The sequence below is a fragment of the Oryx dammah genome, unplaced genomic scaffold, assembly GCF_014754425.2.
Source record: "Oryx dammah isolate SB20612 unplaced genomic scaffold, SCBI_Odam_1.1 HiC_scaffold_27, whole genome shotgun sequence".
In the NCBI taxonomy this organism is placed as follows: Eukaryota; Metazoa; Chordata; class Mammalia; order Artiodactyla; family Bovidae; genus Oryx; species Oryx dammah.
Genome location: NW_024070211.1, coordinates 19,937,278 through 20,076,242, shown reverse-complemented (window position 1 = coordinate 20,076,242; position 138,965 = coordinate 19,937,278). Strand labels below are relative to the sequence as shown.

At 39.3% G+C, this 138,965-nt stretch overlaps 2 protein-coding genes across 8 annotated transcripts; both read left to right on the top strand.

Moving 5' to 3' along the window:
• Nucleotides 1–17,333: 17,333 nt before the first annotated feature.
• AGFG1 (ArfGAP with FG repeats 1) lies at nt 17,334–94,065 on the top strand. 7 transcript variants are annotated; one of them, XM_040228443.1, is made up of 15 exons: nt 17,334–17,757; nt 42,125–42,218; nt 67,437–67,552; nt 71,006–71,168; nt 72,385–72,538; nt 77,738–77,857; nt 78,510–78,581; nt 79,684–79,893; nt 81,038–81,155; nt 83,724–83,803; nt 84,021–84,113; nt 89,462–89,509; nt 91,369–91,527; nt 92,390–92,481; nt 93,357–94,063. In XM_040228443.1, exons 1-15 carry the CDS (start codon nt 17,591–17,593, stop codon nt 93,414–93,416), a joined length of 1,746 nt encoding a protein of 581 aa, XP_040084377.1. In that variant the 5' UTR covers nt 17,334–17,590; the 3' UTR covers nt 93,417–94,063. The 7 variants fall into 7 exon arrangements, with proteins under 7 accessions (XP_040084377.1, XP_040084375.1, XP_040084378.1 ...); XM_040228441.1 differs by having other exon boundaries at nt 17,335–17,757; nt 80,975–81,155; XM_040228444.1 differs by lacking the exon at nt 78,510–78,581 and having other exon boundaries at nt 17,335–17,757; nt 80,975–81,155; nt 93,357–94,065.
• Nucleotides 94,066–129,232: 35,167 nt separating this feature from the next.
• LOC120855173 (small cysteine and glycine repeat-containing protein 9-like) lies at nt 129,233–129,517 on the top strand. Its single transcript, XM_040229860.1, has one exon. It carries the CDS (start codon nt 129,233–129,235, stop codon nt 129,515–129,517), a length of 285 nt encoding a protein of 94 aa, XP_040085794.1.
• Nucleotides 129,518–138,965: the final 9,448 nt, after the last annotated feature.

The window sequence follows — 138,965 nt, the reverse complement described above, 5'->3', positions numbered from 1 at the left end:
GCAGGTATATTAGGGAGGTATGTTCGGGCACATGGAGGTATGTTAGGTAATGTTAGGGCACATTCATCTTAGTATTCTGTGGCTCCTTCTTTGGGGAGGGGAGAGAGCGTCTTTGGAGGGGAGCAATTTGAAGAGATGGGATATCGGGTGAGAGATATAGGGATGACGGAAAGCACCACAAGAACAGAGAAGATGAAGGAAAATGTAGGATCCTCCTCTCCCGAGAAGAAGCCATGTAAAGAGAAGAGGCGCAGTCAGAGAGAAACCCTGTGTGGTGAAAACGTTTAGGGATGAAAGGGCAAGAGTGGCAAGGTTGCCCCAGTGGACACAGACAGGTCACAGAGAACAGCCTGGCACTAAGCCCAGCTGATGTCTATTGATTGTGAAGGCAGTAAGAAGGAGGGTTCCAGATGGCACCCCACTCCAGTACTCTTGCCTGGAAAAATCCCATGGACAGAGGAGCCTGGTAGGCTGCGGTCCATGGGGTCACTAAGAGTCGGACACGACTGAGCGACTTCCCTTTCACTTTTCACTTTCATGCGTTGGAGAAGGAAATGGCAACCCACTCCAGTGTTCTTGCCTGGAGAATCCCAGGGACGGGGGAGCCTGATGGGCTGCTGTCTATGGGGTCACACAGAGTCGGACACGACTGAAGTGACTTAGCAGGAAAGATTGAAGGCGGGAAGAGAAGGGGACGACAGAGAATGAGATGGTTGGATGGTATCACCAACTCAATAGACATGAGTTTGAGTAAACTCCAGGAGCTGGTGATGGACAGGAAGGCCTGGCGTGCGGCAGTCCATAGGATCAAAAAAGTCGGACACGACTGAGTTAATGAACTGAACTGAACTGAACTGAGGCCATACTGAAATCCACGGCCTGGGTTTGAAACCAAGCAGAACACTTGTGGGGCCCCTGGGCACGGAAGCCTTTCAACAGTTGCAATCAGGGAAGGGAAGGGATGCAGAGACAAGGGAGGAGCAGTCAAGAAACAATAGTGCAGCCTTGGGTCAGGGTTCTGGTTCCACCTCAAGCGATACACATGTAGTATGTTCAAGCTCTTCTTCAGAGCTGTTAATAAAACCCCCACCAAATGGAAGATGTTCCAGAGAGAATGTCACAGTTCGATAACCTTGAGAAGCTTATTAGGACACTAGCTGATTAAAGGAGTGCAGGCCTTGCACACACCCCGATCTTTATCAGCAACTCTGCCCTCGAACTCGGCTATATCCTCCCAGGTTGGGACAGATTTTCAGGGCATGATCCTGCTTCATCCCCCTTTGCCTGGCAAAGCAATAAAGCTATTATTTTCTACTTCATCCAGAACTCTGTTTCTGAGATTTGATTTGACATCAGTCCACAGAGGCCAAGTTTTCCACATTGTTTCCTTAGGAAGATAAAGTGAAGTCGCTCAGTCGTGTCCGACTCTTTGCGACCCCATGGACTGTAGCCTACCAGTTTCCTCCATCCATGGGATTTTCCAGGCAAGAGTACTGGAGTGAGGTGCCATTGCCTTGTCTTAGAAATCAAGGTTAGGGCTCCCCTGGTGGCTCAGTGGTAAAGAATCTGCCTGCCAATGCAGGAGACAGGGGTTCAATCCCTGGTCAGGGAAGATCCCACATGTCGTGGAGCAAGCAAGCCTGCAGGCCACAACCCTTGAGTCGGTACTCTAGAGCCTGGGAACAGCAGCTACGGAGCCCTAGAACCCTTACACCTCAACAAGAGGAGCCGCCACCACGAAAAGCCTTAACACTGCAGTGAAGAGTAGCCCTCACTTGCCACAACTAGAGAAAAGCCCTCGTGGCACCCAAGACCCAGCAGAGTGAATAAATAAAATGATTAACAAAAGAAAAAAAAAAAAAAGAAACCAAGTTTAACCCCTTCTCAGGCCACAAAATGCTGGTGACCTTAGACTTCAACCACAGATTCATCTGAAAGTCTTTCATTTGGTGTCACCCCCCATCAGGGCTTAGCAATTAGGCATACTTTTTAAAAAGGTTAGCCTTGCAATTTTTCTAAGCTCACACAGTAGAATGTCATTGTGTGCATGTTTAATTAATCACATCGGCATTTAGACTGTGAAAAGCACTGCCACAAAGTACATTGAAGGAAACAATAAACACCCTTCAATCTTTGAAACTCAAATTGCCATAAGAATGCACATTTTCCTTCCAAAGCGGACAGACTCAATGTACATTTCCTTTGTTATCTTATTTTGCATCTCCGATGCAGAGTTTTATGGACATGATTTCATGAGGCCTCCAGGGTCAACTTTCTTTTCAATGGAATCATTCTGTATCTTTTACAGCCCTGTATTGTTAGCATTTAGATTCAAGGTTGCTTCCTCTGCAAAAGTTAATTGGATGGTATGATGGTTATTCGGTGATGATGTATTACACTGCCTTGGTGTTACCCTTGGGTCTGCCTTTTCATTAACTGTCGAGAGCATGTCTTACTAAGGCTTTTTGGCTCCTAATCACATGAGCAGCTTTCACTTACTTTCTGTCAGTAACATTAGGGGCTTCCCTGATAGCTCAGCTGGTAAAGAATCCACCTGCAATGCAGGAGACCCCTATTTGATTCCTGCGTCGGGAAGATCTGCTGGAGAAGGGATAGGCTACCCAGTATTCTTGGGCTTCCCTTATGGCTCAGCTGGTAAAGAATCTGCCTGCAATGGGGGAGACTTGGGTTTGATCCTGGGTTCAATCTTCCCTGGGTTGGGAAGATCCCCTGGAGAAGGGAAAGGCTACCCACTGCAGTATTCTGTCCTGGAGAATTCCATGAATTGTATAGCCCATGGAATTGCAAAGAGTTGGACATGACTGAGCGACATGAGCTCACCTTTGCATGCAAAATTAGAGATGCTGAAAGGTAGTTAGCATAAATTATTCCATCACTCAACCACAAAAGCATCTTTCTTTTGGCAAAATATTTATGCTTTTTAAGTAACTTCCCTGCACATGCATTTCTGCTCTGTCTCTAAAGAAGGAAAATCTGAAGTGTTACTAGAGTAGTCCAGGCTACCATTTGTATTTTGCCAGAAAGACCCAGAGAACTGCTGCACCTTTCTTTTGTGAAATAAAATAAAATAAAATAAAATAAAAAACTGTCAAAACTACCTGCTGGAAGTTGTGTCAGTTTTGCTTCTATAAAAATAGGTCAACACCACCAGTGAGTATATATTAAGTGGAAAAATAAATGCTATCGATCATATGTGTTCACCCTTTTCTACAATGTTGATTCCCCCATCCCATTTTCCTGCTTCTGTTAGAAACTTAGAGGTGGTTTCTAAATATTTGCTACCGATCAGCAGTCATCCCAGAACAAAGATTATATTCACTTATTTATTCATTCAACCATTTATTTATCAACTGTTAACTGAGCACCCAAATTACCTAGCACAAATCAAGGCACCTCCAATACATTAGTGAAAAGGATAATTAGCTTCCTGGAGCTTACATCCAAGTGGGAGACGGTGAGATAATCAACAACAAACATGGTAAGTGAGAACAATACCGTATCCAGGAAGTTCGTAAGCAGTCAGGAAAGAGTAAAACACATAAATGAAAAAGAGAGCAAGTTTAAGGAGATGGAGAATTGGGGAGTGTATGTGTGGGAGGCAGGTTGCCACATTAAATAGGGTCATCCAGATAGGCCCTGTTGAGAAAGTGAGATGGAGAGAGGTGAGTGAATTAGCCAGTTACCTGCCTTAAAAACAGAGGCAGCAGCTAGAGTAAAGGCCCCAGGCAAGAGCCTGGCATCTACCCAAGGAGACGAGAAGGTGAGAATGGCCAGGCAGAGAGAGAAAGAGGCAGAGCCTTGTAGAAGGGGAGGACGAAGGTAGGGGCAGGCATTATAGGACCTGGAGTAGCAATATGCTGGGTGCAACTTCCTGTTTAAAAGAACCTCCTTGTATCTGGTGGAGAATGGACCGCAGAGAGCAAGGTAAGTGTAGAAGCAGGGAGACCAAAGGATTTCTTAAAGTGACATTAGAAAATAGTAAAAACCCTCTTGGTTTACATCAGACTGAAAAATAGAAAATCAAAGACAAGCACACCAGGACCTCCTGTTCAGTCCCTCTCTTGCAGAAACAGCTTTCCCACCCTCCCATCACAGGTGGCAACATGCCTAGCACATGGGTGAGAAGCATGAGACATAAGCTAACTCGGTTGTTCCTTCGGGGACAGCACCGCTGTATCACAGAAACGAGTCATCAAGTCAAGGGGCACTGAGGCAGATACAAGGTTGGAACTTTCCAGAGCTAGTTCTGGAAGGCTTGGTGATGCAAGCAAAGAAGAAAGGCAAGAAAGGGGCCCCGCATTGGGCTCTACTCTCAATGTATCTAACTGACGTCGTAGATACAGAGCTCCTGTTGGATATTTACAGTGAAAAGGCGTAAAACCCCACACTGCACCTCAGTTGTCATTGTCTTTGAACCTCCTGACGCAGCTTAGATTTGTGTCAGTCTCCTTGTTTCTTCTCCAAAATCTAGCATTCGGGATGTCGTGGAGAGAAAGGGAGAGAGAGAGATTGATCACTGATACGAAAGAGGGTTTTGAAATCAAGACACAAGCCCTGTGGTAATAATAGTTTTAAAGAACTGACTATGTTAACAAGCACCAGTGTGTGCTCAGTTGTGTCTGACCCTTTTGTGACCCCATGGACTGTAGCCTGCCAGGCTCCTCTGTCCATGAGATTCTCCAAACAAGAATACTGGAGTGGGTTGCCATTTCCTCCTCCAGGGGATCCTCCCAACCCAGGGATCAAATCCACCTCTTGCATTTCCCACGTTGGCAGGCAGGTTCGTTAACCACTGAGTCATCTGGGGGGGCCCTATGTAAACATAAGCAAGGATTCTTAGGGCTCTCAAACATTTCACATGACTGAGAATGTAAGAGAACAGCTATTAGGAAAAAAAAAATCCTAAGGGAGACTCCTGCCCTAGAAATAAGAGATCCCTAGGCCTCTGCTGAGCCAAGTAAAGCCATCAGAAAGTTTAAACAGGACGACAGGAAAATCTGTCATCACAGTTCAGGTCAGTTCAGTCACTTAGTCGTTGTGTTCAACTCTTTGCCACCCCATGGACTGCAGCACGCCAGGCCTCCCTGTCCATCACCAACTCCCTGAGTTTACTCAAACTCATGTCCATTGAGTCAGTGATGCCAACCAAACATCTCATCCTCTGTCGTCCCCTTTTCCTCCTGCCTTCAATCTTTCCTAGCATCAGGGTCTTTTCCAATAAGTCAGTTCTTTGCATCAGGTGGCCATAGTATTAGAATTTCAGCTTCAGCATCAGTCCTTCCAGTGAATATTCCGTCATCACAAGAGACTAGGAACAACATTGGAAGGTCATTTAGCCAGAGGATGGCATACAGGTTGCAGACCTCATTGCCAGCTGGGAGGAACTGAGCTGTGAAGGACTCTAGGGCCACACCTGGTATCAGTTTAGAAATAGTACAATGAGGGCAAATGATGTCTGCTTGGGGCTAAGGAGGCAGGAATGGTGTGTGCCCAGACAACGTATTTAATGCTCCTGACCAGCCTCTTGCCTCCATAACTGACTACATTCAAATCATCTTAGATAGATGAGATGCTATTCTATTTTTGAAGAGGCTTGCAGAGGACAGTATATAAACTTCTTTTAGAAATGCAAAGATAGTTACTTAGAATAAAATTCCCTGTGTTATCTAAAGCTTTGCTGCTTTAATATAAAGTTCTTTTGTCTTGGCCATGCTGGAAACTGGAGAAGTGCCATGTCTGAGGAATCTACTGCGGTGTCCTGGCCACAATCTGCCTGGAGACCTTGGACTCGCTCCCCTGCCTCCAACCATCGGCTCCTGCAATCTGGGGCTTCCTTCCCACAATGTCCTGTTCCCCACCTTGGTCCCCTACCTGCTGACCCAGGGGTCTCCTGAGAGAGTCTCAGGGAGGCGGTGGGTCACGGGGAATCTAGGTTCTTGTCCTGGGTCTGCCACCAACTCCTTCTGAGACATTTTTCGCTTTATGTTTCAGAGTCTGATTTTTCTCAGCTGTACAATGAGGGGGACTTTAACCTGGGCACAAGGACCGGCCTGAGATTCTTGTTGATATGCTTGGTGCATAGTTTAGGGAAGGGGACTGGCATCTTTATCAGGTCCTCAAAAGGGGGCTGTAACCCCCAAACCCTTAAGAAGTAAGGAGCTTTCTAAAATTCTTTCCACTTGAAACTTTTGTCTGTGAAGATACCTTTTCATGTAACTGATAACTATATATATGCTCACAGCTGGAAGATGAGGCCCACATACACTCTTCAAATGGCAACTTCCAGTTCTTACAGAGCATGGACTCATATTAATATTAAATAAACCCATTTTAGTCATCTGTGGAAGATGACTCAAGTAGACAAAAGTGTAACCTGCATAAGAAAGAGGAAGTACGGTTGTTAAAATGACCCCTGAGGGCATGAGAATTATGAAAAAGGAGACACTGGGACTTCCCTGGCGGTCCAGTGGTTAAGCTGGCGGTCTAGTGGTTAAGACTCTGCAGTTCCTTTGCAAGGGACCTGGGTTCGATACCTGGTTGGGGAACTAACATCCCACATGCTGTGTGGTGGTGGTGGGAGGAGTGCTAAAAAAATGAAAAAGGAGGCATTGTTCCAGAGGATTCTCCTGTCTTTCAATGGTTGTCATTCAGAGGCAGTGCTCATGGGAGACACAGGAGAGGGTCCCCTGGGAGAGGCAACTCAGCTCTCCTCATCCTGAAGGTGGTCCAACTGCCCTGCTCCAATCAAGGCTGCAGAATGCAGCAAGGACAGTTTAGCCACCTTCGCCATATGCTGTTGTCAACTAGATGAAATATGCCACACTCATGGGAAGAGGCCTGGAAAGGTAATAAAATGACACTCTGGCGGGATAAGGGACATGGATGGGGGATTGGGGAGGGCGTGTACCTTAGGGTAACTCGGGATTTACCAGCTGGATTCATTTCCTACAGCTGATATGACAGAGGTCCACAAGCTGGAAGGTTGAAAACACCAAGAATTTATTCTCTCACAGTTCTGGATGCTAAAAGTCCACAATGGCGGTGTCAGAGGGCGGTGCTCCCTCCAAAGTCTCTGGGGAAGGCTGCTTCCTGCTTCTTCCAGTTTCCTGGGGGTCCTGGGTCTTCCTTGGCTTGCATTGCTCTGTCCTCTGCCTCTCTCGTCACATGGCCTTCTTCCCAAGGTGACCCCATGTCTTCTTTACTAACTGATCACATCTTCAAAGATCCTATTTCTAAATAAGATCACACCTTGAGGTCCTGGGTGAATGGGGGACATTATTTAACCCATGACGCTAGCACTGTCTGAGGTTCTTTTTTAAAAAAATGAGTCTGTATCCATGTTTTATTTAGCATAGTGAAAAACAAAAGGAAACAACAACAGGTGTTGTCAGAAGCCACACACACACACACATACACACACGCACACGCATGTGCGCGCACATGCATTTACTCCCTTACTCCGGCTGGATTCTAGTGGAGGTGGTTGATGGGAAGACAGAGAAATATAATAATAATAGCTAACACTTGTGGAGTGCTCATTATTTGCCAGACACTATCCTGAGTGCTTTGTTTGTTTATTGTTCTGTTTTAGAAGGATCCCTTTAATTATTTTTGGAAATAAACATAAGATTAACAACCCCAGATTAAGTTAATAAATTTGGAGAAACAGGGGCAAATGGTGATAGTAAAAGTATTAGTTTTCAGTGGTATCCAACTCTTTGAGACCCCATGGACTGTAGCCCACCAGACCCCTCTGTCCATGGGCTTCTCCAGGCAAGAATACTAGAGTGGTTGCCATTTCCTGCTCCAAAGGATTTTCCTGACCCAGGGATTGAACTTGGGTCTCTTGAATTGCAGGAAATACTTAACGGACTGAGCCACAAGGGAAGCCCTGGGGGGCAAATGGTAGGAACCGTAAACAATGGGATGAGTTCCTTATTTTCCTTTAAGTGCTGTCCTCCAGAACACACATTGGCCATGCTGCTGACTTTGAGCATGTGGGGCAGCTGACCACTGCAGGACCCCAGCATGCTGAGGGCAGCATTTAAACTTGAATGTTTAAATTTAGCTACGAATCCACTCTTTCTCCTTTTTTAGTAGGTAGCAAAGTAAAACTTTTCTCCTTGTGCAAAAGTTCAGAACATATATCATGTAGCTGCAAGCACTCAATTTAGTTTTCCTGAGGTGGGCTGCAGGGAGGACAGGTTGCATCAATTTTTTTGGGTCCAGTGAAAAATGAAAACGTGGGACCTCTTCTTTAAAAAATGAGGGATGAAGTGCTTTTTGTATACTGAATCACCTAATCTTCATAGCAACCTTAGGAAGTAGGTGATACTATCATTTCCATCTTACAGAAAAGAAAAAAGAAAACTGAAGCGTGGAAGGCTGAAGTTCCTTATGTAAGCTCCCAGGGGAGATCCAGGATTGGAATCCAGACAGTGTGACTCAGTAGCTGTGCTCACAGCTGCCCTGTTGTACTGTCTCTCTATAAGCAGACAGACACAGGAGACAGAGGTCTGATTAAAGCAACCTATCACCACTTCCTAAACACAGAGACCCACATCCTCCCAACCCCTACCCCCCCACCGCCCAAATACAACAATAATAAATGAACATGTCGTTTCCATGGTTAGGTGCCTTTGCAGCACTTCATCTGCAGAATTCATTGAACTGGACGTTGTCAGATAGTTAGAACAAATAAAGACTAGCATGAAAGTGTTAGTCGTTCCTTGTAACCCCATGGACTATAGCCTGTCAGGCTCCTCTGTCAATGGAATTCTCCAGGCAAGAATTCTGGCCATTCCCTTCTCCAGGGGATCTTTCCAACCTAGGGTTCAAACCCAGGTCTCCTGCATTGCAGGTGGATTCTTTATTGTCTGAACCACCAGAAAAGTCCAAGTCTGAGTGATATACAGAGGTTCATGAGCATCACCTACTGCCTTGCAGACCACACAGACCACAAGTGATTTCAACCAATCAGAGAGCAGCGTCGCTCTGGTCAAAGTAGCCTCGTACCCAAGGGGGTTCAATTACAGTGGCTTCTAGCAAATTGCAGCTAAACCACAGTTGCAGTTGACTTGTTCATTACAAGCAACACACTGAGCAAAGAAAACTGGAATTAGCAGGCATCTTTAAAATAACGAGAAGAATGACTGGAGTACTTACATTCAAATGTCAGGTGCCCTACTGAGTCTTTTTTCTCATTTGAGCCTTACTTTCGCCAAATGCTATGACCTTCTGAATCATTGCTGGCCCCAGGGCTGGGAAAGTGACTGTTAATAAAGCAGTAGGTTATCTTTATGGTAAAAATGGCTACAGGCTTTTTCCTCTAAACCTGCTCCAGGGGTTCCCCCACTTCTGAAGTGGACTCTGCTCTGTGACTCTCTGCACATTCTGTAAGGACAAATCTGTATTGCATCAACTACCTGAATGAATATTGGGGACATTTTCTCCGGGGAAGTTTGGTGTCTGTAACTTTCCAGGTAATTTCCCTTATCTGAATAACTTGAGTGAAAACAGGTCTAAGCACACAGCCTGATGCTCTGGGGGTGGTGTGACATCCTTGGGCTATACCAGCTCGGTTGTGTTCCAGGGTGTTTGTACCCCTGAAGCACATACTCCTGTCTTATCCTGCTGTCGGCTTTGACTGACAAGAGCACCTAACAGATAGCACAGTGCTGACTGCAGACATTAAATCATGGGCTGAAGTCACCCCACCACTGATCTTTAAATCGCAGCTCCATCACTTCCCAGCTGTAGGACCTTGGCGTGGGCCTCGATTCGGGAGCCTTAGTTTCTTCATCTGTAAAATGGACATGTCTGTAGCCTACTGCTGAAGGCTGGTGTGAGAATTCATGGAGTCACTCCACAGAGCATGCTTTGCCTAGAGCCTCATGCTTAGTCCCAGAAAATGTTTGTCATCATTCCTGGGCATCAACAGTGGAATTCTGATCGTTTCACTTTTCAGGGCCTGAGTTGTGATGGCCACTTCAGTTAGCTGGGCTCAAGAGAGCTTCCTTGTGCTCAGTTCACCCCGTGTTGAACCATCACCTGTTCTGCAGGCATTTGGTGAAAAAAAAGAAAAGGAGGTGGGGGAGATGAGTGTTCTGGAGACCCATGTGTGCACTATCTGCATCTGAGCCCATCCAAACAAATGGCTGCTGGTAGGGTCCATACTCCTTTTGGGCAGCCCTACCAGCCATGCTGGGGTCTCTTTTCTGAAACCAGAGCAGGTTTCTCTCCCCACAGGAGCCCCATTCTTCCCCCTGAACCAGAAGGGAAGGTCCCCTTTCTCTTTTCAGCATCGGGCAAGAACAACGTTCCATTGACGACATGAATGGAACGTTTCTTACCCGGGACGCTCTCCCTGCTGTAGACGCGGGGCCCTTTCCTCTGTCCCTTGGCTTCCAAAGACGATGACTCACGTTCTCTTTAGGCAGCCCAGGGCCCCTGATTCCAGTAAAAACTGACGAAGGGAGGGGGGCTGCTTGGTCGCAGGGTCTCTATACCAGGCTGTTTGACCTGTGATTTCTTTTAAATTAATTTTTATTGGCGTATAGTTGCTTTACAATGTGTTAGTTGCTACTGTATAGCAGAGTGAATCAGTTATACATACACATATATTCTTTCATAGATTCTTTTCCCATTAAATCGTCACAAAATATTGAGCAGAGTTTCATGTGCTATATAGTAGGTCCTTATTAGTTATCTATTTTATATATAGTAGTGTGGATATATCATCCCAATCTCCCAATTTATTCCCTTCCTTTTCCCCCTTGGTAACCATAGGTTTGTTTTCTACATCTGTGACTCTATTTCTGTTGTACCGTATTTTTGGATTCTACCTATAAGCAGTATCATATGATATTTGTCCTGTGGTTTCTGACAGGTCCACATCCTAGAGCTTTCCCTGCCTCATTGACCTCCGGGCCTGCCCAAACATCCAGCAGCATCCTCTTCACACTATATCCCTTTACCTCGCTTCATTTTGAATTAGAATGCTTAGCATCACCTGTCCATTTCCATTATCATGGATACAGCCTGGTCTCTGTCGCATGGGAACACATGTTCCAGGAGAGTAGAGACTCTGTCTTATTTATTGCTGAGTCCCCAGCTTCCAGCACAGTGCCTGGCACACAGTAGGTGCTCAAAAAATACTCACTGAATGAACGAACAGATGCATTAATGCAGGCTGAAAGCCACTTCTGGTTTCCCTCTAACAGCCAGAAAGTGCCTTTCTGACAAATGGATAATTAGAATCTAGTTGCAATTATTCTGGGCTTCCAGCATGACCTGAGGTTAGATCAGTCAATGGACTGGCACGGTCCTTCTGTGGTCTGGCAACCTAGGGACACCAAGTTTAGGAGCTGGTCCCTGCTCTCCAAGCAGACACCATTCAGCTGGGTGCCTTGAGACAAAACTCACAAAGGACACAGTAAGATGAATCCAGGTAGAGAAGTACAGCTTTGACGGTGGTGGGGACTGCTTGGGGGCAGGTCTGCGGGGAGCAGGAGGCCAGGTGACCAAGTGCCTGTTAGCCCCACAGCATCGGCCCTTCAGGTGTGTGGTTTCCTGGCGCTCTTGTGCAGAGTGTACCCAGAAACCACGCTGATGTTTCCAGGAAGTATACACCAACTGCTTGTTCTCTGTAGGTTCTTTCCCTCTTCCCTTTCTATCTCACTGTTTCTTGCAAATTAAAAAGCAAGTCAGGAAGCAATGTTAAAAATAATCAAACCACAGCCAAGGGAAAGATCTAGCTAAAGAAGAAAAGGGGAAAAAAAACCACAAAAAACCGAGCTGAGTATTATTCCACAGTGCTTCACATCCAGGCGTTGAGATTGTTCATTCTGTGGGAACTTCGGGGGCCTGGGGGAGTTAATGGGCCCACGTGACTTGCCTCTGCCATTACTTAAATGGGCCATAAAGGTTAACATTGGCTCCCTGGTCACAAACTGGAAAAAGTCACGCTCTGGGGAAGGAATAATGTTAATAAAAAGAGAAAACCCACAGCTCCAGTTTCCTACCTTGGAAAGGCTCCTAACTTGTCAGGTTAACTCCTCTCCATAAGCAAAATCAGCTCCAGTCGTCAAGGGGTCCTGAGCAGAAGAACGATCTGAAGATCCCAAGCATGAGAAATGGGGTCCCCGATAACCCCAACTCACTAGCCTACCATGGAGATGTCTTGAGGGAAGATTGGGAGTTTCTGAGAGGCTCTGTGCCTCAAGGTTTGGGGCTGGGCAGGGGGCAGTCAAGGGTCTGGGGGCTTGGAGAGAGAGAAGGAGATTCATTTCAGAGGGGGGTCATGGCCATTTCAAATTTTTCAAGGTTTCCAGTATATGAAAACAGATGTCAAAACAGGGCCATTGCAGTGTATTTTTAAATACTTACACTCAACAGATTAGCCCTTTTAATATACAAGCAAACAAGCCAACTGTGTTATTCACAGGCTAAATCCAGGACTTATTAAAAGTAGGAATTCAGAGAGTGCTGTAGGTGGCAAAGATGCACACAGGCAGTGTGTGTCTCTGGCAACATCTTCTTTCTATTCTGTCAGCAGATCTCGTTGACACTGTGGGTAACTAAGTGATGGATACTGTCAATATTCTCTTGTCACCAAACACAGGCTCTAAAACATTCAGGCTCACTAGTTGAAGTATGCTGGCTTCGTTGCCCCATGGAGCATGGCATCTTATTTCCCTAACTAGGGATTGAACCCGTGTCTCCTGCGTTGGAAGGCGGACTCTTAACCACCGGACTGCCAGAGAGGCCTCTGTCAATAGTCTAGATTCGAGTCCTTCACATAAAAGTGGGGGGACTCTTCTCCCTTCACTCAAGTACTTCCAGCAATCAAACCAAGGCAGTTAACATTTGTTACTGTTCGTCCTGCTTTGCTCCCAAGAAGACACAGAGGGGCCTCCTCTCTGGGCCCCGCCTACAGGCCTAGAGGGTGGGGCGGCCAAGGATGAGTTGGCAGCCTGGTTGCTGGCTCCATGGGGCCTCTCCAAACACCAGGGGTTTGTTCAGGACATTTTCTCTGAGTCACCCCTGGTGATAAGCACAGGCAGGAGCCTCTAAGCAAGTCAGGTTTTAGATTTGTACCCTTGGAGGTTTGATTTCAGAATTTGCAAGTTCCTTAACAAAACTTTTGCAGCTTTGACAGAACTGTAGTCATTCTGGGAGCCAAAGCAGCAGAGACAACAATAAATAGAAGGCGGAACCCAGAGGGAAGCTTTATTCTTTGATTGCATTTTTTCCACCAATATTTATTGAGCCCCTTCAAAGGGCTGTGCCCCATGCTCAGGGGCCGCCGAAACAGTGGTGAGCAAACACAGACCTGGTCCTGATGAAGCCCACCGTGTAGAGGGGAGGGTTGGGGGGGTAGTGGGGCTAAGAACCCAATCTGAAAACCATAAAGCCACTGCAGTGGCAAATGCTCCAAAGGAGAGGTGCGTGCGTACGTGCTGAGTTGCTTCAGTTGCGTCCAGCTCTTTGTGACCTTATGGACCTGTGTGGCCCTTGCAATAACCTTGCGCTTGTGTGTGCTCAGTTGCTTCAGTCGTGTCTGACTCTTTGCAACTATGGCCCGCCAGGCTCCTCTATCCATGAGGATTCACCAGGTAAGAATACTGGAGTGGGTTGCCATGCCCTCCTCCAGGGGATCATCCTGACCCAGGGATCGAACCCACATCTCCTGCATCTCTTGTACTGCAGGCGGATTCTTTACCGTTGAACCACCGGGGAAGCCCCGGAATGAACCTTTCTCTGCTCCAAACTCTGACTTTTCAGTTTGTTTGGCCTCACTGTGTGTTGGGCGGAGGAACTCGGGTTGGACGGTAGGGCTTCTGGGTTTCTTAGGGTCTTTATCTTCCTAGCAATGGGAAGTCTCTGAAAGGCAGGGAGAGGAGACTGAGAATGCCAGAATCATTTTTGCATTGGGAAAGATCACTGGCTGCAGAGCTAAGCTTTCTGAAGGTAACTTCTGTGCAAATCCAATAAGCAGGATCCGTATTCAGTTACTAGAAATAGAAGCTGGCACCTTGCATCTGGATCTGGGTTTGAATTCAGCTTCATGCTTCATTTCTGGCCTTGGATACGCTGGCACTTCATAGCCTAAGCTTCCTCATATATGAAATAGGGACAAAAATACCTCCTTTTGTTGTGAGAGTCAAGACAAGTAAATAAGTAGCCTTGCCTGACACATCACAAATTCTCTTTGGGATCTGAGAGAGTAGAAACCTACTTTGATATTATATGGGAGATTAAAAAAGCTAGAATTCAGCAGGTCATATGGACTTTCAGCTTCATTTGGAGAAAACACTTTGGACATCACCTGAACGTCACCTTCCTATAGAATGAGAGTCTAGAAATACCGACTCCTGATTCTTTAAACAACAACAACACAACAACCACTTATTAAACTGTTTGTACAAGGGGCTGCAGTCACACCTTCTGATTTTGGCATTTATTAGATGCTAGACCATGGAGAGATGAACAATCAGAAAACACACAAACAAGTGGGCATTACAAATATAGAAACAAATAAGGAAGCCATTGGCTGTGGGTTGAATGCATTTGTTAGTGATGAGTAAGAGATGGCTGGGTGTCACACTTGGTCACAGTGGGGTTGTGAAGCCTTCTGTCTTGGTCAGTCCAGGAGTGGACATTTCAGTACTCTCCTCTCCTAAACAGCCAAGGATCCAGTTGCCTTGGCGTTCCTGCTGATGTTAAGTCAACGGTCTTGTCAAAAAGACTCGGAAGTCAACTTTCTAAGGCTCCCACTCACTCATGAAGAGACAATGTGAGCTCCAAGGAGGATGTGAAATATACCAAATACATTTAAAAATTCTTGAGTTTGTAATGACATGGAAAAAAACATTGCTCACCATTGCAAGGTGTTAGGAAACCAATATATTATTTTGAAAGTTTGTGAATAAACAGAAGGAATCAACTAGTCACTCTGCCTTTCTGACGTGAACTGTGCTAAACAGTGGCTGAGGGCAAGTTTTTCTTCATAAAAAACATTTTCTTTCAGCCGATACGTGAAGAAGGAAGAATAGAGTTAGACTGTCACCATTTTGTAAACTGTAACGGATTAATAAATCTAGACATTAATCATCAAGGGCTATCAATGTCATAAAAGGACAGAAAGATATTCCCCTCCTCCTCCCCCACCCATTATGTGGAAGAACACAAAGATAAAATTTGGCCAAATTAAAAAAAAAAAAATTGAACTGGATACAAGTGAATTAGACCCAATAATGCATTTCTTAGGAAACAGAGGATAGAGAAAAATGTTAAATGATGTAGACAATGGAAAATGACATGACCAAGGGCCCAGTTCCTAAAAGAAATTAATTGAAAGGAAAAAAGGAGATGGTGGGGACTTCTTTGTGGTCCAGTGGTTAAGACTCTAAGCCTCCACTGCAGGGGTCAAGGGTCCAATTAAAGGTCAGGAAAGTAGGATTCTGCATGGTGCAGCCAATAAAATAACATAAAATTAAAAAAAAAAAAAGAGGAGATGGAAGGGTAACCATAGACTAAAAGAGATTTTACAATATGAGACACATTACTCAATTGCAAGGTGGGTATTCAAATAAACTGTAAAAAAAATTTTTTAAACATTGACAATTGGAACTTTGAACTCTGATGGGATATATGAGGATTTTAAGGAATTATTAATTTTTTACATGTGCTAATGGTTTTTTCGAGCCCATGGATTGTAGCCCACCAGGCTCCTCTGTCCATGGGATTCTCCAGGCAAGAATACTCGAGTGGGTAACCATTCCCTTCTCCAGGGCATCTTCCCAAACCAGAGATCGAACCTGGGTCTCCTGCCCTGCAAGTGGATTCTTCACTGTCTGAGTCACGAGGGGAGCCTAAGTTAAACATTCATTGGCCAAGCCAAAATCTGTCAATCCTTTTCTCTTACTATTAAGCACGTTATTATTACTAGTAATATTAAGTCTCATTTGGCCGACGTGTCCAGTCACTTTGACTGGAGATCTGGAGGCTAGCCTCGACAATAGGAAACCTGGATTCTAATCTTACTTTCCTATTCACTGGCTGAGGGACTCTGGACTCTCTGGGTCTCCCTGGATACTCCGTGGAGAATGATTTTTAACATCCTGCTGGCGGTGGATTCCTGGAGTGATTAAGAGATTTGAGTTCTGCAGTCTGACTGTCTGGGACAACCCATGTATATCCAAGGGTAAATTTACTTAATCCTCCAGAGTGTTGGCTTCCCGATTGTAAGAACCATAAGGCTTACCCTTAAGAGATCTTGTGAAGATTAAGTGAGATACAAATGCACTCATTCCATAAATACTGAGCATCCAGCCTGCAGGTCTGGGAGGGGCAGGGAGTGGAGCAGAGAAGAAAACACTGGGGTCCAGGTCGTTTGGAGCCTAAAGGGAGATCCCAGGGAAAACACAGTAAACACTAAAGAAGGAATAGGATTTTATTTACATTATAACAGTGGGTCAAAGGTGGGGGTCTCTGATAAGATTAAGGGAGTGAGCAGGGCTTGAACTCCCTTAATCTCTTCTAGAGTAGAAGGAACAGGATTTTAAATAGCCAGAACTATGAAGAAAACACAGCACAGCCATTTCACTGAGGGTGACTTTCCTGAACGTGTAAATTATTCACGTGGAAATGTTGCAGATCCTCCGGGCTGCAATATTAAGTAGGTTGATTGGGCTTAAAGAAGTTGCCTGCAGTGGGTGCATGGATGACATAGCCTCCCACGTGTAGCAGTGGTTCTTAGCCAGGTGGATTGCACCTCCCTCTACCATGACTCCACATTTAGCAACGTCAGGGAATTTTCGATTGCCACAACAACACGGCATGGGGTGGGGAGGTCATTCTGGCATCTAGTGGGTCAAGGCTAGAGATGGTGTTCAATATCCTACACGGCACAGGACAGCCTCCACACCAAGAAATCCTCTAGTCCAAAATGCCAACGGAGGCATAGCGGAGAACCCCTGCTATAGAGTGTACAGCCCCGGCAAGGGTTCCTGACTCAAGAGGAAGCTTACTCTGTTCGGGATTCAAATGGAAATCCCGTGTGGCCGAGTAGATTAGGATGAAGTGAGAGAGTAGCCTGGGCTAGACGGATGAAGAGCTGTTTAGGACACAGGGTGATGAACTCTGAATTATGGGGAGGAAGGCAACCCAAGTAATGCGCTTTGCCTGCAAGTGGGGCCGCAGTAACTCCTCCCGGCCAGCAGAGGGCGCCAGCCGACACTTGGCCTCAGGCCGCCCGGGGCGGGCCTCTTCTTGCCGTCCCCCCTTCCTCGTCTTTTCCCCTCAGGAGAAGTCGGGAAGGCGGCGGCGGCGGTTGTCCCACGACTGTCGGGCCGGCTCGCGTGGCCCGTCAGCCCGCGCTCCGCGGCGTGTCCTTCTCGCGCTCAGCCCGGTCGAGTCGAGCCGCAGCGGCCCGGGTCCGGCGCGGGCGGCGCGGGCTGACGGAGGGCGGCGGCCGCGGCCAGGGCGGCCGGTGGGACCGCGGGGTCCCCGGCGCAGCGCCGCCCGGCTCCCGGCCCTGCCGGCCTCCTCGCTCGGCGCCGCGGCCATGGCGGCCAGCGCGAAGCGGAAGCAGGAGGAGAAGCACCTGAAGATGCTGCGGGACATGACCAGCCTCCCGCACAACCGAAAGTGCTTCGACTGCGACCAGCGCGGCCCCACCTACGTGAACATGACGGTCGGCTCCTTCGTCTGTACCTCCTGCTCCGGCAGCCTGTGAGTGCGGGGCGGCCGGGCGGGCGGCCGGCCCTTCCTCGGGCGCGGGGGGCGGTTGGCCGGGCGGGGGGCCTCACGGGGCTCGGGGCCATGGGCCGGGATGCGCTGGGCCCGCGGGGCCGGGGATGCGCTTTCGGTTTTCGCCGGGCGAGGGTCCAGGCCCGGCGTTGTGGGGGGCGGGGTGGGTAGCGTTGGTGGCTGGGGCGTGGGCGGGGTCGTGGTTGGGAGAGGGCGCCCGGGGTGAGCATCTCTGGTCCCCGCGGAGCCGGCGCCTGCCCGCCTCCCTCGGGCCTCCGCTAGCCCGGGCGCGCCGACCCGATGGAGCTGCAGTGGGAGGAGGCTGGGAGGGCCTCGCGGGTCCTTTGTGTGCCCCGCCTCTCTGCCGGGGCGCGGCGGTCCCTAGCGAGGCACCTGCTGGGCCCCCGGTAGAGGGGTGGTGGGTAAGGCCGGGGTGGGAGAGAGAGCAGGGACGCTTAGCCTGTTTTTTGGACGTTTAGCTTTTTTTTTTTTTTTCTTCTTTCGGCTCCAGAGTTCCTAGGACACTGAGAAAGCCAGCACTTAGAAATAGTAGCGGGGTTAAAATGTTTTGATGGCAGAGATGGGAATCCCAGGGGAAGAGTTGAGTGGAGGGGAGGGGGGTCTGCGTTTAATTGCGGGAGAGGGAGGCAGAGAAAGCAGGAGTGAGACTGTGGAACTTCAGTTTTATGACCCAAAGAGAGTCTTGAAGAGTTGGGGTAAAGTTTTAAATGGAAGTAAGGGCTGACTAGGAGCTGCGTCATTGTCCATGTGGTGGTGGTGTTATCTGTAAGATTTCTCCGTCAATATCCAAGTGTCCTGGCTGTACACAGAAACGAGAAGAGATGGAAAGACAGTATTGTTTCAGAAAAAGGGAGACTGCCGTCTTGAATTACTGGGATGGTTTATATTGGTTCTTCTTTTCTTCATTAAGCTGCTTTTTTCTATTAAGATGTTTGTTGCTGAGATTGAAGGTTTTTTCTTTTTTTTTTTTTTTTGAGAGTTTGCAGTTGATTTTGGAACTAAGTTGTTTTTATACACTAAATTATCTTGTAGTAAGTTACCAACGAAGAGGTAATTACTAAATGGTCTTAAAACCTTTGTTGTATCAAACATCTACGTAAGTTCTTTCTTTTGTTCCATTCTTTGAAATCAGTTATTTGATCTCCCCGTTCCCCTCCAGAAACTTTGTAAGATTAATCTTGAGGCAAAGTGTATAATATGTGAGAAAACTTGAGGTTTTTTTTTTTTTTTTCGAAAATGTAAGACATGCCCAGTAGTGTACGATTTTTTTGTCTTCCTAAGTTGGGCAAAGATGCATCATTAGTCTCCCATGATGATTATTTCTTTAACATGTTTATTGGGTGCCGACTAGGTTCTCTGTAAAGCCTTGGGGAGTGCTGATGAATTGAGCAAGGTCTTTTGTTCTCTTGGTGCTTACATTCTTGTTGGGGAGATGGTAACATAGTAAGTAATCAAATGAGAAAAATGTCAGGGGCAAGAGTGCACTGAAATAGTAAGGAGAGACCTTCTCTGAGAAGTCAGTTTTAGATTGTAGGATCAAGAAAGCACTCTGAGAAGTTGATAATTAGTGATGTTACTGAATTACAACAGAATCCTAGAGCTGGGTAGTGTTTAGGAGATAGTCTGGTTCATTCTTTTCATTTACAAATAAAAACTTCGTGGGCAACTTTGGTTTTAAAACAACGAAGGCTATATAGTCTAGTTTGTTTTGAGGGTACTGTGTGACTTTTTGCATAGTAAGTATGCTGTGTTTTTACTTAACACAAGGTCCATTAATACATTTAAAGTATTTGATTTGAAAAAATGTCCAGTCTCATCATTTCATGGCAAATAAATGGGGAAAAACAGGAAACAGTGGCAGATTTTATTTTCTTGGACTCCAAAATCACTGCGGACAGTGACTGCAGCCATAAAATTAAAAGATGTTTGCTCCTTGGAAGAAAAGCTGTGACAAACCTAGACAGCGTATAAAAAAGCAGAGACATCTCTTTGCAGACCAAGGTCCATATAGTCAAAACTATGGTTTTCCCAGTAGTCATATTGGCATGTGAGAGTTGGACCATAAAGAATTGACGCTTTATGAAGCATTGATGAAGACTTGATGCTTTCAAATTGTGGTGCTGGAGAAGACTCTTGAGAGCCCCTTGGACAGCAGGGAGATCAAACTAGTCCACCCTAAAGGATATCAACCCTGAATATTCATTGGAAGGACTGTTGCTGAAGCCCTAATAACTTTGGCCACCTGATGCAAAGAGCCAACTCATTGGAAAAGACCCTGATGCCGGGAAAGATTGAGGGCTGCAGGAGAAGGGGGCAACAGAGAATGTGAGGTTGGATGGAGTCATCACCTCAGTGAACATGAGTTTGAGCAAACTCCAGGAGATAGTGAAGGACAGGGAAGCCTGGTGTGCTGCAGTCCACAGGATCACAGAGTCAGACATGACTTAGGGACTGAACAACAACAATGTATATATTTACTCTTCTGGATATCTGACTTTTCTGTGTATCTGTTTATAAGTATGAATTTATTGCTGCAAATGTGTAATATGAAGAATTATTTACAAGTTTCTTCCTAGAATGTTTGCATTTCAGAAACATTGTATATGAGAGGCTATCTCATTATACATGTCAATTGTTCACTTGAATGGAATTTACTGTGTAACAGATAGGACTCCGTATCTGTTCAGTTGTAAATCTGCAAATATTTATTGCTTGGCCTGTTTCGTGTACTGTGGGAGGCACTGGTCCTGTTGGGATCCCACTGTATTTCAGGGGCTTGCATTCTTAGTATGGAAACAGTTACAATATATTGTAATACTTCATTTCTTTGAATGAGCTATCCACGAAATATGTAAATGAATAGGGAAAGCTTCACAGAAGACTTAATGGCTGATCGAAGACCTTTAAAGATAAGAGCCACGTGGCAGTGGCTTCATGTAGTGAAAGAACACATACTAATGCTTATGAACTGGATAAACTTGGTTTTGAATCCTGGCTCCACTTATTAGCTGTGTAGTGTTGAGAATATCACTCAGCCTTTATGAGTGTGAATTTTCTCACGTTTGAAAGGCAAGGATGAGGTTTACCTTATGCATTTTCGATGTAGGTTAATTTTCAATATTAGAGATATTGTGTGTCTGACATCTCACATGACTCCTGGGATATATATTAATAATAGCTGCCCAGTAGGTGAGAGGCATTATTAACGAAGGGGACAGGACATTCCATGAGTAGGGAACAATATATGAAAAATGATAAAATGAGAAGCACCTTTAATCAATTTGAATTCTTTAGATTTAACTCAGTGTGACTGAAGTTGGTTTAAAAATATGAGGGGAATGTATTGTTTGTCTTAAAATGAGACTTTATGCTCTGATTTAATGATGTTGCCTAGATTTCCCTCATTTAAAGATGGCTGCTCCCGGCTGCCTTAATTTATATTATTATTACAACTCTTCCAGAAATTCTACAATTCATTCTGGATTAGGTTAGGTCATATGATTGCATAGAACCAGTACCTTCATTGGATATGTTGTACGGTGATATTATTGGAATAACAAAGATCCCAAATAGAATTCCCAAATCAGAAATGTGGGATCCTTGTGGAGAAAGACTGGATAAATGTCTACTCAGAAATTCTGAAAGAACAATAATTCCTGAGGATTTTTTTCTTTGAAAAGCAATAATATAGGAAAATACTTCAGGAATAATAGCTATTGAGTTTAATGATAATTATGTATTTGATATTTAGATGATGTGCTGTAATTGAATATGAATTATGAAGTCAGATTTTGACTCTACCACTAGCTTTGTGACTTGAAAGTGAAAGTTGCTCAGTTGTGTCCAACTCTTTGCGACCCCATGGACTGACTGTACAGTCCATGAAATTCTCCAAGTCAGAATACTGGAGTGGGTAGCGTTTCCCTTCTCCAGGGGATCTTCCCAACCCAGGGATTGAACCCAGGTGTCCTGCATTGCAGGTGGATTCTTTACCAGCTGAGCCACAAGGGAAGCCCAAGAATACTGGAGTGGGTAGCCTATCCCTTCTCCAGGGGATCTTCCTGACCCAAGAATTGAACTGGGGTCTCCTGTGTTGCAGGTGGATTCTTTACCAACTGAGCTATTAGGAAAGCCCAGCTTTGTGACTTAGGGCAAAGTATTAAGCAAAGGCAAAGTATTGAGCAAGACCACTATGTGTAGGTTGGCCTGGATCCATCCCCTCAGCTTCTTTATTTGTGAGAAGAGGCTGATAAGATATAGATTTAAGTTTGTTCAGAGGATTAAATGGTACACTTTACTAAATATTAATTGAGTATATATTATTTTTGAGCATGGGGCTAAGCAGGGAATATACATACATGAATTGAGGCATGTTAGCTGCCTTTCAGGAACCTTGATGTGCCTAGAAAATGCTGATACACAATAAATGGTATCTGCTATTATGAATTTTAAGATAGTCACATGCCTTTTTATTATTTAGCAGTATCTTTGTTAAATAAATTGAACAAGTATCTTGTTAATATTACTAGACTCAGAGCTGATCTTTTATTCCTGTTTTTTTTTTTTCAGATGATTGCACTCTGTGCTTGTAGGATGGTTATTTAAAATATGTAACTGAATTAAGATTGTGAAACTTTAAAATAGACTTCAGATTTAGGTATATTAAACTGTCATTGAGGTAGAAAGGGTGTGTTCTAACAGATTGACTTGTCATTCTTGCTGCTTCTATCTGTGGAACTATTCAGACTTATAAATGGCATTCCATTGTAGCCAACATAAAATATTGCCTCATGTTAATGAACTTATAGTTGATGAAAAGACTAGGTTTAGACCAGATTATTTATTTTGCTGAGATTGTTAGCATTAATTAATTGGTAAATAATATAAGAATTGTTCTATACTTAAAAAAATGATTCATTTAGTTTGCAGAGAGAGTTTAGATAAAAATAAAAAATAACATTTGAGAAACATCTAGGCCAGCTGCTTAATACCAGTCCATTTATGTAGATAGTGCATTTAAACTTGGAATTTCACAGGTGGATAAATGTAAACACATAGTAACTTATACTCAATTTTGTGTGCATTTTGAGTCTTATGATAAATCTTTATTAATAAGAATTTTTACTTTAAAATTAAAGTTGGGCAATTGAAAACAGGCATTTGTTTTTATATATTCACTAGCATTTGAGTAGACTGACTCAAATACCCTTTTGGACCTCTATGTATAATATTCAGAACCTCATGGATGTCACAAGTGGCAGTTTACATCCTTAATTCCCTTTTCATGTTTTTTGGTACACTAGCAGTACTCTTGCCTGGAAAATCCCATGGATGGAGGAGCCTGGTAGGCTGTATGTAGTCCATGGGGTCACTAAGAGTCGGACACGGCTGAGCGACTTCATTTTCACTTTCATGCATTGGAAAAGGAAATGGCAACCCACTCCAGTGTTCTTGCGTGGACGGGGGAGCCTGGTGGGCTGCTGTCTGTGGGGTCGCACAGAGTTGGACACGACTGAAGCGACTTAGCAGCATCAGCAGCAGCATGGGTACATTCAGTGAAATATTTTGAGAGTGTAGTACAATTTCAGTTTAAGTGGGAAAGCTATTTTGATAACTTTTTCAATTGTGAAGGGCAGAGGTTTTTTTAAAGTAAATATTAAGTCCAGGCACTAGTACATGTATCCAGGGGATACAAAAATTAAAGTATTTAAATGAAAAATACGATAATAATTACTAGCTATAATTACTAAGTACTCTTGTGTCAGGCGTTATTCTAGTAACAGTCATAAAGAAAAGTAGTGTAATCCTTAACAACTTTAAATTGTAAAGTTACCTTACACTGTAATGCTTATTATAAATTGTTGTGAATTCTGTATTTGGGGGATTTACATGGTGGATTTTACTTCATTGGATATTAAAGGGCAGGACAGGTAGTTTATTAATATATTGTGTATTTTTGTGTTTTAGAGTTATGTCATGCTTTTCTTTAGTAGTTTTAGCTAGCTTCAAATGTCTGCTCTTTGAATTTCTTCAGAAACTATTGTTATGTGTTGTGAGTGTGATGAGTTCTGGTGCGATTGGTTCTGATATTGATTCTTTTGAATTTGGCACATCTGTCCTGTCAGGAATTAATTACTTTGCTATTTTCTGTGTTTGAACTGTAATTAAAACCCCTCATCCCATGTGTTCAGGATTGATAGTGGTTAGATTTATCCAAAAAAGCAGTGAAAAAAGACAGTGATAGTCTTTAGGTTTATCAAAAAAGACAATCATTAAAAAACATACAGATAAAATTTAGGTTTTTGAATTTTAGCATGTAATTGTTAATTTGCCAGAGCATTATGTAACACCTAGGACTTTTCTTTGAATATGGTTCCACTGATGAGATTTTTGTCCCTTTGATATAACTTAGACTCACTTTGTGTTATAAAAGATTTTTAGAATTTTGAGCTACTTTTAAAGCAGTTTGAGTGCTGAATTGCTCTAGATCTCTTTTCAGTTTAGATGTTTTACATTTCTTGTCTACAGTTGAGTAACAGCTTTTCATAGTGACTATTTGGTGGAGTTTTTAAAATACTTCATTTTCATGGAAACAGTTCTTACTCAAGTATGATTGTTTTATATAATGTTTAATTAAACTGTATATCTATCAAATAGAGCTTCCCTGTTGGACCAACCACCTGCCAATGCAGGAGATTCAGATTCTTTCCCTGGGTGGGAAGATCTCTTGGAGAAGGAAATGGCAACCCACTCCATATATTCTTGCCTGAGAAATCAGTGCACAGAAGGAGCCTGGCAAAAGAGCCTGGACAGAAGGTCCATGGGTTCTCAGAGTTAGAGATGACTTAGCAACTGAACAACAACAAAAACCTGCCAAATACTATACCAAGTAAATATAGTTTAGTAGTATATGAAACAACTCTAGATAAGCATAAAACTCAGTTAAAAGGAGCAAGAGATAGGACCTTCTAGCATGAATGTTCATTGTGGAATAGGCGTTTGCTGTAGGTTTTTTAGCAGGAAAGATAAATGTGGATTCATTCAGCAAACTGAGAGAGACTCTTAAGTGTTGTGAGCACCTCCTGTCTTGGTGTCCCTTGGCACCCAAGGGAGGGTGACATCATTTGACCTTAACTTGCTACCACGGCATTTTTATAGTTTGTCTATGTTCTCCTTTCATTAGTCTGTGAATTTGGTTCAGTGTGCTTGTAAGCACTTTGACCTTTAATCAGTTTTGAAGTAGTGATTGTGTCATTTATCTAATTAAATTTATATTAAAATTTTAAATATTAGTGAGTTGTATTATAAATAAGAATTACAGCATTCTTTTAAGGAACTTGCTGACCTTTGGACCTCAATTTAAATATTTTGCCTCTTTAGAAACTTGTGTATCTAGTTTTAGTACACTCTTTGGAAAATAAGCAAATACTGAAAGTGATAATTTTCTGTCTTTTTTGTACAACATGTATAATGCTTACATTCTTAAGAAGCTTCTGTGGAGATATTCAGTACTAGGTGCCATTATCTTGTTTTTTTCCCCACTCAGTAATGCATTTCCCAGGTCCACCTGATCAAATCGATAGTTGTCTAGGAATACACACCTTGGATTCCTCTACTGTATATAAAAAAGATAAATCGTTCATAACTTTGGGTACTTTGTTCCTCCAGGTTCCTCCAGACATCCTTTTCAGCCTCACTCAGGAGAGCTGTTGCCCTAAAAACACCTTCTTGGACATGATTAGAATGAAATTTACTAACTTAGAGGAGGGGTGGGACCTTATTTGAATTGTTCTATATATGGGGAATGAATTTTTTTTTGTTTTGTTTTGTTTTTAGGTTAGAATGTGTTTTTCCAAAGACTCCTGTGTAAAACATGGTCTCCTTTTGATTGGTATCATAACTGTCTTTTACAGGGAAGGAAGTCATAATTACTCTTTACTTTTATTCTAGTTACTTAGCTTAAGAGATGAATTAACAAATTGGAGCATGGTGTAAGAAAATTAGTTAGGATGATAAGGAGATTTGAAATTCTGAATGAGCGGAATATCTCCAGGGACCAGAAGTATATTAGCTTAAAGAAGAAAAAACTGGGGAGTGAGGGTATGGAGCTGTACATGAGGTCACTATCTTTGAGTAATTTAAGGCCTTTATGCAGAAGAGCTTCCCTGATACCTCAGTTGGTAAAGAATCTGCCTGCAATGCAGGAGACCCCGATTCGATTCCTGGGTTGGGAATATCTGTTGTAGAAGGGATAGTCTACCCACTCCAATATTCTTGGGCTTCTGTTGTGACTCACCTGATAAAGAATTCTGCAATGCTGGACACGGGTTCAATCCCTGGGTTGGAAAGATCCCCTGGAGAAGGGAAAAGCTACCCACTCCAGTATCCTGACTTGGAGAATTCCATGGACTGTATAGTCCATGGGGTTGCAAAGAGTTGGACAGGGCTGAGCCACTTTCACTTTTTATGCAGAAAAGGTAATAGGTTTTATTCTGTAGTTCAGTTCAGTTCAGTTGCTCAGTTGTGTCCGACTCTTTGCAACCCCATGAACCGCAGCATGCCAGGCCTTCCTGTCCATCACCAACTCCTGGAGTTTACTCAAACTCATGTCCCTTGAGGTGGTGATGCCATCCAACCATCTCATCCTCTGTCGTCCCCTTCTCCTCCTGCCCTCAATCTTTCCCAGCATCAGGAGCTTTTCAGATGAGTCAGCTCTTCACATCAGGTGGTCAAAGTATTGGAGTTTCAGCTTCAACATCAGTCCTTCCAGTGAACACCCAGGACTGATTTCCTTTAGGATGGACTGGTTGGATCTCCTTGCAGTCCAAGGGAGTCTCAAGAGTCGTCTCCAACACCACAGTTTAAAAGCATCAATTCTTCCATGCTCAGCTTTCTTTATAGTCCAACTCTCACATCCATACGTGACTACTGGGAAAACCATAGCCTTGACTAGACAGACCTTTGTTGCCAAAGTAATGTCTCTGCTTTTTAATATGCTGTCTAGGTTCTGTAAAGGGAGTTACAAGACCAGGTATGGAATCATAGTGAAACATACATGTTTAGGAAAAGAAGAGGGATTTTTCTTGTAGTGTTAGATTCTAAAAATTCTAATTCTTGCCCCATTTCTGCATTAAATTTTGCAAGATCTTTGATGGGGAAAGTAAGAAAGTCAGCAGAACTAATAATGTGGGAAGATGGGAAAACTTACTTATTTCTCTCTTCAAGCCTTTATCTCTTAATGAATCTTGGTGGCTCTGACTTGGAACATTTGTGTTCAGAGGTACTTCTATAAAAGAAATTGCTGATGTGTAGTAGAGTCTTGATATTTTTGAAATATGAGAAATTTGAAATTTTAAAAAATTCCTCATATTTTCTAGAAATGCTTTTTCTTCAGTTAAAGAATACAGCGGTTAAAGAATACAGTGTGTGTATGTGTCAAATTTCATTTTGAAGGGAAAGAACCATTTTCCCCCATATTTTATGTTTATTTTTAAATTTAATTTTAATTAAAATACTTGCACATAGTTTAAAAAGGCTTATAATGAGCAACAGCAGTCACCTCTTCCCTTTCCCCATTTCTGTTTATCATGGACAGTGTTCTCTTTTTTACCTTTGTATTTCTAACTAACATGCTTTTTTTTCAACTTTGGCTTCTCTCTGCAAGAGTGAAGATAAGGCTTCGGCCCTCTTAACACTCCTCTCACTTTCCATGTGTACTCTGTATCTACTCCTTCAATAGACTATCACAGTTTTGGTTAAATCACTAAGTATTTATCTTAGTGCATTATGTGCGTACTGTCTCAGCTAAGTCCTACAGTATGTTACTATTATGTACATACTGTCTCTGCTGCTGCTGCTGCTAAGTCACTTCAGTCATGTCTGACTCTCTGCGACCCCATAGACGGCAGCCCACCAGGCTCCTCCATCCATGGGATTCTCTAGGCAGGAGTACTGGAGTGGGTTGCCATTTCCTTCTCCAATGAATGAAAGTGAAAAGTGAAAGTGAAGTCACTCAGTCCTGTCTGACCTTCGCGACCCCATGGACTGCAGCCTACCAGGCTCCTCCATCCATGGGATTCTCCAGGCAGGAGTACTGGAGTGGGGTGCCATTGCCTTCTCCTACATACTGTCTCAGCCAAGTCCTATAATATGTTACTACTACATTTTCTTTCTTTTATAGACTTTTCTCCCTGAAGTTTATAATTGTCTAGGTTTCTTCATTTGCTTTGTTTTCCATGTGGATTTCATTAATATTTCCCCACATAAAATTATCTCTGGCTGCGGTATGCACCTTTTTATAGGATGATCAGATGTGTCAGATGCTGGGTGCTTCTGTCATTTTGGTCTGGAGATAATGTGCTCTACGCCTGCTGTGCAGCTGTTGTGTTTGGACTTCCTTCTTCTACCTTAGTTCTGGAAATTCCCATCATGCCTAACCTGTATTGAAACCTCTTTTTCCAGGATCACCACATTTCCATTAGCCTCTTGATTAAAGGTTAATGGGAGATAATTTTTGAGATCTGCATTGCTGAAAATGTCTTATTCTGCCCTCATGTTAAAATTAATAGTTTGTGTACATTCACAAAGGTGAAAATACCCTTGGAGTTTTTAAAACATTGCTTCATTGTCTTTAAACCTTCAGTATTGCTGTTGAGAAGTTTGATGCTATTCTTACTAGTCATTCTCTGTGCCCCATTTTCCACTCCCTCTTTGGGAGTATATATGATCTTTCTATCCATGCTTTTTTTCTAGTTCATAGATTTTTTTTTTCTCTCCAGTCTTTTTGGGGAATAAAAAGGTCTGACTGTCATTCTAAGTGCCAGGTTGAGGGAAGGGATGAGGACATAGAATCAATTATTGTGCAGTGTGTAGAGTCTCAGATAAGCCTCCAAGTTTTGGCATAATACCAAGTAGCAGTCCTCAGCTGTGCCAGAGTGTATTTGGTATAGGCTCTCCAGATTAAATAAGCAGTTAGAAAGCATTATTGACTCAATGGACATGAAATTTGAGCAAACTCCGAGAGGTAGAGGAGGATGGAGGAACCTGGTCTGCTGCAGACTCAGTTCAGTTCAGTCGCTCAGTTGTGTCCGACTCTTTGCGACCCCATGAATCGCAGCACACCAGGCCTCCTTGTCCATCACCAACTCCCGGAGTTCGCTCAGACTCACATCCATCGAGTCCGTGATGCCATCCACTCATCTCATCCTCTGTCGTCCCCTTCTCCTCCTGCCCCCAATCCCTCCCAGCATCAGTCTTTTCCAATGAGTCAACTCTTTGCATGAGGTGGCCAAAGTACTGGAGCTTAACCTTTAGCATCATTCCTTCCAAAGAAATCCCAGGGTTGATCTCCTTCAGAATGGACTGGTTGGATCTCCTTGCAGTCCAAGGGACTCTCAAGAGTCTTCTCCAACACCACAGTTCGAAAGCATCAATTCTTCGGCACTCAGGCTTCTTCACAGTCCAACTCTCACATCCATACATGACTACTGGAAAAACCATAGCCTTGACTAGATGGACCTTAGTCGGCAAAGTAATGTCTCTGCTTCTGAATATGCTATGTAGGTTGGTCATAACTTTTCTTCCAAGGAGTAAGCGTTTCTTAATTTCATGGCTGCAGTCATCATCTGCAGTGATTTTGGAGCCTAAAAAAAAAATAGTCTGACACTGTTTCCACTGTTTCCCCATGAAGTGATGGGACCGGATGCCATGATCTTTGTTTTCTGAATGTTGAGCTTTAAGCCAACTTTTTCACTCTCCTCTTTCACTTTCATCAAGAGGCTTTTTAGTTCCTCTTCACTTTCTGCCATAAGGGTGGTGTCATCTGCATATCTGAAGATGGTTATTGATATTTCTCCCGGCAATCTTGTTTCCAGCTTGTAAATGTTTGTTCCAGTCCAGTGTTTCTCATGATGTACTCTGCATATAAGTTAATTAAGCAGGGTGACAATATACAGCCTTGATGTACTCCTTTTCCTATTTGGAACCAGTCTGTTGTTCCATGTCCAGTTCTAACTGTTGCTACCTCACCTGCATACAGATTTCTCAAGAGGCAGGTCAGGTGATCTGGTATTCCCATCTCTTTCAGAATTTTCCACAGTTTATTGTGATCCACACAGTCAAAGGCTTTGGCATAGTCAATAAAACAGAAATAGATGTTTTTCTGGAACTCTCTTGCTTTTTCCATGATCCAGCGGATGTTGGCAATTTGATCTCTGGTTCCTCTGCCTTTCCTAAAACTAGCTTGAACATCAGGAAGTTCACGGTTCACGTATTGCTGAAGCCTGGCTTGGAGAATTTTGAGCATTACTTTACTAATGTGTGAGATGAGTGCAATTGTGCAGTAGTTTGAGCATTCTTTGGCATTCCCTTTCTTTGGGATTGGAATGAAAACTGACCTTTTCTAGTCCTGTGGCCACTGCTGAATTTTCCAAACTTGCTGGCATATTGAGTACAGCACTTTCACAGCATCATCCCTCAGGACTTGAAACAGTTCAACTGGAATTCCATCACCTCCACCAGCTTTGTTCATAGTGATGCTTTCTAAGGCCCACTTGACTTCACATTCCAAGATGTCTGGCTCTAGATGAGTGATTACACCATCGTGATTATCTGGGTTGTGAAGATCTTTTTTATACAGTTTTTCTGTGTATTCTTGCCACCTCTTCTTAACATCTTCTGCTCCTGTTAAGTCTGTACCATTTCTGTCCTTCATCGAGCCCATCTTTGCATGAAATGTTCCCTTGGTATCTCTAATTTTCTTGAAGAGATCTCTAGTCTTTCCCAGTCTGTTGTTTTCCTCTATTTCTTTGCATTGATCGCTGAAGAAGGCTTTCTTATCTCTTCTTGCTATTCTTTGGAACTCTGCATTCAGATGCTTATATCTTTCCTTTTCTCCTTTGCTTTTCCCCTCTCTTCTTTTCACAGCTATTTGTAAGGCCTCCCCAGACAGCCATTTTGCTTTTTTGCATTTCTTTTCCATGGGGATGGTCTTGATCCCTGTCTCCTGTACAATGTCACGAACCTCATTCCATAGTTCATCAGGCACTCTATCTATCAGATCTAGGCCCTTAAATCTATTTCTCTCTTCCACTGTATAATCATAAGGGATTTGATTTAGGTCATACCTGAATGGTCTAGTGGTTTCCCCTCCTTTCTTCAATTTAAGTCTGAATTTGGTAATAAGGAGTTCATGATCTGAGCCACAGTCAGCTCCTGGTCTTGTTTTTGTTGACTGTATAGAGCTTCTCCATCTTTGGCTGCAAAGAATATAATCAGTCTGATTTCGGTATTGACCATCTGGTGATGTCCATGTGTAGAGTCTTCTTTTGTGTTGTTGGAAGAGGGTGTTTGCTATGACCAGTGCATTTTCTTGGCAAAACTCTATTAGTCTTTGCCCTGCTTCATTCCGCATTCCAAGGCCAAATCTGCCTGTTACTCCAGGTGTTTCTTGACTTCCTACTTTTGCATTCCAGTCCCCTATAATGAAAAGGACATCGTTTTTGGGTGTTAGTTCTAAAAGGTCTTGTAGGTCTTCCACGGAACTGTTCAACTTCAGCTTTTTCAGCGTTACTGGTTACTGCTGCAGACTACGGGGTTGCAAAGAGTCAAACACAATTTAAGGACTAAACTACAACAACCACCATTGCAGATTAAATTTTCCTACCTTGGATTTGGTACATGTGTGTGCTCAGTTGCTTCAGTCGTGTCTGACTCTTTGAGACCTTATAGACTGGAGCTTGCCAGGCTCCTCTGTCCATGGGATTCTCCAGGCAAGTATCCTGGAGTGGGTTGCCATTCCCTTCTCCAGGGGATCTTCCTGACCCAGGGATCAGACCTGGATCTCCTGCATTGCAGGCAGATTCTTACCTGCTGAGCCACTGGGGAGTAGTCTTTTGGAAGTGGGGAAATTGGAAATCTAATTTGGAGCCTGCATAAATCCCCCAACTTGTGGCTTGATTGCTTTTGTGGCTCTTTTGGGGCTCTGCGGTGGGAGGCATCTTCTAGTTGGCTTCTCCCACCTCTACAGGAGCTTCGTGTTAGCTTTCTTTACTCTGCATAGTCGGTTACTGCTGGTATTGTATTTTCTATATTTTTGCTATGCCTTTGGGTTCCCTCCTTGTTCTCTATTCCTCTCTTTGTGGATTAAGGACTTTTTATTCCTTTGCTATCTTTTCAGTAGGGTTTAGAGAGGTAATAAAGACATTCTTAGGTTTTGTCCACTTTTAACAGGAATGCATTAATTAGGTTTAAATTGTTACCCGAGTACTATTTTTTTAGGTTCTTGCCCTAAATGTTACAAGGACCTTTCAGTGTAGTGTTGCTGGCTTTTAAAAATAAAAACCCCAAATAGAAATTATGGTTCACACCATGGGTGTGTGTGTGTATGTATTTTCAGTGTTTTAAAGTTGAGTTCTGGATAAACTAATATCTGCACTATCTAATATATACAGATCTTGGTATCAGAAGTCTGTAGATTTTTGGTAACCTGTTAAAGGCATCTTCTATTTGTTGTAGATTTTAAATGTATAATTTACATAATACAGAATATTTATATACAATATTTTTACTCAATAAGATTGGGATAGATTTAAATGTCAAATTGGCATTCTTACTTAATGCCAACGTTAGCAAACCACTTAAATTTCCACAGCCTAATGAAATATTTGAACCAGCTTTTCCTCCAGCAGGAGAAAAGCAGTGAATAAAACTAGCTAAATAAGCTTTCTTACTTATTCAGCGAGCACACATTGTTTTTTGAGTTGAACAAATGGCTATTTGCAAGATTGTTTGAGGCATAGTTAAGAGTAACATACTGGTGGACATATGGAATGAGTCACACCATCTGGTTGCAGTCATACCTGGGTGGTGGTCCTTAAAACTGAAACTCCCGGGGATCTGCATATGACTTAATTATGCTGCAAAAACATATTGGGCTCCACCAGTAAATGACTTTGAAACTTCTTGAAGCCAATTAAGTGGCAAACATGCTTTTAAAATATCAATACTGCTATTATTAAATGAGTCACTATTTTATTTTTTTTTTTTGCACTAAACTGGAGACTTAAAAATGTGTATTTTAGGATCCAGAATGGGTGGTACTTCAGTATTGGCGCTGTAAAAATGATGTGGTTTATTTGCGTAACACTTTGATCCAATAGTTATGACTAATGTCATTACAGTAAAGTGTTTTATAAACACTGAATTCACATGATAGCTAGACTTGGCTTAGCAAAAAATGGGGAAATGGCACCAGCTTTCAGGAGTGTATCCTGAAAATAACTAGATAAATGAATAATTCAGTTTTGGTTACTTGAGGATTTCATTCATTTAAATAAATAATCAGATTTGGTAGATGGAGAAGGAAAGGTGGTCTGCCAGTGAAAAATTTTAGTGTGTGTGAAAATTGTCGTTACTGTATATAGTAACATGGCATCTTAAGTTGGCGTACATTAAAAGCAACTTTTTTGTTGTGTAGTTCTGGGAGTCTTAACATCTGTATAGATGCATGTGACTACCACCACAAGCATAACGTGGAATGGTGCGTGCATGCCCAGTTGTGACCCTATGGACTGTAGCCCACCAGATTCCTCTGTCTGTGGGATTCTCCTGGAAAGAATACTAGAGTGGGCTGCCATACCCTCTTCCAGGGGATCTTCCTGACTCAGGGATCAAACCTATGTCTCTTAGGTCTCCTGCATTGGGAGGCAGATTCTTACCACTAGCACCATCCAAATAGTTGCTGGGCACATTGCAAATTCCAATTTTGCTTTTTGGAACTTTGTGGAATTTTTTTTTTCCATATTTTTGATCTGCAGTTGGTTGAGTACCTGGATGTAGAACTCAGGGGCACAGAAGGCCAACTGTATGTTTCTTTAGTGAAGATCTCCTGGGGGTAAACTTCAGTTTTTTAATCTGAAATTGTTATTTTGTCTTACACTTAAAAGATATTTTTGCTGGATTCACAACTGTTAATTTTTAGTTTTTAAAAAACTTCCTAAAGACAATATTCCACTATTTTCTGGTTTTCAGTGAGAAGTCTTTTCAGTCAGATTTCATTTCCTTTGTCTTTTCTTTCTGATTGATTTTAAGATGTTCTCTTTATCTTTGAAGTTTTACCCAAATGTTTCTAAGTATGAATTTTATTTGTGCTGATTTTCATAAGATGTGCTTCCTATATTTGTAGATGCATGAGTTTCATTGGATTGTAAAAACCTCAGCTGTTAGCTCTTTAATATTGCTTGTCCTTCATTCTTTGAATTCTTTCTTGCAAAAGCAGGAATACTCATTACACCTTTTAATAGTGTCCCCCACCCTGTTTTTTTTTTTTTTTTCCCCATCCTTGTCTTTGCTATCTCCTTATGCATCTGTGCTGCCTTCTGGGCTATTTCTTCTGTTTTCTCATTCCCCAAATCTCTCTTCTGGTATGTTTAATTTGCTCTTTAATAACTAGTTTCTTAAGTTTTTGATTTCCACATTTATAAATTTTCATTTCTGAAAGTTCTGACTTTTAGATTTACCAGTTTATTCTGATAATTTCATATTTCCTGTTCATTTTTATTCCACCACTTAACATTTCCTATATGCTATGTTTACTTTATATTTTTTATTTGATAAATCCAGTTGCTAAAGTCATGGGAAGAGATGGCATAAATCTGTGTTCTACTGTCTCAAGCTCAGTAATGATTTGCTCTTATGTAATGATTTTTATTGTAGTCTCACCTTTTATTGAACTTAATATTTCCAAATCCTCATAGCATAATTTGTAAATTATAAATGCATTTTTCTTGAGAGGATTTGCATATTCTACTGCTTGGATCTAGGGATATTGCCACCTTGAAGCTGCTTAATTCTTCATCCAAAGTCCTGGGTTTAATAGGAATAGCTCAGGATTACCTCTCACACTGTCTTCAGTTCAGTTCAGTCTCTCAGTCGTGTTGACTCTCTGTGACCCCATGAATCGCAGCACGCCAGGTCTCCCTGTCCATCACCATCTCCCAGAGTTCACTCAGACTCACATCCATTGAGTCAGTGATGCCATCCAGCCATCTCATCCTCTGTCATCCCCTTTTCCTCCTGCCCCCAATCCCTCCCAGCATCAGAGTCTTTTCCAGTGAGTCAACTCTTCACATGAGGTGGCCAAAGAACATTGTCTTAGCTATTGTCATATTTGCCTTCTGAGCAATACGGAATTTAACATAGGCCACTCTTCTAGTTTCAGTTCACTTTTTATCTTTGTTTTTTTCTTTTGTAAAGGGGGAGTACTTGAGATTTATTAGAAGTGTTAACAATTAGGATTTTTCTAGAAATATTAGCAAATAGGGTTTTTCTTCTTTTTTTTTTTGGTAGTCTATAAAGTTATCATTTTAGCAGAGGAACCTTTTCAAAAATGTCTGCCATACTGTTGTAAATAGAAATGAATGAGATTAGACGTGCAAAGTACATGCCAGTCTAGGAACTTTATAGATATTAATTTCCTTCTGTCTTATTAAGTTTTTTTCACCTCTTAATTTGTATTAATGTACTTTATATATATATATTTTGTGGACACTTCGCTTAATCTTTTAAGGATTTCTATTTTTTGTTATGCTGGAAATAGTAAATTTATGTGAAAATTAAAATTATTGTTGTATATGAGGTGACTGAAGAAGGAAATGGCAACCCACTCCAATATTCTTGCCTGGAAAATTCCATAGACAGAGGAGCCTGGCAGGCTACAGTCTGTGGTGTTGCAAAGGAGTTAGACATGACTCAGTGACTAAAACAACAGCAACAACATGAATGGTGAATGTGTAGAATGTTTTGTAGGTGATTGAACCTAGGTATAATTTATATATCAGTAGTGATCCAAAGAAACTCTACTTCTTTCTTCACTTGGTGATGAGCACAGTTAGTATATTTAGAGTAGTGGTTCTTGAGTAGTACTCTGCAGTTCCACCCCTTGCACCCTCAGGGGACATTTGGCAGTATCCTGAAACATTTTTCATTATTCTTACTGGGTTGGGGGTCCTCCTGGCCTGTAGTGGGTAGGGGCCAGGGATACTGCCCTACATCCTATAGGGCAGAGGGTGATGTGCCTTATGTGCCTAGTGATGGTTCTCTGGCCTGAAATGTCAATAGTGCCTGATTTAGAGAAGTGCATTCTCAGTTGCTTCAGTCATGTCCAGCTCTTTTGCGACCCCATGGACTGAGCCCACCAGGCTTCCCTGTCCATAAACAAAACTACTGGAGTGGGTTGCCATTCTTTTTTCCAGGGATCTTCCTGACCCAAGAATCAAACCCACATTTCTTTTATTTCCTGCACTGGCAGGCAAGTAGGTTCTTTATAGCTCACGCCAGCTGCAGAGAAGTGAGGTGAACATAAATTGTTGATGCTAGTAGCTGTATTTGGGAGGAGAGTTTTCCAGGTATTTTAGAAGAACTGAAAGATTGCCTTAAGAAGGAGAACTGTTCTTGCTTTTTTTTTTTTTTGTAATTCTTCAGCACAGACATTGACATCCATAAAGTCAATACTAAAAGTACAAATATTTTGACTACTACTAGTTAATTGAATTGTTTACTATTTTCTGCTGTTTGTTTTTTTTTTTTCCCCTAGTACAGAATAATACAGATTCATTGTGGAAAACTTGGAGAGAATTGAAAATTATATATAGGAAAAAAACCCCATTCAATTGCATAATCTATAAACAAAGAATATTAATATTTTAGAGTATTTAGTTTGTTTTCTTTGTAGATATTTTTAATATAGTTTTGAGAATACTGTATAGTTCTACAGTTTTATTGCCACTTAGGACTTCCCTGGTGGCTCAGCAGTAAAGAGTCCCCCTGCCAATGCAGGAGATGCAAGTTCTGTCCCTGGGTCCAGAAGATCCCCTGGAGTAAGAAATGGCAACCCACTCCAGTATTCTTGCCTGGGAAGTCCCATGGAGAGAGGAGCCTGTTGGGCTACAATCCATAGTATCAAAAAGAGTCAGCTACAACTTAGCAACTAAACAATAACAACACTGTCACTTAACCATTTCCCCTTTGATAATGAAGTGTTTTTTTAACTTTATTTTATATTGAAGTAAATTAATAATGTTATGATAGTTTCTGGTATACAGCAAGTGATTCAGTTATACATGTATCTATTCTTTTCCAAATTCTCTTCCCATTTCAGTTCAGTTCAGTGTGCGACTCTTTGCGACCCATGAACTGCAGCACGCCAGGCCTCCCTGTCCATCACCAACTCCTGGAGTTCACCCAAACCCATGTCCATCGAGTTGGTGATGCCATCCAACCATCTCATCTCTGTCGTCCCCTTCCCCTCCTGCCCTCAGTCTTTCCCAGCATCAGGGTCTTTTCCAATGAGTCAGCTCTTCACATTAGGTGGCCAAAGTATTGGTGTTGCAGCTTCAACATCAGTCCTTCCAGTGAACACCCAGGACTGATCTCCTTTAGGATGGACTGGTTGGATCTCCTTGCAGTCCAAGGGAGTCTCAAGAGTCTTCTCCAATACCACAGTTCAAGAGCTTCCCATTTAGGTTGTTACATAATAATGAGCAGTTTCCTGCAATATACAGTAGGACTGTGTTGGTTATCCATTTTAAATGTAGCAGTGTGTACATGTCAGTCCCAAACTCCCTAACTCTCCCTCCCACCCACCCTTCCCCTTGGTCAGCATAGGTTCTTCTCTAAATTTATGAGTCTGATTCTGTTTTGTGAATAGGTTCATTTGTATCATTTCTGTTTAGATTCTGTATAGATTCCATATATGCATGATACCATATGATCTTCCTCTGTCTGACTTAATTCACCCAGAATGACAATCTCTAGATCCATCTATGTTGCTTCAAATGACATTATTCTTTTCAGTGGCTGAGTAAAATGTTGTCTTGTGTATGCCACATCATCTTCATCCATTCCTCAGTTGATGGGCATTTAGGTAGCTTCCAGGTCGTGGCTGTTGTAAACAGTGCTGCAGTGAACATTGGGGTGCATGTATCCTTTCAGACCATATTTTTCTTTCCTGATAGATGCCCAAGAGTGGGATTATAGGGTTATATGGTAGTTCTATATTTAGATTTTTAAGGATCCTCCATACTGTTCTCCACAGTAGCTGTACCAATTTACATTCCCACCAGTAGTGTAGGAGGGTTCCTTTCTGTCTGCAACATCTCCAGCATTTGTCATTTCCAGATTTCTTTGATGATAACCATTTTGACTGGTGTGAGGTGATATCTCATTGTAGTTTTGATTTGTATTTCTCTAATAATTAGCAGTGTCAACATCTTTTCATGTGTATCTTGGTCATCTGTGTGTTCTCTTTGGAGAAATGTCTATTTACCTCTACGCTCTTTTGATTGGGTTGTTTGTTTTGATGATACTAGGCTGCTTATATTCTAACAAGATGGTGGAGTAGAAGGACACGGGCTCATCTTCTCTTGCGAGAACTCCAAAATGCAACTCGCTGCTGAATAACCGTTGACAGGAGAATGTTGGATTGCACCAAAAAAAGATACCCCACATCCAAGGACAAAGGAGAAGCCCCAACAAGATGGTAGAAGGGGTGAAATCACATTTAGAACCAAACCCCATACCCACCAGAGACGTTCGGAGGGCACAAACAAAACCTTGTGTGCACCAGGACCGAGACCCTACACGGACTGAACCAGACCTGCCTATGAGTGTTTGAGTGTCTCCTGTGGAGGCACGGGTCAGCAGTGGCCTGCTGCGGGGACTGGGGCTCTGACTGCAGCAGACCTGGGTCACGCAGCATGTGACATTAAGCCCTCTTAGAGGAAGGTGCTATTAGCCCCACCACAGAGCTGCTGAGCAGATGACCCACAAACTGCAGAACAATTATACCAAAGAAATTCTCACACTGTTAAGAAGGTTCTGGAACCCAAAACAGATTTTCCAACCTGGGGATTCATCAAAGAGATTGAGGACCCTTGGGGAATTTGACTTTGGAGGCCAGTGGGATTTGATGACAGAACTTGAACAGGACTGGGGAAACAGACTCTTGGAGGACACAGACAAAACCTTGTGCACCCGAGGAGCCAGGAGAAAGGAGCAGCAGTGTCCCCACAAGAGACTGAGCCAGACTTGCTTGTGAGTGTCCAGGAGTCTCCGACAGAGGCATGGGTCAACAGTGGCCTGCTGCATGATCAGGGGCTCTGAATATAACAGTACATGCACAGGTCCTTTTGAAAGAGGTCGCCATTACTTTCCTTCATTTCAGTTCAGTTGCTCAGTGCTATCCAGCTCTTTGAGACCCCACGGACTGCTTTACCCTAACCATAGTTTGGCCTCAGGCCAAACAACAGGGTGGGAACACAGCTCTGCCCATCAACAAAAAATTGGATTAAAGATTTACTGAGCATGGCCCCGAACCTCATTCAAGATCAAGACCATCCCCATGGCAAAGAAATGCAAAAATGCAAAATGGTTGTTTGGGGAGGCCTTACAAATAGCTGTGAAAAGAAGAGAAGCAAAAAGCAAAGGAGAAAAGGAAAGATACAAACATCTGAATGCAGAGTTCCAAAGAATAGCAAGAAGAGATAAGAAAGCCTTCTTCAGCGATCAGTGCAAAGAAATAGAGAAAAAGAACAGAATGGGAAAGACTAGAGATCTCTTCAAGAAAATTAGAGATACCAAGGGAACATTTCATGCAAAGATGGGCTCGATAAAGGACAGAAATGGTCTGGACCTAACAAGCAGAAGATATTAAGAAGAGGTGGCAAGAATACACAGAAGATCTTCACGACCCAGATAGTCATGATGGTGTGATCACTCATCTAGAGCCAGACATCCTGGAAGGTGACGGTGAAGTCAAGTGGGCCTTAGAAAGCATCACTTTGCCAACAAAGGTCCATCTAGTCAAGGCTATGGTTTTTCCAGTAGTCATGTATGGATGTGAGAGTTGGACTGTGAAGAAAACTGAGCACCGAAGAATTGATGCTTTTGAACTGTGGTGTTGGAGAAGACTCTTGAGAGTCCCTTGGACTGCAAGGAGATCCACTCAGTCCATCCTAAAGGAAATCAGTCCTGAATATTCATTGGAAGAACTGATTCTGAAACTGAAACTCCAATACTTTGGCCACCTGATGCGAAGAGTTGACACATTGGAAAAGACCCTGATGCTGGGAATGATTGAGGGCAGGAGGAGAAGGGGACGACAGACGATGAGATGGTTGGATGGCATCACCGGCTCAATGGACATGGGGTTTGGTGAACTCCGGGCGTTGGTGATGGACAGGGAGGCCTGGCGTGCTGTGGTTCATGGGGTTGTAAAGTCGGTCATGACTGAGGAACTGAACTGAACTGAATGTTATGGTTTTGTCAAAAATTGACTCTATGGTGTGGTAGAGCATTGATGGATAAGCTATACAGTACAGTGCTTTCATGAGATTGCATCTGTACAACATAACTTTAAAAGAGTCAGAGGCTTCCCTTATTTGATGATTCTAGAGTATAGGGATATAATTCATTACTCCCTAATTTCTTATCTAAAATATACACACCCTTGTAGCAGTGTTGTGACATTTCCTTGTTAGGAAGTTATGCCTTTGCTTTTTTTTTTTTAGATAGTGTCCTATAAGGGAGGTGGGAACAGAGAGGATTGTCTGGAACAAGGAGGAAGTATTAGGGAATAAGGAGAGACAAAGTTGCTAAGTGTGAGGGGTAGAGCCGGGGGAAAATTTGAGAGAACAATAAGAAGTTAATTCCTTTTAAAATTGTTTTGGAACAGGATAGAATACAAATAAATATAAATGAATAAACTGTGAAAGTGATGTAGTCTTATTTTCATAATACAGGTGAACTGAAAAATAAAATGTCCTGCTTTAAAGGAGTAATAATGACTTTTCTAAATTTTCATTTTTGGGAATTTAGATATCTTTAAAGCATAATTTAATTTGTGATCACCAGTGTAAAGATACTTAAAGTAATTCGTACGGTGGTTGTTTCTTTATAGTTAAGTTTCAAAGTTTTACTAGGATGAAATGGCTGTGTTTCAATTTGTCCTACTGTGCAATTTTCATTTCTGTATTTCATGACTTACCAAGAGCTGAAAGAAAAATAATTTATTAGTTTAAAACTTAGAGCAAAACAACAAAACTGAATTATTGTTTCTCCACCTGGAAATGTGAAGCAGATAAAGTGCAACTTGATTTAATTCAAAGTGTGAGCTGAAATATGTGTCTATGTCTGACAGAAGGGAGAGAAAGAAGCAGGAGTGTTTAACAATTGAGCTTCTGTTAATTCTGAATTATTATGTTAACGTAAAATATTTTGTATTTCTAGAACATTGCGTACCATATTTAATTATTCAGAAATGTTTTTAGAATATTTTTGAAAGTTTTTTTGTTACTTTGCGTCATTGTTAACTCTCATTTAATTATCATGGTTGATTGCAAAATGAGTATGGCAAATTCTGTAAAACTATTGATCTGTCCTAGAACCTGTATTTCAGATGAAGTCTTTGTCAGAGGATATGACTGCAAACTGATTTGATGAAAATGCATAGATAACTTGTTACTTTGCATAGATTATCTAACTCCTCATTCTTGTGGTCGAGTAGGCTACTGAGTGGTAGTTGGACAGAACTCAGCAGTTCTTACTCTCTGAGCTCATCTCTGTTCAGTTTTTCACGTGCATGAAAAAATATAAAGAAACAGAAAAGATTCAAAGTGGTGAAGGACCTTAAAAGTATTCATATATATGCAGGTATTTCTTGAATCCTGTCATGTCCCTTTAATTTCTTCTTGAATACTTAGGGCCTCCTGAGGTGGTTGAAGATGTTCTTCATTATCAACCTTTATTTGAATTGATGGAGAGATGGAACTTTTTTCTTATCTATCAATACCTTCAAGGTTCCTTGGATTAGTTTTCAGTTTCCTAAGTCAGTCTTAAAGGTGGTAGCTATTTGATATGAGTATTTGTATGTTTCCATACCTGACTTATCATCATCACTTTCTTAGAAAATATGAAAATATTTAAGTAATAACTTTCTTTACTATTGAGCCTATCATATATATATATAAATGATTCTCCTTCCATCAGACTTACACTAAAGCAGTATTTGTGTTCCCAATAAACTAATGTATTACAGGTACTGTATATTTCTAACTAACTGATAAGTTGAATTTATCTTTAAATAAATTAGTGTTGGTCTAAACAAATTCACCTTGATATATCTATTGTGCGGATTAATAGTTTAAAATATTTTTTAATTTAGCTTATAGCATAAAAAACAGTTCTAAGTTTAAATGTGCTAATTAAAATGTTTTTCATTGACATAATTTTTGAAGTACTATAGTTTGTAATGGTATTTTCTTTTATCTTTTAGGCGAGGGTTAAATCCACCACACAGGGTGAAATCCATCTCCATGACAACATTCACACAACAGGAAATTGAATTCCTTCAAAAACATGGAAATGAAGTAAGTGTTTTAGTCCTTTTAAAAATTTTGAGTTGTTTAGAATGATAAGAAATTTTCACTGTCTAACGAAGGTATTTTTGTATTCTGTATTTAGTGTTTCAGAGTGTACTCATCTAGCAAAGTATTTGGAATTAATGTCAACTACATAAATATTTTACCTTATTAAACTTGAGATGAAACCTGTATTTAAGCTTTGTCAGTATTGAATGTAAAAGGCATTTTTAGAGGACATCTGGTATTGGAGAAGACAGTGGCACCCCACTCCAGTGCTTTTGCCTGGAAAATCCCATGGCCGGAGAAACCTGGTAGGCTGCATTCCATGGGGTCGCTAAGAGTCGGACACGACTGAGCGACTTCACTTTCACTTTTCACTTTCATGCATTGGAGAAGGAAATGGCAGCCCACTCCAGTGTTCTTGCCTGGAGAATCCCAGGGACGGGGGAGCCTGGTGGGCTACCGTCTATGGGGTCGCATAGAGTCGGACATGATTGAAGCGACTTAGCAGCAGTATTGGAGTAACTTAGTTTTGGCTTTAAATGACAAAAAGAGGGAGAAAGAGAATTATCATTGTGGTAGTGTAGGAAACTTTTGTTAGGCTGTTATATGAATGGCTTTCATTTGATGGTCCCCTCCGTCCTTTTTACATTTTTAGCTTTAGATGTATATTTGATGCTTAATGTTGAGCTGCTTCCCTGGTAGCTCAGCCTGCAATGCAGGAGACCCCGGTTCAATCCCTGGGTTGGGAAGATCCCCTGGAATAGGGCATGGCAACCTACTCCAGTGTTTTTACCTGAAAAATCCTTGTGGACAGAGGAGCCTGGCGGGCTACTGTCCATGGGGTCGCAAAGAGTTGGACAGGACTGAGTGAATAAGCACACAGCACAACAGTGTTAAGTAGGTGCTCAGTAGGGAGGAGATTAGTAGTTCTGAGTGGGCAGCTTAGCAGCATGAGGAACCCAACAGAGTCAAGATTTGTAGGGGAACCTTTTCTTTCTACTCTGCTTTAATGGGCTTCCAGGAATTCCGTTTTCTTGGCTTGCTTTCTTGTTTTAGTTCCATATTTTGCAATTATTAAGAGTGGTGGTCTGCTATTTAAAACAAATACAAAAAACTGTAAAACTAACAGAAAGCCAGCATGTTTTATAATCATGGGGCATGGATGAACCAGTCAATCAATTGGTTAGTAATTGCCATTATTTAATAAGACAGTTTAATCACTTCCTAGAAAGGAAGTATTACTTTAGTTGTACTACAGTGGTTGCATATTTTGGGGTTTTTTTGCACGTTTTTGATAATAGAAAAGAAGACTTCAAATTTTATTAGTTCAGTCTTCTTTTTCACCTCAGAAGATGTATGCAAGCATTTTGTACATGGCTTCTTTTTTTCCCTAACACTTCTATAGTAATGGCTTAAACTTGCTTTCCAACTTTTGATGCATGTGTGTATTTGGTTCTAAAGTAGTACAGATTATGAAATTTTTAAAATACATCATTTAGAGAAGTAAGCACACATTTTTAAGTTTCCAAATTTTGCCAATAAAAAATTATCTTGAGTAATCAAGTGCTATATTACAGAAAATCTGAAGCAGGATGAAAAGGCAGAGGTGTGTAATGACAGTAAGTGTAGAAATGTATTTTGATTAAAAGACAGTTTGAACAGTTTGTATAAAGTTTGAGATTAGCATACCAGTGCAAATTTAAATTATTTTCTTAGAATTTTGGAAATTTTGGACATCAGAATGGAGTCAGAAATGAAAGAATATCATCTCTTCTTATGTTAAAAATCTAATAACTGTAGATAAAATTATAGTAGTAGAACTGTAAAAGTAACAAACGATCCATTGGAGAAGTAAGTAAAAAAAATTCAGATCTGTCAGTAGATAAGATTCCATGGAAATTGGTCGCAAAATACTACAATTGAAGGATCCTTTTTAAAAACATTTTTCCTGAAATTGTGGTGAGGACACTTAACATGAGATTTACTCTCTTAAAATATTTTAAAGTGTAAAGTGTGGTATTGTTAGCTATAGGCAAAGTGTTAGGACTTACTCTTCTTGCATAACTGAACTTCGTAGCAGCCACCATTCTATTTTCTGCTTCAGTGGGTTTGACTGTTTGAAGTATCTCATCTTAAGGGGAATCACACAGTATTTGATGGTCTGTGACTGGCTTATTTCACTTGGCATAATGTTCACAAGGTTCATCCGTGTTGCATATGATAGGATTTCTGAAGGAATAGTTTTTATGACTGTAATATCAAGATAAATTTAGAATATATGAAAGGAAATCTTAGACAACTCTTTATATCAAATAGTGGAAACAGAATATAAGCAATAGAGATGACTGGAATGGATTTTATGAATTTTAAATTCTAAAAAGAGTCATGCAAATTAATAGTCCATTTAAAGCCCTCACTGTTACAGTCACTGTGCTAGTACTTGGGTACAATAGACTTAGAGCTCATGATCTAGGTAGGAGATAGATACATAACAAATAATTGTAACACTGTTAATAATTAATGATAAGTAGGAGATAGATACATAAATAATTGTAACACTGTTAGTAATTAGTGATAAGAATTTTCAGAAGTAATGTGGAAAGGAGAGGATTGGGAAGATTTCATAGAGGAGGCATTTGCTGGCTTTTGAGGGTTAGTACCACTGTCTATGGATCGCACAGAGTCGGACACGACTGAAACAACTTAGCAGCAGCAGCAGCAGCAGGACTTAGGCTAACAGGAAAAGATTCTAGAGGCAGAGTAAACAGTGCACAAAGAGAAATTTCCAACAGTTCTTACTGCTAGAAAGTTTACCAACTACCTAATTACTTAAACATACTTTTTGTGTCCCTAAAAACATCTTATACCTAAAATATTGGAGTAGGTATATTTAGTTCCTTACACTATTAGCAGAATTTCCATTCTTAAAAGTTTTATGAGGTGTGTAGAAGGTGAGGGTTGATACTATGAAATGCAGGAAGATTGATATAGCTTGGTAAAAAATTGTATAGACTTCAAGTGCAAGTGCCTAATTATCAGTTTATCTTATACACTTAAATCTTATGTATAACATGCATAGAGAAAATTTGCAGATGTTTATTTTTTATTTTAAATTATGTTGCCATATTGAACAGTGCGTTAAATCTCTCCATTGTCTGGAAAGGAACATAGTCATGTAAATGTTGGGTTAAAAGAAGGTATTGTCATATGTCTAGTGAATGAGTGGGTTCATGTCTGAACTTAAAAGATCAAAATGTATATTAACTGGCAGAAATCTTGGGTCTTCTACTCCCATGAGAGAGTTTTAACGTTCTGAGGGGCTTGTTGGTTGTCATTATTTGCATCAGGCAAGCACCATGGTGGATGACTCACAAGGTGTTGATTTTTAAATCATCTTGTATTCCACATGCTCTGAATTTTCCTCCAGACATTTAGATGTGGGAGAAACCTTTTTACAGTCAGTCTGCATGTAGAACTTAAATCTGTTTTACATGCTTTCATTACAGTCGTGAACAATTTATTGTCAGAGAAAGTCATGCTGCCAAGTCTAGAATCAAGTGTGGGAGAGAACCACAAGTTATAGGGCAGAGGGCTTGGACAGAGGAAGCCATTCATTGACACAATCTGTGCAGTGACTTAATGCATTTGTATATCTGGGAAAGATTTTACTTTTCATTCAGAACTTAAGAATTGTCCACTGTTTTTGGCACATCACAGAATGCTTTCTTTTGTATCATATGTTATTTAAAAAAAAAAGTCTTCAGTGGTTTACTTCATATGCCCTCTTTTATGGTGTTGTGGGTTAATCAAAGGAATTTCACTAATGGGTTAACTTCTGATTATCAGACTTAATGGAAAGAAGACTGGGTACCAGTGCTATATAGCTAACTCAGTAAAAGGAAAATGTAGGAATAATTTTATTTTGAGCCATAGTTTTTTTTTTCCTAGTAATAAATTAACCTCCTAATTAAATTTCAGGATGAGTAAAAGGGTTACTGCTGATGCTTCACAGGCATGCACTCTACATGTAGAAATAAAATCATGCGTTGATTGACAGTATTTGGTTATCTTTATGCTAAATTCAAAACATAACCCTCAAACCAGAAACTAAAGCTTTTGAAAAAAATCCTTCTAAAGTGGTAGGCCCATAAGGTAAGTTGTGCTTTTCCCTAGTCAGTATTCATGATCATCTCATTCTTCATTCCTGAAGCAGAGATTTATTAATCACCTATTGTTGTGTCCGGGATTGTCTTTGGGTACTAGGGGTACTGCCTATGATTCCTGCCTTCATGTTAAGTTTTCAGTCTAGTGGGGGAGAGAGAGAGACAATAAAAATCTTTTTATTCCCCCCAGTTCTATTTTTGGGTAATAGTGAGAAAGGGCTTCAGTTTGGAATTGTAGATGCTTGGGATTATGGAGACAGTATTTTTTTTAAGACGTTATACTTGTGGCTTAAATAGGCTTTATTTTATGAGACAGCACTTCAGGCCTTTTGGGTAGTTGAATTGCATCTTTGGGAAAGATTGGAGCTATTTTATAATCAGAAATAAGCACTGCCACAAAGAAAAGTATTTTGATATCTTAAAAACATTTTAAATTTCAAATTCACATGCTGTGACAATTTTGCTGGAATATTCAGGTATCATTTTATAGTATTAGACTCAGTCTATTATGATGTTAAACAGGACACTAGTGGTTATTTCCTAAATCATCTTGTCTTATAAACTGTAATAAGAGATGGTCACTCTCAGTACAGAATAGTGGACTCTGTAAAGTAGAAGGCCAGTATCTGAAAGAACCTGTAGGCCATTGTCAGAGTAAAGACAACGAACTTTTGAATGAATCCTAAACCAGGGCATGGAACTATTATGTAGCTTCAAAGTGTTACATTCATTTAAGTGTGATTAAAACCAGACAATCTATCCCAAACTGCAACTCTGTACAGAAATTGATAAAATTTGGACTAGACTTGTTAAATGTTACTTGAAGTTCAGTGGTCTTGTGCAGAAAGGATTGGTTTTGAAGTTGGAGGGTTGAGAACATTGGTCAGGTTACCTCTGAGCCTCAATTTCTACAAGTGTAAAATAGTGACAGTATCTTACTATAGAAAGGGTGGAATGCTTTGAGCTCAAGCAGCCATGAAATTTCCCAGCATACTTCTTGTAGAATGATATTCAAATGTCTATTGAATCAGAACCTGAGGTAGTAGAAGTTACAGGGAGATTAACTTTTTTTTTTTTTTCACTTCTTGCTCAAAGTGGTGTTTTTTGGAGAATTTTTCAGTTTTCTTAGAATATGGTAGTATATCAGTTCAGTTCAGTTGCTCAGTTGTGTCCAGCTGTTTGCAGCCTCATGAATTGCAGCACGCCAGGCCTCCCTGTCCATCACCAACTCCTGGAGTTCACTCAAATTCACGTCGATAGAGTCGGTGATGCCATCCAGCCATCTCATCCTCTGTTGTCCCCTTCTCCTCCTGCCCCCAATCCCTCCCAGTATCAGAGTCTTTTTGTCAGTTACATTAATATTTAGGTTGAGTATTTAAACTCTTGGAGCATTTTAACTATATGCTGAGCCTAAATAATATTAGTAAAATTTGGTAGTTATTTTAATAATGACATATTGAATGTCTTTATTGAGTGGCAGAGTTAAGTTACATCCTTATTACTCCAGGGTTTACAGTTACCTAACTGCCTGTGCAGAGGTTGGCACAGATAGTAAATATTGTAGGTTTTATAGGTCAACTGCTTATAGTATATTCTTGTTTGAAAAGAAACTTTTTTAAAAAGTAGCCCTTTAAACATATGTAAACCAAATGATCAGGGGCAGTACAAAAACAGGCCAGTGGCCCTGTTTGATCTGCAGGTGGTTGATTGAAGACTCCTGATCTATGAAATTCCAGTCCTCATTGTAAATTCTTTTATAACCTTGCTTCTTTTCCTAGTTAACTTTCTTCATTATCAATAGAAGTGTTTAAACCCCAGTGATTTCTGGTTTGTTTCTTATATATGCTGTTTCTATCCCGGTTTTCTTGACATTTTGCTCAAGTTGTTCATTTGCCATTCATCCTTGTTCCAAGACCTGTCGGTTTTTACCCTTCCATCAAGTCTTTCAGGAGTATTTTAGCACACAGGGACCAAACTACCCCCTCATACTTTAAACTTTTTAAAAAATATATTTGACTATAAGATTTTACACAGTTTTTTTTTTAAATTGCTCTCATAGTTTCTTCTGTATTGATCTTACTACCCTCAAAACATAAGATAATTCCATGGCATAATCTTAAATACTGTATCATTACATCTAGAGCTGTGAGTATGTTCGTGTGTGTATTTTATGTGTGTGTGTGTGTGTGTATGTATTATGTAATTTTTATAAAAATTCCTGGGCTTTACTCCATCGGAGATTCTGACCCTGGGTGTGGGATATAGGAGTGTCTGCTTTTTCAGCCAGAAGCCCCATGTAATCCTGTTGTTGATGCTGTAGACCATCTTTTGAGAGAACCAGTATAATAACTGAAGGCTCCATTGAGTCTAGACTCAAAATAATCTGTAGTCAAGTTTCAGCACCACCAATTGATAAGCCTTGTTACCTTGAGGGAACTGCTTTTCCCTGAGCTTCATTTTCCTTTGTACTCCATGGGAAGTACCTGTGCTGCCTATTTCATGAGGTTGATTTGAAGGTAGTATATGTGAAAACATTTTGAAAACCAATGAACTATGTAGATAAAAGATGTCAGTTTAAGTGCAAATATACTTTCTCATTGATTTCTAAGCTCAGGGTGAGGTGGTGGGGGCTACCATGTAGAAAAATGATGTGCTTTGAACTGAGTTCAGTTAGTTTAGTGTAGGCAGATTTTTGCAGAACTGTAGTCAATATGATGGTATTGATCAGTATGGAAAGCTAATTCAGTAATAATAGTAACATTTCAAACAATTTTAGACTAAAAATATGGAATTATTTGGGAGAATGGCTTTCTAGTGAGATACTTGAGGTTTAAAACCATCCAGCTAAAATATTGAAACACATGCTATGATTTAATAGGCTATTTTTTTCAGTTTCTACATATTTGTGAAGAAACATTTTAAATCTAGTTTCTATTTTCAAAGAAAGGCGAGGTGTTAAGAGTTTCTTAAAATTCTGAATCAAATCGGTAGTGACATAGTAATCTTGAAATATTCACAGTGCATTCTTTGGTATTAGTTGTTGGCTTTCAGAGAAATATCTAATACTAATTAACAAAAAGAATGTAGGAAATGTTATATTTGTACGTGCTGTAACATGTGGATCTTTTTGAATGATTACTGAAAACCCAAAGGGTACTGTAGAAGGAGATTGATGATAGTTTATGTAACTACTCTGAGCGTTTATTTCGCTTTTTATTGCCTTGGTATCCCAGGTCATATTATTTATTTGCTTCTGACTGCTTCAGTCATTCTCGCTTCCTGTCATCTGTCTCCCAGCTTTTCTTGTTAATTTCTTTTTTGCCATAAATATGTTACTTAAAAAAAGAAAACAGATTTGTTTGAATCCACTTAAAAATATACATTATTCGTTTTTTTAAAAAAACTTTTTGTTAGGGAGATTTCCATATAGCTACACAAGTAGACAAAATAATACAACAAACTCCTGTTCCTTTTTTATTATGTGAAACAGGTCTGAGATGTACAATTTCCTCTCTAAATTCATGAACTAGATGTTATCTTTGAAGAAAGACTTTAAAAAATATATAACTCCATACCGTTTTCACATCCATAAAAATTATTGGTAATCTAATTATCTAGGCTTCCTTTGTGGCTCAGCTGGTAAAGAATCCGGCTGCAACATGGGAGACCTGGGTTCGGTCCCTGGGTTGGGAAGATCCCCTGGAGAAGGGAAGGGTTACCCACTCCAGTATTCTGGCCTGGAGAATTCTACGGACTGTATAGTCCATGGGGTTACAAAGCGTCAGACACTATTGAGCAACTTTCACTTTCAATTATCTAGCCAGTGTGCATATTTCCTTTTATTTCATAATTTTCATTTTTTCTCTTCCCTTAAACGTATGTTTAAATAGAGGTGCAGGTAATGCTCACATGTTAATGAGTGGTTAATATGGGTTTTGAAATTCTGACAAAGTATTGGAGGCTAGATGGGTCAGAGTTGGGCTTGCATAGTTCTGGCTGGAACCAGGCAGCTTCCTGGGACCTGTACCACCTGGTCTGTGAGATAGAGCCAGGTTTGTGCCAGGACAGTGGGAACCTCAGGCCAGGTGGTTACTCTGGGGCCAGATACCCTGTAACTAGGGGCCCTGCCAGCTCAGGTCCCTGGGAAACATAGCAGTTGAGGTGAGTTCTAAGCCTTGCAGTCAAACTTGTAGTATACATTCCCTTAGTTCACATTGAGTTGTTGTCTTTCATGTGAATCTTCCTTTGCTCCAGCATCACCTGCTAACCAGACTCCTGAAAATTGATGTTGAATTCTTGCTACAGAGCAGGGATGCTAGTTGGTTGCTAGGCATTCATCATCTTGGCAACACAGGATGCCATCTGGATATGGGGTGCTTTATAAGCTGGTAAGAAGGATCTTAAACTCTGGGGCCATAGATTTTTGAGGAATTGGTGATGACACTGAAGATTTTTTTGGTTCTGTTAATATGAAATTCAAGCCATCCTGTACAGGCAAGATCAGCTTTTGTAGAAGAAGCCAGAGGTCATGCCTGGTAGGAATTTAATGGAGCTTTAGGGTAATATCTTTCATCAGTGTTCTCATAGACCATGGACTTCATCAGTTCCCTTAGGATGACCTCATACTGGCCTGTGATGCTAGGATTTTTCCAAGCCTGGGGGTGGCTCTGAGCCGTCTTCTCTGGCAGAACTTGACCTGCATTGTGCCGCATAATGCAGCTTTTAAGTCTTACTGAGGGTGAGCTAAGTCTTCTGGCAGTGTGAGGGCAGCAACTGCTCTGTTTGGTAGGGGCTGCTTGCCTGTCTGCTACATTGTCTTCAGAACCCTCTCTCATGGGTGGTCATAGCAAGGTCTTTTCCCTAGCAGAGGCTGCTGCAAGCCGCAGCACGGTGGCAGTATTTGCTTGTCTTCTGCCCCACACCTCCCAGTGTTTTATTATGAGAAACTCATAAAACTTAAAATTATGCAGATACATTGAACACTGCTGTATTTGCACTAGCAAATATATGTCTCCATTTGTCCACCTGTCTTAACATTTTTCTTGCATTTCACAGTAGGTTGCAAAATTAGTTCCTATCACTCTTAAAATCTTTTGTATATCATTAATTAAAATTCAGTAAGATTTTTTTGAGGTATAATTTACTTACAGTGAATGTAAAAGTCTTACATATAACTTTGAAAGAGTATCCAGTTTGGTGACCCAGAGTCCTGTGAAGATATGAACATGACCATTATCCCCCAAATTCTCCTGATATCTCTTCCTGTTCAGTCCCTCCCCTTTCCAGAGGCAACCACTGTTTTGATTTTTGTTCATACTCATATAATAAAATTAGAATGTGCTTTTTTTTTGTTCTACAAGTAACAAATACTGAAAAGGGTATGGAGAAAAGGGAACCCTCCTACACTGTTGGTGGAAATGTAAATTGGTGCAGTCACTTTGGAAATCTGTAGGAGGTCCTCAAAAAACTATAAGTAGAGTTGCCATATGATCCAGCAGTTCCTCTCCTAGACACATATTCTGACAAAACTATAATTCAAAAAGATACAGCTCTCCTCTGCTCATAGCGGCACTATTCACAATAGTGAAGACATGGAAACAGCCTAAGTATCAATTGGTAGATGAATGGATAAGGAAGATTTGGTACATATACACAGTGGAATACTACTCCACTATAAAAAAGAAGGAAATAACGCCATTTGTAGCAACACGGATGGACCTAGAGATTATTGTGCTAAGTGAAATAAATCGGAAAGGTTTATTATGGGATATCACTTACATGTAGAATCTAAAAAAAAAAATGATACAAATGAACTTATTTACAAAGCAGAACCAGACTCACAGCCTTGGAAAACAAATTTATGGTTACCAAAGGGGAAAGGTGGTGGGGAGGGACAAATTAAGAATTTGAGATTTACATATATACACTACAATATTTAAAATAGATAATCAACAAAGACCTACTTATTTCCTTTTATTTTGAATATGGATCACACTCTTGTTTCTTTTGGGATATGTATTGGTTTTGGATTATATGTAGACCATTGGAAATGTTGGTTGTAGAGCCTCTGGATTCTGTTTTGTTTGTCCAGAAAGTATTGATTTGTTTGTTAGTTTTGTTCACATTTTGTTTTAGCAAACTCTACCTCTCCTGGTGGGAGCCAGTTGAAATCTCTGCTCAGTTCTTTCAGTCCTTAATTGAACTGCTTTGAATCATTCCTGAGGATGCCAAGGTCAAGGGTGAGCCAGAGTTTCGGGCAGTGTCGTTATGCAAATCTTGTAGCTCTTGTCTTTTTGGACATACCCCTACTTTCTGGATGCTGTGGTTGTGAACTCTGTCTTTAAGCTTTAAGGTTTGGGGATTTCTCCTTGAGTTTTGACAGCTTTGCTTGGCAGAGGCCTGCTTTCAATGATCCTTAAAAAAGGCAAATACCTTGAGCTGTTTCTTCCAGGTGTTGACTCCTCTCCAGATTCTGTTTACTTGTGGTTGTTTTCTGATGTCTTCTGATAAATTGTATAATGTTTGCTGAATTTATAGTTGTTAATTTCTGGGAGTTTTTTGTTGTTGTTTTTTTTTTTTTTTCATATGAGCTACTCTGACATTATTGGAAGTGGAATCGGCTCTGCTTGTCTTTTAAGTCGTCTTCATTCTATAGGTTTCCCCATTCTATAGGTTTCTGTTTTCCACTCCTGTTCTTCTCTCCCCTCTTCTCCTCCCCTGTCAGCTCAGTAGTTTGTTCAGTAGTTTCCCACTGTCAGGATTTTGCTGATTCTATCCATGAAGTGTCAGTGTTCCTCTGTCATCTCAGTTACCTGTAAATTGATAGTCAGATCTAGTAGATCCCTAAGATTTACATTTAACTGAGGGAAGGGAGAAGACTCAGTGTCTTATAGGTTGGGTGTTGTGTTCTTTTGTAGAGACATTTTTGTGCTTGTGTATATGTTGGGGTAGTGTGACTAATACTCTGTCTATATCCATTTAGTAGGAATGATAAAATGGTGATAACTTAGTCTAGGATCCTGTGAGAGGGGAATCCTTGAGACCTTTACAGGGTTTCTGTAAGGTCAAGATTTTTTAAATAATAATTCTCAGACTTGATTTGTGGTGTTTACTCCCAGTCTGATGAATACACAGTGGAGTTTTCCGGAAGCTGCATAACATAAAAATGCAGCAGCTGATGAGAAATCAACTTTCTTCTGTTTAACCACTAATGAAATTTGTACTAATGAAATTTGTAAAAATGTATAGCAGTGCCACTCTTATTTTTTAGAAAATATAGCTATTTTTACAATTACAAGTTGGTTACATTAGCATACAGTAATTTTATTGTTGTTAAAAGTATATTAATATTGTGACAGAGGACAAGATGGTTGGATGGCATCACTGACTCAGTGGACATGAGTTTGAGCCAGCTCTGGGAGGTGGTGAAGCACTGGGAGACTTGACATGCTGCTGTCCATTGGGTCATGGAATCAGACACAACTGAGTGTCTGAAAAATAATATTGCGTAAGACATGGGGTTATATAGCACAACTGCTAATGGGTGTGGGGTTTCTTCCGGTGATGTTAAATGTTCTAAAATTTGGTTGTGATAGTGTCACAACTCTTGTGAATATACTAAAAACATTAAATGGTACAAATAGGTGAGTTATACGGTATCTCAGTAAAGCTTTTGAGGAGTCAAAATAAATACATTAAAAGTATTTCTTACAAATATCAGTAGATACAGTGCACAGAAATAAAGCCATTTGTGGTCCTCAGTATTTACTTACTTGTGCTTAGTCGCTCAGTCATGTCTGACTTTTTGCTTCTCCATGGATTGTAGCCCACCAGACGTCCTCTGTCCATGGAATTTTCCAGGCAAGAATAGTGGAGTTCATTGCCATTTCTTACTTCAAGGGACCTTTCTTACCCAGGGATCGAACCCCTGACTCCTGTCTCCTGCACTGGCAGGCGAATTCTTCACCACTGCGCTACCTGGGAAGCCCCTCAATATTCAACTATTTTCAAAATGAGTTAGTTCTGTAACATCTGTAACAATAAGTAGCTGGTGTTTGTGTGTGTGTATCACTGTGAAATTATTTATTTTGGTCAGTAGCAATTATTCTTGATGTTCAGTTGTCCCCTTGGGACAGTTAGGTAATCTTTTTGGAAACCTACTTATAACTTATACCACTTCTGCAGATCCCATTTTTACTTAGAAGGACTTTGTCTAAATATTCCTTTTCCTCTTTTTATATTAACCTGTGAACTATCTATTTGCAAATATTCCAAGAACACTAAATGTTTCTTCTCATGATTGATTTATGTAGAATATGGTACAGATCAAGCTTACTTCAGAGACTTGTTGTGCATTTGGCCCAGTTCATCTCTCTGTTCCTTTGCCAACGGCTACATTCCCAACCTTAGTCAGCTGCCTGGCAAATGCATGCCTTCAGTCACCAGGACAACCAGACAATAGAGTGTCCATCTAAATCAATCGCTATCATTGAGCCTTAGATGAAGCTGAACAATGGGTGAGTCGTGTTCATGCTGGCGGTAGCCCTCTGGTGCTGGTGCTGTAACAGTTCTTACTTCATAGGACAAGTGAATAAAACTTCTTAATATTGTTTTAAATGAAATACCAGATCATCTTGCCCATTCTACTCCCTTGCTTACCTCCGTGTTCTTGTTATATTTTAGGATGTAAAAAATGTAAAACTTGCTCTGTAGAGAGAGAAACATAAACCTTTGGTAATTTTTCCTTTTTGGCAAGCTTGCTTATCAGATTCATACTGTCTTAGGGAATAAGAATGCTTTGCTATAAGAGCCTTCACAAATTAAATTTAGAACAAATGGAACCAAAACATTGGTGGGAGTTTTTTTTTTTTTTTTTTTTTTTACCTTTTTAAGAAAATGATTCTAAAGTTTATTCAAAATATGGAAAAAGTAAAACTAGCAGGAAAGAATTTATGAAGCGAAGAGTAAATAGGATTGGCTCTAGTAGATACTAGATATAGCTCTGTTTATAGGAAGTAATTTGCAATATAAAACTTGAAATCATTAATTACAGCAATCTGAAACTAATGCAAGGCGTGGTAGACTAGAAATCCTGAGATATACTATAGTCTTAATATATAGTAAATATGTATATGAAGTTACAAAATTTAGTCTTGTGTGAAAGGAGTTGGTTATTCAGTTAATGCAGAGTCAGTTAAAATGTTAACTGACATGGTATGCCAAAATAAATTTCAGAAAAATTTTAGTTAAGCCATAAAGAAAGCCATAAAAATACAAATAGTAGTCTCAGAGTATTTCCCTACAAGATACTTATTAAAGGGAAAGCTAGTGACTTTACTATGGAAAACTCTAGGCTATGTCTTTTTTTTTTTTTGGTCTTGCAGTTGTTCTTTGGCCACACCGCGCGGCACGTGGGATCTTAGTTCCCTGAGCAGAGATGGGCTCTACACTCCCTGCTGTGGAGGTGCAGTCTTAATCACTGGATCGCCAGGGAAGCCCATGGCCTGTATCATTTTAACCAAAGGATTAAAGTTAGCATCACCAGGAATGGGACAAATGATATGTTTCCTGATATGATGCACTGGGAAGGAAACCCACATCCTTCCCAAAATGCATAACATAAATTTGATTATGAGGAAACCTAAATTTAGAAACATAAAGTAACTGGCTTATACTGTTCAGAGATGTCAAGGTCTTTAAAGACTGTACAGGCTAAGAAACTGTTCCTGATTAAAGGAGACTAATGAAACAAGACAGTTACAGATACTGTACTAGGAGAACTTTTCCCATTTGCTATTAAGAATACTGTTATGGTAATTGGTTAGTCTGTGGATTAGATAATATTATGAAGTGTTGGTTTCCTGATTTTGATAATTGTGTTATGGGTATATAAAAAATGTCCTTTTTTTTTTTAGGAGATACACATTTAGAGGTAAAAGCTTTACATCTATAATTTAATTGGCTCCAAAAATTTTTTCGGAGAGACGAATGATAAAGCAGATGTTAGACTCTGGGTAAATAGCATGTATGGGATTTCTTTCTACCACAATTGCATCTTCTTTGTAGAACAGATTATTTCATAACTAATAAACTAAATGATAGTGTTTAATGATGTATATATACACTTGTAGGTAACATCAAAAAACAAAAGCAGTTATTACTGTAAAATTAATAAAAAATAACTGACTACATATTTTAACATTTAAATGTATGAGGAATTTATAGACTAAAAGCAATGGAAGAAATAAAAATAAAATTGATAAATTTAGCTAGCTAAAACATGGAAACTTATTAAAGACATATAAAAAAAGACAGGTGAGTGTTTGCTACACATACAGAATAAGTTACATATGTCATCTTAGTTTGATAAAATAGGGCAGTTGATAATCTTTCTCCAGACTACTGTCCTTGGCTGATATAATGAATCTTATATTTATAAAGCTGTTTATAGTTTACAAATTACATTTATGAATAAACTTGGGTTTAGAAGGTGGGGCCTGCTCACCAAGCTCATACTCCCCTTACTGAAGGAAGAAATGGGGGAAGGCTCCCTCTGCTGGGAAAGCCACAAAACACACAACTGATTGGATGCCTAAGCTTAGGGACTAGGGACTAATCAGATCCTCTCTTATGAAATTGAATTAAGGTTCACAGAGGCTGGACTGAAAAGATAAGTCACTTAACCAAAAAGGCAGTATGTATTTGGGCCATGTGCAATCTTAACAAGTAAACAGGAAAAAAAAAAATTGTACTGAGATTAAACATGAGCAGGGAAGAGACATATGTGTGTAAACTGTGTGTTTGCAGGGAGTGGGAGAGTGGAGAAGGGCTTCAGTTCAGTTGAGCCGCTCAGTCGTGTCCGACTCTTTGCAACCCCATGGACTGCAGCACGCCAGGCCTCCCTGTCCATCACCAACTCCCGGAGTCCACCCAAACCCATGTCCATTGAGTCGGTGATGCCATCCAATCAGGGTCTTTTCCAATGAGTCAACTCTTCACATCAGGTGGCCAAAGTATTGGAGTTTCAGCTGCAACATCAGTCCTTCCAATGAACACCCAGGACTGATCTCCTTTAGGATGGACTGAGTGGATCTCCTTGCAGTCCAAGGGATTCTCAAGAGTCTTCTCCAACACCACAGTTCAAAAGCATCAATTCTTCGGTGCTCAGCTTTCTTTACAGTCCAACTCTCACATCCATACATGACTATTGGAAAAACTATAGACTTGACTAGATGGACCTTTGTTGTCTGCTTTTTAATATGCTGTCTAGGTTGGTCATAACTTTCCTTCCCAGGAGTAAGCATCTTTTAATTTCATAGCTGCAGTCACCATCTGCAGTGATTTTGGAGCCCCCCAAAATAAAATCTGACACTGTTTCCACTGTTTCCGCATCTGTTTGCCATGAAGTGATGGGACCGGATGCCATGATCTTAGTTTCCTGAAAGTTGAGTTTTAAGCCAACTTTTTCACTCTCCTTAGGAAACAGGTAATCAGACTGCCTAGGCCCCAGATAACTTCCTGTTTGCAGCCCAGGTTCCCATACAGTTTTTAAGAGCTACTGTTCACTTTGAATAAACTTGTTTTATCTGATCAAATGTGGATGAGTTTTGGTTCTTCGCAGCCTACCTGGAATGCGGTTCTGACATTTGAAACATTAAATGAAACAGGGCATGGACTGTGCTGTGAGGTTTGTACACTGATTTACTTACTTAGTCTCCACTGTAGGTGTCTGAATGAGAGCTCTTTGTCTCCTTCACAACCCACAGACACTTGGAATTAAGTTTTATTGGTCTTTCTACTTCATTTGATTTCTCTCTAGTGTCCTAGTATTTGCTTCTTTTTTCTATTTCTTTGTGATTATCAGTTATTTTGAGAATAAGTGTGAAATACCCATTAATCTCTCTGTTATTCCTAAGTGAATGGGTATATATAATAAATTGGCCCTCAGATAGCCCTCACTCTTGGAAAGTGCTTCCTCCAGGGAAAGACTTCTTTTATTTTCATCTCTGTTATTCCCCATTTACATTAACTCATACCTCAAAAACGGGCTTTTATTTATTGTCTTCTTTAAATCTTTTATTATTCTTGGATACTGGGGGTAGTATCATAGTAAGTCTAGGGGTCTTGCAAGTAGTTCAGGGTTCAGCAGACGTTTTCTTTAAAGAACCAGATAGTAAATGTTAGGCTTTTGGATCATGCAGTGCCTGTTGCAACTTCTCAGCAAAACAGCCCTAGACAATAGATAAACAAGCAGACACGTCTGTGTTCCAGTGAAACTTCAGCTGTAAATGCAGCCTATAGGCCAGATTTAGCCTGAGAGGTACAATTTGTTAACATCTGGCCTAAATTTGATTTGAGAATTTGCTTTGGTGAATTTATTACTTATTCATAAGTTGGTAAGCTAAATGTTCTAGGTCACCATGTGTATGTCAGATGGAACAAAGGGAAAAACAATTCTACTGTACATATATTTCATGGCTGTTAGGAGGTTGCTTTCATTCATGCACCAGATATTTATTCAGTGGCTACTCTGTGTTTGGCAGGCACTGAGAATACAAACAAATAGTGATGAATTGGAGAGAAGGCACCTGCCATGTGAAATGTACATTTAAAAGTTAGATAAAGGGTATGAAAGAAATAATACATTATGATACGTTATATGTGTTTTGATGTGGGCAATTTGCCCCTTTGGTGGTCAGGAAAGATTATGGCTGGAGAGAGTGATGATGTAAAATGAGTTAGAGGGTTAATCAGAGGTTAGATCCTTTGGGACATAAATAGGTGGTAATGAAGAATTTGATTCCTACGCTAAGGAAGCCATTATAAGGTAATTTTTGCTTAAATTAAAAAACAGCAACAAACTGGGATTAAATAAATTGGATTTGATGTCTTTAATCTGATACTCCTTCCACCTACCCATTTAGATATCTGGTTCAGAAGTCTTGTGTCCTGGTGGTCTGCACATAGAACTTGTGTGTGCCTGTTTTCAGCGACTCAGCTGTATATGTTCTAATTCTTGCTATAAGATTTTTTAAAACCAAATTTTAAGATGGAATATACCACACGATCCTAAAAGGATGTATATAAATGCAGGACTATCTGTATCTTTGCATAAGGCATATGGATAGTGTTATTATTTCTTTAAGCATTATTAGTTTGTATAAATCCTTTATAGATAGGCCATCACTGAGAAATACCTGTTAGCCGATGGCCTAGAAATATTAGCCTAGTCATGCTTATTTAGTATGGGTGAGTATAGGAAATTTTAATAATGTACTTTTTCCCCCAGTATTTAACTTAAGTCATGACACATATTTGAAGTATATTTTTTTCTGATTGTGAGTTTTTAGGACAAACTAAGGCCCCCAAAACCCTTATTGTCTGTCCCTTTTAGGGCAAAATGATATGTTGCTGACAGAATTTGTGTAGATCCAGGATAACTCACTAGAGTTTCTAATGTTTCCTGTTCATAATTACTTCTGTTAATCTTTTCTTTCTGCTCTTCAAAGTGGATATTACGCTCATGAATTTTTCAGTTCTTTAAGTCTCCTATTATTTGTTCCTGTATTTTATAGGCATTATTGTTAATTGCTGTAATTGTATCTTAACAGACACCCCCTCAGCTCAATCGTGTCCGACTCTTTGTGACCCCATGGACTGTAGCCTACCAGGCTCCTCCATCCATGGGATTTTCCAGGCAAGAGTACTGGAGTGGGCTGCCATTTCCTTCTCCAGGGGATCTTCCCGACCCAGGGATCAAACCCGGGTCTCCTACATTGCAGACAGATGCTTTACTGTCTGAGCTACCAGGGAAGCCCAATCTTAACAGAAGGAGGCAGTAATCCTCTCTTTACTGAGGAGAGAAAGCTCAAAAAAAAAAATATATATATATATATGATATCTAGTTGATAAGTGTAGATTGGCTTAATGACAAAAGTTTCTGTAATTCCAGAACATCTTCCTGTATTTTCCTTATTTTGTATCTTTGGACCTAGAGGTTACAGGTAGAGTCATGTCACATTGTTTATTTTATGAAAATATTGGGGTTGTCTGAATAAAGGTCAGTATCCATTGCAGCAGGTTTCTTTATTTTGTTGTCCTTGAGGGGATTATAAAACTATAACATGTCATATCTATTTGCCTGATGCAACACTGTTTTCTTAACTCTTTCTTTTATATATAGTTGAGAATTAGTATAGATGTTCCCTATTTTTGATTTTCAGAATTGTTTGTTAAATTGCTTGCACTGCATGTATTTATTACGTGATTTATGTGCAGTGCTGCATATCTTTAATCTGCCCTTCTAGCCTTAGTTTTTAACCCTTTTATGTCTCCAAGCACCTGGTTTGTCGGGGTACACAAATGAGTTTTCTTGCCTCCTGGAAGGGTTTAACTGATGAACATTGTTAGCAGATCAAAGGAAGAAGGGAAAGGTTAGGATATTTACTTTCTTAACTTCTTTAGTGTGGGATTTCTGTAGCCTGGCTGCCTCCTTTCATTGAAGGTCAAAGCTCCCATCAAGTTAAGGTTGTGACCACTTCCTCTCCTCCTCCCTTTGCTGCCAGTAGGTGCTGCCTGCTGTTGCTAATAACCCTGAGACACTATATTGTCACTGGTGATTTCCTTATAGCCTACCTTGGCTTTAAACAGTCTCTGTTGCAATTCTCAGATTACCCAAATTGAGTGTGTCATCTGTTTCCTAAGGCCTACCCTGACTGATAAATATACGTTGAAATATTCTAGATTGTTTCAGTGGTTATCGTGATTGCAATTCTAAAGTGGATTAGCAGTAGAATAAGGGAGAAAATTATTCTGACAATTTTATGAATTTATTCTGTTGGTTGATGTGTGATTTTATTTTTAATTCCTCCATAAGGTCTGGTTTTAAGTATTATCAACCTGGCTACTGAACCCTTAGTATGGCACAACCCATTGTTTCAGCATTATGGGGAATTCAAAAGTAGATGAGACACATAGTAATCCTAATATAGGGCAGTTTGTGGTAAGTTTCATGTGAGAGGTATAAAGTGTTCTAGAAGTTCAGAGAGGGTGATTGTTCCATTAAGACCACTTTGATTCTGTCTGCAGCAGGAATGAGAGACCCACAGTTTGCTGTGTTTCTGGTAAGACCTCTGCTTTCCAGTCCTTGCTTACTTTGTCACCCCATAACACTCCACTGCAAACCACATGAGAGACTAGGCACCAAAGTAATAATGGCTAATGCCATTTAAAATCCACTTGTATATACCTGTTCTGAGTGGAAAACATGTTAACTCATTTAACTCTTCCAGCATCTCAATGAAGCAGGTTCTCTTACCCAACCGAGTTGGAATTCACATTAAAGCAATCTGGTTTCCTCAACTAGGCTCATAACTGCCACACCTACCATATTATTCTGTAATTAAAACTAATGATCCATCTCCCCAAAGAGATCATCAAAACGAATTTCATCATGTATGAAGCCTTTTAAGTGATGGCTTTCACGTGTCCTCCTTGTCCTCAGTGGTGTTTCAGGGCCCCCCGCCCCACGTTATTGTCATATCACATGCTCTGTCATACCAGTCAGCCCCTCTCATTCAGTGTATGTTTTACCACTTCACATGAGGAATATTTTTTTTCTATTAATCATTTCTGGCAGTCCCAGTGTCCACATAAGATACCTCAGCCTCCTGAATTCTTCGGCTATTTATGTCCAGGAATCCTTTGTTCTAGTTTAGATATCAGCAACTGTATTCTTAGATTTCAAGTGTAAGTGTCCTGTTTTCTGACCACCACTGCTTCTCTCTTCCCAGCTCATGCCCTCTAATTTCTGACTCCAACAGTTCTGGGATAACCATTAAAACCTCCAGTCCACTGATGCTAAATTTCTTTGTTGTGCATCATTCTTAACATGTTTCCATTTTTCTTAACTTAGCTTTGATTCCATGCTCTATAGGTCTATTGTTATAACCACTCACTTAACACCTGTTGTATTTTACCTGATTAAAGCCAGCACTCTACCTACTTTGTACCTAAACAGCCAAATGAGCCTGGAGGAAAACACAAAACTGTTTTGACTAATTTCACTTTAAATACCCGTACCTTAAAACCTTATTGCTGTCTGATAGTTTTAGTTTATTCACTCTCTCATTTTTCCTTCAACTCAGAAACCTTCTCTTTTCAGTTGATGGTGTTTATTATTTTACTCTTAAAGCCAAAACATGGAGAAAAGAGAACTTTGTGTGCAGGGTTTTGATTCCTTGGTGGCTCAGACGGTAAAGCGTCTGCCTGCAATGTGGGAGATCCGGGTTCGATCCCTGGGTAGGGAAGATCCTCTGGAGAAGGAAATGGCAACCCACTCCAGTACTCTTGCCTAGAAAATTCCATGGATGGAGGAGCCTGGTGGGCTACAGTCCATGGGGTCACAAAGAGTCGGACACTACTGAGCAACTTCACGGTAGGTTCACGATTAGAAGATCTACCAACCTGAAATAGCAGTTCGCAGGAGAATGATAGGAGCAGAAGCCACTTTTTCAGGGATTAAAATGTGAATGGATCAAAAGGAGATAGGACTGTGACATTTTCCCAGTTGTATCTCTGGAATACTGTCTTTGTTTCATGAATCTTGTCCAAGAAAAGATGTAATGGCTAAGTAAATTTGAGAAATGCTGGAAACTATATATAGTATTCGTATGGAAGGAAGTTTCCATCTGCTGGCCTAGATTTTGCTAAAGAGTTGTTTTTCAAACTTTGGCCTATTTCACAATCACTGGAAGGGCTTGCTAAGACACAGATTGCTGCATACCACCTCCAGAGGTTCTGATTTCACAGGTCTTGGGTGGCTCCTAAAAATTTGCATTTATATGTTTTTAGGTGATGCTGCTGCCAAGTCCAAGAGATTGGGGGATCCCATTTTGAGAGTCACTTCACTTGAATAAGAAATCAACTGCCATGAGTGGCAGGTATAGCTAGAATTTTGAGCAATACAGGAAATAGCCTTTGCAGGGAAAGAGAGTCAGAAATAAGAGCTGACTAACAACATCATCAGTCTCAAGGGATTCCCTGGTGGCTCAGATGGTTAAGGGTCTGCCTGTAATGCGGGAGGCCCAAGTTCATTCCCTGGGTCTGGAAGATCCCCTGGAAAAGGAAATGGCAACCCACTTCCATTTTCTTGCCTGGAAAATCCCGTGGACGGAGGAGCCTGTCTGAACTGCAAGGAGTCGGACACGACTGAGTGACTACACACAACAACGTCATGGAGCTTTGATAGTAAGATAGCATGAGTTTGTGGTGGACCGAGGCAGTGAGTTTTCATGATTTTGCCTACCAGTTTGACCTGTCAGGGAGAAAGACCCTCCAGCAGTTAGTATGAAATTTTGAGTAACTTGTGCTAAGTCACTTTAGTTGTGTCCGACTCTTTGCGACCCTACGGATTCCAGCCCGCCAGGCTCTTCTGTCCATGGGTTTCCCCAGGCAGCAATACTGGAGTGGGTTGCCATATCCTCCTTCAGGGGATCTTCCTGGCCCAGGATCAGACCTCTCTTCTCTTATGTCTCCTGCATTGGCAGGCTGATTCTTTACCACTGTTGCCACCTGGGAAGCCCTGAGTGACAGGCTGCTAATTCAGGTATCTATAGAACTAGGCACTCCATCTTTGCTCTGTATTATCATGATGAGTGCCAAGACAGTAACTATATGATCTGTCTTTAACCCGTCTCCTTTTTGTTTGTATTTTTATTATTTGCTATTCATTAATTCTTTTTAGTTTAAAAAACTGTATACGTTAGTTAATAGGGGTTTTGGAATACAAAGACTAAATGTCATAAATTATCCTAAGCTAATGCTTTTAGTTACACTTTAATAAGTCTTTGAGCAAATGTCTTGTTTTCTCACTTGGGAATTTTTTAAATAAAAGAATTAGGAGCTACCAGTTATTTCTTTATAAATATAATTTTAAAGCCATAGAATCTTTTAAAATTACATTTCGGGAGAATCATTATACGTTTCTGGTTGAGAAGAGTCTTGTGTGGACTTTTTAAAAAAGTATTAATTTTTTTGGTGTATACTGACTTACAACACTGTGTTAGTTTCATGTGTACAGTAAAATGATTCAGTTCTATACACACAAACACACGTATTTTTCTTTTCTTAGATTCTCACATTTATTTTCTCACATAGGTTGTCAGAGAATATTGTGTAGAGTTCCCTGTGCTATACAGTAGATCCTTGTTGGTTATCGTTTATATAGTAGTGTGTGTGTCTTCATCCCAAGCTCCTGATTTTTTTTCCTCCTTCCCCTACAGTTTCCCCTTTGGTAACCATAAATTTGTTTTCAGTATCTGTAAGTCTGTTTCTGTTTTGTGAAAAAGTTCATTTATGTCTTTTTAAAAAAAATTAGATTGTACATATGAGTGATATCGTATATTTGTCTTTCTCTGACTGACCTCACTTAGTATGATAATTTATAGGTCCATTGATATTGCTGCAGATGGCATTATTTCATCCTTTGTGTGGCTGAATAGTGTCCCATTTTATACATATGCACCACATCTTCTTCATCCATTCCTCTCTTGATGGACATTGAGGTTGTTTCCATGTCTTTGCTATTGTAAACGCTGCTGCAGTGAACATTGGGGTGCAGGTACCCTTTTGGATCATGTTTTTTTTGTTTTTTTTTTTTTTAAGTAGCTAAGTATTTATTAGAGAAGCTGGTCCTCTAATAGAGTTTATATAGTACTTGCGGCGTAAGTTGCGTTACCATTCCTGGGTGTTTGCACTTCTTGGGCTTTTCCACTGAAATGTTTTTATAATAAGACTACCTTTGTGTTTGTTGTGTACTGCCTTAATTAATGACTTTATAGTATTTGTATTGAGCCCAGAATAGTAAGCAACCACAAGAAATGCTGTTCTGAAACATGCTTGGGGTACATGGTAGGAGAGGAGAAGGGTGATTCCTTTTTTCCTGGCTTTATTTCTCCTGCATCTACTTCAGTGAGCATGCAGGTAAGCTAGAGAAGGATACTGCTTTTCCATCTCTGATTTCTCAAAATTTTGTCAAGCTTTGGAAGTTATATACTGTGTTCTTTTTACAGTGGTGGTGTTTAAAGTAATATAATTTTGGAAACTTGTGGACTTGTTTTTTAGAGTTTTACTGAGGAATAAGTAATTATAATTGTATATATTTAAAATGTACAATTTAATGAGCTTTGACATATGTGAACCATCATTATAGTAACATGATAACATACATTTTCATCATCCCCAAGAATATTGTTGTGCTCCTTCGTAGTGCATCCCCTGATCTGCATTCCATCACCATAGATAAGTTTACATTTCCTCAAATTTTAAATGAATGGAATTACATAATATGTATACTATGCATGTATACATACTAACTATGTATACTTTGTTGGGGGGCTGGGTTCTGATGTCTCTCAATCAGCATAACTGAGGGTTTATTCATGTAGTTTCTTGTGTCAATAATTTGTTCGTTTTTATTGCCAAATAGTATCTAACTCGAATATTCCAAAATTATTAATTCACTTACCTGTTAATGGGTATTGGGGTTGTTTTCTGTTTGGGGTTAATGAAGCTTCTGTGAACATTTATGTACAAATCTGAGCATGGACATGTACCTTTATGTTTCTTGAGTTAAGTATTTACTTAGAAATGGGATGATTGGGTTGCATGGTAGGTGTATGTTTAACTTTTAAGAAACTGCCAACTATCTCCCAAACTGATTGTACCATTTTTACATTCTTGAGAGTTCTAGTGGTTCCACATTCTCACCAGCATATGATATGGCCAGTCTTTTTTTTTTTTTTTTTTTGGTGGCTAGAATCTGTTATTTCAGAAATAAGCATTCTGTGTAGCTTGAGGTGGGTAGAGTAGTTATTTCTGGATTATTATAATAAATACTTGTCAAAACACCAACTATTTCAGTAATCACTTATTTATAAGAACGTCCAGAAATAACTCTTCTGTATCAAAAAACTTACTGGCACAAGAGAGTTAAACAATGGTCTGTAGAGGAGAAAAGGAAAATTCTTCTAGGGGAAGCTTCATAAAGCATTTTCTCCATTACTTTTTTTTTTTTGGTGCGGGTCCCAAATGCAGGAACTTACGCTCCATTACATTTCTGATTGATATAGTTTATGAAAAAAGCCTCACTTTGCCTTGCTTTAGTCTTTTTGTTTGGCCATTCTGGTGGTTTGTATGGGTGTCTGTGTAGTGGGGCTCAGTATTGTTTTAATTTACGTTTTCTACATGGCCTGTGATCTTGGGCTGCTTATTTGCCATCTGTGTATCTTCTCTGATGAATTGTTTGTTCAAATTTTCTATCCACTCTTCAACATATTGTAACTTCCTTTTATCAGTTGGTGGCTTGCCTTGTCTGAAGAGCAGCAGTTTTAAATTTTGATGAAGCACACCTTATCAACTTTTTCTGTACAATTCTCTTTATACTTTGTATCCTATTTGAGTACTGCATCATTTTGTTTCTTTGATTTTTACTAAAAAGTTAGATGATCTCTCTCATTTTTTAGCCATTAGGGGGAAAAAAGTATAGGAGGCAGTTATAAAGCTAGAGTCATAGCTGCCTTGTATTTTTCTTATACTTTAAAAACAAATTATGTATGATTCTGGTACTTTTTATTTGTTCTTTTTGGTTGATTTTTAAACCTGTCAAGGATTTAAGAGATTGCTGATCAAATACCTTTGTTTTATGGGGTGAAGGAACTGAGGTTCATAAAGGTTACATGACTTTGCTAATGGTTTACAGTTTATGATTATTCTAAGATCAAACAATCTGAGGTCCTCTTAGATCCCGTTTCACTATTTATTTCCCTTTGAGGAGCGGGTCTTTGTGATGCTGTTGATAAGACTTTACTGCATGCTATAACATTAAAATAAATTTAGTTCCTTCATTTGTTGCTTCTTCATTGCTCATTGTGATTAATATCCTATTGAAAGCAATATTATTAAAATTAAAGTAGGTTAGCTTTCTGAATGAATCTTATTATCTTAAAATTTCATTAAGATGTTGAATTTAACACTTTTGTTTTTGTAATTCTTTCCAAAGGTCTGTAAACAGATTTGGCTAGGATTATTTGATGATAGATCTTCAGCAATTCCAGACTTCAGGGATCCACAAAAAGTGAAAGAGTTTCTACAAGAAAAATATGAAAAGAAAAGATGGTGAGTGAATAGTTTCTATTTAGAGCAAAGGCTCCCCAGATTGCATTAATTATGGGTAAGATTAGTATAACAGGAAGGAAGGAAATAAGTAGGTAGACAGGAAATAAGGAAATAGGTAGATACTCATTATACTTTGGCTTTTATTGGATTTGATTTCCAAAAATCTTTACTTCTGCTTTGTCCTAACTCATCTGTGCCTGGCAGTAGCCTTTTTGTCACCACCAGGCTCTTACCCTTTTTTGGGAAGTCAGGGATTCTTCCTTCTAGACCTTTACTATCCCTGTTAGCTTCTGTAGACATTATAGTCATGTAAAACCTCCTTTCTTAAAAATCTTCCTTTGTTTAGCAAGTGTTTCTTTAGTTTCTTTTATATAGTAAGCACTGTGCTAAAGCACTCATGAAACAATCTATTCACTTAATTGCAGGTTGCAATAATTTTTTGCTCAAAATACCCCTCTTTGCTCAAACTACCCACCGAAGAAGTCATTTTTCTACCTTGTTAAGAAGGTGTTTATACTTTTAAAGCTAAACCTGTCAGATGTTAATTTTTGAAAAGGAGTTAAAACAGATGTATGTGTGGCTAGTGAAGTGTTTTAAAGCAGAGCATGGGTATATTCGTAGAACTAATGTTCAGCTACTTTGAGCTCTTTATTTTAGCTGTATGAGAACAATTTAAATCAGCTAAGACTCATTAGTGATGAATTCTTGGTTATTTCTTTAGTGTGTGTATTTTAGTTTCAGTAGTGTGTATTTTCCTTCTTGAGAGGTTAAAAAGATGAGAGAGAATCATAAATAGAGGGATAATGAAGAAGTAAATGGCCTCTTGTTTGCCAGAGGAACTGTATTTTAACCCAGAGAATATCTTCAAAAAACTGTTTTAGTTGAGGGAATACTTGCTGTAGTTATGAGTGATATATCTCCACTTTATTGGGTAAGCATAGTAGAAAGAAGTGGCTCTAATTTGTATGTTCTGTGAACTTTGTATTCTTACTGTTCTCTGGAGGAGACTAATTTTTGACAGGGCCATATGCAGCATTACTATAAACATTAGGTATGAATATAGAAGAAAAAATAACAGCAAGATTTTAGTTCAGGAAAGAAAAAGAAAAACTTTACAAGATGAGGTGATAGTAAAAACATGGTGCCATAAATAATTCTCTTAAAGTGAAGTATATAATTATTTTATCATTTTAGTTCTAAATTTCCCAGACCTTTTATCCTGGAGTTAAGACCTTTCTCCTTGATAGCCTTGGCCTAATTTTTCATTTTCTCAAGTTTCACTTTTACCAGCTCAGAGTTAGTTTGAATAGAACTTAGCTGGGTTTTCAAATGCTTTAGCTTCAGCTGATAAGAGGAAAGCATGTGTGAATAAGAGTTGACAGAATTAAAACCGGAAGTCCCCTCTCCCTGCATTAGTGATAATAGCCACAAAATAAAATAATAAAAATTATTTATTCAAACCATAACCAAATAATTGTAAACCTCAAATAATTATAATTTGTGTTATCGTTTTTGTCCTGAGGAACAGATTATTAATAAGAGTAAGACAAATACAAACTTCAGTTGGTGGGTAGGGGAGAGGGAGTGACTAGCATTCAGGTAGGCTGGGACTTATCCATTTTAAACTCATGCTCCTGCACACCTGTGACATATACATAGTGGTTGGTGCAGTGGGTTTGTAATGTGACATAAGTGAAAGCGAAGTCACTCAGTCGTGTCCGACTCTCTGTGACCCCATGGACGGAGGAGCCTACTAGGCTCCATGGTATTTTCCGGGCAAGAGTACTGGAGTAGATTGCCATTTCCTTCTCTGCGACATAAGCATTATCCAAATGCAGTCTCCCTAAAAACCCTCAATGTGGGCAGCTACACTTAAGACATTGAGGCTGGTGCTGTCGTCTAGAGGGTTTTTGAAATTATTCTTTTAACAGATTTCAAATTCATTTCCTATGCTGTACATGTTTAGTTAGCTTTTTTACTTGTAGCTACATAAGCCTTTGAGCCAAAGATTCTTACCTGATTTTATGCTTTAAAAAGGCTTGGCTATTCTCAGAAATTGGCATCACTACTGATAAGCCAAACTGTGGGAAAATGTAACTTCCTGTTTTCATCTCTTCCATATACTGAAAAAACCAAAGTTTTATTGTTTGTGATTATTATATAATTTGATTATTTATATAACATTAATATAATATAATTGATAATAGCCAACAATAGCTTGTGTACCAGAACACTGTATAAGTACTTTGTAAATGTTATTTGTTTATACCTCATAGTAACCATATTTTAGTGTTTTAGAAGAAAATTCTGAGGCACAAAGTGCTGAAGTTGTTTGCCCTGGGTTTCACATCTGTTGAGTGATAGAGCTAGGATTTGAACTCTTGATTCTGGAGCATAGACAGAGGACCCTGGTGGGCTACAGTCCATGGGGTCGCAGAGAGACACAACTGAGCACACATGCACACACATGTGGAACACAGTAGAAAAACTCTGCTTTTCTGCTTCTCCCATCTGTATGATATGGGGAAGGAGGGTAGTTAGAACCAAACCCAGAAATTCTGTGAGCAAGAGCTCTCAAAGAGTGCCAGCCCTGGAGATGGCACTGCCAATATATGGGCATTGTATTCTCACTTCCCCTCTCTTTCCTTTATTCCTTTCACCCCATGAATCCTTACATGACTGGAGTCAAACCTAAAAGACCTGTAAAGTCTTATGAACATCTTTGCATGTCAAGACAGAGCAGCTATGTATTAATATAGATACTAGCATAACCCTTTCAGGCATTTTTCTCCTGATGAATTTTGGTTTATTGCTGTTTTTTTTGACATCTAAAAGAGTGCTGTGGTAACATACATTTATTTACACTTAACCCAATTATTGCCTAAGGATAGATGACTGGAAATGGTACTTCTGGGGCACAGAGTATTTTAATAGAGAGTAACAAAATTTGTAAAGTTTATACTCAGACCAAATGTATGTTATTTTAATTTACATAAAAATGTTTTCATTTCTGTGCCTCTCTTGGTGAATTGCTTCTGTCCGTTTAAAAATTGAATAGTTAATCTTATAGATTTGTAATAGACCTTTATATTTTGGGCTATTAACTGTAACATAATAAATATTTTTCCTTCCTTTTGCTCAGTTTTCAAATGTTATGATCTTACAGTACTTGAACTACAAGTCTTCTTTGTTAAAAAAAAAAAGCAGTTAATATTTTTATCTTAGAAAAACTGTAAGTAAATAATTGAAGCAAGTTTTGTGGTTGCTGTTTTATTACCTTTTCTCTGAATATTTTAATTAAGTGTACTCTTATGGTATTGATTCTTAGAGGGTTTTGAAATAAGATTAATATCAAAGCAGTCTTGTACAGAATTATGGAGTTAAGCTTTTTGAGCTTAGTATTCCCTACCTCTTCCTTAGTTAACTGCTTCTTCAACTTTTCATATGTTTTAGGTATGTCCCACCAGAACAAGCCAAAGTGGTGGCGTCAGTCCATGCATCTATTTCAGGGTCCTCTGCCAGTAGCACGAGCAGCACACCTGAAGTCAAACCACTGAAATCTCTTTTAGGAGATTCAGCACCAGCACTGCACTTAAACAAGGGCACGCCTAGTCAGGTGAGTCATTTTTAAGTCTTTGTAGAAGCTTCTATGTAAGGAGGATTGAGTACAATGAATTTGGGAATTAAGACAGTTGCACAATGCTACTTGTATACCAGTAGGATTATGTCCTAATGGTTTATAATACCTTAAACGATACTTGGTTAAGTGGTTGCAGTGTGTCTATTTTTGTGGTTTTTGCTATTGCAAATATGAGTTTGTAAAGGTATTCAGGAGCAATGTCATAGATGTAACATATAGTGGTAGAACATGAATCTGTGGTGACCATCAGAGTTATTTAGAACAGTATAGCGTTTGTGATATACTTTTACAGGAAAGGATTTCTCAAGCACAGAATTTTTTCCCCATCCTGATGGTGAAACATGTTTATCATTGAAACGCAGGTAGCTTTGCATTACATAACTTATTCTAAAAAACTGAGTAGACTGAAGTCTTTTTAACAATTGATGTCTACAGTTTATGCTTCTATACTTCATGACAGTAAGATAAGTTATGACAAATCTGTTACTGTGTGGCATGTCTGTCTTACATAAGAATGATTCTGAAGCATGTTATTTGAATTAAATTCCACCCTTTTAAAAAATGCATATACTAGGATTCCGCCCTTTTAAAAAATGCATATACTAGGGCAACTAGATAAATTGCTCCATTTTCACCAAAGCTTTGAGTAAAAAATGAAGAGAAGGGTAAAGGCAGTATATTGTAACTCTTCCCCTTGGATAAAAGATTTGTTCTGTGAAAGCCTTATCATCATACTCTTGGCAATAAGTCTGTTTTGTGTCTTGAGGTGTAACAACTGCTGTAATTATACTTCAGTGCTTTTGACTCTGTACTTAAAAGATAATTATGGGCATAGATGTTGAAAATTTGTGCTTTTCAGAAAACATGGCTCAGATGGTAAAAGCGTCTGCGTGCAATGTGGCAGACCCAGCTTCGATCCCTGGGTTGGGAAGACCCCCTGGAGAAGGAAATGGCAGCCCACTCCAGTACTCTTGCCTGGAAAATCCCATGGACGAAGGAGCCTGGTAGGCTACAGTCCATGGGATCGCAAAGAGTTGGACTGAGCTACTTCACTTTACCTTTGTTTATTCAAAACTCTACAAGTAGATTATATAATCTTTAAACTGTTTTAAGCTTGGTAAATTGGAAGAAGTTTTATAAACGTTTAGCAAATCTAACTGGAAGCTCTTTGTAGTTAATATGTGGATTATAGTCCCCTGTTGTAGGTCGCTCCCAAGGGCAGCAGCAGGAAAAGAAGCAGTTTGACCTTTTAAGTGATCTTGGCTCAGACATCTTTGCTGCTCCAGCACCTCAGTCAGCAGCTACAGCCAATTTTGCTAACTTTGCACATTTCAACAGTCATGCAGGTAAGTGTTTTTTCCTAGCAGCTTTTGCCAGTGTTTGAATAATCATCAACTTAAATATGGAGCACTAAATTAAGAATTCATTTGGTCATTTTGAAGCAGTTTTATATGATAATTTGAGACATATTTTTGCATGTATGTATTTCATTGTTTTATGAATATGACAAATAGCCAGTACTTACTGAATTGGTTTCCTGTTTGTATTTTGGGACTTATTTTACCTTCTTTTACTCACCTGTGAAATTGTGATGCTCTCTGCCCTTTTTTTCCTTTCAGTTTCATGTCCTGGCTTATAGTTGGATAATAATGGTACAAATTATTTTATGTATATGTATCAAAAAATATGTTGAGATAATTTGGAAAATTATAGAAAACCTTCAGCCACATTTCTATCAAACATTAAAGGAATTTTTGTTTTAAATATCAATAAAAACATTTTCTAAGACTATGCTACAGAAGGAAGTTGTGGTGTGATTTATGTATGTTTGTGTCTGTATGTGTTTACTTAAAAAAGAGATCCTAGGGTGAAGATTTCTTTCAAGAGATTATACTGAGAAGGGTAAGAAATCAGGAAGCTTAAGTTGTTGGGACTGTGGTAGGTTTTCCATTTCTTAGATTAGCCAAGTAGCAGAAGTCCAGGAGACTGAAAAGAATCTTTCCCTTTCATCCTCCAGGCGGGAAGCCAGTTGTTTCTTCTCTGAGCAGACAGGAGCTTCAGCTCTCTGTTCTCACTTCTTGCTTTTTGAATGATGGTCAAAAGAGTTGCTGGAAGAATCAATGAATAGAGAGTGAAGCTTCTCTAATTTATGAATATTCTACTTATCTCAATTTTAGGCTTATTGAGATATAATTTGAAATGATAGATAAGTAGCTGCCAAACTCTTATAAATTTTCAGCTTATTTCATGTTTCGTGTGTGTGTGTTTGGTCTCTGAATGCAATTTGTGAATATTTGCAGGTCAAGGGATTAATGTTACACTTTTTTATGTAGCCATATTAGCAAAAAATAGACAAGTCAATGTACTCCACAGACTGATTTGTACCATGATTACCCTTATATTTTCAATAACTCCCTTAAAATGCTTTTTGAAAATAATTGTCATTATTTAATTGTAACATATAAATGTTAAAAAATAGCAATGTATGATTTTATCAGATTGACCGAAGATATTAAATATTGTTTGTCTCTTTTCCACATATGACAGAAATATAGTGGAGGACAGATATGTCTGTGAGGAAGTAGTTTAATAAGTCAGGTTGCCTGAGAGTAATAACTTTTTAGCCTAAAGTTCTTTTGTTTTTACAAAGGACTACTCAGATTACTCTTTTCTTACCTCATTTGATTCCAGGAGCATAAAAAAATGTATATGGATATTGCAAGAAAAAACTGGTAAAATTATTTATTTTCCCTTCTAGTATAGTTGATGCCATCTTTTACTTTTTACCTTACGTAGTTTTTAAGTGTAAGCCAGTGTCTTGGTTCAATCTGAAATGTCTTTTCCCAGAACCTTTGTAAGCACTCTGAATTTATACTTTTTCATACATGGTTTGCAGATTTAAAGTCATTGATAGCTGAATTCTTGCCCTGAAATTCTCATGTCAAAAGAAAATAATTGGGTGAAAACTTTATCCTCAACAGATTGATGTGACAAATGGAACCTTTAATGGCAAACAGTAATTATTCAGATAAGCCAATCTGGCTAGCATTATTTTATAGGAAAACCTGTTCTTTTACAGACAGTTTAATGGCTTAAAAACCAGAACTCTTTACCCTTCTTCGTTTGAACATTCTGGCTGAGTTAGTGTATGTGGATGTGTGTCGATGATGGGGTCAGTATTATGTTCAGGAAAAGTCATCTTCTATAGAAATATACATGGCAGTTAGAAACATAATTTACTATGGAATGTAATAGTTATCTTACCTGGTAATAAACATATCATAAAAACTGTAAACTGTCATTGATTATTGTCACATCTTATACGAGGGATGTCAAACTCAATCGCCTTGCCACCCAGTTAACACAGATGAGTGGTGTAATGCACTGTGGAAGGGACCACAGTGCCCCTTTCAGAGGCGGATGTTCTGTGATTTCCTGTTGCCACATGGAAATGCGGGCTCAGGGTTCCTAATATATTGATTATTTTAAGAGAGGCAAGAAATCTTGTTGAAATACTCTCTTTAAATGTTAGGAATTGATGAAAATAATCTAAAATATTGTATAGATGGAATGAAGTCTGTTATCTGGATTTGATGAGAGTTACTGGCTGCTATCCTCTGGTCTCTACATTTTTTTTTTTTTTCCTTTTACATGAGTATCTATTGCTCACTGAAGTGTAAAGACAGCTCTGGGCAAGATTCAGGCTCATTGACTTAGTACCTTAAATTCTAAACTGAGTTAATAACTGTTTTGTACTTTTTGAATAAGATTATATAAAAAGCATTCTTTACTATTTTGTCACATTCTTTTTAGTCTGGATTTCTTTGTGTAGAAGTTGTTTGAGGTTCTAGATAGTAGTTTTTGTTTATTGTATTATTAGTGTTTAATTCCAAAGTTGTGTTTATCAGATTTCATTCCATAACGCTTATAATTTTCAAAATGTACTGTAAAAAGTTGTTGAAAACAGTGAGTGGATTCAGTATCTATAAATAAGAATGAATAGAAGTATTACAAAATCCTGTTTTGTTGTAATGAATAGGTATCTGATTAGTTTGTTTGGTGCTCTGGTTGGAAAATTATAGATATGATAAAATAGACTTGATTAGCAAAATGGATTGCAGTGAACTAATTTTTTTTCCTTACGTTTAAAACATGTTAAATGTAAGTTTTTCCTGTATGATGTTCTAAATATAAGTTAAATGTTCAGTATATATTATTATAGACTACATAGTCATATATATTTGAGGTTGTAAGCCACAGACTAGCTTAGGGACCCATTCCTGTTTCTACAAGGGACAGATGTATTTCATTTGTTGTTCTCAATCGTACAGCTAAGGGTTCCAAAAACTTGGAAACTTGCCTTTTGGAATATAATCTACTCTGAATTTGAGAACTTCGTATATCATGCTCTCTTTTCATTTGGTTTACAGTTGTATTATCTGTTCGCCTTAATAAACTTACTTTGTCTTTTAGAATTTTCTTTGGATTAGCATTTTAAAGCTGATAAATTATTCCTATTTTTTTATAAGTTGTAGAATCATAGTGTTGGTTTTATTAGTAGAGGCCATCTAATGAATCTTCTCATATTGTTAGTAAGAATACTGGTAGAGCCAGAACAATGACGGACTAATCCAAGGGTTTACAGTTTCTTATGTTAAGATGGAGTTGTCTGACTCTTAGATTCCCTTTTCATTAAACTGCACTTATGGTGTTGTCAGCAATGTGCCAGTAAACTGTGTTTAACCTTATATATAATTTAAACTGGTATAGATACTATGTTTCAAAATATTTTTTGAGAAATTAATTTAAACATTTTTTAATCTATTAGTATTTCTTCTATTATATGTATTTTGGGGAAAGTAAAATTTCAGCCTGTAAAGTTGAATTTTATCTTATTAAGTAAAAACAGACAAAATAATGTAGGAAGTCAAGAAAATACAGAATTTGTGTTGTTAAGCAGTAAGCAGCCTTTTAATTTAGGTACTTCTGTGTGGTATTTGAGGGCCAAGACAATTAGTTTTCAGATTGTTTTCAAAAGCAAAGTGGGATAGCACTCCACATGTCAGAAGTGGTAGGTTGGCACAGGTGTTTAGGAAAAGGGGGTCTGATCTTCTTTATGTACATCTTCCCCTGCTCATTATCATACCCAGTTAGATTAAAAAAGAGCAATTACAGGAGATGCTGTAAGTTTTGCTGATTTTCTTCCTAGAAAATGTTTTACTTTGTTAACGGACAATTTTTTTGCTTAGTGACTTCTTTTGGCTTGTTACCTCTGAGCCACCAGGGAAGCCCAAGTAGAGTACAGACTGGCTGAAAAAGGCAAGCTCGGGACATGATGCCTACCTGAAATCTCACTACTTCCATTTAACTAAAACGCAGATTGTGTATGCACATGATACCATGTTTAACGAAGCTACCGCATGAAGATATATCTGGAATTTATTAACCTATTTATCTTGTTTACTTTGCTATAAGTATTTTTGTATAAAGCTAAATAGTCTTTACATGGTATATTTCTTAATGGCTACATTATATTCCATCGTGTGATGTTCTTTAAGTAATCCCTAATTACTGGTCATTTGAGTTTCTAATTTTTCATTATTATAAAAAATACATTGTTTAGCTATTAGAATTAGCTGTATGCTCATTTGTAGTAGTTTTACAAAAACTGCCCAGAAATAGAGTTGCCTGCCAAGGAATTTAAAGTGGCTCACTCACTTTGTTGGACATCCTTTTCATTCTTACCATTTAGCATTCACTTTCCTGCATATCAACCTCTTCTTATTCTTATCTTATCCTCTGTAAAAATCTTATCCAGCATCTGTTTTGGCCTTTAAAAAAATCTTTTGTTTTACCTTACATATTAACTTTATAGAAGCCTAGGACTTTGCTGTTAGATTGGTTACCAGTTGGGAAATGCCAGTTGGTCTTTTTCAGTAGGTTTGAGGTGTATTTATGGTATAATTTTTACTAGTTTTTATTGTTTCTTAAGTTAATCTGTGTTTTAAAATGACAAGCTCCTAATAAAATATGAGTTTCTTCAGTTTATTTGATGATCATGTCCAACTTTTTGTATACTTGCTTTTTTTAAAGTATGCTATGATGTAACATAGTTGCAAGCTTAAAAAGAAATATTTTTAATGTAATCAAGCCATTTTCATATGATTCATGTAACTGGTGAATCACCATTTTAAATCTCAATTTTCCAAATGTATCCTGTATCCCACATCTCTCTGCTTTACTGAAACTTGTGTTTAGTGCTGTTAATTCAGAGATTCCTTTAATAGAGTCACTTTATAGTACTATTCGTGATGCCACTCGAAGGCTATTTGTGTACAAATTTATCATTGTACTGGATGCCCTTTGATGAATTGCTTCCGGTTGGGTGAAATAAACATTTGTAGAACTTAAAATCTGATTTCTAAATGAATTTTCTTTAAGTTATGAAACATGGAAACTTTCATAAAATTCTTAAACTCATTTATCATATTTTTTATTTATAGTTTTCATATTCATTAACATGTATTATTCCTTACCATTTACAGCTCAGAATTCTGCAAATGCAGATTTTGCAGACTTTGATGCATTTGGACAGTCTAGTGGTTCGAGTAATTTTGGAGGTTTCCCCACAGCAAGTCACTCTTCTTTTCACCCCCAAACTACAGGTAGAGCCTCTCCAGCATTATGATTAAATGTTTACTTTAAAAAATAGAATACAACTCTGTAGATATAGTTTTGGAAAATTATTCTAAACTTAAATTTTGTGATTATCTGGTTTTAAAATAGTTCTGTTTTACAAAGCTCTGGGGAAACCTGAAATCTTTATTTTTCTTTATTTGTTTTTCTGGACACTAGTGTTTTGTCTAATTCATATCTGTTCTCCTTTTCCTGCACATGAATCTTTCTTAAATTTCTTACGCATGGAGACATTGAAGTAGTAATAGTTTTTTAGGTTCACAAAATACGTTTTGATTTAATTTAGGCTCTAAATAAAAGAAGCTAGTTAATTATTTCCATAAAACTAAAAATTAAGTAATTTTCAGGGCAACAAGCTTCAGAAAATAATTGGTTGAGTAGATTATTTAATAATCACTTTGATAAACTTCAAAAAGTTTTCTGTGTAGGAATTGGCCTTTAAACATTGAATACTTACCCATAAACTGTATTATTTTCAGAAACTCATTGAACCTTTGTTTGGATCTTTGGCTGATTGCTTTTCTTTCAACTTTTAACTCTGTATTGTCTTAAAGCCTTTTCTTTCAACTTTCTTTTTTTTTTCTTTAAATTTCATCATTTACATAATTTCTGGCTGTCCAGCATTTAGAATGCTTTCATCTAGCTGCAGTTTTGGTGAATTTACTTCAGCTTTTCCTCTCCAGGCTTCCAACAGTAAGTTCTGTTGTCAAGTAGGCATCTTTTACTAATTTGTATGTTTGATGGTATATTTTATAGGTTTTTCAGTTATAGAATTTTAATCATCCTTTCATGATAATTCTCCATAAATTCGCACTTTTACTCTCCTCACTATTGCTAAACTCGGAGAACACAATAGTGTACAGTAACAGTTGCTTTAATAATTGTTTTTATTAATTTGAAATAACTTTCTTCATACAGATTTTAAAAACTTAGTATATGCTTTGTTTACCAGTTCCTTGTAACAGATCACAGTCTTTTAAATACAGACATTATTTAGTTTTAATCAAAAACAGAGTTTAATTTCTGTAAGACATGTATTTATTTTAGAATGTATAAAAAACTGATTGATGGAAAGTGTTTTTTTTTTTTTAATAGGGTATAATCTTTCTGTTTCTGAAATACTTTTAAGTGCGTGTTGCTCTCAGTTTAATCTATAACTGTATATACATGTATCTATATCTGCTATCTTGATTGCTGAAACTAATGTGTAGGTATAAAGAACAAACATCAAAAGTATTGCATCAGAAGCATAGAATGAATATATAACTGGTTTTTAGTATTTTGGTAGTATGTTAGGGAAGATTCTAGAATATAGAACAGTCTTTAAAATCTTAGTAGGATAAAATTGATATAATATTTATATTATTTATATATTAAGTGCTCTTATTTTTTCCTTGAAATATATGTTAGCATAATTTTACTGAAGACATTGTAGCGTTGTGTGTACATTAAATTATTATGTGGAATTGAGTAGTAGCTCTTCAAGTACAATAAAACTGAGTAGCATGGAGACTCTCCTGTGAATTATTTTGTTCATTCCGGGATAGGTAATTACACAATTACATCATAGGAACTTGTTGCCCTGTATGTTGTCAGGACCTTTGAAAATCTAGTTTTGCAGACTGTGAATAGTCATGTGTAGATGATTTAAGTTGAATGCCATTTGCCAGTTCTTACTTTTAAGATTTTAGGATTGCTTATAGGAAACTTAGTTTAAGAAGAAATGATCATATAATCTATCAAAGGATATTGGGAAAGTCTAGCGGTTTCAAGTTTTCTGTCTATTCTATTACAGGTGGAAGTGCTGGATCAGTAAATGCTAATTTTGCTCATTTTGATAACTTCCCCAAATCCTCCAGTGCTGATTTTGGAACCTTCAATACTTCCCAGAGTCATCAAACAGCTTCAGCTGTTAGTAAAGTTTCAGCGAACAAAGCTGGTCTACAGACAACAGACAAATATGCGGCACTTGCTAATTTAGACAATATCTTCAGTGCTGGGCAAGGTATCAAGCTTTAAAGAAAAGAATACAAATTTGTGTATTAAGCAGTCTTCTGCATTTGGTTCTATTTATTAAATTCTGAGGATGCTTTTCTTCATTGTGTATAGGTTTTATCTACACCAAATTTTTGTGACTATTTAGCACTTTTTGGATCTGAAATAACCACACGGTAGAAAGCCTAGAAACTAGTTTGTAAACTTCTAAATTTAAAAGAAAATAATTGACAAAAATTTAATTTTGTCTTAGCATGCTTTATTGTTCTAAAGGCCAAAAGGGCCAAGAGATGACTAGAGGATTATTTGGTGGTTTCTATGATGTATTAATTTTGAACTATTTTCTATGACTATTTTAGTATTTATTTAAAAAGAAATAAAGCCTGTTTGCAGTGTATTTTTATACCCAATTATGGTTGTAAGGCTAGTATTTTTGCCTCTCAAAGTGCATAGTGTAGTAAGGAGAACAGCTGGGATCTGCTTTCAGACTGGATTCTGATCTCTGAGCATGATTTCTCATCTCCCCACCAAGAGCAATAGAAACAGCATTCGACTTAAAAAGTTGTGTCGTATGTGTTACTGCATGAGAGGTATTTAGAACAGTGTCTGGCGCATAGTAAGTGTTACTTATTACTTATCTTATTACTCTTAACTTATCTTATTACTATCTCTTAATTTTTTTGTAAACAACCCTGGGAAGATGATATTATTAATAGATTGAGTTCACATAGGTCCAGCATTAGATGAGTATATATGTGCACTTGATTGAGTTGTCCCTATCTTGCAGATTTAATGTAGCACTTTGAGAATTTTCCTCTTATATGTAACCTAGACATGTCATTGGTACCGGGTCTTAGTTTTTATTTCAGACAGAGTATTTTATTTTTATCAGAGTGGAATATATAGCGCTAAACTTCTCCAGTATTTTCTGGAGTATTTATTTATTAGGTAAGACTCTAGAATCATGTCCATTTATTTGCTAAGCTCCAAATCAGTTTTAAATTCACACATCATGGCAAATGCTGTTGGTAAGTTAAAAGGATAAGCGTAAGTTAAAATCTTTGATTTAGTTTGTTTCTGTTTGTTCATAGGTGGTGATCAGGGTAGTGGTTTTGGGAGCACAGGTAAAGCTCCTGTGGGTTCTGTGGTTTCAGTTCCCAGCCAGTCAAGTGCATCTTCAGACAAGTATGCAGCCCTGGCAGAACTGGACAGTGTTTTCAGCTCTGCTGCCACCTCCAGTAACGCATATACTTCCACAAGTAATGCTAGCAGGTAGCTTGTCATTGTCTTGTGTTTTATATTTGAAACTTTTTTACAACTTTGAATAATAATGTTGTTAAGTAATCACTATTTGGGCTTAATTTAAAAGATTCTTGAATATTTTCCTAAGTTTGAAGAAAGTTACGAGTTTACATTTTTTAATTAAAATATACTCCTTGAGTAATTACCATAGGGGATTTACCATGGTTTTATATTTTTTATTTAATCAAAAGTACTTTTTCTCCTTGAATGCTGAAATGTAATTTAGAGTATATACGCATCTTGAAATGGATGTGTTAAATTGTTAAATACAAATTTAATTATACTCAGAGAATCTGTTTACAGAATTACTTACTTTTAAGGTACAGTTCTTAGTCATGAAGATTAAACACTAAAAGTAACATGTTGTAGCCTGAGTTGTAAGTAAAGTTTTAGAAAGATTTGCACCAGAACCCAAGATTAGTCCTGTATCTTTTCTGTCATACTGGTATTTATAAATAGATGTATCTGTTACAGTGTTTGTATATGTATGGTGTAAGGAATTCTTGGCAGAAGAGAGTCTACCACATTTTAAAAACATTTAATCTTTAAAAACTCTTCTAGTTTTTTGACTTCTTTTTGGGTCAAGGAAGCAGACCCAGAAGTATAGGTGACTTATCTGTACAGTGTCTTACCCTTGATTTTCCATTCCTATAGATTGTCTCTTTTATCCGAGTAACTTTTTTTTTCCTTTTAGCACCTTTTCCAGAAAAAAATGATAGGATTGCAACACTAGTTAGTTGGGCTTATTCTCCAGTAACAAATTTTCTGTATGGCAGATGGAAAAAATTGAATCCAAAGAATAAAATTCAGAGTGTTTCTGTATTTTTGCTTTACTAATATTGACTACATTAGACATATAAAATAGTGAACTATAGCAAGGTGGCCATAAAGTCTGGAAACACAGGTATATGTAATGAAATGGTTTATTGATATTACATTATACTCATAATAAGTGGTCCCCAGAGTCTAACACATGGGATATTTGAAGTACCTAAGACCCATTCCAAAGGTCTGTGAGGTTAAAACTAAATTCATAATAATTCTGAGTGGTTGTTTTTGTTTTCATTAATTGACATTTGTATTGATGGTATAGACTCTTAATAGATGTAAGACTTGATGGTGACTTAGCATTGAATTATGGCTCCAGTGCCAAGCTGTACAAGCAGTCATCTAATAGTCATTCCTTGCTACCACACATTCAGTTTTACTTAGGAATATTTTTGATTCAGTTTTTATTATGAATATGCTTGATGAAGCAGTGTAAAGGAATTTGATTTTATTAAGTCTAGACCCTGAAACATGTCTTAATTTTCTGTGTATTGAAGTATGGTATGCATCGAGTAGTTCTGCCGTATACTGAAGTATAAAGCTCTCTTGAGGAAAATCAACTTATGTGGTTTTTTGAGTTGTGGAATGAACCAGCTACTTGTTTTATGGAACACCATTTTTTTCTTGAACGTATGATTTCTAAACAAACCATGGTTATTGAGATTTGGATATTTGTTAGACATTTTCTCAAAAATAAAATTTTTAAGTCTGTCACTTTAGGGAAAACAATGGCTAAAATACACAGTCTCAAGCAACTAAGTAGAATTTCGGAGAATTTATTAGTCACCATGAGCTTAATATTAAGCTTCCTATTGCTTTTCTGATGACATGGATGGTGATATTAATGGTTGTTTTTTTATTTTGCATAAGGAAATATATTGACATTTTAAAGATTGGCGTCAAGTATTTTCTGAATGATACAAAAGTAGTAAAAGATTCATTTAAAGTGCAAGATAGACTACTGGATGTTACTTTAAGAGAGTGCATCAGAGTTCATTGGTAGGGTTTCAGATTCCATATCACAGCTGTTGTCGAGTTGCAAAGTTGTGTCCAACTTTGAAACCGCATGAACTGCAGCATGCCAGGCTTCCATGTCCTTCACCGTCTCCAGGAGTTTGCTCAAACTCATGTCCTTTTCATTGATGATACCATCCAACCATCTCATCCTCTGTCCTTCCCTCTCCTCCTATACAGATATGAGAGTTGGACCATATTGCAGCTAACCTTTAGGAAACTGTAACTGTTGTTTTTGGAATGATATCAAGCAAGATATACATAGTTATCTGGAAAAGGTGTTAAAATTCTGTTTTGTTCAACCGTGATGCCACATGAGGCCAGTTTTTTCTTCATATGCACCAAGCTAAACAACATATCACAACAGATTGATCATCTATTAAGCCAGCCATTAAAGAGATTTGTAAAAGTATCAGATATGAATGGCTTTATTGTTATTTTCAAATGAATTAAAAATTCTTTAATTTCTGTTTTAATTGATGTACTATATATTGGTAGATATAGCATCTTGAAGCTTTTCGGGGTTCTCATTTTTTACAATGTAAATGAATTCTAAGACTTAAAAGTTTGAGAGCTGATGTGATACATGATATGTTCAGTATTATTTTTTCCATATTTTATGGCAACCCTGTTGTTAGTTTACCTTTGCTCTTTTCCCCCTTTCAAAATATGAATTCTTTCAATACTTGTTTTCAGTAATGTTTTTGGAACGGTGCCAGTGGGTGCTTCTGCACAGACACAGCCTGCGTCTTCAAGTGTTCCTGCTCCATTTGGAGGTATGTGTTTCTGGTATATGTGTTGGTTTTTATATGAGTCCAAATAATATGTATATATTGTATTGCATTTTCTTAGGGATACCAGAAGACGATCAAAGCACCAGTTTATTATCAGAAAGCTCTAATTTTCTATCTTCATAAATATATGAACAAATATTTTAAGTAATTGAATACAAATGCATTAGGATTTTATAGTGTATCTTATAATTTTTTAAAGCTACACCTTCCACAAATCCATTTGTTGCTGCTGCTGGTCCTTCTGTGGCATCTTCTACAAATCCATTTCAGACCAATGCCAGAGGAGCAACAGGTAAGAAATGTAAATTACAGAACAGTAAACTTTGGGAAAGGTACATACTGCAAAGACACTATGTGAAGAACATTAGAAAATAAGGTTCCTTTCTTAATGAATTGACTGTGAAGTGGATTAGTTTCGTCTATGTAAACATATGCTAGCTGAAAGTTTATAGAATCCTAGAACCTAATAGTTGAAAATGGACCATGGAAGTTACCTAGCACCCACCACTGAAAGGTTTCATTTTTGGGGTGTGGAATCAAGCATAGAGATGAGAGTTAAAGCCTTAACTCCACACTGCCGGTTCATGACAGAGGTGGTACTTGAACATTATAATTCTGACTTATTTGTTGATCAGGTTTCACAATTATTGATTATAACTCAGTTGAAAAAATGTCAGTTTTTTTTCCTTTGCTTGGGATTGCAAGGAATGGATGGATTTTACTATTGATACATGAGATCTTGATAATGAGAGATTTTTCCAGTGTGTATCTCTTTTAGGGTTAACATTTTTTGGGGGGGTTGTTGAAACTGGTTTAATTTGGGATATAATAATTTGAATATTTTCTCTTTTTATAATTTTTTTTAAAAATCCTCTTTATCCCCCCCCTTTTTCTTTTTGATTCATATTGTAAGCTAGCCACGTATTTCTTATATTTTTGCCTCTTTGATTTTTGTCTTATTACCCTGAACACCAGAGATACTTGCCAGTACCTTGGAATGTTGGCAGGTGCATGTGGTATGACCCAGTACCCATTAAGCTGAATTTGTCGGTTTTTAGATTTAGATAACTTTAGAACTAAAGCCTTAAACTTGACTTACAGCATATGTTGATGTGATATTTTGAGAGAGTAAGGTGCTTATAACATCACAATAAATTTGCACCATTAAGAATTACTAATTGCTAGCACATCTTTTTGTTATTGGCAAGGTTGAGAACTGTAATATTGGAAGTTTGAACCATAACTTCCATTTTCATATAATGTCTTCATAATCTGTTGCTATCTCACGGAATACATGTTGTATAAGTATTTGAATTTTGCACATAATTTTTAATGATTTATTTTCATTCAAAAACATAAATACACTATGCTTAAACATAATCAGTGATTATTTCAGATTTCTGTTGTGTTTTGGACAAAATATACTATTCATCACTGATATATATATAATATTTCTGTTTCTGAGCATAGTATTTTGACTTCATGGAATGAATTTTTAAAATGTCTCATGACATGGTATTTTGTACATTGTCTCATTTAGTCCTCTTAACTCTCATCAGATGTTTTAATCACTCTTAACAGCTGAGATGACTGAGGCTCAGGGAAGTTAACTGCATATGTTTTGGATACAGCCAGATTTGTGTTCAAATCCTGGTTTAGTATTTACTTACTAGGTAATCCTAAAAATGCTTTCTGTATATTATTTTTTTAATGAATGGAGAAAAAGTGATAGGAAAATACATTATTTGCAGTAATAATAATAACTGTTGAGATGTTTAAAGCTATTTAACCCCATTTAAACTGAAGGATGGAAACATATTATACCTTGACCAAGATCGTGTTGATCTAACTCCTCTGAGCTTTATTGTCTTTTTCTGTAGAATGTGAACAGTATTCTCTGTCAGGGATATTGTGAGAATTAGATGATGCAGATCACCTTGTATCGTCTTTGCATTATTGTATAGAGTTGGGGTGTGTGTGTGTGTTTAGTCACTCAATTGTGTCTGCCTCTTTTTGACCCTATGGACTGTAGCCTGCCAGGCTCCTCTGTCAATGGGATTCTCCAGGCAAGAATACTATAGTTGTCATGGCCTCTTCCAAGGGATCTTCCCAACCCAGGAATTGAAGCCGCTTTTCTTCCATCTCTTGCATTGGCAGGCAGGTTCTTTACCACTAGTGCCACTTGGGAAGCCCATATGCTTGGTAAATCATTCCTGTTATTTTTTTTTTTTGGTGATTGTACCTCCAGACTGGTTCTGTTATTAGAGTTAAGGATTATCACCCCCACCCCCACTGTTATTTAGAGTACAAAAGTCCTTAAAGTTAAGGTTCTATATAAGATGTGAAATAATGTAAAGTGTACAAATTATATCTCACAAAGCTTGTTCAGATAATATAAAGTAGTTTTAATATTAGTCTAAGCAAATATTAGACCTTTATTGAAAGGTGAATCTAGTATGTCCACAAATTTTTATTTCAAGGTAAAATATCTTTTCTGTTGTAAACCATTTTGATTTATCATCTTATTGAATTGACTGAGTCAAAGTAAATGTTACCTATGTAATATGTTTCTGTTGAAGCTGAAATATAAACAACACTTAGACAAATACACTATGCTTAAGTACTTTCTGTGTTTTATATCATCAAACTTAATATTAGTTCATATTAGTATTGTTAAATCCATTTGAGGTAGCTTTTGAAAGAGGTATTAAATAATAGTTCTATGCAAACTATTTATAAAGTTTTACTGATACATTTCATTCTTAAAATGCACATTTTAATAATAATTTTTTTTCCTGCATTTAATAGCTTTGGGGCCTTCTTTTACCACATTATATAGAAACCTTCAAAAGACTGGCCAATGTGGCCTAAGACTTTTTTTTAGGATTCTATAATATTTAGCATTCTATTTTTCTAGAGCCCTTGAACCCTTTAATTAATAAAGTTAATATAATTTTATAGTTTTCAGTTGTTAGGACATTTCTCTTAAAACTCTTAAATCTCTCCTTTGCTCCTGAGTGAGTACCCTTTATTTTCTGATATTCATTGAATGAATGAATGAATGATTTTAAGTGTCCTGTGTCTCCCCGCGCCACCCCACCCCCCCAGCCAAGAAATAAACTTGTATAAATGTAGAACCAAAAGAATCATAGTGATATATAGCCAAGCATCGTCATTTTATTACTTAGGTGGAGACCAATTAGATGGATTTACCTGATTAACCAATGACTAGTCAGTGGCACCCCACTCTAGTACTCTGCCTGGAAAACCCCACGGTCAGAGGAGCCTGGTGGGCTGCAGTCCATGGGGTCGCTAAGAGTCGGACATGACTGAGTGACTTCAGTTTCACTTTCATGCATTGGAGAAGGAAGTGGCAACCCACTCCAGTGTTCTTGCCTGGAGAATCCCAGGGACATGGGAGCCTGGTGGGCTGCCGTCTGTGGGGTCGCACAGAGTTGGACACGACTGAAGCGACTTAGCAGCAGCAGCGTTAGTCCCAGAGTGCTTCTAAATCAGCACTATTTCCACTGGTTCCACTCATTTCACTTATAGGAAAGTAAATGAAATATATGTCCACACAAGAACTTGTATACAGGTATTTACAGCAGCATTATTCCTAGTAGTCAAAGGTGGAAACAATCTTGGCTCAGCTGAGGTGGTGGCTCAGTGGTAATCCGCCTGCAGTACAGGAGACGCGGATTTGATCCCTGGGTCAGGAAGATCCCCTGGAATTGGAAATGGCAACCCACTCCAGTATTCTTGTCTGGGAAATCCCATGGACAGAGAAGCCTAGCAGGCTCCAGTTCATGGGGGTCTCAAAAGAGTTGGACACAACTGAACATGGAAACATCCCAGGTGACCATCCACTGATGAATGGATAAAGCAAATGTGTATAGCTGTACAGTGGAGTTTTTTTGATAATAAAAAGTGAAAAGGAATGATATGTACTGATATATGGTACAGCATGGATGACTAGAAAACAGAGGGGAAAATAAAGGATGCTAGTCACAAAATGTCATATAATGTGTGATTCTATTTATAACCTGTCCAGAATGGACAAACCTATAGAGACAGAAAAGAGATGGGGCAAAATGAAGAGCTGATAGGTGTGGAATTTCTTTTAGTGAGGGGGATGTGAAAATGTTCTAAAATTAAATTGTGATGATAGTTGTACACGTGGTGAATGTGTTTTTAAAAAAGAACAAAACACTGAATTTTACCCTTTAAGTTGACAAATTGTATGATATATGAATTATATCTCAAAAAGCTTGTTAAAAACAAGTCTAAAATATTTTGATAGCAGCCCAGGACTAGGCATCAGTGTTAGTATTGTAGTTAATACTAGTTAACAATCAGTGTTGACTAAAAGTCAGGTTTTGCCAAAGCGTATTATATAGAACATGTCTCCTGAGGTGATGTTACCACAGTGCTTCGTGGGAAGGGGTTCTGTGCCCAAAAGCATATGGGAAGTGCTGAGTTAATAACACAAAATTGAACCAGTATTATTAATGCATGATTTCTCAGAGCTTGTAACATGCTCTAGAAAAGGAGCTAAACATAAAGTGACCAAGCTTGTTTATCACAGAACCCTTCTACCTCAGTCAACCTTTTGTTGAATTTATAAGAAGCTATAAACAGCATCTTTTAAGTTAGAAAAAAGAACAGATTCATTGAATATTTACCCTGTAGTACTTTTAATCACAGCAGCTTTGTAAATTAGGTATTACTGTATCTGCCTCTCCATCCCTTGTTTTCAAAGGAGGAAACTGAGGCTTAAAGAAGTTGTGGTGTCCTGTAATTAGAAAACAACAGAACCAAGACTCAGAACCACTTTCACGTCTCAGTTGTTGTTTTCCCCCAAATTTAGTTAGTTAAGTATGCTTCTTTAATATGTGTGGACATGTATTAGAAACAGTCCTACTCCGGATAGTTCAAACAGTGGTTCTAGTACTTAACCTAAATTTGATTTCTGTTGAGTACTTTTCTTTACGTGTAACCTGTCTGACCTCAGTCATGCAGGTTAAGATCTGCATGGGATGAATTTCTCTTTTCTCTCTCTTTTTAGCCATCATATTTTAAATTGAAAGTGCTGCTCACCTTTCTAATGGAGTCCACTGACTAATTTTCCCTGAATAATTTGTTCCCTTGAGTTATCTTTACTAGTTTCTAGTTAATATATGGAGTTGAAAATAAACATTATTCAGGTGCTTTTTCTGAGATTTGACTTTTTAAATGCTAAAAGGTAGATACTAGATCGTTTTAGATGATTCTCTCAATAGCATTTTTGGGTGTAACTGCTGAGGCCTAGAAAATCATTTTATGTATATTGTTGCATCTTCACGTGAAAAAAAAAGTGTTAGTGTTTACTTAAAAGCTGTATTTCCTAAATGTTTCTTTGTTTGATATTTGTTTTTCTGGTATTATTCTAATCTCTTTGTTTCAAATACTGTAAATACTAGTATCATGAATATAGTTGAAGTATAGATTCTGTGGGTGCATTTTTATTTATGTATTCTTATGCTATCTCCTTTGTAAGTGTATTCTAATTTTAGAATTTTTTAATGAAACAAATTTACTTTTATTTTGACAATAGTTACTCATAAGTTAATTGACATTGGTCTCTTTATGGCTTTCCATAAGGCCTTTCTGGAGCAATGCATTCTCAAGTGTTTCCTCACGCTCATTTTGGTAGGTGGCCACAGCTAATATCTAGGTTTGTGGCAATTTGTCTACCTGCTTGTGGAAGCTTCTGCTAGTGTTCTGGATCCCTGCATGTGAAGTTAAGTTTTTTCCATGTTTTAAAATGGAGTGGGCATGGATGTGTGGCATTGGGAATAACTTATATTTTAAAGTTACATGAAAATCTCCTGTGGTAATTTGTTTTAATATTGAAAAGCATATTGCTTACCTCCATGGTCACATTAGAATGTTAATAGCTTTTTTGATTATTTTTCTTAAGTTTGAATTCATAGTACTTTGAGTGACACACCTTTTCTATGTACCAAACCATTTTACCACATTATTCCATGGAGTTTGGCTTTGCTTAACTGTAGCCAACTTTTGCTTTATACTGCTTTCTTAAAAAGTGAGCTGTCAAAGTTATGTCAGTGTATTGTTGTCTGTTCTGAAACCCTTCTGTTTCCCTTGCAGTGTGCTTATTATTCTTTAATTCACTTGCTTCCCAGTGGCTTAGTTTCCTTTTTCTTATGAATAATAAAAAGTAATGTTTAAAATTTTATGATCTAATTAGGTTCACTGAGGAGAATTGCACTGTTAGAAATATTAGGATTATGAGAATTACTTTGAGCAACATCCATAACAGATTTTTAATTTTTTAATTAAAGATAATTCTATATAGCACTTGTAGTGTTAATTTCAGTGCCTTAAGTCAGCATTCAAGTTGGTAATTTTTTTTCTTAGAATCAGAAAATGCAATGAATTATGTTGTTGGATAATATGCTGAAAATGCTTCACTATGTAATTGCTAGTGTTCTGTATTAAAAGCAACACTGTTGGCTCTTCTTTCCTAGAACATATTGTTGAAAGGTTCTGTTTTGAATCATTAGCAAAAAGTAATATATCGTTCTGTTACTATGTGTGTTTTTATATGAATAATATAATAATGTGAATTCATGACTCATTGTAAGTGGAGGGGTGATGGCAGCATACCATATGTGTGTGTGTATATATATATATATGTATATGTATATATATATATATATATAGCTGTAGTTCACACACAGATTTCCCCAGCCTGTGAATGAGTGCTTCATTCCATGAAGTTATAGTGACTAGATATGGCAGGCCATGGTAGTTATTGGGTACAGTGTCATTAATCCCTACATTTTTTGCCTCTTTTAAGAATGCCTGTTTCACTTTCTGTTCAGTTTTTGTGTACTTGGCCCCAGTTTCTATAACTCTTTGGTCCTAATATTATCTTCTTTATACCTCTTATGCAAAGAAATCTTCGTTTATTTATACTTTTCAAAAAAGGAATGGGAGTGCATATAGTTTAATTGTGTTAATGTTTTTATTAGGATTATCCCCCATCCATTTTTTGACTATGGTTACAAAGCTGCATAGGTTTTGAGTGGCCTGCCGCAGACCCTATTTCTCTTGTAAGTTTTATTTTTAAGTGAACTATTTTGCAGAGGTTTTTCCAGGAATACATATACTACATTATAGCAGACAGTTCACTAGATATAAATGTTTCACTATTTTACTCTGTATAACAAAGTAAAACTTAAAATGTATTTACTAGTATACATGTGAATTGCATGATGATGGACTTTAAAAGTAGACTGCTATTTAGACTCAAATTTATATAATTACTTTGAGAGGTTTACTTACGATTTCAAATGCTAGCTTTATAGCTTACATTAAACTATATGGCACTAAAACTTGCTATTAAGTTTGTTGGAGTTTGGGGATTTAAAATACATCTTTCTGTTTTTAAGGTAAATGATGTCTATTTTACATTGCTGAGTATGAGTATAGACAACCTCCTTTTTTCTTTGTAAGTGATCAGCCTTTCCTTCTCCCACCAGCGGCGACCTTTGGCACTGCATCCATGAGCATGCCTGCGGGCTTCGGGACTCCCGCTCCCTATAGTCTTCCCACCAGCTTTAGCGGCAGCTTCCAGCAGCCAGCCTTCCCAGCCCAAGCAGCTTTTCCTCAACAGACAGCTTTTTCTCAACAGCCCAATGGTAAGAGCTAACATTTGGCTGGTGCCAAGTTCATCGCATGTATCCTTTATTTATCATAATTTGAATGTTTGGACAAAAAGATTTATCTAAAGAATGCTCTAGTGTTATCTAGTGAGTGTTTATTACACAGATATAAAAGCCTTTGGTGAGTTAGGCCACAGAAAATTGAGTGATTTAGTAAGTTTTTATGACCAGATTACAGATTTGGGAGTAATCTGAGATTAAAGAGTTACCTCTTCTTTCTCAGGATCTCCAGTATCTTTTTTGTATGTTCTGTGTTATAATATGCTTATTGATTCTAAAAGGAAGCTTTATAGACCTAGAGTGTTTGCTTTGCATTGGAGAACTGTTGATTTTGTTCCATTTATTGTATATATTTTGTTGTTTGTTTGTGGTGGTGATGACATAGACTAAAGGTAACTGTATTCTAGTTCGAGTTTGTTACTTGTTTTCAGGAAGATTCACTAGAGAAAGTTTTCAGTTTTTGTTTCTGTTTTTGTTGTTGTAGTCTTTTTTGTTTTGGGTGGATTTTGCTTGTTTTTTGGCTGTTCATTTGCTGAAGTGTGAAATCCCTGGATCGCATCCCCTGTTAAATAGTCAACAAACTCATCTTTTGATTAAATCCTTTGTCAGCAACTTACATAGCTGGGACAGACTGGAATTAACCATTTCTGGGGAGTCGATGTAAGCTCTTTAAGACGTGCCACTGAAATTTTTAACTTACTTTGAAGAAAATGAGACTCAACGAGTTAACATTGATTTTTTAAATTATTGTTGCTCTGGTGGGGATTTTTCTGAAACTCCTTGATTGTTGCTCAAAGGTATAGGTTATAATTGTTTTTGTTTTTGTTTTTTAAACAAGGTGCAGGTTTTGCAGCATTTGGACAAACAAAGCCAGTGGTAACCCCTTTTGGTCAAGTTGCAGCTGCTGGAGTGTCTAGTAATCCTTTTATGGTAAGTGAGATGCAGTTTTAAGCACTTTGTAAGTCGTTGCATTGTTTTCAGAGTGGGAAAAGCAGGATGTGATTCCTCCCAGATACAAGATTGTACGAATTGAGGAAGCCATTGTGCACAATCTTTTGTTGATTTAAGAAAACACATTAAATCAGCTGGAAAGCAAAGCATTGACAGTAAACTATTGTAGACATGAAACTTGTATGCTTTCTTACCAAATTCTGCTTTATGAGAGGCTGCCGATTTAGTGACCAATGTGAAAAAGGAATCCTGGAGTCATTTGGTTTGAGTTGTAAATGTATTTTTTAGGACCAATCCCTTCTTGGAATCTGTTAACAGAATTATGTGAAGTAATGGATATAAAAGACACAACACAGTGCCTTGTAACCTATAGTTGTGTTACAGTATGTTGCTAATAATAGTAATTGTTGTTCGGTCACTAAGTCATGTTCCGACTCTTTGTGACCCCACTGACTGCAGCGTGTCAGGCTTCCTGACCTTCATGGTCTCTCGGAGTTTGCTCAAACTCCTGTCCATTGAGTCGGTGATGCCATCCAACCATCCCATCATTTGTTGCCTCCTTCTCCTGCCTTAATAATAGGAATGAATAAATATGGTTGCCAGTAATTATAAAACCCTAATCTAAATTGGAGAAGGCAGTGGCAACCCACTCCACTACTCTTGCCTGGAAAATCCCATGGATGGAAGAGCCTGGTAGGCTACAGTCCATGGGGTTGCAAAGATTCAGACATGACTGAGTGACTTCACTTAATAATACTTAATCTAAATACTATTAATTAAAAAAATATTATTATTTTCTTATTTTCCCACACACTCTTGTCTGTCTGTTTATTTTGTCTTATGTTTTCCTTTAGACTGGTGCACCAACAGGACAATTTCCAACAGGAAGCTCATCAACCAATCCTTTCTTATAGCCTTATATAGACACTTTACTGGAATGAACTTTTACATGGTCACATTACATCTCTCCGCCTCTTGCACTGTTGTCTTGTTTCACTGATCTTAGCTTTAAACACAAGAGAAGTCTTTAAAAAGCCTGCATTGTGTATTAAACACCAGGTAATATGTGCGAAACAGAGGGCTCCAGTAACAACTTTTAACCTGTGAATTGGCCAAAAAAAAAAAAAATAATAATAAAGTAGCGGTATCATGTATATTAAAAATTGGCTAATATTAAGTTATTGCAGATACCACATTCATTATGCTGCAGTACTGTACATATTTTTCTTAGAAATTAGCTATTTGTGCATATCAGTATTTGTAACTTTAACACATTGTTATGTGAGAAATGTTACTGGGGAAATAGATCAGCCACTTTTAAGGTGCTGTGTTATATCTGGAAATGAATGACCTAAAATCACTTTAACCATTGCTACTGGAAAGTTAAACAAAGTCAAAATTGGAAGGTTTTAGTCATTCTTGAATTTTTCCTTTCTGAAGAGCTCTTCTGTTTATACATGCCTAAATTCTTTAAAAATGTAGAGGGATACGTGTCTGCATAATAAAGCTGATCATGTTTTGCAACAGTTTGCAGGTGAAAAAAATAAATACTAGAAAATATGCTATTGTTTTGTGTTCTTGCTGCAATGCCTTTACCAAAGTGGCCTTAAATATCAGTAGTGAATTGAGAACATCTTGAATTCTTAAATTAGAGTTTCAGAAGACTTCTAGTGACTAACTTTTATGTCTAAAAGCAAATTTTATAAAAAGGCCATGTAGAAAATTTATTAAAACTACTATGACTGCTATGTTTAGGAATATGTCAGTGGTAAAGCATATAATGTAGCTTGTTAGATTCACTGTAATCCTTCTAATTTCTTGCAACTTCTTAATTTTGTGAAAATTTGTATATATGAAGAATTTGCATGTATGTGTATTTACAAATTTTTTTAAGTATCTTGAATTCTCAGACTGCAAAAGGCTTATTTTAACTATTGATTTTTTTTTTTAATATTGTCTTTGAATGTATTGGAAGCAGACATGCATTAACTGTGACATGATTGCACCTCAGTTTTTTTTCTTTGAACAGACTTTAATAGGACATTTGTTTATGTTCATTTCTAGGGGAAAGAAACTGGAACCCAATGTTACCTTAAAGTTATAGAATACTTTGTTTAAAAAGGCAATGATACTAATGTTTAGTTATATCTTTATGTTAATATTCAGGTGAACTTAATTAAATATTTATATAATGCCTGATTCATCCAGTGATAATCTGGCAATCTCATCAAAACAGAACACAACTGAAAAATTTGTAATAGTTTTTTTTTTTTAATGCCTTTGAGCACCCCACAGAAGTCACAAAGTCCATATGTTAGAGCTCATGTTTTTATGTGAAATTTTGATTATTAGATTTCCCAGACCGTGGCATATTAACAGTTCAGAAGTTATGGCTTGAAATGAAGGAGATAGAATGTATGACAAGCATACACTGTCCAAGACTAGTTAGGGTAGGGACAGCCAGCCCAGTTTAGAGGGCATCACTATATACACCATCTTCTGAAAATTGCCTATTACTGTGACTCTGTGTCATCAAGAAAAGGTGAAATTACGTATGTAAATATGTAATACATGTTTGAAAAGTTTTTTTACAATACTTAAAATTGTTTTTAAAGCTTTGGTATTAAAAGAGGTGAACATCGGTTTCCTCAAACATTATTCGTGCTGAATACCTTTTCAAATGGTGACTATAGGAGTTGTTTTCTTAGTATATTAAAATCTCTGTTGAGTTGTAAACTTCTTGAAGCATTGCTGTCCAGTGCATATCTAGCTGAATGTATAGTTGTCTGAACTACTTTGATCAGACTGGGAAGTCTCTGCCCCCTTTCTGAGCAGTACGCCTCTTTTCTTAGAATTAAATGAATGCTGCAAAGGTCTGGGTGTGTGTTGGTGTATACTTGAAATTTCTCCAAATTTTTGGAGTCACCTTCCAGCCCCCTCATGGAGGGAATACTTAAGAGATGTCTTTAAATTCCTATGTTTTAGATTGTATTGGGTCCCAATCAACTCTTGTACCAAGTTATGCTATACCATTGAAAGTCATTACCCAGTTAACCTACCAGGCTTTTCATCTAAGAAATAAGTAAATTAAACAGTTGTTATTAAAATAATTTTAAAGACTATTTTTTTCTGGGTAAACCTTGAGGTTTGTAATTAAGTGGAAACTCTTGTTGACTTTGAATGCTGTAAAATCAAAATGCTTAGTGTAAGAAGTGACCCAACTTTAATGTGGATTTGAATCCTCACACTTTCATATTCAGCTTTGCCTCTGGTTTTACATGGACTATCAGAACTGTGTTGAACAGTGAAGAGGAGAAAATACTCAGTGGTAGCAACATGAAGACGCAGTTTCCTGACTTACTGGTTGAGTCATATTCTCTCCTTTTGTGTTTGCTCAGGAAAGAAAATTTTCTTTTAGGGTGACAAGCTTTATTGATTACTTTAAAGGTATATTTTACTCTTATTTTTGTGAAGATAGAGATCAAGTAGTCACTTGCTTCCGCAGAATAATTCTTTCTGTAAATTTGAAGAAGCACATCAGTGCTTGCTTTACTTCTGAGTTGCCCCAGCTCCCAGCATACATCCTGGTTGGTACAGTTCCTGTAAATTGGTAAAATGAAGAGAATAACTTAACTGGCTGCTTTCCAAACATTTTGGCCTCAGGATTATTAACTCTTTTTAGTTATTGAAGATCTCCAAAAAGCTTTTGTTTATGTAGCTTGTATTGCTCAGTATTTGCTGTATTAGAAATTAGTACTGAGATAGTTTTAAAACATATTTATTCATTTAAACGTAACAATAATAAACTCATTACACATTAACATAAATACCATTTTTGATGGCAAATAACTGTTTTCCACAAACAAAAGACCATTGTTTTACATTTTGCACATCTTGTAAAAAATCTGGCCCAATAGAAGCAGTGGGATTCTCATACTACTTCCACATTGCAGTTCTTTTAAGTGACATAGTATGTAGGCACTGGAAAACTCTACCATGCACTTGTGAAACCACGAGAGAAACAGACAGCATTTTAGTATGCTGAAAATAGTTTTGACTCTGGGTTTGGGGGGTACCCTCGGGGTTTCTCAGCCTACAGTGGTTTGAGAACCACTGCACAACACTTTAAATTTGTATTTTTCTGTGACAACGATGTTTAGTTGTAGTGTAAATATACTACTCCCTGAACTTCTGAGTGTTTTTGTTGGCTTGATGAGAAAAATTTAAATTTCAGTTGAAATGGCAAACTTTTTAAATGTTGTTTTCTGGATTTTCTTCCTTTGATTTTTATGTGAATGTGTTTCAGTAATGATGAAATTGGTGAATATCTCATTTTTAAAAGGAATATTCCAAGTTCTGGCTCTTGTATATTAGTAATTGTTTTAGAATTATTTACTCTTTTGACCACTTTGAAATTGTGGTATTCTTTTGGGAGAGTGTCAGATAGCTATTTTAAAATTACACCTTGCTAAAGAAAGTTCAAAAATGAAGAATAATTTCTTATCTCTCCTGTGTTTATAGTTAACAAAGAATTTTAACTTTGTATATGTATGTGCATATATATATTGGGGGAATGAAAATAGGATTTCTCTAACTTTCCAAGACGTCAGCTACAGTTAAAGGAATGTGTTTACGTCTTAAGAAAGAAATTTGCTCTGGGTTTTCCCCCCAGTGGTTTTTTATACCTTGTCCATTTTTAGAGAGAACACTTGTTGTTTCTCATTTAAACAGAATGTTTTAAAATTCTTTTGAAGACATTGTGACTTTGTAAAAGGTAGTTTATGACACATGGTCATTCACCTCTTGCTGCTGAGGTTGGCATACAGTAAAACATGCTGCTGTCCTCAGGCCGGCCTGTGCCTTGCTTCTTGGGCCTCTTTGTTCGTATGTTTGTGCTCCTGCTCCAAACTCACATTTAAAATGACTCACCTCATGTTTGGCCTCCACTTGCAGTCTCAGATTTATATCAGAAAGTTAATCTCTGCGGGACCCTATAAAGATATATTTCTTTAAAGATACGACTTGAAAGTAATAATAGTGACGGTATTACAGAGTGTGGTTTATTAAGCTCTTTTAGTGTATCAGAGACTTGCTAAATGCTTTTCATGTATTATCTCATATGGTCCTTAAAGTGGGCTCATACTAAGGATGAAAGAAGCAAGGCATTCGGCTAATGACAGGGCTTTTTCTCTGGGGAGCAGGTATTTTGTTATTGGATTAAGATGCTCTCACATTTATGTGTAAGCAGATTTTTAAAAAATCATATGAAATTCTAAGAGAATCTCTTTCTATATCCTATATACCTGATAAAAATCATTTTTAATTTGGATTCCATTCATAATTTGCTGAAATTAGTAGTTTATTCTCTAGGGTTTTATTTAAACTTTAGAAGTAAACTTTAGGGGTAAATAGTGGGTCAGGTTTTAAAATAAAGAGACATTTGAAGTATCACAATAACTCCTATTTTGTGAACATTCCCACTATTAAGTCTGTGCCCTAAACAGTAGTAAAATTACTTTTGAAAGGGTGCTGTTACTAAAATGTGTTATTGTATTGAGTTTATATTTAGTAGTTAACTTTTTCCATGTATATTTTAAAACATATCATTCATTAAAAATTTTATGTGATATATATGAACAAATGAATATACGACCAAGATGTGCTGGTCATATGCTGTGCTGGTGAATGCTTTTCTCTCATGAAAAAGTGTCCTGTTCTGTAGTGCTTACTGATATATGTGATATTAATACTCTCACCATGGCTGATTTCAGCTATTAGTCTGTTAATTAAATTAAACTTGGAGTTAGACACACTGGTCTCACTTTGCTGGCCAGCTCCAGCAGGGCACAGATGGGTAATTCCACAACCCATTTCATTAAATTTATTGGTTATTAGATGATTGTATGTAGTATTTGAAGAGCCTTTTGTGTTGTTAATTCAGTAAGCATTTGAACACTAGTTTACTTAGGGCTTTCCTGGTAGCTCAGACAGTAAAGAATCTGCCTGCAACGTGGGAGACCTGGGTTTGATCCCTGGGTTGGGAAGATCCCTTGGAGAGGGCCGTGGCAACCCATTCCAGCATTCTTGCCTAGAGAGTCCCGTGGATAGAGACTGGCCATCCACAGTCCATGGGGTCACAAAGAATTGGACACGACTGAATGACTAAACATAGTAATTACTTCTAGAAGTCTAGTGGACACTGAAGTATTTAATCTGGAAAGACCCCCAAGTGTTGTGAAAACCTTGGTTTAAAAAGTCCAATTATTGTTCTAATGTAGAGGTTGCACATTTATGGCATTTACTCTGAATTTTCTCTGCAGTTGTGTTGTGTTTGACCACCACAGTGTTTTAGAAACTTGAATTTTGTGTAGTTTGAAGGGTGTTCGTACTCTCAAGGTGGCCACTAACCTACTACTATAAATTTTCTGGGCCTCAAATGTTCAAAAGCGTTTTAAGTCCTTTGAATTGGCAAATTCTGAGTAGACAGAAGAGGGATCCTCTTATGCCGGCTCTTAACTGTTCTGATTTTGGAATCAGTTCTGTAGGATTTGAATTTATGATGCTATTTTCTGGTGAAGACTCTTGCCAAAAATGTATTTCCTTTCAAACTCGATAGCCTCTATGTTTGCTTATTTTATGCTAATAGAGGAAAATTCAACATACTTAACTATATTTTTGAAATCTAGGGTCGTTGAACTCACAGGGCTATGGAGTTTAAAGATTCAGGCTTTTGTAACCAGGAAAAGTTATCCTAGATATTTTAATTGGTGATTCAGATGTTCATTGGTTAATTTCTTAATTGGTTCTCTGGAATCTTAAATAGATATTATCCAAATTATAGTTTAACCAGTGAGACTTAAAACTTGAATTCTCACCTTTTTTCCTTAATCTTGAGGGACAGAGAAAGCAAACAACCCAGAAGCCTTCTAATTTTGACTAAATAATCATTAAGTAAAAGGCAGGAAAGGATTGTGAATTAATGTTACCCAGTGTTTCATAGAATGCTGTGGGTACAATCAGGTTTTTTAAAGACTTGAAAGGTTTTTTATATGTTACCAAAATATAATACATGTTTATGATGTTTAAAAATTATGCAATATATAAAGAGGTATAAAGTGGAAAAGTGTGTCTCCTTCCTGTGACTCTATGCCCACATCCCAGGGAAATACAGTTACTTGTGTTTTTGTATAGTCTTTCAGAAATGTTATCATTTATTTTATATACTTCTTTCTCTCTATATATATGCCTCTTGCTGTCCTCTGTTGTTTTAAATGTATGCTTTTATAACTTGATTCTCTTTGTTTAACTTGGTTATTTTTCCATATTACTACATCCAGCTCTAATTCATTATCTCTTTGGAGCTCTAAGATTTCATTATATGGATGCCCCTTTTGAAGAATATTTGTTTATAGAGTTTTTCTACTTAAAAACATTGTTAAAATGAGAATATCCTTATGCATATATGAAAGTTAGTCATGAATCTAAACTCAATAAAATAGACATCATTCAATTTTGAATCTCACCTGCAGATTCAGTATGACTGTCTGAAAATAAGATGTTTGAAAAATCTCATACTTTTCAATTGAACTGTGAAGGCCTTCAGTTAGTTCATTGAAGATTGTGCAAGTTCACATCTATTTAGCACCTTAATTTTAATTTTTCCATGAACCTTGACGTTTCTAAACGTTCAAGGTTTGGAACTATTTTCTATTACTTGTTGGTATTGTGCCTTTCCTTATCTACATTAGCTTAGAATATACCTTATTTTTGAGATGAGAACATAGAATTTAATTTGGCAAAATCTTTTGGCACAACCACGTTTTATTTATTACTTCTCCAAAATTAACTCCCTTTGCCTTAGAAAAGACTTGGGTAATAGCTGAAAGTTCCAGTTCTCATTCCTCACAAGATTATAGAGTTGAGAATTTCTTTATTTGTGTTTATCATTAGTCAGAGACAAGTCTTGGTTTCTGGAATCGTTCATGAGAAATATCAGCACTTAAGGCTTAAGAATAGGGAATGAGATAACTGAGAAATCTGAAAGAACGAACGAGGCCCTTTTAGTCAGCAGGGCATATTTTGGAAGATGTTTTGATATGACAAGATTTATGAAGACCAGTCTTAATTGCAAGAGGTGGTCTTAGGTATTAGACAAAAGCAGGTTGATTTCAATTTTCCTTTCAAATATATGGTAGATATATTTGATTTACTGTTCATTGTGAAACATTGTTGGAATAAATTTTTCAAAATAAAGACTCCTGAATTTATGTACCATTTGAAAGTAGTAGCCTTTTTCCTTTGATGGTCACAGAACATAACAAGACCTCTGGAACACTGAAGAATAACATTTTTTCCCTTTGTCATGCATGTTTGTTCTTGCCAAGCACATGGTGCATCTACTTCCAACCTTAATTTCTTTGTTCCATTAGTTGTACATTAATAAACTTTCTCTTTGCTTTTTAAACTAGAAAGCATCTGTTTTTTTAAAAGCACTTATTTATTACTGAATTTCCAGTACTGATTCCCCATCCCCAAAGGATGACATTTTTTCTTGCAATTCATATTGTTCTAGCTTGATTTTTGAGACAGTGGTTTTTGCAATTAGATTTTAATTTCTCTACTACCTATTGAAATTTAAAAGGTACATAGTAAACTATCTTTGGTTCTTCATACATCTAATCTTATTTCCTGGTAGTAACCATTATTTTTTGTGTCCCAATTCTGTACATTTTTGTTGTTTAAATTACTTTCATTAATCATCAAAACCCAGAAGAAAATTTATTTTCCTCTGAATCAATAATTTCACGCAACTACCACTACTCTCCCCACCCCTCCCCTCCATCTAGAGGGAGACTAAAGTTTAGTCTTATTAGGCGAAGAAAGATTCAAATTCTTTTTTTTTTAAAGTCGTATGCTAACGTTTTTAAAATTAAAACTGAACTTGAGGATTGAAAGGTACTGACCCAGAGTCCAGTGTCCTGTGTTTCAGTTTTAAACTCTGCGTTAACCGGCATTCAATGAGCAGGTAATTTAGATGCCAGTTCCCCAGCTTTAAAGAGAAATCTCTTCCAAATGGTAAAACATGATTCCCATCAGCCATTTGGAATATATGTTTAGAGAATAATTACCTTTGGAAATTGGAATTAGACATTTCATAAGAATAGCTGTTAGGTTGAGCATAAACTATTGTATTTTCTAGATTGAAAGTACGGGTAACACCACCACCATATAGTTTCATATTATGGCCACTATTTTCAGTTTCTCTTATTCAGAGCTATCTTTTTAATGCAGAAAATTTTGACTTTTTAAGTAATGGTCGAGGATTTCTCAGGTGAAGGAAATTGTGCTGAATGCTGTATATCAGTGTTGTAGTATCTTCCATTTAATCTGTATTAATTTGGTGCCACATTGCTGAATATTTTTTAAACATTTCCTGTTATTCTCATAACCTTATATGTAGAAATGACTTTATTTTACCAGATAAAACAGACTAGATGGTGGTTTACTTGGCTCAAGGAATTTAAGCATCAGGACTGAGCTTTAAACTCAGCTGTCAAAGCAGACATTCAGAACCACTCTACCCCGGTTCCTTGGAGCAGCTGATGGGGGAAGAGTGATAACCTGCAAATCAAGGGCAGAGAAAAGGGCTCTGGAGACTAGGAGAGAGCTCAGTCCCGTGTACGACAGACTGAAGAGTGTCAGCCTTGAAGGAATAAAATGTAAGACTGAGGACTAAACCTGAACTGAAACGGGAGGAAGAGGAGTTTGTTTATTCAGAAGCTTAGTGTTGTTGATTCTTTGTGACCCCATGGACCATAGCCCACCAGTCTTCTCTGTCCGTGTAATTTTCCAGGCAAGAATACTGGAGTGGGTTGCCATTTCCTTCTCCAGGGGATCTTCCTGACCCAGGGATTGGACCTTGTCTCTTGATTGGCAGGCGGATTCTTTACCACTGTGCTGTCTGACCTGCTTTTATGTGTTGTTTAGTCGCTAAGTTTTATCAGACTCTGCAACCTCGTGGACTGCAGAACACCAGGCTTTCCTGTCCTTCACTATCTTCCGGAGTTTGCTCAAACTCACATCCATTGAGTCAGTGATGCCACCCAACCATCTCATCCTCTGTCGCCCCCTTCTTCTCTTGCCCTGAATCTTTGCCAGCATCAGGGTCTTTTCCAGTGAGTAGGCTCTTCACATCAGGTGGCCAAGTTATAAGTTAAGCAAAGTGTCAGTATACAGCCTTGACTTTCTCCTTTCCCAATTTTACACCAGTCCATTGTTCTTTGTCCAGTTTTAACTGTTGCTTCTTGACCTTCATACAGGTTTCTCACGAGGCAGGTAAGGTGGTCTGGTATGCCCATCTCTCTTAAGTATTTTCCAGTTTATTGTGATCCACACAGTCAAAGGCTTTAGCGTAGTCAATAAAGCAGAAGTAGATGTTTTTCTGAAATTCTCTTGCTTGTTCTGTGATCCAGTGGATGTTGGTAATTTGATCCCTGGTTCCTCTGCCCTTTCTAAGTCAAGCTTGAACATCTGACTGTTCTCAGTTTACATACTATTGAAGCCTGGCTTGAAGAATTTTGAGCATTACCTTAGCATGTTAAATGGGCACAATTTTATGGTAGCTTGAACATCTTTGGCATCGCTTTCCTTTAAGATTGGCATGAAACCTGACCTTTTCCAGTCCTGTGACCACTGCTCAGTTTTCCTAATTTGCTGGCATATTGAGTGCAGCACTTTCACAGCATCATCTTTTAGGACTGAAATAGCTCAGCTGGAATTCCATCACCTCCACTAGCCTTGTTTGTAGTAATGCTTCTTAAGGCCCACTTGACTTCACACTCCAGATGTCTGACTCTAGGTGAGTTACCACACCATCGTGGTTGTCCGGGCCATTTAGACATTTTTTGTACACTTCTGTGTATTCTTGCCACCTCTTAATTTCTTCTGCTTCTTTTAGGTCCTTTTACTGTTTCTGTCCTTTATTGTGCCCATCTTTGCATGAAGTGTTCCCTTGGTATCTGATTTTCTTCATGAGATCTCTAGTCTTTCCCATTCTGTTGTTTTCCTCTAATATTTCTTTGCATTGTTCACTTAAGGCTTTCTTATCTCTCTTTGCTATTCTCTGGAACTTTACATTCAGTTGGGTCTATCTTTCTGTTTCTTCTTTGCCTTTCATGTCTCCTTTTCTTAGCCATTTGTAAGGCCTCCTCAGACAACCATTTTGCCTTCTTGCATTTCTTTTTCTTTCTAATGGTTTTGGTCACTGCCTCCTATACAGTGGTACAAACCTCTGTCCATAGTTTTTCAGGCACTCTATCAGATCTAATCCTTTGAATCTGTTGGTCACTTCCATTCTGTAATCATAAGGGATTTGATTTAGGTTATACCTGAATGATCAGTCAGTCAGTCATGTCTGACTCTTTGCAACCCCATGCACTGCAGCACGCCAGTCTTCCCTGTCCTTCACTATCTCCTGGAGTTTGCACAAACTCGTGTGTGTCAAGTCGGTGATGCCATCCAACCATCTCATCCTCTCTCACCCCTGCCCTCAGTCTTTCCTTGCATCTGGATCTTTTCCAGTGAGTCGGCTCTTTGTCCAGGTGGCCAAAGTATTGGAGCTTCAGCTTCAGCATCAGTCTTCCAGTCAATATTCATGGTTAATTTCCTTCAGGATTGACTGGTTTGATCTCCTTACTGTCCAAGGGACTCTCAGGAGTCTTCTCCAGCACCACAATTCATAAGCATGTGTTGTGGGGACTCCATATTGGAGAAGCAGCTATTTGCAGTATTTTGTACAGGTTTGTCCTCAACATTTGAATAAAGAATATTGTGTGTGTTTGTGTGTAAGAATACTTGTTGCAAATACTTCCAGGTTCCTAGGGCAGAAAGAACATGGAAAGCAGAGTAGGAGTCAATAACAGTAACTGTAAAGTTATTGTAAAATAGTATTAGTTTGGAATCCTCTGAAGCATATATATTTCAGCTTTTTTTCCGTTAAAGATGATTATGATCACTTGCTACTCAAAGTTTGGTCTGAGGAGCTACAGCCTAGACATTGCCTGGACTCTTGTTAGCCATGTCAATTGTCATCCCAGGATAGTAATCACAATCTGCATTTTAATGAATCTCAGGTGAATTGTAAGCATATTCAAGATCGAGAAGCACTAGTTTAGGTACTATGTTCAGTTCAGTCCAGTTGCTCAGTCGTGTCCAACTCTTTGCAACCCCATGAACCACAGCACGCTATATTAGATCAGTTATTTTTGTTTTAGCTTTTTAAATCTTTATGAAAGTCCATCTGTTTTGGAAAAATTAAAGAATCTTAAAAGGTACGCTAAAAGCTCATCAAAAGAAATTATGTAGAAGCACTTCTGAATTAAGTTCCTTCTTAAGAATGTTCAGGTTAAATGTTTTTAGGAGGTAGGAGTCAGTGTGGAGGCTATTCATGAAGAAGGATTAGTAAAGAAACATACCAGTATTGATCTCATAGCACATAAAGGTGTTGGTTGATGCCATAAGATGAAGGATGAATTTGAAGAGCACAGGTTTCACTGTCACCATGAAACCAATCACTGGAAAAGAGGAGGCAGCTCTATAGCCAGAACAGAACCACCCAGGGACATCAGAGTATCTCTTGGTGCCAGTAATTGTACTATGCTAGTCCGCTTTGGATTGAGTATGTGACTCAGAAGGATGGTGGCTCAGAGGACGAAGATTCATGCATGTTACATCTCCTGCTGGCTGAGTTATGGCCCAGGTTGCCGGAAGCTGACTGAAGAGGGATAATGTATGGTGATTTTAAAGAACTCGTGTTTAAAATTGTTTTCTTACACTTTTGCCTGACTCAAAGGACATGAATTTGAGCAAACTCCGGGAGATCGGGAAGGACAGGGAAGCCTGGTGTGCTGCAGGCTGAAGTAATGCCCCAAAACTCCATTGGCATTACTGCAAATAATATTTTTAAAATTCTTATCCATATATCTGTTTGTATATTATATAATGTTACTATTTGAAAGTTTAATTTTCAGGAGTAGGTTTTTGGGGATTGGTCTTTTCTAAGTGTTTACATTGCCAAATTGCCTTTTGAAGAAATTTTACCAAGTTCATACTCCCATCATCAGGATGTGAATGTTTATTTTGCGTGATCCTTACTGATGTGGGACTTGTAAGAAGTCTTAGGCATTATTATTATAAGCAAAAAGACAGTATCTCATTTTCTGCATTGTAAATAGTTAACTTGCCGTGGAAGCAGACTCTTTTCCCCGGGAGTTATTTGCTTGGTCTGCTTAGTGTTTTGGCGTTGTGCCGGGAGGGAGGGGTTGTGCCAGGAGGAGGTTGCCTAGACGTGTCCTTAGCCTGTTTCTTAATTGGTTAGTAAATGCAACTTTCTAGCTATTTGGAAACCATCCTCCAAAAGCTGATGCCTGTCTTCTCTATTACCATCAGCAAGGTTTCTCCTGTGTCTAATGTGTGCTCTGCTTTAGCATGATGTTTATCACTCCTTTATTCATTTGCGTCCCTACTAGGCAGTGAACTGTTCGTTAGCAGTAGCTCCGTCTCAGTTACCTCTGAATAACTATAACCACCGCTGAGCTGGGCACATGCTAAGCATTCAATAAATGTTGCTTGGATGAATGAGGGTTTCTTGGATCAACTTCTGAGAAGATAAGAGTTGGCATGGGTAAGATAATAATCCTTTAAAAAAATTCCACTCCATACCTTTTGAGGATTCATCAACACATAAAGTATGGACTATGAACCAGGAACCAAGTAAGATACTGGGATTAAACAGGAAGGAACAGTGCTTGTCCTGAAGTTTAGAGGGAAACTTAGAATTACAGTGTAATATAAGTTACAGTGCAGTGGGAGGATGTAGACACAAGTGCTCAATAAAATAAGTAGGATAGAGTCAGGTGCTGTGGTTATAGAAGAAACACCTAACAAACTAGAGCTCTGAGGAAGGTTTTCTATGAAAATAACCCACTGAGACTTGAAGAGGAAGAGTCATCTAGCTTATTGCCTAGGGAAGTGCAGGCACTGAGATAATCTAGTGCAAAAAATCTTGGGAAAATCTCGAGAATCTCAAAGGGAGTACAGAGATGAGTCAAAATGATGAGAGCTCAGATTGCAAAGACAGAAGCCAGGTTTTGAAGAGCTGCTTCTGCTGTTTTAGATGAGCTTCCCTGGTGATTCAGTGGTAACGAATCCGCCTTCTAATGCAGGAGGCACAGGAAATGGTTGCATCCCTGGGTCGAGAAGATCCCCTGGAGGAGGAAATGCCTGTCCACTCCAGCATTCTTGCCTGGAAAATCCTATGGAGAGAAGAGCCTGGCAGGCTACAGTCCATGGGGTCACAACTGAGTATGCACACACCTAACATGCCATCTTAGGGGTTTTGACTTTAGAAGTTGAGGACAAGAGTGTTTAGATGAGATTTAAGGAAATGAGTGATGTGATCAGACTTGCTTAGAAATATGGCTTAGCCTGCAGTGTGAAGAATGAATTTACTGAAGAGATGGAAGTAGAAGCAGGGAGATAATCAAAAGGTTTTTAGTAATTTATGTGACAAGTGATGGTGACCTGAGCCAGCATAATGGGGAGATGGTGTAAATTCTAGGGGTAAGAGAACAACCCAAATGATTGTTCTGGCTCAGACAGTTGGATGAATGGGAGTGACATTTGCTGAAGTAGTTGGATGAAAAGTTGTTGAGGTCAGTTTATATAAACAGAGTCCAATATGCAGATAAAACCTATAGGTTTCAGAGACTCAAGTGAAAGGTCTCAGCTGGAGATACAGCCTTGAATCTGAACATTCATAGCATTTAGAAGTAAATGTAGGAAAGAACTTCCATCTTTTAATAATTAATTTTGGAAAAATATTGGATATAGTGATCTGAAGGCATTGGAGAGCAACCAATAGCAGGCAGAAACTGCTATACTGAGAGGAGTTGACAATGAGAAGACGGGAACACTGAATTTCCTGCTTCTATAGCTTTTTGCCTGTGTGCAGGTTCCAGTTGATTTCATGGTGGGCAACTCAAACATAGTTTTAAAAATATTTATATATCTGATTGAATTATGTATGTGCAAGGCTGATGAGGGCAGCCCTTGTATTATGAAGACAGCCGTAGATAATATGCAAACTGTACACATAGTTATATTCCTATACAACTTGATTAAACAGACCACCTCGCAGATCTGACCAGCAGCTCATAGCTTACCAACCCCTGATATACATAAAAAAGTAGGAAGATTTGACCTGTACTTGAGAAATGTTGACAGCATGTCAACCAGAGGAAGACTAGCAGTTCTTTCAGACATAGCTTCATGTTCATTGACGAACTGTTTATTCTGCACTCCTTTTGGTGTTCTTGCTTGTACTGATCTCAGCACATGTGGACTGGGCTCTTGGCCACTCCTCCCCAGGGCCCTCGGCACATACAGGGCAGAACTCAGTGTTCTTTCAGCCCCTGAACATAAAGCTCCAAACTTTACTTTCATTCATAAGTTTAGCAAATAGATTATTTGCAGCGTGCCTACATGATGCTATGTGTGGAGGTAGATGAAGAGTAAGACCCCTGTGTTCGTGGAGTTTACGCTAGTGAGAGTAAAGCTTTCCATCCACTTTCCATCTTCACCTGACGCTTGTAGTTGGGCACACCGTGCGTTCTGTTTTGGCTTTGATCTTGGCTTCCTTCCAGATGTGTTGTCTTTGGTTTACTGCAGCTCCAAGGACTCTTGGAGCAAATTCTTGTCCCATCTGACTGGACCCTGAAAAGAATCGCTGTGTTCACACAGTGGGTAGCCTCTGCCTTATATTTTTGTCTGGACTCACTTGGAAACCAGGACCTGGATAGTGGATATGATGTATAAAACTCAACCATAATGGGCAATTAGAAATTATCTATAGAATAAAATATTTAAAAATACTATTTGAGGTACTTGAGAAAGAAGTACCATCTTAAAACTTTGAAATAATTTCTGCTAAGATTCCAAGATAGGACAATCTCTGAAATATTAAAAGGTTGAAAATTATATGCAAGGAAGATTTTCTATCTTTTTAGGAATTGTCACATTCCTGATGAGACATTTTAATGATAAGAAATATAATAAATGCACAGGACATACCTCTTTGAATCTTGACGTAACAAAGTGTTACTAAATTTGACTTTGAACAAGTCTGTGGTTCAGATTACATGAAGACAATAATCAATTATTGATGGACATCTGGCAACCATTGGTAATTTTTCTTGTCATTGGAAAAAATTACGTGGCCAGTCTACAAAAGAAGAGCTTAATATGTGACTTAATAATATTAATATATCAAGTATTGAAATTATTTCCCTATAATAAAATCTAAATTTACTTGGTACTTTTTGTTACTGTCTGTTTAAGAGTTGGTAGAGCTTTTGGTACTTCTTACATTTATTTTCCTTTTTTATTATAACAATAGAACTTAATTTTCTAAATATTCATAAAAATTACTTAAATTGCAAGCAAAATATGACTACATATGAATTTGTTTAAACGTGTTTCAAATTTGGTATAACATGAGTGTAATACGTTCCTTTTTGTAGTTTTAACTATTTGAAGCAACTCTTACCTAAGTAATAAAAAGACAAATGACCCAACCAGAAAGTGTGCAAAAGATCTGAGTAGACATTTTTCTGTTAAAAAATTTACAAATGGCCAATAAACAAATGAAAAATGTTCAGCATCATTAGTCATTAAGGATAAACAAATCAAAAAGACAGTGGATATCACTTTACACCTACTGGCATGGCTATAGAAAAAAGAGAATAACAAGCGTTAGTGAGGATATAGTTGGAACCTTCATACGTTGCTGGTGTGAATTTAAAATGATGCAGTTGCTTTGGAAAACACTTTGGCAGTTCCTTAAAAAGTTCAACATAGAGTTACCATATGACTCAGCAATTTTACTGCTCAGTATATACCCAAGAGAAATAAAAACATGTCTACACAAAAACTTGTACATAAATGTTCATTTCAGCATTTCCATAATAGACGAAAAGTGGAAACAACCCAAATGTCCATCAACTGGTAGATGGGTGAATCAAATGTGGTATAACCGTACAAAGCAATTTTCAGCCATTAAAAGGGAGGGAAGTACTGATGCATGCTATCACATGGATGAACCTTGCAAACATGCTAAATGAAATAAGCCAGATACAAAGACCATATATGTATGATTCCATTTATATGAAGTGTTCAAAACAGGCAAATCCACTGAGACAGAAGAGTGCTTCCCAGGGCTTGGGATGGAGGAAGAACGAGTGACCGCTAATGGGCATAGGGTTTCTTTGGGGTGTGAAAAAATGTTCTACAATAGAGAATTTTGTGAATATACCCAAAATTATTGAATTAACACACAGAAGGAAAAATGTATAGTTAATGTGAATGACATCACAATTGAAAATGTGAGAATAAAAGGACTGTATGCATGAGTTATTAAAAAATTTACTCTCTCCTAATTGGACTACGGGGACTTCCTCTGAATCTCTTGCACCAAACCACCAGTGCTAGCAAGTGGTAGGATTTTGTGGGTATTCTTTTTTTTTTTTTTTTTTTTTTTTTTGAGCAATTCAACAAGTGAACTAAGTACATATGTCATCCTAAATGGAATTCTTTTGACTCATGTCCCAGGAGTGATGAAATGTGTCTCTGTGTCTCATTTCCTGCTGATGATGTGGCTGATGGTTCCACTGCTTCCCTTCCTGGAATGATTTTTGCCATCAGCCACTTAGCAAATATCCACTTACTCAAGAGATGTGATGAGCAGTCTGGTCATAATTGTTTCCACACTTTATTGACGGGTATTCTCAGATTTCTTACAGGATTCTGTGATAACATGGATGAAGACGAGATGGATTGTGTCTGTGATGAAATATCTGATGACTTTTACCAGGCCCCTTGTGGGTTAAGGCAGCATGGGGAGTGAAAGAGAAGCTGTGAGTGGGTGAGAAAAGAAAGGGGTGGACTGGCCAAGGTACAAAGGGAAAATCATCCTGTCCTCAGCTTGGAAAGAACCTGATATTTAGGTTTCTCTGCTGTTTTTAATGTGATAGGGCATTTGGCAGAGCTCACATCAAGAAAGAATTTAGTTGTCCCAATAAATTGTTTGTCTTTGTCCAGAGAGAATGAACATTGCTGGCAGTTACTGCTAAAATACATGAAGGCATCTGGTCATGATTTGCCCTAGTTTGTCTAGCAGCCACCTGTTGAAGCTCTCAAATCGGAATTCAGATTCCAGCTGTACATCTTAGAAAGCCTTGCACCTTGTATCTTCTTTATTAGCATCATGGGTTTTATTTTCTGGTTTTTATATGTTCAGAGTCTAAATTTCTTTTAGGTGAGGCTTAATTTTCAAGAAAATGTGGGCTTATATGCTTGTATTAATTTAAATCACAGTTCTAGCATTATTGGTTTAACCTCTCATCGTGTAAATTTGACTGAAATCTCCTCACAATTAGTTGTATACAAGTTTAAAAAATGAAACTTTCAATCCACATCAAATAAAAATCACTTCTGCCCTCTTTAGATAAATCAATAATTCCCTTTGTGAGCATATAGTTACAGAATACCTTTTAGTTTTAATGGATCATTCTGTTTTATTAAACTCATGGATGAATTAAGAGCTGGAAGGACCCTTGGGAGGGTCTGAGCTCAGTGATTATAAGAGGGGAAAAACAGTTGTTTAGAGAGGTTTAGTGACTTATGGACAGGCAAACAGCTGCCTTGTGATGTGGACAAAACCAGATAGCACTGCCCATCTTTCCCAGTCAATGCTCATTCCAAGGTACTAATTCCTGTTTTAAGAAAAAGACAAATAGTGATGCTGGTCACTTGCCCTTCAGGTCTTACCTAGTATTATCCCTTCAGTTACCTGTTTGAGCTCACCAAGTTCAATCAATATACATCTTCCATCTTTCACAGTCTCCCAACCCATCCTAGCCCATCAACCTTACAGCAGTCAGGCTGTATTCTGACCTCAAGTTTAAAAGGCATCACAGAGCCATCAGTGGTAATTAACAGCCTCCCACGTTGTATTCCCAGAGTTTTATGAACAATTACAGAGCTGGGTGAAATTATTTCCTGGATGAAAATACTCAGTCCCGTATTTCTGTGGCTTTTGTTGAGAAGTATTCGGTGAAGATTTTAGTCCTACCCCCTGCTCCAACCCTTCGGCCACCTGATGTGAAGAGCTGACTCATTGGAAAAGACCGTGATGCTGGGAAAGAGCAGGAGACGGGGCAGCAGAGCATGAGATGGTTGGATGGCGTCACCGACTGAATGGACATGAGTTTGAGCAAACTCCGGGAGATAGTGGACAGGGAAGACTGATGTGCTGCAGTCCACATGGTCGCAAAGAGTCAGACATGACTTAGTGACTGAACAACAAGAACAGCTGGCTCCTGGTGGGTTAATGATGTGTTCCAGACACCTCTTATGTTCCCCTCAGTGGCTCTTAGTTTCTAATTCTTTTTTCTGTGTCAGAATAGTTCATAGGGAAAGGAATATCCATGAACACCCTTCTTGATAAATAGTCAAAATAGCCATTTTGAAGATCGTGGGTCCCAGGGAATTAGGCTTATCTCTTTGTTCTTGCCTTGATTTATTCCAAGATTGTGGAAATGTTAGTTGCTTAGTTATGTCCAACTCTTTGTGACCCCATGGACTGTAGCTCACCATTCTCCTCTGACCATGGAATTCTCCAGGCAAGAATACTGGAGTGGGTAGCCATTCCTTTCTCAAGGGGATCTTCCCAACCCAGGGATCAACCCTGGGTCTCCTTCATTGCAAGTGGATTCTTTACCATCTGAGCCACCTTGAGAGGCTGGTGATTAAACTGAACAAAGGCCCTACCCCCTGGGGCTAGGGCGAGGGGAGCTGAGTGCAGCATGGTCCTCAAGTGGGAGGCATCCAGGGTAAGTCTTCCCTAGGGAAGCTGTGTTTCTGGCCTGTTGGAAACCCACTGAGACACTTAGATGGTGGATGTTATGAAGTACCCACATAGACTGGACACTTACGTACCTCCTTCCAAAGGTTTTTTCTTGTCCAGCTATGGGGCCTATATATTTTTTGTTGGTTGGTCAGTTTTGCTTGTATCTAAATACTACACTTCTTTGTAACAGGCAACAAAAAGGACTTTAGCATGATCTTATATTAGCTTGAATTTAAAAAGGAATACTTGCTTCCAAGTTGACTTTAACCTCTGAGTTTCCAGCATCTAATCTGGTGACCTCCCAGAAACAAGGTCACTTGGGCATCCCTTATGAAAATCAGTGATTTAAAAATTCTCCAGGCCAGAATACTGGAGTGGGTAGTCTATCCCTTCTCCAGCAGATCTTCCCAACCCAGGAATTGAACTGGGGTCTCCTACATTGCAGGTGGATTCTTTACCAACTGAGCTATTGGGGAAGCCCAAAATCTTTCTAGAAAATGCATTTGTGCTTTTGGTTTTCAGCTTTGCTGCTTTATTTTGTGAACTCTGTGAAGAATGTCTTTGGCCAGAAGCTTAAGGGCACGGCTGAATTGCATACTTAGTGAGAAGGAAAGGGTCGATCTGGGTCTGACCCTCATACCTCATGTGAGACACTGTTCAATACCCATCATCACTGGCCTTGTAAATGACTTTAAATGTATTCTTGGGGATGTGACCACCTGTTGTCATCCCCTGAAAAGAGGGTGAAGTCATTCGTTCATCACATATTAACTGAGGACTTATACTGTGAAAGGACCCGGGACTTCAAAATGTGTGGTTCCTGCCTTCATAGAACTTCAAGGTCTTGTAAACAGGCATGTGCGTGATTGTGTCGGTGTTTCAGTGGGATCCTGTAAAGGCAGCTGCTCGCACAGGTGAGGGGAGTAACTGACTCCGTGAATGATCAGAGGAAGGCATAAAATGCCTCCAGAGCTTTGTTTCTTTAAGTGGGTGTTTACTGAGGTTGTGCCTGGCATTTTTGTGGGCACCAGGCACACAGCACTGTGTGAGCAGATAGGCAGGTAGGACTCAGCTGTCACGGGGGTAGAGAGAAAAACAATAAATAAGTGCCATCGGAGAAGCAACATTCCCTTGTTTAAACCATACCCTAAGGGTTACTTCAGATTGAGTGATCAGAGAAGGTCACTCTGTGGAGGTGAGATTTAATTTTAGGCTGAAAGTTAAGCAGGAATCAATCATGCAAAGATTTGGAAAACTTTTCTCCAGGCATAGAAAACAGCTAGGACAAAAGTGTGCAAACTGGCATATGCTTTATGTGTTTGACAAATGGAAAGAAAGCGAGTGTGGCAAGTGGGTGAGGCTAACGAAAGGGGATCGGGGTCAATCAGGCAGAGCCGGTGGGCTGGGGTAAGGGATTAAAACAAATTCAGAGCATGAAGGGAGCCATTGGTGGGTCGTCAGCTCTGGCATGATGTGGTCCAAACCCTAGCTGCAGCGTGCAAAACAGAATTTATTGGTGATAAGGGTGAAACTTGGAGAGTAATAGGGAGTTTACACCAGTAGTTCAGAAAAGAGACAGTGGCTAGTCCCAAGGTTGATAGTGCTGGAGAAAGAATTGAATGTTGTTGACAGAGGAAAGGAATTTACCAAGTATACAAGGTGAAAACAGGACAATCCAGGCACAGGGGTGAGTATGGAAAGATCATAATCTTCATAGTCTGGCTGAGGATGAGCAAATGGAGTTGCCAGAGAGAAGCTGGAAAGGAGAGCTTTGGGGGGTCTCAAACCGGGTGCCGTTTTCATCTAGACATGTCCTTTGCAGCTTATTTTTGCTTTGCCGACAAAGGTCCATATAGTTAAAGCTATGGTTTTTCCAGTAGTCATGTATGGATGTGAGAGTTGGACCATAAATAAAGCTGAGCACCAAAGAATTGATGTTTTCAATCTGTGGTGTTGGAGAAGACTCTTGAGAGTCCCTTGGACTGCAAGGAGATCCAACCAGTCCAACCTAAAGGAAGTCAGTCCTGAATATTCATTGAATGGACTGATACTGAAGCTGAAGCTCCAATCCTTTGGCCACCTCATGTGAAGAACTAACTCACTGGAAAAGACCCTGAAGCTGGGAAAGATCAAGAGCAGGAGGAGAAGGGGACGACAGAGGATGAGATGGTTGGATGGCATTACTGACTCATGAACATGAATTTGAGCAAACTCTGGGAGATAGTGAAGGGCAAGGAAGCTTGGTGTGCTGCAGTCCACAGGGTTGCAAAGAGTTGGACACAACTGAGTGATATTTATTTTTTAAGCTTTTTATTTGGAGAAAGTTGTAGGTTCACACACACTTGTAAGAAGTAATGCAGAGAGGTCCTAGCAGCCTTCACCTAGTTTTCCCCAACAGGAACATCTTGCATAGCTACATAGTACAGAATCACATCTGAGAAACTAACGTGACATTGGCTGTGTTTGGGTTTCACCAGTTTTACGGGCACTTATTTGCATGCACTTATTTCTATGCTTTGTTATTGCATGGGTAGATGTGTATGACCACAGCAGTGAAGACGCGACAATCCTGTCACCAGGACCCCTCACATCACCCTTTTACAGTCACACTCACTCCCTTCCCACTCGTCTGCTCTGACTCCTGCTGCTGCTGCTGTTAAGTCGCTTCATTTGTGTCCGACTCTGTGCGACCTCATAGACAGCAGCCTACCAGGCTCCCTCGTCCCTGGGATTTTCCAGGCAAGAGTCCTGGGGTGGCTTGCCATTGCCTTCTCTGCTCTGACTCCTAGTAACCACTAATCTGTTCTCCATCGCTGTACTTTTCTTATCTCAAGAATGTTATATAGCAGGTTCCTGCTAGCCAGCTTGGTGCTCTATAATGACCTTGTTGGGTGGAATGGGGGTGTAGGAGGGAGGTACAAAAGGGAAGGGATACATGTATATAGCTGAATCACTTTGTTGTACAGCAGAAACTAACAACATTGTAGAGCAATTATACTCCAATAAAAAGGATGTTATATAAATGGAATTATACAGTATATATCCTTTTGAGCTAGGCTTTTGCATACAGCATTATTCCATTGAGATCATCCAAGTTTTACATGTTTCAATCTCCTTTATGGCTGAGTGCTATTCTGGGGATGGATGTATCATTACCATAGCTTGTTTAACCCTTCACTTGTTGAAAGACTTTTGAGCTGTTTTCAGTTTTGGGTTATTATGAATAAAGCTACCATAAACATTTATGTATAGGTGTTTTTATGCTGAAGAAGCTGAAGTTGAATGGTTTTATGAAGACCTACAAGACCTTTTAGAACTAACACCCAAAAAAGATGTCCTTTTCATTATAGGGGACTGGAATGCAAAAATAGGAAGTCAAGAAACACCTGGAGTAACAGGCAGATTTGGCCTTGGAATGCGGAATGAAGCAGGGCAAAGACTAATAGAGTTTTGCCAGGAAAATGCACTGGTCATAGCAAACACCTTCTTCCAACAACACAAGAGAAGACTCTACACATGGACATCACCAGATGGTCAACACCAAAATCAGGTTGATTATATTCTATGCAGCCAAAGATGGAGAAGCTCTATACAGTCAACAAAAACAAGACCAGGAGCTGGCTGTGGCTCAGACCATGAGCTCCTTATTGCCAAATTCAGACTGAAATTGAAGAAAGTAGGGAAAACTGCAAGACCATTCAGGTATGACCTAACTCAAATCCCTTATGATTATACAGTGGAAGTGAGAAATAGATTTAAGGGCCTAGATCTGATAGATAGAGTGCCTGATGAACTATGGAATGAGGTTCGTGACATTGTGCAGGAGACAGGGATCAAGACCATCCCCATGGAAAAGAAATGAAAAAAAGCAAAATGGCTGTCTGGGGAGGCCTTACAAATAGCTGTGAAGACAAGAGAGGCGAAAAGCAAAGGAGAAAAGGAAAGTTATAGGCATCTGAATGCAGAGTTCCAAAGAATAGCTAGAAGAGATAAGAAAGCCTTCCTCAGCGATCAATGCAAAGAAATAGAGGAGAACAACAGATTGGGAAAGACTAGAAATCTCTTCAAGAAAATTAGAGATATCAAGGGAACATTTCATGCAAAGATGGGCTCGATAAAGGACAGAAATAGTATGGACCTAACAAGCAGAAGATATTAAGAAGAGGTGGCAAGAATACACGGAAGAACTGTACAAAAAAGATCTTCATGACCCAGATAGTCATGATGATGTGATCGCTCATCTAGAGCCAGACATCTTGGAATGTGAAGTCAAGTGGGCCTTAGAAAGCATCACTACGAACAAAGCTAGTGGAGGTGATGGAATTCCAGTTGAGCTGTTTCAAATCCTGAAAGATGATGCTGTGAAAGTGCTGCACTCAATATGCCAACAAATTTGGAAAACTCAGCAGTGGCCACAGGACTGGAAAAGGTCAGTTTTTTTTCATTCCAAGTCCAAAGAAAGGCAATGCCAAAGAATGCTCAAACTACTGCACAATTGCACTCATCTCACATGCTAGTAAAGTAATGCTCAAAATTCTCCAAGCCAGGCTTCAGCAATACGTGAACCATGAACTTCCAGATGTTCAAGCTGGTTTTAGAAAAGGCAGAGGAACCAGAGATCAAATTTCCAACATCCGCTGGATCATGGAAAAAGCAAGAGAGTTCCAGAAAAACATCTATTTCTGCTTTATTGACTATGCCAAAGCCTTTGACTGTGTGGATCACAATTAACTGTGGAAAATTCTGAAAGAGACAGGAATACCAGACCACCTGACCTGCCTCTTGAGAAATCTGTATGCAGGCCAGGAAGCAAGAGTTAGAACTGGACATGGAACAACAGACTGGTTCCAAATAGGAAAAGGAGTGCATCAAGGCTGTATATTGTCATCTTGCTTATTTAACTTATATGCAGAGTACATCATGAGAAATGGTGGACTGGAAGAAACACAAGCTGGAATCAAGATTGCCAGGAGAAATATCAATAACCTCAGATATGCAGATGACACCATCCTTATGGCAGAAAGTGAAGAGGAGCTAAAAAGCCTCTTGATGAAAGTGAAAAGAGGAGAGCAAAAAAGTTGTCCTAAAGCTCAACATTCAGAAAACAAAGATCATGGCAACTGGTCCCATCACTTCATGGCAAATAGATGGGGAAACAGTGGAAACAGTGTCAGACTTTATGTTTTTGGGTTCCAAAATCACTGCAGATGGTGACTGCAGCCATGAAATTAAAAGACACTTGCTCCTTGGAAGAAAAGTTATGACCAACCTAGATAGCATATTCAAAAGTAGAGACATTTCTTTGCCGACTAAGGTCCGTCTAGTCAAGGCTATGGTTTTTCCTGTGGTCATGTATGGATGTGAGAGTTGGACTGTGAAGAAGGCTGAGCGCTGAAGAATTTATGGTTTTGAACTGTGGTGTTGGAGAAGACTCTTGGGAGTCCCTTGGAGTGCAAGGAGATCCAACCAGTGCATTCTGAAGGAGATGAACCCTGGGATTTCTTTGGAAGGAATGATGCTAAAGCTGAAACTCCAGTACTTTGGCCACCTCATGTGAAGAGTTGACTCATTGGAAAAAACTCTGATGCTGAGAGGGATGCGGGGGGGGGGGGGAAGAGAAGGGGATGACCTAGGATGAGATGGCTGGATGGCATCACGGAGTCGATGGATGTGAGTCTGAGTGAGCTCTGGGAGATGGTGATGGACAGGGAGGCCTGGCGTGCTGTGATTCATGGGGTTGCGGAGAGTCGGACACGACTGAGCGACTGAACTGAACTGAGCCTTAAGTTTTCATTTCTCTGTACTGCATGTCTGAGAGTACAATTGCTGAATTATAAACATATATTTGGTTTTCTAACATATACTTTTCCAGAATACCTATACCATTTTATATAATTGCTAACAATGACCTGGTTTCTCTGCTTTGAACTGGTTTCCTTGCCAGCTTTGGGGTTGTCACTATTCTTTATTTTGGTCACTCTGGTAAGTATATCTCATTGCAGTTTTGATTTGAACTTCTCTAAGAGAGTTCCAGAAAAACATCTATTTCTGCTTTATTGACTATGCCAAAGCCTTTGATCACAATAAACTGTGGAAAATTCTGAAAGAGATGGGAATACCAGACTACCTGACCTGCCTCTTGAGAAACCTATATGCAGGTCAGGAAGTAACAGAACTGGACATGGAACAACAGACTGGTTTCAAATACGAAAAGGAGTACGTCAAGGCTGTGTATTGTCACCCTGCTTATTTAACTTCTATGCAGAGTACATCATGAGAAACAAGGGCTGGAAGAAGCACAAGCTGGAATCAAGATTGCCGGGAGAAATACCAATAACCTCAGATATGCAGATGACACCACGCTTATGGCAGGAAGTGAAGAGGAGCTAAAAAGCCTCTTGATGAAAGTGAAAGAGGAGAGTGAAAAAGTTGGCTTAAAGCTCAACATTCAGAAAACGAAGATCATGGCATCTGGTCCCATCACTTCATGGCAAATAGATGGGGAAACAGTGGAAACAGTGTCAGACTATTTTGGGGGGCTCCAAAATCACTGCAGGTGGTGATTGCAGCTATGAAATTAAAAGATGCTTACTCCTTGGAAGGAAATTTATGACCAACCTAGATAGCATATTAAAAAGAAAAGATATTACTTTGCCAACAAAGGTCCGTCTAGTCAAGGCTATGGTTTTTCCAGTGGTCATATATGGATGTGAGAGTTGAACTGTGAAGAAAGCTGAGCGCCGAAGAATTGATGCTTTTGAACTGTGGTGCTTGAGAAGACTCTTGAGATTTCCTTGGACTGCAAGGAAATCCAACCAGTCCATTCTAAAGGAGATCAGCCCTGTGTGTTCATTGGAAGGACTGATGCTGAAGCTGAAACTCCAATATTTTGGCCACCTCATGAGAAGAGTTGACTCATTGGAAAAGACCCTGATGCTAGGAGGGATTGGGGGCAGGAGGAGAAGGCGATGACAGAGGATGAGATGGCTAGATGGCATCACTGACTTGATGCACATGAGTTTAGGTGAACTCTGGGAGTTGGTGATGGACAGGGAGGCCTGGTGTGCTGCGATTCATGAGGTCGCAAAGAGTCGGACACGACTGAGTGACTGAAGTGAACTGAATTTTTAAAAATTTTACTGTTCTTGTTTTTTGTGTCCAATCTAAGAACTCTTCATCAAGCCTTGGTTTCCAGAGATTTTCTTCTCCATTAAAAAAATATTCACTGGAAAAATGAGATAGAAATAGTTGACTAGATTCCTATTAATATGAGATAGTTCTCCAAATCTAGGTGGAAAATATCGTCTTCTCCTATACCGATACAGTCCAAAGATCTCAAATTCATGCCTGCACCAGGATCTCCTGGAGGATTGGTTAGAACACAGATCACTGGCTTCACCCTCTGATTATCTTGAGAATTTGAACTTGTAACAAGTTCCCATGTGATGCCAATGCTGCTGACTCAGGAGTTACACCTTGAACTAGATGTATTCTAACTCTACTGAAGGCTAAGAAAACTGAGGTCGTTGGTTATTGCAAAAAAAGAAACAAAACAGAAACAAAAAAAATGAAGACTGTCCTCCAATCTATTAACGGTCTTGATGAGCAGACTCCTGGATGTTACTTTTAGGTCTACATTGGACAAGGAGAAACACAAAAGCAGAGAAAGCAACGGAGATTCCAGTTGTACGTGTGGGAGACATGAAGAACCAGGGTGATGATACAGTGGAATAAGCCAACAGTGGAGAGCATGGGTTTTCTATACTGAGAGTCCTTCTAAAGGCCAAAGGACATTCTTTGCTCTGAACTGAAAGTTTCCTGTTTCAAGGTAGATGACTACATTTCTAAAAATATAGGATATGGCACAAAGTCAGTGTAGATGAATTCTCCCCCATTTCTAAACCTAAGTATAGTCATTGAATCCTTTGATTTTATAGACATTTTCTCTCTCTGTTAGACCTGCATTCCCTTAGTTAGACACAAGGGGAATTTTCCTGGGTCTTGCCAGTCAGGTACTCATGGTATGTTCCTGGTGTGGCTTGGCAAAGACTCATGCAGGGCCTTTTTACACCTGTATCACACAGAGATTTGAAAAATCTTCATCCTTTTGCACATTAATGTGCATAGAGTAGGAGAGTGGGTCCTTGATCAACATCTTGGTTCTGTCTAGCCCACTGACTGTATTTATCCTTCTCATAGGAATGGGGTGAAGAATCGCTTTCAGAAACTGTCAAATACAAAATGAAAACATGTGCGCCATTCCCAAGAATAGTACCGGAATAAAAACAGAGTAGGACCTAAATCTTCAGGGGCAGGCCTAACCTGGGGTCAGTGAGCTTTGAAAGCACCTGAAAACACCTGCTCCCAATCCATCTCAACACACCCTCTCAACAGGCCATTGCCGCCTAAGAGCCAGATGCCTGGCTATCTGCCTGAGCTGTTCAGTACCTCTTCCAAAAACAACTCTCTGTGATAAGCCTCCTATGTCAAAAGCCATATAATTCCAATTGAGATTTGAAAAGAAAAGACTTAAGGCAGATTTGGAAACGTATGACATTTGTCTTAAGAATGTCCTCAGGGATGGGGTTGGCTGATTTAGGTAAAACATCTCCTGTTTTTCTGGAGTGGCAGCAACTCAAGGTGGGTTCATGTTCCTTCAAACCAAGGTGAGAGGGAGGCATTCTTGGAAAGAATAGTAACATCCCCAAGGACTTCACTGGGTTCCCTGGTGGCTCAGATGGTAAAGAATCTGCCTGCAAAGCAGGAGACCGGGTTCAATCCCTGGGTTGGGAGGATCCCCTGGAGAAGGGAAAGGCTACCCACTCCAGTATCCTTTCCTGGAGAATTCTATGGACAGAGGAGCCTGGCGGGCTACAGTCTGTGGGGTCACAGAGGGTCAGAAATGACTTAGTGACTGCCACGTTCACTTTTCACTGACTTCAAAGAAATGAGGTGTCACAATGGTATCAGGAGACGGAATGTGGACAAGTCAGGCTGCTCTGAGACCTGCTTGTGATTCTGCCATAATGCATCTCAGGGCAAATGTGATAGTAAAAGAAGTGAATCTGACAACTGGGAAGTTCTTCCCAACAAGGCTTTCTTTATTTGGCTTGCCCGAATTTATTGACTAGAGAAGGTCCTTTCATAGCAAGACAATTAATAAAAGTTAAAAAAAATATTTAAACATCAATATATAATGCCTTATTCTATTTATGGTTTCCTTTTCAGCAGTACAGCACTGGTGGGCAGAAGAATACAGAAGAAATGGCATGTCATGTATGAGCACAAAGAGAACAAGGGCGGGCCCTGAAGTTATGTTAAAGAATTTCGGAAAAGCAGAAGCGTTTGTGACCATGATTCAGTTTTCAAGTTTATTCAATATGTGGATTGTCTGCAGTGGCTGGGGTGTCTTGTTGGCCCAGTTCTTTCTTTCACCTCGGCCGTAGGGTCTTATGAAATCAAACAGTTTGTGATGTGACAGAAAGGAAAATATCCAGTTACAGCCCTTGAGTGCACACCAGTGACTTATAGGTCACAGAAAGAGAGACGAGGAGGGTTGTAAAAAAGACTTACCAACAGACAAGCCCAGTTCCAGCAAATGCTACCAGCAGCCGGGCTGGTCCCCCTAGCAGCAGCATTGCTTCGGGCTTCTGCTGGCAACAGCCCTTCTCAGCACTGCAGCCACTTGACGGCCATAACTTCTACAACCACAGATATCACTAGAGAAGACTTGAGAGAAGAGGGAGGTCTCATGCTTGGCTCTGCTAAGGGGCCATTAAATAGCCCATCTGGGGGCTTGGCACATGGTATGCAGTCACTTCCTTGTTCTTTTGACCAGTTTTTATGGCAGATGCTTATTTCCTGTTTATTAATACCTCTGTGGATACATGGAACTTGATTGTTTGCCAGTTTTAGAAAAATTCACTTCTATTTCACAAATGGAATCAGAACTGAAATATTTAATAAGACACTGTTTTCCCAATATGACTGCCTGAGCATGCAGTTCTCCTCCTGAGTGTTAGATGGTCTAAGTCAAGGCCATCCCTTTGCTCGCACAGATTGGTAAGAGCCTTAGAGAGGAAAGAAATTGGTTCTAATCTGATCCATCTTTTAGTCTGCTGTACTTAGATACATTTTATGTACATTATGTCATCCACTCACCCTTAACAAACAGTAAATTAGATATATAGAGTTGGTTAAAATGGAGTTTTTAGTCAAATAAGCCTAGGAAATGCTATATATTTGTCCATTTGGGAGATTGACAAAGTATCCCGGAGGGAAAAAAGCCCTTAAAAATATTAGTATTCAGCAATAAAGAAATTTCTTACTCATAGAATAAAAAATGTAATTTAAAAATGAACAACTCCCTAAGAACAACAAAAACTGTAATATAACAGTGAATAAATCTAATGATATGCAAGGATCTTTATGGAGGAATTTATTAAATGTTGAAGCACACAAAAAATTAAATGAAGAGAAAAATAGGTTTATGAATGGACAGTCTCAATAGATAAAAGACATTTTAACCATCTTACCCGGTCTAAGGGATGCCCGTGTATCTGGTAGAACATTATTTCTGGGTGTTTGTGAGGGAATTTCTAGAAAAGAATTGTATTTGAATCAGTAGACTGAATAAAGAAGACCCATCCTCATGGTTAGGGCTTCCTGGTGGCTCAGTGGTAAGGAATCCACCTGCCAATGCAGGAGGCATGGATTGGGTCCCTAGGTTGCGAAGATCCCCTGGAGGAAATGGCAGCCCAGTCCTGGAGAATCCCCTATACAAAGAAGCCTGGCAGGCTACGACTCATGGTGTTGCAGAGTGAGACATGACTGACTGAGCATGCACACATCCTCATAATGTGTGTGTGTATACACTTGTGCAGAGAGAGAGATGGATAGACAAATATAGATACAGATATTTTAGGGGAAGTGATAGTTTAACAGATGTATAGATAAAGTACAAGAAAGCTACAAATTAAGGGGTTACAAAGAACAAAACTTGACATAGGAGAAGCTCATCTCCATTCAGTTCAGTCACTCAGTCATGTCTGACTCTTTGCAAAACCATGGAATGTAGCACGCCAAGCCCCCCTGTCCATCACCAACTCCCGGAGTTTACTCAAACTCGTCCATTGAGTTGGTGATGCCATCCAGCCATCTCATCCTCTGTCGTCCCCTTCTCCTCCCACTTTCAATCTTTCCCAGCATCAGGGTCTTTTCCACTGAGTCAGTTCGCATCAGGTGGCCAGAGTATTAGAGTTTCAGCTTTAGCATCAGTCCTTCCAATGAACACCCAGGACTGATCTCCTTTAGGATGTACTGGTTGGATCTCCTTGCAGTCCAAGGGACTCTCAAGAGTCTTCAACACCACAGTTCAAAAGCATCAATTCTTTGGCGCTCAGCTTTCTTATAGTCGAACTCACATCCATACATGACCACTGGAAAAACCATAGCCTTGACTAGACAGACCTTTGTTGACAAAGTACTGTCTCTGGTTTTTAATATGCTGTCTAGGTTGGTCATAACTTTTCTTCCAAGAGTCTTTTAATTTCATTGCTGCAGTCACCATCTGAAGTGATTTTGGAGCCCCCCAAAATAAAATCTGTCACTGTTTCCACTGTTTCCCCATCTATTTGCCATGAAGTGGTCGGACCAGATGCCATGATCTTAGCTTTCTGAATGTCAAACTTTAAGCCAACTTTTTCACTCTCCTCTTTCACTTTCATCAAGAGGCTCTTTAGTTCTTCTTCACTTTCTCCCATAAGGGTGGTGTCATCTGCATATCTGGCCATACCTGCAAGCTGGCCCCTGTAGCTTTTAAAAATATCTCTGCTAGTTTTTGAGCACTGACTTAGGGTCCGGCAAAAGAGGTTCAAAGTCTGTTTCATCCCTTCCCAGCCTCAGATCTGAAGTCAGTCATTTCTCCAAAAAGTCTATCTCTTTTATTGGAGATTGGTATTTAGAATCCAAGATCTAGGTGCTAGGTGTGCTCACTGTTGAGATGGTTTTTGGTACTCACAGTTCAGCTATAACACAACATAGGTGTTCTTACACAACATGGCACTCTACAAGATTATGCAGTAAAAACCACAGGGCTATGGGATTGGGGAAGAGCACACAAAAACTTCATCAGTGACTTGTTTACAGAATCGAAACAATAAAAATTGTGCACAGTTTTACACGTTATATGTTTAAAAAGTATAAATCCTATAATAAACAGATCTTTTGTCTGTTTAGTCAGTAAGTCATGTCTGACTCTTTTGTGACCCCATGAAGTGCAGCCCGCCAGGCTTCTCTTTCCATATGATTCTCCAGGCAAGAATACTAGAGTGGGTTGCCATTCCCTTCTTCAGGGGATCTTCCCGACTCAGGGATCAAGCCCACATCTTCTGAATTGCAGGCAGATTCTTTACTGCTGAGCCACGAGGAAAGCACAATAAATATGGTACTTTACCTTGAAAAAGACCTAAAGTTTGCTTTTGAAAGTGGCCCTGAGAAAGGTTGCAGCTTGTGTTATTGTCAAGTGGTGCAAGAGGATGTATCCTAAATGGGAGGGAAAGTTGTATTTGCAGGTGTGGATGAGTGATGTTCTTAACCCATAGGACACACAGGTAGCTGGTGGTTGTTTGAAGTGTGTGTGTGTACACATGTTAGCTGAGTGCAGCTTTTTGCATTTACCTGGTGTTTTTCAGGCACAGAATCCCACATAAACGTAAAAGTTGCATTATACTCAAATCTTTCCCTAACATATCTATCTCCTTGGAACAAATATTTTTTCTAGCTTTATTGAGGTATAATTAAAAAATCAGTTATTTATAGTTAAGGGATATGATGTGATGATTTACTATATGCATATATTATGGAATGATTACCATAATTAAGTTAATTAATACATCCATCACCTTGCATAGTTACCTTGTGTGTGTGTGTATTGAGAATGCCATTCACGGTGGCAGTGGTGCTAATAGCCTTAACTCCTGTCTCTCCTTCATCTCCTATGGCAACAGCTTTCCTCCTATGTTCCCTGCTCTCATTCTTCCCTTTATTAGAATGTATTGGAGGTACAACCAAAACAGGTGGGACAAAAAGGGCATCTTTAAATATGAGTAGAATTTTGATGGTGGAAGAAGGCATTTTCAGCTAAAAGCACAGCCACAAGGGAGGTACAGGAGTATAAAAGTTCAAGGTGTGACCATGTGGCTGGGGTTTTTCTTTCATGGGAGAAGAAAGGTCTGCGTCACAGGCGTGATCTAGTGTTGCCCTGCCTTCGCCATCTTTGCTCTGTTGACACTGTTCCTTCATGTGTGTGTTACTGCCTGAGTCCTGCCTGTTTCATTGCTTTTGTCTCTGTTTCATTTCTGTCACTGGCTGCAGTTGGAATCAAACTCAAGCTTGGCTGCTCTGCTCCAAAGTCAATGTTCAAGAGACAGGGCTGATGGAAAAAGAGAGATGCTTTATTTAGGAAGTAGGCAACCCTGGAGAGATGTTGCACTCAGTTCAGTTCAGTTCAGTCGCTCAGTCGTGTCCGACTAGTGCACTAGTGTCCCCCATACCATCTTCAAATTCGCCATTGGGGGAAAAGGGAAAATCAGGAAGTTTCAGGGGAGTGTGGGCAGGGGCTACATGCAGAACAGCATGGTCAGCTCCAACAGTCATCCTGAAACTCACGTGATGGTCAGCGTCATCTTGCTGATTTTAAGTGCAGTTGATCTTTAACTCCAAGGTTGGTCTGTGTCCATTTCCTTGAGGTCAGTTCTTGGAACTAGGCAAGCCTCAGATTCCGTACTGCTCAAGATGGAGCAGCTTATGTCATGGCTACAGTCTGGTCATCATGAAGTTAGCCTTTTCCCTCTGGTGGTAGTTTTAGTGTCTGCAGAACTCAGGTATGTGCATCAGACCCTCTTATCTATGTCCTTCAGGTAGGAACTAAAGATTCTGTGACTCTGTGATATGGCTCATCTACTGTTTAAATTATCACCAGTTCTCCTGACCCATTAACTCTTGAAGGCCTGGGAGACTACAGTTTTTCTATATACAAGAGACAGGTGGAGGATATGGGGTGGGGGTCTGTTCCAGGAAGCCTTAAGAATCTGCTCAGATACATTTATAAGTGCTTAGTACTGTGTTCAGTACCTAGTGTTTTTACCATGAAGATTAACTATTACTCCAGGGAGTGAGTGAATGAAAGTCACTTAGTCTTGTCTGACTCTTTGCGACCCCATGTACTGCATGGAATTCTCCAGGTAGAATACTGGAGTGGGTGGCCTTTCCCTTTTCCAGGGGATCTTCCCAACCCAGGGAGAAAACCCAGGTCTCCTGCATTGTGGCGGATTCTTTACCAGCTGAGCTACAAGGGAAGCCCAAGAATACTGGAGTGGGTAGCCTATCCCTTCTCCAGCGGATCTTCCCGACCCAGGAATCAAACCAGGGTCTCCTGCATTCAGGCAGATTCTTTACCAACTGAGCTACCAAGGAAGCCTGTTAGTAATGGTATTAATTTCCAGCCTCTCTTTTTTGATAGTCTTGGGTCCCCCTGGAACTCTGGACAGAGGATTAGGCTGTAAGGGCCAATTGAAACCAGATTGTTGAGGGCATTGAATGCTCTGCTGGTGAGTCTCAGCTTTATTTTAAAGACAAAGACAATCACAGGATTGTTGAGTGGGAAATGCATTAGAAAATACCGTTAGGAATACTGTTAGAAAATATGGCAGCATGTGGTAACTATTTTAATATAGAAGCATTAAAATTCCATAAAGTGGCATAAAGATGTATCCTTGATGAAGTGAAATGTTGGGAACATTTTTACGTAGGTTGTTTCCATAGGGAACTGAGTTTCTGAATCTTTGCTCTAGCAGTCCTCAAAGAGTGATTCTAGGATCCTTGGCTTATCTTCCTTTTTCAGCTGCCTGTCTGTGTGAGACTGAGTTTTCTTTATTTGCTTCAACAAGGACAACATAGTACGATGGAGTCAACGCAGAAGTAGACGTGACCCCCCAGCCAACTCTAAGCCGTCTTTTAAGCCAGACATAAAAGAGATCAGCAAAAATGTAAAACAAATGCCACTGTGTTCAACAAATACTTTTCTTTGTTTGGAAAGTATTTTTGTCCCCAAAATGTGTTATTTTATGTGAGTAAGTAATGGGATTGTATTGTTATTTTAAAATGAATTCATAATTAAGTATTAACAATGTCTTAGTATTAATTTCTAATATAGTAAGTAGCAATAGATACCAGTCGTACAACAAGAGCTCTTTGGGGTCATAAGTGCTTTTTAAGAGCATAATGGGTCCCAAGATCAAAAAGTTTGAGAACCACTGTTCTACCCTTTCCATTCCCTGTGGTCAACGTTTTTCTAAATTCACCATAAGAATCTGAACTTGGGCCTGTCCTGGGAGCTCTCTCACCTGAGGAGTGAAGGAAAGCAGAGCTTTCTAGCTGAGAGTAGGCTCTGTGGCCTAGTAGGTTTGCTCTGCTGAGAGTCACAGGACCCATTGGAGCTCTGAGAAGATCTACAGTCAAAACATCGGTTAGCTTTATTTAACAGGATTACTTTTCAAACATAACTGAATCTTTTTTTGTGTTGTTGTAAGTTTTAACATCCTGTGGAACTAGTGTTCTACCAGACACATTTTGGGAAACCCAGTGTTGAGTATAGGATCTTCCCTGGTGTCTCAGACCATAAAGAATCTGCCTGCAATGCAGGAGACATAGGGTGGATCCTGGAGTCAGGAAGATCCCCTGGAGAAGGAAATGGCAACCCACTCCAGTATTCTTGCCTGGAGAATCCCATGGACAGAGGAGCCTGGCGGGCCACGGTCCTCAGCGTCACAAAGAGTCAGACAGGACTGAGCGACTAACACTTTCACTTTCTTATTTCAACATTGAGTATAGCCCTTCTCTAGCCAAGGATCTAATGTGGGTCTTGAGCTGACACTGCTGAAGTCAGCCATCAGAGGAGGAGGTCTTTTGGGGGACAGAGGAGTTTCCTAGGGCTTGTGAACTCTCATCTCATGGTTGTCTTGTTACCTGCTCTGTGATTAAGACTGGACCTACATATGTGACTCATGCAAGAAGTTTTAATTACAAGACAGAAATGTGAGGGTTAGGAGGTCCTGTAGATGGATCTGGGCTTCCCCACAGAGAGGGTGATTTTTATAATTTTCTGAGCGAGTTCACCGTTTGCAATCAGAGCTTCTATCCCAGGTTAGAGAAACAGACATATCCACTAGTTTATGTATGTGTGGATCTATGGCTTTCAGACCGATGATGGCAACAGCCATGTTGAAAGTTACCTTCTTTATTTAAGGTTCTGTACTCTCTTTCTCCTACTGAAAAGACCCCTAGGAGTTTTCTCTGGAGAGGTGACGGGAAATACATGGTTCCCCTGGGAAAATATTAGTGACTTAGGAAAACACTAGTGAGTAGGAAGGTATTCCCAGTTCACCTTTACTAACACTGGCTGTATTTGCAAACAGGGACAGGTCCTTTGCTAAATGCTCCCATTGGGTGAAACAAAGGTAAATTTAACTAAACTGAAGAGATGTGACTTAATGAGACAGACGGTGTCTAGAAGGAAAATGAGCAGGAGGAGCAAGAAGTTTTCCTAGAGAAAAGGAAACAAACAATTCCAAGGAAGTGGTCACGTGTCTGCCTTCTCCTGTCCCAGGGCTGATATATAAGGGTCCCCTCCGGCAGAAGGTGACATCTGCCCTCCCTGCCCTCCTGAGTCTCCCTCCTCACCTCTCCTGAGTCCTCTCTACTGACACCATGGGCTGCTGTGGTTGTGGAAGTTGTGGTGGCTGCAGCGGTGGCTGCGGCGGTGGCTGCGGCGGTGGTTGTGGCAGCTGCAACAGCTGCAACAGCTGCAGGTGCTACCGGGTGGGCTGCTGCAGCAGCTGCTGCCCCTGCTGCTGCGGCTGCTGTGGGGGCTGCTGCAGCATCCCCGTGGTCTGCTGCCACCGCCGCACCTGCAGCTGCCACTCGTGTGGCTGCGGCAGTGGGAAGGGCTGTTGCCAGCAGAAGAGCTGCTGCCAGAAGCAGTGCTGCCACTAGGTGACCACCCGGCTCCAGGCAGGAGCTGCGGAGGACACGCCCTCTCCTGCTGGTAAGGCTACTTCACGCTCTTCGGTCCATTTCTTTCCCCTAAAGTCTCCATCACCAGCTTTTCTTCTTCTCCTTCCTGTGCTCCATGCCTTGTCCTTCTGAGATCTTCCTTTGCTCACAAACCACACATCATGGCAGGAAACAAATATATTGCAAAGAACTGATGACAAGAGAGCTGGGCGAAGCCCAAGTTTACAGAGAACCCTCATTTACAAATAAACCCTAGGATATTTGATTGTGTTGTTTAATCTTTCAACCCATTCAGGCCCAAATTTGGGTCATTTTGGCGTTTCCTGCCTGTGTGGGTTCTTTTCCACTGCTGTGTGTGTACACTTGCTGTTCTACACTCTCTAATGAAACGACTCAATGCCCAAGGAGGACTGTTCACTAGTCACACGTATCACCAGTTCCTGCGCTGGTGTGGCGTCTCCTGCCCCCGCTTGCAGAGCCGTTTATCAGCCGTATGTGTGTTTATCAGCCGTATGTGTGTTTATCAGCCCAGCCCCCTCTGATGCTGCCCCGTAATGACTCTTCTCCTGGGGTCTCTCGGTGCTCAGACTCGCCCAAGGCTTTTCCAGGGTGGGAACTGGTGGTGGTAGTGGTGGTGGTAGGTCTTGGTTTCTTTTGTAAAATCTAGGAGATGAAAGATGGGCCCCAAAGGAAGGCAGAACTCACACAGCCCCCTACACTGCGGAGCCTGGTGGTTTCTGAAGAGCCTGGGAGTTCCTGGCCGGGGTGGCCAGCTTGAGTGCCGAGGACGGTTCTGCAAGGCTCTTGCTCTAGCTGATGTCCTTGGCCTTGCCTCCCACAGCAGTGTATTCTTTCTCTGCTTCTGTCGATTTTGTGCAGTAAACTCACTGGGCCAGCAAATCTGGAAAACTCAGCAGTGGCCACAGGACTGGAAAAGGTCAGTTTTCATTCCAGTCCCAAAGAAAGGCAATGCCAAAGAATGCTCAAACTACTGCACAATTGCACTCATCTCACACAATAGCAAAGTAATGCTCAAAATTCTCCAAGCCAGGCTTCAACAATTCGTGAACAGTGAACTTCCAGATGTTCAAGCTGGTTTTAGAAAAGGCAGAGGAAACAGATCAAATTGCCAACATCCATTGGATCATCAAAAAAGCAAGAGAAAAACATCTATTTCTGCTTTATTAACTATGTCAAAGCTTTGACTGTGTGGATTACCACAAACTGGAAAATTCTTAAAGAGATGGGAATATCAGACCACCTGACCTGCCTCTTGAGAAATCTGTATGCAGGTCAGGAAGCAACAGTTAGAATTGTATATGGAACAACAGACTGGTTCCAAATAGGGAAAGTAGTATGTCAAGGCTGTATATTGTCACCCTGTTGATTTAACTTATGAGTGTGTGTACATCATGAGAAATGCCGGGCTGGATGAGGCCCAAGCTGGAGTCAGAATTGCCAGGAGAAATATCAATAACCTTGGATATGCAGATGACACCACCCTTATGACATAAAGCAAAGAAGAACTAAAGAAGAGCCTCCTGATGAAAGTGAAAAAAGAGAGTGACAAAGTTGGCTTAAAGCTCAGTATTCAGAAAACTAACATGATGGCATCTGGTCCCATCGCTTCCTGGTAAATAGATGGGGAAACAATGGAAACAGTGAGAGACTATTTTTGGGGGGTCCAAAATCACTGCAGATGGTGCCTGCAGCCATGAAATTAAATGACACTTGCTCTTTGGAAGAAAAGCTATGACCAACCTAGGCAGCATATTAAAAAGGCAGAGATATTACTTTGCCAACAAAGGTCCGTCTAGTCAAAGCTATGGTTTTTCCAGTAGTCATGTATGGATGTGAGAGCTGGACTGTAAAGAAAATTGAGCACGAAATAATTGATTGTTGGAGAAGACTCTTGAGAGTCCTTTGGACTACAAGGAGATCCAAGCAGTCCAGCCTAAAGGAAATCAGTCCTGAATATTCATTGGAAGGACTGACACTGAAGCTGAAACTGCAATACTTGGCCACCTGATGCAAAGAGCTGACTCATTTGAAAAGACCCTGATGCTGGGAAAGATTGAGGGCAGGAGGAGAAGGGGACGACAGAGGATGAGATGGTTGGACGGCATTACTGACTCAATAGACATGAGTTTGAGTAAGCTCCAGGAATTGTTGATGGACAGGGAGGCCTGACTTGCTTCAGTCCATGGGGTTGCAAAAAGTCGGATATGACTGAGTGAACTTTATACTTCTTCTTGTTAATTTGGAATTGCTTATTACTAGAAGCACATTTCTGTGTATCACCTATGTAGCCTGGCACATAACAGAGGTTCCACAGATATTTGTTGATTTGGTTTGCTTTTGCTCAAGTGTTTATCTTTTTCTTTTAAAAAAAAAAGACTTTGAAGTTTATTATTATTATTATTATTATTATTGGCCACATTGCGAGGCATGTGGGATCTCAGTTTTCTGAACAGGGATCGAAAGAAACTGTGCCCCCTGTATTGGAAGGCAGAGACTTAGCCCCTCAACCTCCAGGGAAGTCCCTAAAGTGTTTATTGTAAGCAGGAAGTTAATTGATAGATGTGCTACACAATTGCCTATATTTAGGTCAGCAGCACCTGGTTATTTTTAACTGGTATGCTTATATATTGCGATCCATGCTTTATGTAGGCATTTGTGCTACTGATTAATGGGTCCCACATTTGAAAGCCCTGTGGTTTTCAATGACCTTTGTCATACAAGTTGGCTGAATGGGGTTTGGGATTGTTGTCTGTCCTCACAGAGTGGGGCCAAGCTGATGGCTCTGTATGTAGGTGAATTGAATGTGTTTTGATTATTGCCCAAGGTTATTTTTTCTGAGTTTGGTTAAAAAAATTCAAGAAAAGCAAAGAATCCATTATATGGCATCTGTTTGGAAGTCTAATTTAGTCTTCAGGTAATTATAGGGACTCCTGCATTCTTTTGCAATGCAAGGTGGTGTTAGGATTAAAAATGATGGTCCAGGATCCATGGGTGACCTTGGTGTACTCTGAGTCCTTATTTCTCTAGCCTCTATCTGCCTTTTCTCAATGTGTAATCCTTCCATCACCTCTTTGACTCTGTGAAGTGTCCCTGACACACCTTTTTGCCACATCCCTCAGCTTCTGCTCTTTCCTCTAGGACAGTGTGCATACCCTGTTTATATGCACAAAATGGAAAGTCTCTTGAATAACCACAGATTTTTATCAGTTCTACTCCCATGATGTCACTGACACCAGTGACTGTCCAGCTTGAACTTCAGCTTCACTGGTCTGGAGGTGCTGATAGGTCTGGTGAGGTTTAGGGAAATGGTGAAGGGAGATTGCCAGGAACCCCTTGAGATGAAGACTGAGGAGTGTTTAAACAAAAACAAAAGCAAGTAGAGTTATTTTATTTTTTTAATTGGAATATAATTGGTTTACAGTGTTGTGTCAGTTCTGTTGTACAACAATGTGAATCAACTATACATCTACACATATCCCCTCCCTCTTCAGCCTCTCCCCCAACTCCACCCCCATCACACCCTCCAGGCATCACAGAGCACCGAGCTGGGCTTCCTGTGCTTTATAGCAGCTTCCACTAGCTAGCTATGTTACACAGGGTAGTGTATATATATCAATCCTAATCTCCCAATTCATCCCACCATCCCCTCCCCCACTGTGTCAGAAAAGCAAATAAAGTTATTTTAAAGGAAAGGAGTCAGACAGTGAAGCTTGAAAGCTATGACAACCAGACAGCGTATTAAAAAGCAGAGACATCACTTTGTCAACAAAGGTCCATCTAGTCAAAGCAATGGTTTTTCCAGTCAATAGTCATGTACAGATGTGAGAGTTGGACCATGAAGAAAGCTGAGTGCTGGAAAATTAGTGTTTTTGAATTGCGATGCTAGAGAAGATTCTTGAGAGTCCCTTGGGCTGCAAGGAGATCAAACCAGTCAACCCTAAAGGAAATCAGTCCTGAATATTCATAAAGGATTGATGCCGAAGCTGAAGCTTTAATACTTTGGCCACCTGATGTGAAGATCCGACTCATTAGAAAAGACCCTGAGGCTGGGAAAGACTGAAGGCAAAAGGAGACGTAAGCAGTGGAGGGTGAGATGGTTGGATGGCATCACTGACTCAATGGACAGGAATTTAAGAAAACTCTGGGAGATAGTAAAGGACAGAGGAGCCTGGTGTGCTGCAGTCCATGGGGTTGCAGAGAGTCGGACACCACTTAGTGACTAAACAACAACAATGAAGCTTGATTTTATGACAATGCCCTAGTTACTGGAGATCTTTTGAGTAGTCCAAGTCATGGAACTATAATAGTTGTATCCCACTATGGGCTCAAACCTGATGATGCAGAGAAAGGGCAGTGAGAACAATTCCCTGTGAGTCACAGGGAGTCAGCATTTTGGGACCACATAACAAAGTGTGGCAAAAAGTGGGGGCAGGACATTCTTTCCATGGTGGCAGAGTGACATCAGGGCAGGGTGACATGCCACAGACGTGGCCAGGAGTGTTGCCATGGCAGCACATACGACCCAGCCTGGTAGCTGGTGACACTGGTGGGCTCCAGTTCAGGACCTTTGTCTGGGACCTGCAGGAGGTCACATCCACTGCGTACTTTCATGGTGTTTCCTGCCAAAAGGCCTCAGAGTTGTATCACTGCTGGCCTGGGAGACTGTGCAGGGTAGAAAATGAAGCAAAAGAAAAAGCCAGTCCACGGGACAGCTGAGTGTGTTATGCTCCCGAGCACATGGACACCTGGATTAACGGTTATTGAAGCAGGAGGACTTTGAAGAGGGTGAGAAGACACACATGGAGTATAAAGGTGGATTCATTTAATTCATCAACCAATTGATCAACACGTTCAACACGTGTTTATCGGCCACTTACTAAGTGACTAATAGCAGGTCTAGTAAAATGCTGTTTGCAACTCTTACTGTGACCCTGTTTTCTCTCCTGTGATGATGCTCCCCTGGGAAACGTTCCATCCCCAATTTACCACTCTTTCCTTCCCTCACTTCCCCAGCTTCTGCCCTCTGGACGCCACACTCTGTCTGGCCAGGACTGTTGCAAACATCTTTTAACTCACTCCCATGTTCAGTTTCATCTTCCCAAGTCCTGGTTTTGCTGTTAGTCACTTTCTTGAAACATGAATCGCATTTTCTGTTATTAAATTGGTTGCCTGGGCCTGTTCCGGGGTCCTAAGCCAGGCTGGGATCCCTTGTCTTAGTTGGAGAGGTTCTTTTTCTGCTCAGATTTGCATAGCTGACAGTGAAACTGAAGCTGAGATGGGAAAATTTATTCAATAGCCAAAGAATGGAAAAGTGGGGACACAGTACACATATTGACTTCTCAACTCCATCTGGGCATAGGCACCATTTAATAAGAAGGTTGAGGTAAAAGGGAGGGAATTGAGTAAAGAGAGGGAGGAATATTCATGACTTATCCAAGAACAGGGGTGTGATTGGGACCCAGAACTGAGGCGACACTACTTTTCAGTTCTTGTGTGGGTTTTTCCCACTGTTGCCAAGGAAACGGCCAACTGTCAGGGCACTAGTAGGTGTGCCATTTAGTTTGTTAATGCATTACAGTGAATGTGCGTGTGTGTGTTCAGTTGCTCAGTTGTGTCCAACTCTTTGTGACCCCATGGACTGTAGCCCACTAGGCTCCTCTGTCCATGGGATTGTCCTGGCAAGAATACTGGCATAGGTTGCCATTTCCTCCTCCAGGGAATTATCCAGACCCAGGGACTGAACCTGCATCTCCTGTGTCTTCTGCATTGGCAGGCAAATTCTTTTCCACTGAACCACCTAGGAAGTCACTGGGAGCGTTTAATGAGTCCCAAGGTTCACTGGAAGTCCAGTCTTCTACCATCTTGAGCTTAGTTCAAGCCAGTTCTTGTTTTTTTCTTTTTGAGCTTCCTGCTTTTATCATTGAGCCTGAAACCCAGATAAGAACAGCTCATTTCCATTCAGGGGAGGGGCAACAGCCTTGGTAACATTCTCACTGACTTCCACCCTTCCAATGAGTCTTCAATGTGGTACCCAAGGATGTCTCCCTTTTGACTGTACCTTTGTCTCCAGATTCTATTCTCACTGTTCTTAGCCTTCTGGGCCTCTCCCAAGTCCTATCCTGCAGGTCCCACCCATAGACCTACAGCAGCTGCTGCCTGACCACCGCTCACACTTTCCCGTCTCCAGTCTTTACCGCAGCTCTGACATAGTAGGCCTTTCACGTGACAGTCCTCCTGGTTGCCCCAGTTCTCCTCTCTCACACACTTAGAACCAACAAACTCCATGCCTCTAAGAACGCCTATTTACAAGGTTATTCTAGTTCTTGTCCCATTGCACTGAGATTTCTTTATCTGGATTTTGTACAAGACAAAGAGCTTGTGGATTCATCTTGTTATGTTTTCATGGGCTTTCCTGGTGGCTCAGTTGGGAAAAAGTCTGCCTGCAATGCAGGAGACCTGAGTTTGATCCCTAGGTTGGGAAGATCCCTCAAAGAAGAAAATGGCAACCCACTCTGGTGTCCTTGCCTGGAGAATCTCATGGACAGAGGAGCCTGGTGGGCTACAGTCCAAGAGTTGGACATGACTTTCAGACTAAACCACCACCACAAGTTCTCATAGTGCCATGCAGAGCCACTTCCTTGGATGAGAAGTAACTCAACAACTATTTATTAAGCTGATTACACTGCCCTCCTCTCAGTTTATACAGTGGGAAAGTATTAAGATGCATTAAAGCAGCAGTTCATGTGCCCTTTTAATAAAAATAAACAATCCTGAATATTAGAGAGCTGGAAAGAACTGTATACTAGCTGAAGGCATGAAAGAAATGCTTGTTTATCCTGTGTTTTCTGGTATAGTTCTTTAAGTAATTTTACAGTTCTGTCTTTACTCTGTTACAGGAAAGAAAAACTACCAAACATTCATAGGAAATTATTACATTTCCTGCCTTCAATCTTTCCTGGCATCAGGGTCTTTTCCAATGAGTGAGTTCTTCACGTCAGGTGGCCAAAGTATTGGAGTTTCAGATTCAGCATCAGTCCTTCAAATGAATATTCAGGACTGATGTCCTTTAGGATGGACCGGTTTGATCTCCTTGCAGTCTGACGGACCCAAGAGTCTTCTCTTAACACCACAATTCAAAAGCATCAGTTCTTTGGCTCTTAGCTTTCTTTACAGTCCAACTCTCACATCCATACATCACTACTGGAAAAACCATAGCTTTGGCTAGGTGGACCTTTGTTGGCAAAGTAATGTCTTTGCTTTTTAATACGCTGTTTAGGTTGGTCATAGCTTTTCTTTCAAGAAGCAAGTGTCTTTTAATTTCATGGCTGCAGTCAACATATGCAGTGATTTTGGAGCCCCCAAAATTAAAGTCTGTCACTGTTTCCATTGTTTCCCCATCTATTTGCCATGAAGTGATGGGACTAGATGTCATGATCTTAGTTTTCTGAATGTTGAGTTTTAAGCCAACTTTTTCACTCTCCTCTTTCACTTTCCTCAAGAGGCTCTTTAGTTCTTCACTTTCTGCCATAAGGGTGGTGTCATCTGCATATCCAAGGTTATTGATATTTCTCCCAATTTCTCCCGACAATCTTGATTTCAGCTTGTGCTTCATCCAGCCTGGCATTTCTCATGATATACTCTGCATATAAGTTAAATAAACAGGGTGATAATATACAGCCTTGACGTACTCCTTTCCCAATTTGGAACCAGTTTGTTCCATGTCCAGTTCTAACTGTTGCTTCTTGATGTGCATAAAGATTTCTCAGGAGGCAGGTCAGTTGGTTTGGTATTCCCATTTCTTTCAGAATTTTTCACAATTTATTATGATCCACACAGTCAAAGACTTTGGTATAGTCAATAAGGCAGAAATAGATGTTTTTCTGGAACTCTCTTGCTTTTTCCATGATCCAGTGGATGTTGGCAATTTGATTTCTGGTTCCTCTGCCTTTTCTCAAACCAGCTTGAACATCTGGAAGTTCACGGTTCACATATTGCTGAAGCCTGGCTTGGAGAATTTTGAGCATTACTTTACTAGTATGTGAGATGAGTGCAATTGTGCAGTAATTTGAACATTCTTTGGCTTTGCCTTTCTCTGGGATTGGAATGAAAACACCTTTTCCAGTCCTGTGGCCACTGCTGAGTTTTCCAAATTTGCTGGCATATTGAGTGCAGCACTTTCACAGCATCATCTTTTAGGATTTGAAATAGCTCAACTGGAATTCCATCACCTCCACTAGCTTTGTTTGTAGTGATGCTTTCTAAGGCCCACTTGACGTCACATTCCAGGATGTCTGGCTCTAGGTGAGAGATCACACCATCTTGGTTATCTGGGTCATGGAGTTCTTTTTTGTATAGTTCTTCTGTGTATTCTTGCCACCTCTTCTTAATATCTTCTGCATCTGTTAGGTCCATACCATTTCTGTCCTTTATTGTGCCCATCTTTGCATGAAATGTTCCCTTGGTATCTCTAATTTTCTTGAAGAGATCTCTATTCTATTGTTTTCCTCTATTTCTTTGCACTGATCACTGAGGAAGGCTTTCTTATCTCTCCTTGCTATTCTTTGGAACTCTGCATTCAAATGGGTCTATCTTTCCTTTTCTCCTTTGCCTTTAGCTTCTCTTCTTTTCTCAGTTATTTGTAAGGCCTCCTCAGAAAACTATTTTGCCTTTTTGCCTTTCTTTTTCTTGGGGATGGTCTTGATCACTTCTTCCTGTAGAATGTCATGAATGTCCGTCCATAGTTCTTCAGGCACTCTATCAGGTCTAATCCCTTGAATCTATTTCTAACTTCCACTGTATAATCATAAGGGATTTGATTTAGGTCATACCTGAATGGTCTAGTGGTTTTCCCTACTTTCTTTAATTTAAGTCTGAATTTGGCAAGAAGGAGTTCATGATCTGAGCCACAGTCAGCTCCCGGTCTTGTTTTTGCTGACTGTATAGAACGTCTCCATTTTTGCTGCCAAGAATATAATATCTGATTTCGATATTGACCATCTGGTGATGTCCATGTGTAAAGTCTTCCCTTGTGTTGTTGGAAGAGGATGTTTGCTATGACCAGTGTGTTCTCTTGGCAAAACTCTGTTAGCCTTTGCCCTGCTTCATTTTGTATTCCAAGGCCAAATTTCCCTGTTACTCCAGGTATCTCTTAACTTCCTACTTTTGCTTTCCAGTCCCCTATAATGAAAAGGGCATCTTTTTTGGGTGTTAGTTCTAGGTCTTATAGGTGTTCATAGAACCGTTCAGTTTCAGCTTCTTCAGCATTACTGGTCAGGGCATAGGCTTAGATTACTGCGATAGTGAATGGTTTGCCTTGGAAATGAACAGAGATCATTCTGTCATTTTTGAGACTGCATCCAAGTACTGCACTTCAGACTTTTTTGTTGACTCTGATGGCTACTCTTTT

Bases quoted from the DNA above. Each gene is read 5' to 3' on its own strand.
- AGFG1 (XM_040228441.1), top strand. From the start codon at position 17,591: ATGGCGGCCAGCGCGAAGCGGAAGCAGGAGGAGAAGCACCTGAAGATG. The intron at 83,804-84,020 runs GTATGTGTTTCT...AATTTTTTAAAG, and splicing joins TGTTCCTGCTCCATTTGGAG to CTACACCTTCCACAAATCCA. The intron at 89,510-91,368 runs GTAGGTGGCCAC...TTCTCCCACCAG, and splicing joins GTTTCCTCACGCTCATTTTG to CGGCGACCTTTGGCACTGCA.
- LOC120855173 (XM_040229860.1), top strand. From the start codon at position 129,233: ATGGGCTGCTGTGGTTGTGGAAGTTGTGGTGGCTGCAGCGGTGGCTGC.